This window comes from Phyllobates terribilis, unplaced genomic scaffold (genome assembly GCF_046119375.1).
Source record: "Phyllobates terribilis strain yellow unplaced genomic scaffold, ASM4611937v1 Scaffold_3__8_contigs__length_932513732, whole genome shotgun sequence".
Lineage (NCBI taxonomy): Eukaryota > Metazoa > Chordata > Amphibia > Anura > Dendrobatidae > Phyllobates > Phyllobates terribilis.
In genome coordinates this window covers 762,273,482-762,417,660 of record NW_027362763.1, presented here as the reverse complement: position 1 = coordinate 762,417,660, position 144,179 = coordinate 762,273,482, and the positions used below count along the sequence as shown (strand labels likewise).

At 44.1% G+C, this 144,179-nt stretch overlaps 1 protein-coding gene across 2 annotated transcripts; it reads left to right on the top strand.

Moving 5' to 3' along the window:
* Positions 1 to 32,213: 32,213 nt before the first annotated feature.
* LOC141257563 (serine palmitoyltransferase 3-like) lies at positions 32,214 to 127,623 on the top strand. Of its 2 annotated transcripts, XM_073672216.1 has the most exons (12): positions 32,218 to 32,435; positions 72,515 to 72,709; positions 100,051 to 100,205; positions 101,392 to 101,540; positions 111,049 to 111,173; positions 112,118 to 112,211; positions 116,942 to 117,047; positions 118,436 to 118,655; positions 121,161 to 121,287; positions 122,822 to 122,957; positions 125,558 to 125,687; positions 127,327 to 127,623. In XM_073672216.1, the coding sequence occupies exons 1-12, from the start codon at positions 32,409 to 32,411 to the stop codon at positions 127,438 to 127,440; spliced, it is 1,578 nt and encodes a 525-aa protein (XP_073528317.1). In that variant the 5' UTR covers positions 32,218 to 32,408; the 3' UTR covers positions 127,441 to 127,623. The 2 variants fall into 2 exon arrangements, with proteins under 2 accessions (XP_073528318.1, XP_073528317.1); XM_073672217.1 differs by lacking the exon at positions 72,515 to 72,709 and having other exon boundaries at positions 32,214 to 32,435.
* Positions 127,624 to 144,179: the final 16,556 nt, after the last annotated feature.

The window sequence follows — 144,179 nt, the reverse complement described above, 5'->3', positions numbered from 1 at the left end:
CGAGTCTCATCTGCTGAGACAGAACTCAGGCGTTTGAATCAGGGGTCAGGTGATGTTGAAAATTATTGTACACACTTCAGAAGGTGGTCTTCAGAAGTGAAATGGAATGATTCGGCGTTAAAATGTTTTTTTCTTGCTGGTCTAAGTGAAAGGGTTAAAGATCTGCTGATTGCATTCCCTGCACCTGAGACCTTGCAGGAAGCCATGCAATTAGCTATACGTGTGGACAGGAGACTGCGTGCCAGGGTTAATGATGAAAAAATTCCTGCAATGGCAGCTCCTAGTCCCCAGAGGGTCTGCTCGGACGGCGGAGAACCAAAGGAGGTTGGGGCGATGTCACTCCACTCTCAGGAAAGAGACCGCAGGTTTTCCAAGGGATTGTGTTTTTATTGTGGTAAAACTGACCATTTGATTAAGAACTGTGAGCTTCGTTTAAGTAAAGAAAAAAAAAAGGTCAGTTACGCCCGTATTGCTTGTTTGAGCTCTAAGGGAGTATTTCTTTCAGGGAGTACCTCATTGCAGGATGATTTGATTGAATTTCAGGTATTTGTGGATTGTGGTTCAACACTTAATGTGATTGATAAGGGTTTTTTTGAAAAACTTAAATTGGAATCCAAACCTTTGTCATCACCTATTTCTGTGATTGCAATTAATAACACTCCTTTGAAATGTATTACTCACAAGGTTGCGGCATTTCCCCTCACTATCAATGGAATTCACCAAGAAATTTTGGACTTGGTGGTATTAAATAATTTACCCTCTCCAGTCGTTTTAGGTTTGCCTTGGTTAAAACTGCACAATACTTTACTGGACTGGTCTACTAATGAGATTAAGTCTTGGAGTCCTAAGTGCTATGATAAATGTTGTAATGGTCGCATTGCGGCTGTGGAAAAAGGGGAATTACCTGTACCTATTCAGGATTTTTGGAAGGTTTTTTCAGAGGAAGAGTCGCTTATTTAATCTGACTATCCCTGAGAGAAAGGCCTTGGAGGAGTACATACAGACGAGCTTGGCTGCTGGTCACATTAGACCTTCTAAGTCGCCTGTGGCCGTTAGATTTTTCTTTGTTAAAAAAAAGGACAGCGGTTTACGTCCATGTCTGGACTTTCGTGAAATTAATAAGATTACCGTACGCAATTCCTACCCATTGCCGTTAATTCCTGACTTGTTTAACCAGTTAGTGGGGGCCAAGTGGTTCTCTAAAATTGATCTCTGGGGGGCATACAATTTGTTACGAATGAAGGAGGGTGATGAATGGAAAACTGCTTTTAACACTCCTGTAGGTCATTTTGAGAATCTGGTGATGCCTTTTGGTCTTACCAATGCACCCGCATTTTTTCGGAACCTTATTAATGACATCCTGAGACCTTTGATTGGTAAGAATGTGCTTGTGTATTTGGATGACATTCTGATTTATTCACCAGATCTGGAGTCCCATTGGCAGAGTGTACGTGAAGTGTTGAAGTTATTGAGTGATAATTCACTTTTTGCTAAAATGGAGAAATGTGAGTTTGCTGTGCAGAGAATTAGCTTTTTGGGCTACATTATCTCCAGCGAGGGCTTTGAGATGGACCCGGTGAAGGTTCAGGCTGTGCAGGAATGGCCTAGGCCTATTGGTTTGAAATCTATACAGAGATTTTTGGGTTTCGCCAATTATTACAGGAAATTCATTAAGAATTTTTCTATAATTGTTAAGCCGCTGACCGATCTCACCAGGAAAGGTGTGAATATGGTCCAGTGGACTACTGAGGCCATTGAAGCTTTTGTGTATCTCAAGGAGAGGTTCAGTTCTGCCCCTATCCTTATGCAGCCAGATGAGACCAGGCCTTTTTTGGTCGAGGTCGATGCTTCTTCGGTGGGGGTCGGTGCAGTTTTGTCTCAGGAGAACAAGGATGGAGTACATCCCTGTGCTTTTTTTTCGAAAAAATTTTCAGAAACCGAACTTAATTACGATGTTGGTAATCGGCTATTAAACTCGCGTTTGAACATTGGCGTCATTTTTTGGAAGGTGCTAGATTTCCTATTCAGGTTTTCACAGATCATAAGAATTTGATCTATCTGGATGCTGCCAAACGCTTGAATGCCCGTCAAGCTAGGTGGGCGCTTTTTTTTTCTCGGTTTAATTTTTCTGTTACTTATATCCCTGGTACTAAGAATGTTAAAGCCGATGCTTTATCTCGCAGCTTTTCTCCCATGGTTGGTACCGAGGAGGAGGAGAGCATTTTACAGAAAGGAGTTGTGGTAGCAGCATTGGACTCCGTTTTGGAAGATGGGATTCTGAAAGCCCAAGAGGATGCCCCATCTAACACTCCCCATGGGAGGCTGTTTGTGCCTAGAACCTTTAGGAGAGATTTGTTTGTGGAGTATCATGAGTCTCGGTTGGCAGGTCATCCAGGAATTTCTGAGACTAAGAGACTTATCAGTCGCAGTTTTTGGTGGCCTGGGTGGCAGAAGGAAGTCTTCAAGTGGGTGCGTCAATGTACGGTGTGTGCTAGGTCAAAGGCTTCACATACCCCTGCTGCGGGGTTGCTTTGCCCTCTGGAGGTTCCTAGTGCACCTTTGACGCATCTGGCAATGGATTTTATTACTGACCTTCCTGTGCCCGAGGGTTTCACTGTCATCTGGGTGGTCATGGACCGTTTTAGCAAGATGTGTCATTTGGTTCCATTCATTAAGCTACCCTGCACTAAGACACTCGCTAAGGGGTTTGTTAAGGAAATTGTCAGGCTCCATGGCGTTCCCACCGACATTGTTTCTGATAGGGGACCTCAGTTTGTGGCTCTCTTTTGGCATGCTTTTTGTGACAGGTTGGGAGTCCATTTGTCATTTTCGTCTGGGTATCATCCTGAGTCTAATGGACAGACTGAAAGAAAGAACGAGGATGTTGAACAGTTTTTGCGTTGTTTTGTGGCAGACAATCAAGAGGGGTGGTCTGAGTTTCTGCCACTCGCAGAATTTGCTCTTAACAACCATACATCCTCCTCTGCTGGGTGTTCTCCTTTTTTTTATTGTACTGGGAGACATCCGTCTTTTGGTTTGTTCTCCAAATTGGGGTCGGCGGTGCCGGAGGAGGAGAATTTTTCTGGTGATTTGGAGAGAGTTTGGACTAATGTACGTTGTAACCTTCAAGAGTCTAACAAAAAGTCCAAGAAGTATTTTGACAGGAAACGTAAAAAGGTTTTGTTTACTGTGGGTGACATGGTTTGGTTGTCCTCAAAGAATCTGCGGTTGAGGATTCCCTCTAAAAAATTGGGTCCTAAGTTTGTGGGGCCATTTAAGGTGCTTCAGGTGGTTAACCAGTCTGCTGTTAGGTTGGAGGTCCCCACCTCCTGAAAAATTAATCCTGTGTTTCATGTTTCCTTGTTGAAAAAGGCTGATGTATCGGATAGGGATGCCAATGTCACAGTTCCTCCGGTGGTGGAAGACGGCGAATATGAAATTTCTCATATCCTGAATTCTAGATGGCATAGAGGGAGACTGCAGTATCTCGTCGCTTGGAAAGGTTTCGGTCCCGAGGATAACTCCTGGGTAAGGGCAGATGATGTCTCTGCCCCTAGACTTGTCAGAGCTTTCCACAGGAGATTTCCGGATAGGCCTGGGCCTGGAGGATCCTCATAAAAGAGGGGGTACTGTTAGAACCCTCCTGTTTGTTTTTGTTTCTATCTTGTGTTTTGCGGTCACGTGACCATCTGCTTATATATTCCAGCTCCGCCCTTCTGGCTTTGCTGGACTTCAGTGTTGTTTTACTGTCTCTCTAGCCAGGTGCTTTTGTGCCTTTCTCTCTCTAGTTCGCTTGATCCTCTGGGACCTCTAGTACTTTTTGTCAGTTTATCTTTTTGCTCTGCAACAACTTCTGTTAGGAGGTGTCCCATTTTTGTCCCAGTCCTTAGTTCTTTTAGGGACCCCTCCCTCTTTCTATAGGTCTCCGTTCAGACTAGCCGAGGACGAAGGCAGGTCTGTTCACAAGGAACAGGCAGCCCGCTACAACGTAGGGACTCAGCTTAGTCTTACTGTAGGGACAGCTCTCCCCATCTTTCTTTAGTTTATGTTGCAGATCATAACACCAGGTGCTTCACAAAAGTTTATAACGTTGAGCTGTGAAAATAAAGAAATCCCATTTTTCCACAAAAATGTTTTCTTTACCCATATATTTTACATTTTGAAAAATTGCACCATACAATTTGTCGTGCATGTTCTCCTGAGTACGTAGATACCCCATATGTGGTCGAAAACTACTTTTGAGGCATAGTGCAAAGCTTAGAAGGGAAGAAGCACCATATTGGAGTTCAGATTTTGCTGGACTTGTTTGAGGGTGCCATGTCACATTGTTAGAACCCCTGAGGTGCTAGATCAGCCAAACCCCCCATAAGTGACCCCATTTTACAAACTACACCTCTCAATGAATTCATCTAGGGGATTATATCGACACCACAGGTGTGTCCCAGCATTTTATACCATAGGGCAGTGAAGAAAAAATAATTTCATTTTTACCACCAAAATTTAGTTGTAGCCCCAGATTTTACATTTCAAACTGGGAAATGGGTAAAAATTACACCAAAATTTGTCCTATAATTTCTGCTGAATGTAGAAATAGCCCATATGTGGCTGTGCAGTACTGCTTAGCCACATAGCGAGACTCGGGAGGGACAGAGTGCTTTTTGCCTCCTGGAGCGCAGATTTTCCTAGAATAGTTTGCGTACTCCATATACAGAGCATTTACGTGCTAGAATCTCTCCTCAAGTGACCCCATTTTGGAAATTATACCCCTTTGTGAATTTATCTACAGGTATAGTGATGATTTTGGCTCCATGGGTGTTTTCCAGAACAAGCAGCAGTAGATGTTGCTAAGTGAAGATTGCAAACTGCAGTTGTACTGACCAAAATGTTGTAGTGACCAGTATGTTGTAGTGATCAGTACATTATGCCCAGCTCATGCATCTGGAGACATGCATCCGTAAATTAGGCAGGTTCTCATCGCTATAGCAATGCCAAACATGTGGATGCTAACTGCAGCTTAGGCACACTATGGAGCTCAGAAGGGAGGGGGCATTTGGATTTTGGAGCCCAGAATTCACTGGATTTCTTTTGGAGAGCCTTTGTGGAAGCCCCCTATATTTCCTTTAACAGATGATGGACCTGAGTGGGGACTTGCTTTTTTTGTGAATGGAGTTAAAGTTTTTATTGGGAATATTTTACATAACATTTGGAATCGCATTTATCCTGCGCTCTACACTGAGGATTTGTATTGGGGTTTCCATCTAAATCTCCAAGTGACGTGATTCAGAGGAAACCCCTGAGAGATCCATTCACTATAATGAGACAGCAGAGTTAGGCTATGTGCCCACGATGCAGAAATGCTCAGGATTTTTTCCTGAGCGTTTCTGAATATCCCTGGCAGAAGAAACGCATGCGGATTGTACATGCGTTTTTCATGACAGGGACATGCAGAAATGAAGCGTTCTTCACTTGCATTTCCGCTTTCGGGGTGTCAAGCGCTTTCCAAGCGATTTTAGCATAACTTGGAAAGTGCTTGACAACTAGGTCACACTATATAAATCCATGCAACCGGCATGGATTTATATAGTGTGACCCGAGAGAATGGTTAAAAATAAAAAAATATACCTATACTTACCTTCTGATGGCCCCCGAGTCTTGCTGCGCTCGTTCCTGGCTGCCAAAAGATTGCGGTACGCTGTACTGAAAGGCCTGACGTCACATAACTGTGACATCATCGCAGGTCCTTCAGTCCTGCGCGATCTTTCGGCAAGCACAGGGAAGGAGTCCGGGGGCCGTCGGAAGGTGAATATAATCTTTATTTTTTATTTTATTCTTTTTTTACAGCTTTTAATGGTACCCGGGTCTGGAGGAGAGTCTCCTGTCCTCTACACCCGGGTACCATCCGCACATTAGAACGCACCAATTACGCAAGTACAGATGCAGTCTTGCGGAATTGGCGCGTTATAATGCAAGTCAATGGCGGCAAAAACGCAGCGCTTCCGCAAAATTAATGGACATGCTGCGGATTTTTGAGCGCAGCATAAACGTTGCGGAAAAATACGCAGCATGGGCATTGAAAGTGCGGAATTGAATTGGAGACCATGGGGGAAGGTTTACCAAGAATTTCCCAAGCGTTTACGCTGCGGAAATTTAAACGCTTGGAAAACGCATCGTGGGCACACAGCCTTACTCTGGATTCCGTCTGGCCTCTGTTCAGCATTGGCCTTCTTTTCAGAAGTGCACAAAACTGTGGCCGACAGCACTTTTATGCACGCCTAATAAAAAGACAGACACCGTGGGATCATAGGCTAGATGGCGTTTACTGTGCCTCCATCTGCCTCATTATAGGGAATCTTCAGATGTGGTTTCCGCCTGAATCAAATATTTCAGAGATTTATATGGAAACCACGGTGCAAGAACTCATCATAGAGCGCAGGATAAATCTGAACTGAGCCTTACTGCGATCTTTGGGAGTCAGAATGAATAAATCAACAGAAGGTGAAGAATTGGTTTTATTTATTTTTTACGTCATTCCTCAGGCAGTATAAGTGATTAGGCGACTTTATTCTTCGGGTCGGTGCGTTTTCAGCGACACCAAATTTATATCGGGTCTATATGATTGGCTGCTGTCACACACTAAAAGACGCTTTTTATTGTAAAAACAAGTTTTTGCATCGCCATATTTTGAGAGCTATAATTTTTCTATATTTCTGCCAACAGAGTCAAGTGATGGCTTGTTTTTTGCGGGACGAGTTGATGTTTGTATTGGTCCCATTTTCGGGCAAATTATATCTCTTGATCGCTTTCTATTTCATTTTTTTGGAGGCAGAATGAACAAAAACCAGCAAATCAGGAATTGTTTTTTTGGGGATTTTTTTATGCTGTTCCATGGCTGGTAAAATTGATAAGGCAGCTTTATTCTTCAGGTCAGTATGATTACAGTGATACCACATTTATATCGTTTTTTTATGTTTTGGCGCTTTTACACATTAAAAACTATTTTATAGAAAAAATTATTATTTTTGCATCACTTTATTCTGAGAGCTGTAACTTTTTTATTTTTTCGCTTATGGAGCGATATGGCAGCTTTGTTTTTTGCAAGACAAGATGATGTTTTCAGCAGTACTGTTTTTATTTACATTCGTCTTTTTTATCACATTTTATTGTACTTTTTGTTCAGCGGCCGTATGATAATAAAGCATAATTTGTTGCCTTGTTTTTATTTTTATTTTTTTTTACGGTGTTCACTAAAGGCGTTAACTAGTAGGACAATGTTATAGGTTGGGTAGTTCCGGCCGTGGCGATACCAAATATATGTACTTTTTTTTTTTTTTTTTTTAACACAGATAAATTTATTTATTGGAGTAATATTTTTTCTTTTTTTTTCTCTTTATTTTATGACTTTTTTATATATTTTTAAAATGTTTATTAACTGTTTTTTTTTACTTTTTTACATTTTACCAGGATGGGACATCATCTTCAAACTGTCAGATCGCTGATCTGATGCTCTGCAATGCATCTGCACTGCAGCGCATCAGAGCAGCACCAGCTCTATGTGAGCTGACACCTGTATGTGATCGCGGCGAACACAGTGTGAGCCGGCGCGATCACTGCGCCGTACATATACTGCTCTTTGCAGCAACGCAGCTTCCTTAGAGCAGTATATGTTCAGCGCATGTCGGGAAGGAGTTAAAAACAGGCAGAAGAATCCGCTGTGATCCAATGCTGTGCTATTTGTATACTCTTTTGCTCCCCCTTGCCTAGGAGATGTGGTATGATCAGATCATGTTCTTGTGTCAGACACAGCCATTACACAGGACATAGCAGGGGCACATTTATAAGATTATCTCAGCACAGGAACATTTTATTTAAACAAATTAGATTGTGTAAGTTATTAGTATTTCAAGATCTATTGAGTAAAATGAACTTTTCTTCATGGGAAAACGCTTTAAGTCAAATGTGTGAAATGGGAGGGTAATATGGATGAGAACTTGGAAATATGAATGAGAGTTATTGAGTAATTTCAAGTACTCAATTTCTGTGATTGCAGGAGTGTAACTAAGTCTGTGTTGATTGTGAATGTTTGACTTGTGGCGCCCCTGCGGGTTCAGTCACCACAGAGGTACTGCATCTCACCCAGAGGTGTGGTATCCCACTCTCAGATAAGGATAGAGTGCAGCCCGGGACCCTAACACCTGCATCCAACACATCCACTTCAGTAGGGCAGGGCGAGATTGCTCCTAAGGGAGAGCACAGTCCCTGGTCCCTGGCAGGAGTGGAGGGGAACCAAGTGAGGGGGAACCATGTAGTGGGTGTGGGTGGAGTAAGCAGATCAGGGGAGCACTTGTGAAGGAGTTGTATAAAATGGGAAGCCATCTTGTAAAGATCAGCCAGTCTGAGAGGAGAAGTGAGGGGAGCAGGGGCTCTGCACGAGCTCTGCCCCAGAGTGGGCCTAGCAGAAAGGCCCAAGACGGAGAAGGAGAGAGGAGAAGAAAGAAAGGCTCCAAGAGGAATGAAGGGATCCTAGGGGTACGGGCAGTGCTGGAGGCCACCCGTACGCCCGAATCTACCAGGTGTGGAAGGATCAAGCCGCAGAAGGGACCGGCCCCTAAACTAGTGGAGAACTAAAAGGCTCAGCTAGAAACTGGAGGCTTCTGTACTTTTAGGGTGCAGCTGCCATAGCCACAATTACATCACCGAAAAGGTAGCCACAGAGGGCCCAGGGGACTGCAGGTCGTCCGACAAGACCCGAGGCTACTGGATTGGGACACTGATTGTTAGGCGCAGGGCAGGATGGTGAGAGCCAGTGCAGGAAGACGACTGAGAAAGGCACATAGAACGGGGTCCTGTCAGACACTCTTGAACTACCTGTGGGATTGCTGAACCCCTGCCTGGTGAACGCAGCGTGATGTGGGAGGCTTTAACCTGTACAGTGCAACCTGAGGAACTTAACTGTGAGTAAACTCTGAAGACTGCACCCCACTGTCTCTGTGAATTACTGTTGCGCCATCGCTCCCTGCACTACACTGCACTACAATGCCCAGCAACATCTACAACATCTACACTGCCCTGGAGCTAAGCTCTACCTGTGGAGAGCTAAACCATCTCTGCTGCGTCAACAACAGCTCCAGAGGATCTGCTCCGCAGCGGCGGCTCCATATAGCCGCATACCACAGGTGGCGTCACGAACATTATATAAAAACTATAAATCCCCTGTAAATATTCCCCTTTTGATTGACTGCCCTGGGTCATGGACCGGGTCACCGCCACTGTGACATCTCCCTAGCAACGACCGGCCCGGCACCGAGTACCCCACGGCCCAGGGGGCGCGTCAAAGACTGCCTTGGTGAAAATAGAAAAAAAGCAGCAAACTGATATGCTCAATATCAGAGGTGTACCTAAAAAGGCTGGGCCCCATACAAAACCTTTTGAATGGGCCTTCATTCTCTTGTCTGACCCCATAGATGCCACTGATACGATTCATCATGATATGAAAGAGATTAAACTGTGTTGGCATAACTTCTACAGAGAATGTACAAATACTGGACAAAAAACAATATCTAAAATATGTAAACTATATGAAAAGGGCTAACAACAAACTAAAATAGCCCACTCACAAGGTAAGCCATAAAAGTTTGAACGGTGGGTTCAGACTGCCGAGGGGCCACTGATCCCAATGACAAGTTAACTGCAAAGAGAGAACTTACTCACTAGGTTTCTTAAATCTAGAAGGGGATCCTGAAAGCTCGGACAATATTCCACCAAGACCTCGATTTTCAGGATAATTGGTCCTCCCAACCGTCAGAATACACTATTCCGGATTTTTACCATATCTAATAGAAATTGGTAGGCATAATACCAAGGGAGAAAGGGCATAAATAGGAGGGTATAATCCAAGGTAAACAGGGATAATCTACCCAGAGGCCTAGGACTCTGTGGCAAAGGAGGTTCAAAGTACAGGACAAAGGTCTCTGTGGAGTTTAAGAGGCCATGGCTTTGTAGGGAGAGATTTTTCATTGCAAAATTTTGTGAAAATTCCAGAGCTAATCCCCCCCCATATGCAGGTAGCCTAAATGTTTAAAGGAGCTTTGCAGGCACACTGTCAGAATTCTGCTCTGTTTGCCTGCTAGAATAGTTGTCAGGTGACCCTTCATATTAAGTCATGTGCCAACTGGCTACTTTTCCCACTTCTCTCAATGTTCTATTCAGAAAAGTGGAATGGATGTCGGCACATGACTACAGGTATACAAATCACATATAAGCCGCCAAGTGATGACAGCTCCAGTAGGCAAACAGAGCATAATCCTGTTAGGAATCGAAAAACGGTAGTCATTTAGAGTAATTGCAAAAATTCATACATGGCCTGGAAAACTCCTTTAAACATTGGAATAAAGGAATAGTTGTTAGTATCAGCCCTCTCCTCCTTCCTTCCACTCTATGGTCAGGCAAGTTTGCTGGCCAATCAAGCACAGTGATACTGTTGTTTTTAAACCAGTATTGGCACTTTTGGCAGTGTGGACAGGTGCCAAGTCCAGCTGGAGAATGAGATTTCCATCTCCAAAAAGCTTGTCGGCAGAGGGAAGCATGAAGTGCTCTAAAATTTCCTGATAGACGGCTGCGCTGACTTTGGTCTTGATAAAACACAGTGGACCTACACCAGCAGATGACATGGCTCCCCAAACCATCACTGATTGTGGAAACTTCACACTAGACCTTAAGCAGCTTGGATTGTGCCCTCTCCACTCTTCCTCCAGACTCTGGGACCTTGATTTCCAAATGAAATGCAAAATTTACTTTCATCTGAAAACAACACCTTGGACCACTGAGCAACAGTCCAGGTCTTTTTACCCTTGGCCCAGGTAAGACGCTTCTGGAGTTGTCTATTGGTCATGAGTGGCCTGACACAAGAAATGCGACACTTGTAGCCCATGTCGTGGATACGTCTGTGTGTGGTGGCTCTTGAAGCAATGACTCCAGCAGCAGTCCACTCCTTGTGAATCTCCCCCAAATTTTTGAATGGTCTTTTCTTAGCAATCCTTTCAAGGCTGTGGTTATCCCGGTTGCTTGTGCACCTTTTTCTACCACACTTTTTCCTTCCAATCAACTTTCCATTAATATGCCTGGATACAGCACTCTGTGAACAGCCAGCTTCTTTAGCAATGACCTTTTGTGGCATACCAACCTTGTGAAGTGTGTCAATGACTGTCTTCTGGACATCTGTCAAGTGAGCAGTCTTCCCCATGATTGTGGAGCCTACTGAGACATACGAAGGGACCTTTTTAAACGCATCGGAAGCCTTTGCAGGTGTTTTTTGTTAATTATTCTAATTTACTGAGATACTGACTTTTGTGTTTTTATTGGCTGTAAGCCATAATCATCAACATTAACAGAAATAAACACTAGAAATAGATCACTCTGTTTGTAATGACTCTATATAATGAGTTTCACTTTTTGTATTGAAGAACTGAAATAAATTAACTTTTTAATGATATTCTAATTTATTGAGATGCACTTGCATATACAAAGTGAAGTAAATCTTTCTCTGCATTGAACGAAATCCTAGCTACAAACCAGAATTTACAGAAATAATCATACATTTTCACAAAGAAAGAATAATTTCCTGAAAAAGATTCTCTAATTCTTTCTCATGTGTAGCAGAGAGAAGTTAATATGATTTAATGCATATTGTGCACCTTAGTAAAATATTAGTCAATGAATACTACTCTGCTGACCGAGACAGATTAAAGTCCATTGAGAATGAAACATTATATTGTACAATTTCACGGGTTATCATGGATTAATGATTGAATATGAAGTCCAATAAATCTGATGTTTTATTGATCTGTTCCAAGAAGGTCAAACAATTACGGATTACAGCGGCTTATATTAACAGCACATTTAGCTGTAACCGGCACCATTCTTAAGCAGTCAGGTCAATGTACAAGTTTGGCACTAATGATGAAATATGTTTTTAGGAAGTTCTTGCTAGGAAGTGCAATTAAGTGAGGTGTAAAAAGATCATTCATGTGATATACGCCTCTTGTAATCTTCACATAATAGTTATCTTTAAAGATAAACAGAAGAATATAATAGAAACTGGGGGGGTCCTTTTACCTCTTTGAGACGGGTACATTTTTCATTTTTTCTCTATCTTTTTCCCTCCTAGCTTTCCAAGAGTCATAACTTTATTTTTCCATTACCATAACTGTATAAGGGCTTGCTTTTGTGGGACATATTATAGCTTTGAATAACACCATTCATTTAAGCATAAAATGTGCAAATAAACAGAGTGGAATTGAAAAAAAATACACCCCAAAAAATTACCTTGTAACTTTGCTCTATGAGTCAGTAAGGTTTGTATGTTCATAACTAGTGATGAGTGAGCACTAAAATGTTCGGGTACTCATTGCTCGGGTCGAGCAAATCGTAATGCTCGGGTACTCGATCCGAGCAACGAGCTCAATGTAAGTCAATGGGAAACTCAAGTATTTTTTTCCAGCGGCCCCTCCCTGAGGTCACCAGAGGGCCTAAAAATTGCCCAAATTAATGGGAACAGTGCTCAAATGTTATGGAAACAGCATGGGGGAGACCCCTGGAAGCATCTGAGACTCCCAGGTCACTGCTGTGAACACTGTTGTCAGAGGTGTTACGCCACTTTTACGGACTCACAATAAAACATACAAAAACTAAACCAAAATGGATTTTCCTGGAAAAAAATGATAAGGAACTTCCTTTCCAGGATAATGATTTGCATATAAAGCAAAATAAATGACCCCCCCAAAAATTCTACTCCACACCTTTAGCTATGTTCATACGTAGCATTTTTGATGCATTTTTGCACTTTTGCATTGCTTACAACGGTGAAAAATACATTCACCAGTAAATGTCATTTTAACATTTTACTACCTTATCTGGTCATGTGGTGTGTGAGACATGATCAGACACATCCCATTTCATTTATGAAGGAAGGACTCTGAAAGTCACAATGCCTATTTTTATAGGGCCATAAGGCGGCCCTTACTATTGTTAAAAGGCCAGCAGTCGGCCCTCATTGTTGTTAGAGGGCCATCAGCCAGCTATGCTTTGTTGTTCCCATTATTAAAGAGTGGGTCTCCTATACTGTTATTGCCTATGCAGTGAATGCAAGGGCTGCAAAAAATGTTGACGCATCCCAGTACCCCTTTGAAGAGACATACAAAAGGGCCTCAGTAAGAAAAAAATGTTCCCATTATAAAGGAGCGCGTCTCCTATATAGTTATTGCCTATGAAGTGAATGCAAGGGCTGCCAAAAATGTGGACACACCTCAATACCCCTTTGAAGAGACATAAAGAAGGGCCTCAGTAAAAAAAATGTTCCCATTATAAAGGAGCGGGTCTCCTATACTGTTATTGCCTATGCAGTGAATGCAAGGGCTGCCAAAAATTTGGACACATATCAATACCCCTTTGAAGAGACATATAGGAGGGTCTCAGTAAAAAAAATGTTCTTATTATTAGGAAGTAGGTCACCTATACAGTTATTGCTTATGCAGTAAATGCAAGGGCTGCCAAAAATTTGGACCCATCCCAATACCCCTTTGAAGAGACATATAGAAGGGTCTCAGTAAAAAAAAGTCCCATTACAAAGGAGCGGGTCTCCTATACTGTTATTGCCTATGCAGTGAATTCAAGGGCTGCCAAAAATTTGGAATGCATCCCAATACGCCTTTGAAGAGACATAGAGGAGGGCCTCAGTAAAAAAAAATATTCCCATTATAAAGGAGTGGGTCTCCTATACTGTTATTGCCTATGCAGTAAATACAAGGCTGCCAAAAATGTAGACGCATCCTAATACCCCTTTGAAGAGACATAGAGGAGCGCCTCAGTAAAAAAAAAAATGTCCCATTATAAAGGAGTGGGTCTCCTATACTTTTATTGCCTATGCAGTGAATTCAAGGGCTGCCAAAAATTTGGATGCATCTCAATACCCCTTTGAAGAGACATAGAGAAGGGCCTCAGTAATAAAAAGTTCCCATTATAAAGGAGTGGGTCTCCTATAGTGGTAATGGCTATGCAGTGAATGCAAGGGATACCAAAAAATTGGACGCACCCCAATACCACTTTGAAGAGACATAGAAGAGGGCCTCTGTAAAAAAAATGTTCCCATTATAAAGGAGGTGGTCTCCTGTACTGTTATTGCCTATGCAGTGAATGCAAGGGCTGCCAAAAATGTTGACGCATTCCAATACCCTTTTGAAGAGACATAAAGGAGGACCTCAGTAAAAAAAAATGTTCCCATTATTAGGAAGTGGGTCTCCTATACTGTTATTGCATATGCAGTGAATGCAAGGGTTGCCAAAAATGTGGACGCATCCCGATGCCCCTTTGAAGAGACATAGAGGAGGGCCTCAGTAAAAAAAAGTTCCCATTATAAAGGAGTGGGTCTCCTATACTGGTAATGCCCAAGCAGTGAATGCAATTGCTGCCAAAAAATTGGACGCACTCCAATACCTCTTTGAAGAGACATAGAATAGGTCCTCATTCAAAAAATTGTTACCATTGTTAAGGAGTGTCTCTCCTATACTGGGAATGCCCATGCACTAAGTACATGGGCTGAAAAACACTTACTCCTGGGGGTTATACATGAACATACAGTATATCATACAGAATGTTAGATAGAGGCCTCTAAAAAAAATTCCTACGGGCATCATAAACACCCTTAAAAAAATGATGTGGGTGTTGCATCAGGGTCACCCTGGTCATATGGTGGTGGAGACAGAGAAGAAAGAAAAGGAGGAGGACAACAGAAAATAGACTAAATCAGGAAGCGTATACCCATGTCTGGGTGTGAAGAGGTGCATGGGAATTGACCTCCCAAGAAAAAGACACTGGATTTGAGTTTATGCTCCGCTGCTATCATCCGGTGGTGTTGAGAAGTCTGGCCCAATCCAGCCCTAGTTCCTTTTTATAAGAGTCAGCCTGTCAGCATTTTCAGTTGACAGGCGGATGCGCCTATCAGTTATAATGCCCCCGGTGGCACTAAAAACCCACTCTGACAAAACGCTGGCAGCAGGGCAGGCCAGGACCTTCAAGGTGTAGAGAGCCAGTTCATGCCATGTGTCCAGCTTGGATACCCAATAATTATAAGGCACAGAGGAATCACGGAGGATGTTGGTACGGTTGGCAAGGTACTCCTTCAGCATATTCGAAAACCTTTTCCTCCTTGTGAGAGTACCCTGCACATCAGGGCCTGGGCACTGGGAGGGTCTGAGAAAACTGTCCCACACCTTTGACAGTGTTCCCCTGCCTCTGCGTTGTATTTGTGTCTCCCTCGCCTGTACTTCTTGGTTGTGCAAGGAACTGTGACCTCTGCCGCCAGCATTTTCAGATGGGAATTTTTTTAATAATTCTGCAACAAGGGCCGTCTGGTGCTGCAACATTTTACTAGACCTCTCCACCGCAGGAAGGAGAGATAGAAAATTCTCCTTGTAGCGTTGGTCTAGAAGTGTCACCAACCAGTAATGACTGTCACCCAAAATTTGGACAACGCGAGGGTCACGTAAAAGGCAGCGTAACATAAACTCAGCCATGTGTGCCAGACTGCTAACAGGCAAGACTTCCGTGTCCTCACCAAGAGGACGACTGACCATGCTCTCTTCCTCATCCTCCTCCTCGTTCTCCCTCTCCTCAGGCCATCCACGCTGAACAGTATAATAGTTGTGTGGGTAGTATCATCTATAGCGCAGGAAACTAGCTCCTGTTCTTCCTCCTCATCTTCCTCTTCCTCATTGTCACCCAATCTGAGTTGGAATGAGATGAGCCTGTGCAGTGTGGAATCACCCTGTATGGTTCCTTGCTCTATCTCATCGTGCTCCACCTGCAATGCCTCCTCTTTAATTGTGAGCAGGGAGAGTTTCAGTACACAGAGAAGTGGGATGGTGATGCTAATTATGGTGTCATCGCCGCTTACCATCTTGACGGAGTCCTCAAAGTTTTGGAGGATGGTACAGATGTCTGACATCCATGCCCACTTAGTCCTGAGCTCTTGTGTGCGGAGGCTGACCTGAATACCGATGGGCGTTTTGAAGCTGGTACTCAACAACTGCCCTCTGCTGCTCACAAATCCTTCCCAACATGTGCAACATTGAGTTCCAACGAGTGGGGACATCGCACAACAGTCAGTGAGCTGGAAGCTGCAAACGTTGCTGAAACACGGCAAGGGTGGCGGAAGCTGTAGCTGACTTTTTAAAATGGCCACTGTGAGGCAGTGACTGGAATCGCATACGAGGGACGTTTATATATCCCCAGAATGTGTACAGATACCTATTAAATCCTTTGGAGTGCATTGCAGTCACAGACACACCTGCAGCTGCAATGCAGGAATGAAGGTGAGCATTGACCTGGTCAGTCTATCTGGCTAAGAAAGATTGAGTAAAACCCGGCAGGGCCTTCATTTCTGGGGGAGGCTACAGGAAGGCAGTGGGGTGACCTCCTCCCTCCAACCCGGGTTTTCCAGTGGTTCTTGCCACAAGTCCTTTAAAAACCGTACATTAAGGGTTAGTATTGTTCAGTGTTGGGACCTGCTAGGAGGATAGCAGAAAAACTCAGCAGGACTGTGTATAGCTGAACCCACACCTGGGAAGGCTCTGCACCCGTCAGGCTCTGAGCGGCCCAGTGACGCCGTTGCCCACGGCAAATATTGTGTATGGACTTTCTGTGAACCCGGCTGCGAACCGAAGGACTTTCTGTTAACCCGGCTGTGAACCGGAGGACTTTCTGTTAATCTGTGAGTTGCTGAAATAAAAGCTGTTTATGTTGGACTTGCTTGGGTCACTGCCTCGGTTACTGCACGGTGTGAACACCGCCACCTTACAGCTTGGTGGAGAATGCGGGCATAGTGACTGAGGCATACCCCACTGGCAGCTACATGACTACAATCTGGCCGGCCACCTTTCAGCCCCACCCCGTAGACAAAATGGAGGAGCTGTTAAAGCAGCTGGTACGTACCCAGCAGTAACAGGTGCAGTTTCAACGGCAATAGCAGGAGCAGCACCAGAGTCTCCAATGGCAACAGCAGGAGCATCACCTGAGTCTCCAGCGGCAACAGCAGGAGAGGGAGCAGCAGCAGCTATTGTACCAGCAGCAGCAAAAAACAAATGAACTGTTGCTGCAACAGATTGCTGCCCTGAGGGAGACGCCGACAGCACCAACCTCAGAATGTCGCGTGGCCTGGGACAAGGTTCGCTCAGCGTTGAGGAAGATGGGACCGGAGGACTATGTGGAAGCCTTCCTGACCATTTATGAGCGTACAGCAGAGCGGGAAAACCTACCGGCTGGCCAGTGGGCAGAATTGGTGGCTCAGTTTCTGGTCGACGATGCCCAAAAGGCCTACTTTGACCTCAGTCGGGAGGACGCCCAGGACTACCAGAGGCTCAAAGGTGAGATACTTGCCCGACTGGGGGTCAATACATATGTGAGGGCTCAGCGTGTATTTTCATGGGCCTATGTGGAGACCCGACCCGCCCGGTTTCAGGCTTATGACCTTTTGCAGCCGGTCAAGAGGTGGCTCCAGCTTGAGTCTTTGACTCCAGCCCAGATGGTGGAGAGGGTGGTGGTCGACTGACTGGTGAGGACTCTGCCGGCTGCTATCCAACGTTGGGTGGGGCAAGGGGACCCGGGCACCCTCGACCAGGTGGTCAGCCTGATCGAGAGCTACTCGGCCACTCAGGACTTTATACGGGACTTTGCCCCCCCCCGCGGCTGTCACGCTGGACCCTGCCACACCAGGAACCGGGAAAGGGGTCACGTCCCACTGCTGAGGACAGTCAGCACTGTACCCGTGCTGAAGGGGAACCCCGGAGTGAGAGTGGCAGGGGACCGGTTCCCTCCCAAAAGGTCATAAGGTCTAACAGTACCTCCGCCATTAGGTGCTGGCGATGTCAGGGGCCGGGACACGTGGTTGCTAACTGCCCACTGACTATAGAGCCCATGGACTGCGGGTAAAACCGCCGGGTCTCACTGTACACCCAGACTGTCTGCTCTGCGAGTGCCAATACCCCCGGACAGTGAACCCAAATTGTGCTAGGTACTGGTTAATGGGTACCCAACGGAGGCCCTCTTAGACTCGGGGAGCCTAGTGACTTTAGTACATGAGTCGCTGGTGGCAGGAGACAACCTCATAGGACGGACCGTCGGGGTAGTGTGTATCCATGCGGAACTCCGAGAATACCCAACTGCGGAGGTAGTGTTGTCCACGCCATGTGGGGACACAAAACGTGGTGGGAGTGGTAAAAACTGTTCCCTATGGGACTGTGTTGGGAAGAGACTTACCCCTGTTCTGGACTCTGTGAAAAAACAAAAACCACGCTTCCATGGTAAAATTTGTTACGGGCGCTGTATCCGAAGAACCCGAGTCAGGGATACCTGCCGTAGGGGTGTCCAACCTAGGGACAGAGTGTAACCCTGATAGGTTTCCCCTAGAGGTGCTGGCAGAAGAGGTCGAGGAGACCTCAAGATCCCCAAGCTGAAGGTGTCCCGGGGCACGTTTGGGACAGCTCAGCTACAGGATCCCACCCTAACTCGGGCGCGGAAAAGGGTGTTAGAGGTAAATGGTGTACCTCAACAGCCCGGTGTAGATACTGTGTTTCCACGCATGGTGGTCAACGGTGAGTTGCTCTATAGGGTAGACAAAATCAGGGATGAGGTCGTGGAACAGTTAGTGGTACCTCAGTCGTACCGTCGGGCGGTTCTGGAGATGGCACACACACACCTGCTAGGTGGACACTTAAGGGTTAAAAAGATGCAAGAGCGAATCTTGCAGAGGTTCTTTTGGCCAGGGATTTACGCAGGGGTTCAAAAGTACTGCGAATCTTGCCCCAAGTGTCAGCTGTCCACACCCACCGCAAACTTCCATAGCCCATTGGTACCTCCGCCAGTGATAGAGGTACCTTTTGAACGGATTGCAATAGATTTGGTAGGGCCCATTGTAAAATCCGCTCGTGGCCACCAATATATACTTGTGGTCGTCGACTGTGCCACCCGGTACCCGGAGGCTATACCGCTACGCCACCCCTCTGCGAAACTGATTGCACAGGAGCTGTTTGCCATGTTCTGTCGCCTTGGACTACCTAAGGAGATCCTGAAGGATCTAAGGACGGAAGGGATTGGGACATGTTACTACCCTATTTGATGCTCACCGTCCGTGAAGTACTTCAGGCTTCCACAGGGTTCTCTCCCTTTGAGTTATTGTACGGCAGACACCCTAGGGGTCTGTTGGATGTAGCCAAAGAGACGTGGGAGCAGACTCCACATAGGAGTATAATTGAACACGTGGCTAGTATGCAGGACCGGATCGCGGCGGTCATGCCCAGGCAGCACGGAGGAGCACATATAATAAAACAGCCACGGACAGGTCTTTTAACAAGGGTGATCAGGTGGTAGTACGCGTACCCTCAGCCAGGGGTGCGTCCGGGGGAGAGGTCAGGATAAGTGATGCTTTCACTAAACAGTAGCGATGGGAGGCTCGCTCACTGGTGCAGCAGAATACCGACGTGTTCTCAGAGCTTCCAGGTAGGACTGCGGTTCTCCAACCTAACATTGTCACCAAACCTGGGGTAAGGGTACGAAAAGCCTGGAGGCAAGCCGGCACGGCTGAGGTAAATCAAATGCTCCAGTTAGGAGTCATCGAAGAATGCGCGAGTCACCAGGCGGTTTCTGTCACTGCAAAATTTCAGTCTCTCTGTAGAAGTCACAGACAAACGCGGATGCCCTATCCCGGGCACACTGTAGGGTGACAAATGTTCAACCCCACAAGTTTGAACAGAGGGGGGGGGATATGTGAGGCAGTGACTGGGATCGTATACGAGGGACGTTATATATCCCCAGAATATGTACAGAGACCTATTAAATCCATTGGAATGCATTGCAGTCACAGAAACACCTTCGGCTGCAATGCAGGAATAAAGGTGAGCATTTACCTGGTCAGTCTATCTGGCTAAGGAAGAATGAGTAAAACCCGGCAGGGCCTTCATTTCTGGGGGAGGCTACAGGAAGGCAGTGGGGTGCCTCTTCCCTCCAACCCGGGTTTTCCAGTGGCTCTTGCCACAGGTCCTTTAAAAGCCCTGCATTAAGGGTTAGTGTTGTTCAGTGTTGGGACCTGCTAGGAGGATAGCAGGAAAACTTGGCAGGACTGTGTATAGCTGAACCCACAGCAACCATTGTGTATGGACTTTCTGTGAACCCGGCTGCGAACGGGAGGACTTTGTTAACCCGGCTGCGAACCGGAGGACTTTCTGTTAATCCGTGAGTTGCTGAAATAAAAGCTGTTTATGTTGGACTTGCTTGGGTCACAGCCTTGGTTACTGCACGGTGTGAACACCGCCGCCTTACAGCACACACGCGGCGTACATTGACAAGTAGATAAGGCAGATCTGGGTAGGTTTTGAGAAACCGCTGAACCACTAGGTTGAGCACATGGGCCAGGCATGGTACGTGTGTGAGCTCGCCTCGCTTCAGAGCGGCCAAAAGGTTCCGGCCATTGTCACACACGACCATGCCTGGATGTAGGTTCACTGGTTACAGACACAGATCTTCCTGCTATTTTAGAGTTGTCAACAACTCTTCAGCGGTGTGCTGTTTGTCCCCTAAGCATATTAGCTTCAGCACAACCTGCTGCCGCTTGGCCGAGGCAGTGCTACAGTGGTTCCAGCTTCCGACTAATGTGGTCATTTTGGAAATGGAGGCTGAAGAGGAGGGGGAGGAGGTGCAGGAGCTTCAGATTATGGGGGCAACCCTGATTGACCCAGGGCTCTCAATCCTCGGCGTCAGGAGGACATATTCCGTCCCAGGGTCTGACTGGGTCCCGGCTTCCACTATTTTAACCCAGTGTGCCCTCAGTGAGATGTACTGTCCCTGCCCACAAGCACTTGTCCACGTGTCCATGGTTAGGTGGACCTTCCCAGTAACTGCGTTGTTGAGGGCACGGCTAATGTTCTGGGACATGTGCTTGTATAATGCAGGGAAAGCACACCGGGAGAAATAGTGGCGGCTGGGGACTGAGTACCGAGGTACGGCTGCTGCCATCAGGTTGAGTAAAGATTACGTCTTCATGAGCCTAAAAGGCAACATTTCAAGTGTAAGCATTCTTGAAATCTGGGAGTTTAGTAGTGTGGCCTGTGGGTGGTTGGCTGCGTATTTGCACTTGCGTTCAAAGGACTGGAGTAGGGACAACTTAATGCTGTGCTGGGACAAGGACGTGGAAGTGTTTGATGATGGTGGTGGTTGCAAGTGTGCAATGACAGGTGCAGGGTGGGAGGAATCTTCGCCTGCGCTATGGACAGTGGTTTGGCTTGCACTCATAACAACAGAACAAGCAGTGGTGGTACCCACAGACACTGTTTCTGGACCCTGGCATACGGCCCACCTAGTCGGGTGCTTTGCTGTCATGTGCCTGAGCATGCTGGTGGTTGTCAGGCTGGTAGTTTTTCATCCCCTGCTGATGCTGGCCTGACAGATGTTGAAAATGGCCTTTTTGGGGTTATCTGGACAGTTTTTAAGAAAGAGCCAGACTCTGGAAGACCTAAGAGTTGGACTGGCAACGTCCCTCTTGTTGGTGTTCCGGGGAACAGATGCCTGCCTTGTGTCTGTGGCTATGTCACTGCTTGTTCCTGCCTGTTGTGGTGCTATGCCTCCCCCCCCCTGTGTGCTGCTGTCCTCACTCTGCATGTCACCTTGCCAGGTTGGGTCAGTGACATCATCATCCATCACCTTGCCTTCCATTTTCGCACCCTGGTCCTCCTCCTGACTTTCTGACATTTGTATATCATCATCACCCTCCTCTTGCAACAGTAATTTCTCACTGTTGCCTTTGTGTGACCGTGACTGCTCAAATATCTGGACATTGCTACATGCAATCTCTTCTTGCCCCGCTTGAAGATGGCCGGGCGTGAGACCCGAATCTATAAATGGAAAAGTGAACAGCTCTTTGGAGTGTCCAAATGTGGGATCAGTTGTCTCCGGGCACTCGGCATGGTGGGAGGAAGGAGGATCAGGGTGAAGAATGTGTGGTCCAGGCTCACGGCTACTGAGACTTGACCATGTGGAAGACAGGATGGTGGTGGTGGCAAAGTGACTGGAAGCATTATCTGCTATCCAACCAACAACTTTTTGACACTGCTCTGGGTTCAATAGTGGTGTTCTGCGGTCCCCTAGTAATTGGGACAGGAAGGTAGCGCGACATGATGTGGGTGCTTGTTGTGGCACAATTTCAGCTTGCCCACGGCCTCGGCCTCTGCATGCACCATCACCATAACGTCCACTTACCCGTCCCTTGCCATGCGCTTTGCCCATTTTAAATAGAGTAAAATATTTTACACGTCCCCTAAAAATTGCTGGATTTGTATCTCAGTAATATCTGATACGTCTGACGGACACCCACGGGTTTAAGCACCGGCCTTGTAGTTTAATATTTTTGCTTAGCGACCACATGTGAATAGGTTCATCAACACACTTTTGCTACACTTTAAATGGAGAAGAATATTTTACACGTCTTCTACAAATTTCTGGATATGTACCGCAGTAATATCTGATATATATGACGGACGCCCACGATTTTAAGCAGCGGCCTTGTAGTTTATTATTATTGCTCAGTGACCACGTGTGAATAGTTTCACCAACACACTTTTGCTAAACTGTAAACGGGGTATAATATCTTGCACGTCCCCTACAAATTGCTGGATTTGTTTTGCACTAATATCTGATACATCTGACGGACGTCCACGGTTTTAAGCACCGGTCTTGTAGTTTATTATTATTGCTCAGCGACCACATGTGAATAGGTTAACCAACACACTTTTACTAAACTTTAAATGGAATTGAATATTTTACACGTCTCCTACAAATTTCTAGATTTATACCGCAGTAATATCTAATACGTCTGATGGACGCCCACGGTTTTAAGCACCGGCCTTGTAGTTTATTATTATTGCTCAACGACCACATGTGAATAGGTTCACTACCACACTGCTGTCAAACTTTACACGTCTTCTACAAATTTCTGGATTTGTACCGCAGTAATATCTGATGTATATGACGGACGCCCACGATTTTAAGCAGCGGCCTTGTAGTTTATTATTATTGCTCAGTGACCATGTGTGAATAGTTTCACCAACACACTTTTGCTAAACTGTAAATGGGGTATAATATCTTGCACGTCCCCTACAAATTGCTGGATTTGTTTTGCACTAATAGCTGATACATCAGACGGACGTCCACGGTTTTAAGCACCGGTCTTGTAGTTTATTATTATTGCTCAGTGACCACATGTGAATAGGTTAACCAACACACTTTTGCTAAACTTTAAATAGAATTGAATATTTTACACGTCTCCTACAAATTTCTGGATTCATACCGCAGTAATATCTAATACGTCTGATGGACGCCCACAGTTTTAAGCACCGGCCTTATAGTTTATTATTATTGCTCAACGACCACGTGTGAATAGGTTCACTACCACACTGCTGTCAAACTTTAAATGGAGTATAATAACTTGAACATCCCCTACAAATTGCTGAATTTGTATCACAGTAATATCTGATATGTCTGATGGACGCCCACGGTTTTAAGCACCGGCCTTGTAGTTTATTATTATTGCTCAGCGACCACGTGTAAATAGGTTCACCAACAGACTTTTGCTAAACTGTAAATGGAGTATAATATCTTGCACGTCCCCTACAAATTGCTGGATTTGTATCACAGTAACATTGGATCACGTCTGATGATGGAAAAGATCTGGCTGTATTCTGCAGTGCTAACAACCAAATGGAGCAGAAAAATGTTTGACTGTATTGCTTTTTAAGGAAATAATCAGGATTAAGAGCAAAAAAACAAATTAGCCCTGATATCTAGTTCAATGCATATCTGTAACAGTCAGCAGCAGCAGACAGAATGTGCAGTGGACCCTCTTGTGCTGTATACACTGTCAACATACCCTGCTTAACTTCTGCTTTCACCAGTAATATATGTAGCTGGATTAGTCCTCAGAAGGACTGTTAGTTCAGAGGGATATATATATGTTGTGGAATACCTATACTAACTATAAACAAGCAAATCTTCCTCTCACTCAGCAGCAGCTCTCCCTACTCTGCCTGTTTCCGGGGTACACTATGACGAGCATAGGATCACCAGGTCTGATATAGACCCGATGATGTTATGCTTCCAGCCAATCACTGGAATGCCACAACCAAGATGGCTATGGCATTGCAGTGAGTGGCAGGCAATCCCTGCATGTTCATTGGCTGTCTAAAGAGCGCTAAACATGCAGGTTGGGGACCCGAGCTCCCGTCCGAGCATCCCGGAAATACTCGAGGAGCGCCGAGCATCTTGAGCAGTGAGATGCTGGGGCGAGTACTGAGCAGTGGCGAGCACGCTCGCTCATCACTATTCATAACCAATTTTAGATTTTTTTTTCTTTTAACATCTTAAAAAAAATCTCATTTACAAAAAGTTGGCTTCAGTCATCTTGTTCTGAGAGTCTAACATTTTTATTTATCACATTGTGTGAAGGTCTGTTTTTTGTGAGATAAGCTGTTGTTTTCTTTAGCATCCTTGAGGGATTTTTTTTATTAAAATTTTGACAAAAAACAGCAATTTGTTTTTTTTTATGTATTTCAGTGTTTACCACTTGGGATAACTATTTTGATATTTTATTAGATCATACAATTATGGATGTAACAATAACAAGTGTGGTAATTTTGTAAAAAAAATAATTGAGATTTCACTATTTACAATTTTGGAAAAGAAGGGTGACTAAAGTTTTATAGTTTTGTCTTTTAAATAATTTGATTTTTTTTATTAGTCTAAATAAGAGACTTAAACTTGAGATCGCTTCATTTCTTATACACCAATGCAATACCATAGCATTGCAATCTATTATTGATCTTCTATTCATTGGTGTTCAAACGTTTCAAACACAGTAGCCTACAATAGGTTCCCCGGTGCCATGAAATTGCCATTGGCGTCCGTGATTGCATTATGGGGAGTTGGGGGAAATAATGAGTGAAAGAAGGGGCCCCTACCTTCTTTATGAAAATATCTAAAATCTGACAAAAAACAAAAAAATATTTTAATCTCACAGGTGCCTATTAGCTGCAATTTTTTTATTTTCACAATGCATAATAGGAGAACATGGACTCCACAATTTGTTACACAATTTCTCCCATACACGGTGATACCCCATATGTTGTCGGAAACTACTGTATACACGGCAGGGCTCAGAAGACAAAAGTGTCATTTGCCTTTTGGAATAGAAATTTGCTGGAATAGTTTGCGGGCCCGTTATAACAACACATTGCTGATCCGCGATTATGTCACGGGCTCATTGAATATAATTAATTAATGCAATTTTCTTTTACAAGCTGGAAATATATTATTTACTGTTAAACATTTTCTTACTTTCTGCATTTTCTCTGCATGTGTAATGTCAGCTCTAAAATGTTCTTGCACTTCTTTTCATTAAAATATCATTTTCTGCGATCTTGACCTCCATTTTAAAATTTTATTTTTGCACTTATGCAAAATGTTACTGATTATCATATAATTATAATTATCCAGTGACCAAAAAAAAGAATGATTTGCATTTCAGAAGCAAACACAACTGTGTAATTGCTTTGGTTTACATGTAAACTTACATAAATGCACAATTTTTTTTTCCTTAAAGCCAAACTTTATTAAGTTTATTTTTCAGCCACATTTCTGAGCGCTTATTATAATTTTTAATGCACATTTCTAATAGCCTCCTACCTAAAAACAGTTTAAGGGCACAGCCAGATGTCCGAGATCGGAATGAAGTGCATGGACTGGCCTGTGGCTCTCCCGACCCGAGAGTGACAGCTGTATAGAAATACATGAAGTTGTCACACTCGGGTCGGAAGATTCGCCAGCCAGTCCGTGCATTGTGTTCCGATCTCGGTCCGATTTATGCGGCCGTCTGACTGCACCTTAATAAAAAAGTTGGTTTCCCATAGTGTCCAATCAGAGCTTTCATTTCTTCTACTGCTCTGAAAAATTATAAGCTGCACTGTAACTGGTTGCAATGGGCAACAAGGCAAGTTTCTATGTCAGTTCTGGGTAATGACATGAATGGAACATAGTATTTTTTTGCTTAATGTTATGTTAATCCATTAATATGGGTGTCAAGAAAATATAAGGTATGTAAGTCAAAGCAAAATAACTAAAAGCACATCAGGGAAGATATATCAAACCTATTAAAAGCAAAAATTTTCTTTGTTACCCTTAGCAACCAATAAAATAATTAAGGTTGATCACTGATTGATTGCTATAGGTATTTTCTGTTCTTAATATCAAAGTAACAATTAGTAGTAAGGCAGCCTTGTTGGTACAATTAGTGGTTCCAAAATAGTCAATACTTGTTTGAAATGAATAGTATGAAAAGGGAAAAAATGAAAATGGCGTTTAGTACCTCTCACCACTCCTGCTACCAGCAGTGCAGTATTGTGATACCAATCTGAATGGTTTCACCATGGCGTTGCTATGGGTTGGTGTTCTGCTTGTGACAGGTGTTACTCTTAGTTCATGCCTGATTGGTATCACCATGTGGGCCCCACCATCAGCACCCAGTTAACTTGGAAAGTGCCAGGACCCCTGCAACAGTGGACCCACATGCCCCATGTGCATTGCAGGAGCTGAGCTTGCACACGGGGCATGTGGGTCCATCTAGCTCCAATCACAGCAGTATAACCCCTCAGATGCAACTGTCAATTGTAACAGCATCATTTAAGAGGTCGGAAATGGGATGCTGATGGCTCTATCATAGCAACAAGTGGCCTGCTGCCATGTTTGTATACCTATGATGCACACCCTGGGACTGAGTTTAATAGAGGTATTACAGTGTATTGTACAATCACCAGTTCAAGTCCTCAAGGGGACTAATAAAGTGTAACAAACCAGATAAAGGGCGCTCCTTTCGAGATAAAATGGCAAATGGATCCAATAGGTACAGATAAAACAAAAGTGTTATGTAAAAAATACTTTTTATATAAAAAAACACTATTACCTGGTGTGTTTCACTTCATTCATCTCCGCTGGAATCAGTATACCTGATTGGCTACACCCGCTGGAATCCACTATAGCGCAATTGGCGTTGTGCCTATAGCACAACTTTGCCAGTTGAGAATATTTTCTAATATTGGGGTTTTATAGTTTTACGCCCAGAAAGTGCTCCTCTCTGTCTCTCTCTCTCTCTCTCTATATATATCTATCTCTCTCTCTATCTCTCTCTCTATCTATCTCTCTCTCTCATTTTTCCACCAAGGAAAATACACTTTTTTCTTAAGGGGACTAATAAATAATGTACAAAAAAATATATAAAAGTTCAACTCACTCTACATTTCCCAAAGTGTCATTAAAGGGAATCTGTCAGATGTTTTTTGCTATTTAATCTGATAGCAGCATAATATAAAACAATTAAGCCTGATTACAGAGATGTGTCACTTACTAGGCTGTATATTGTAGTTTCAATACAATCAGTGTTTTATCAGCAGGAGATTATCACTGCCTGGCTAGGTTTCATGTGCACCGCAGTCCAACTAATCTGTGTAATCCCGCCTTCACCACTTACTGGTAGCTTGCTGACAATGTACAGTGTACATATGAAGCTGTCTATCAGCGGGGTTATACACGACTCAGCATTCTGACCACTGCTACATCTACAACAGATAAAAATGGGATTCTATCAAAACTACATCAAGCAGTCCAGTAAGTGACACATTGTGGAATCACGGTTTCTTGTCATATATTGTGCTGCTTTCAGATTACATAGCAACGAAATGGATTTCCTTTAAAGAGTACATAGGACCAATCTAGGGCTCCCCTTTTTATTTAATAAATGAGTGGACAGCCCCAGATTGATGATCTAAGTTATTATCAAAAGTGCTTAAAAGTAACCCTAATGCAGAGGTGTATCTAGGTGGGCAGGCGGGGCATCTGCCTCGGGCACAGCAGGCAGCGGGGCGCCGTCAGGCCACCTAATGCGACGGTCCGAAGTGTCTCCCCATTGTTTGCATTCTGCAGCCCCCCGGACTGGGAGTCGGCCGTTCTCTGAGCCGACTGTCAAGCTGACAGCCGACTCAGAGAAGCTGCAGTGCACCAGCTCCCAGTGATCAATTCAGACGTGAGTACAACTGAAGCTCTGACTGCCGAGTCAGTGCTATGTCAGCAGCGTGATCAGGTCATGTGATCATGCTGCCGACATCACTCGCCGGCGCTACAGAGGAGCACATTGGTGGTAAGTAGAGCTGATGACACCGAAGAATAAGTGTGTGGGGGAGATTTGGTGTGAGGATGGGGGTATTTAGTTTGGGGATGGGGGTATTTAGTGTGGGTATGGGGGTATTTAATCTGTGTGGGGAGATTTAATGTTGGGAGGGGGGTATTTAATGTGTACGGGGAGATTTAGTGTGGGAATGGGGGTATTTCGTGTGGAGATGGGGATGGGGGTATTTAATGTGTGTGGGGAGATTTAATATCGGGGTGGAGGCATATAATGTGTGTGGGGAGATTTAGTGTGGGGATGGGGGTATTTAATGTGTGTGGGGAGATTTAGTGTTGGAATTGGGGCATTTAGTGTAACGGGGTGGGGAAGATTTAAGGACAAAAGTTTGGGGAGCAAGGAAGGGACAGGTGCAGACACAATATGGGGAGCTGGATAAATTTGAAGACAAATTGAGGAGTAATTGAGGAGATGGGGGCATGTATGATGAAACAGTATCAGGGGTATGGTGCGGACACAATATGATGAGTGGGGGGGTGCGGACACAGTATGAGGAGGGGAGATGGGTGCAGACACAGTATGGTGAGTGGGGAGATAGGTGAGAATGCAGTATGGGAAGCGAAGGGGGGGAATATATGTGGACAAAGTATGGGGAGTGAGTGGGGGTATGGGTGCGGATACAGTATGGGGAGCGAGTGGGGATATGGATGCAGACACAGTATAAGTAGCGAGGGGAAAAATGTATGCGGACACAGTATAGGGAGCGAGGGTAATGGGATCTGTGCAGACACAGTTTGGGGAGCAGGGTGGTGGGACGTGTGCAGACACAGTACGCGGAGCGAGGGTGATGGGATGTGTGCAGACACAGTATGGGGAGTCGGGGGATGTGTGAGGAAGCAGTATGGAGAGTGAGGGGGTAAATATATGAGGAGACAGTATTGTTAACATGTGGATGTGAGAGGAAACAGTATGAGGAGGGAGGGTTAAATGGCGCTGGAACCAGAGCGGGTGAGTACCTGCCGACTATGTTACTTTTTTATTTTACAGAATTTGGGGCCTACTTTCCTGAAAGTGGACAACCCCTTAAATAAAATCCTAAACTGAACATCTGACTACACATTACACATGTATATCCATTATATCTGGGGTACTAGTCTTACCCCCATTTTTCTATTTTAGAGCCCAATTGTTTGCTATACAATATGACCACCACAGCCTTAGAAGTTACTATGGAGAGTGCCATTATAAAATGTAAGCAATGTCCCCTCCACTGACCTCTAAAAGGATCCTATTAGAGGGCAGTGAATCTAACAGCACTCTCCATAGAAAAGTCTCAGACGGTTGCAGTCATTTTGAGAAACAGAGAACATGACTCCATAACAAAAGAGTTTTTAGGATAGGTCAGCCTTTAGATAAATCATCAATATCAGATCTATGGTGGTCTGACATCCGGCACCCCTACTTATCATCTGCTATTGAATGCAGCTGAGCAGTGCAGTTCTGTTCAATGCTCACACACAGCCGCAGAAGCTTATAACAGCTCATCCGTGGGGGTCCTCAGGATGGGTCATCAATATCATATGCTCTTTAAACCCTTTAAACCCATAATGCACCATAATGTTTAAACAGGAAATAATCCATGCATGATGCCGTACATGAATATCATGGTGATTACACAGAGACAATTGTATCCAAGATTATTAGCTGTGATTAATGTGATTGACAACCATTTTCTTGCACTAATGTGCAAAAACTCTTATATCCAATGCTTAGTGGGTTTTTTTGGTTTAAAGGGATTGTCCAGTACTTTTTTAAGTTGCCCAATGTATTCAGCATTTGGACATAAGTATCTCTGTAAATACCTTGTGTGGCAGATAATGCCTGTGAGCGGCGATATCACTGGCCGCTCACAGGCATCACGTGACCCCCGGCTGCAGCCGACGCTGATATCCGCTGATGTCACGACAAGTTGCGGCAGCAGCCGAGGGTCCCTCTTCCGCATTCCACTGGTGCCGCTGAGTTGTGGGCGGGGTTATTCCCCGCGGCACACCCGGCATCTGCTGTGCGCTCTCCCTCTCCCCATTCATTGGGAAAGCACGCCGTGGATGCTGGGTGTGACGCGGGGAATAACTCCGCCCACAACCCAGCAGCCACCGCGGGGACCCCAGTGCTTAGTCACTCCTCACTTGTCGTGATGTCAGCGCGGGGTCACGTGATGCCTGTGAGCGGCCACCCATAGCGCTGCTCACAGGCATTATCAGCAACACAAGGTATTTACAAATATACTTATGCCCACATGTTGAATAAATTGGGCAATTTAAAAAAAGTACCGGAAAACTTCTTTAAGAAGAAAAGTCTGCAGTCATTCTTTGTTACTGCTGACAAATTGAGTAAATGTCCAGTGTGTGCAATTCGCACACTGTCATGAGTTCCCTATATTCCTTGTGCAAGTGGGTTCACATGTGACCGCATATATGTGATTTGCATATTTGCGGTCACATGCTGACTAGTCTCCACCGGCTTCTCTTAATTCTTTTCTATAACCAGAAGTCAAATACAACTAGTGGCATTGTGATCATAAGCTTGCAATTCATAGTCCAAGTGATCACTCACTTGGACGAGGAATACAGGGGAATCATGACAGTGTGCACATAACACACTGTTACGATTCGGTAATATACAGTCACATAGAGTGACTGCAGACATTTTCTTCTTAGCCTGGCTAACCCATTTAACCATTTATACTGTATATGGACAGTCAAATACCTAATGGTTTATTTCCATGTTTAGGGGTGATAACTTGCTGACCAAAAGATAGGTGATAACATGCTGATCAGTGGGGTTTCAGCAACTAGGACCCTCATTGATCTGGAGAGCAGGGCTCCTTTACAAAGCCCTGTCTGAATAGATCTGTGGCTAGGCATGCATACTTTCACTCCATTAATTCTCCTGGTAGTCCCATACAGAATTAATGACACTGCCGTGTGCAGTCCATTGCTTCATTCAAACAGGGTTCTAGAGAGCACCAGTCTCAAGATCAGTGGGGGTCTTAGTGACTGGATACACACCAATCAGAAAGTTATAAACTATCCTATAGATGGATAGGTGATCACTTCTAAACATGTGTATAACCCCTTAAGGCTAGATGCAGACAAACAATATCTCCCCATCCGAGAAAATCGGTCCGATTATGCTAATCAGATCAGAGTCTGATCAAAGTGGGATCCAATTTTCTCAATGGTGGAGAGAAAAAAAAAGTTTCTCCACCTCCATTATGTCAATCAGTGAAAATCGGACCGCAGTCGGATGTCGTCCGAGTGCAGTCCAATTTTCTTTCACGGAACCATATACATGAATGGTCACGTGCCATCTGATTCTCTGAGGCAAATCATGCATGCTGCGAATTTCTTTTTCCTTGGACCACTCGGTGTGAAGAAAAGATCGGACATGTGCACGTCACAAGAATAAGAAGGGTACGAGTGCTATCCGTCAAAACCAGGGATAGCAGTCGTTCGATTAAAAAGGTCGTCTGCACGAGCCCAAGTTCTGGTCACCCACACAGGAAACCAAATAACACAACCTGCACATTATATTAGTTCTCAGCTGCAAAAAGAGAAGTGGACAAACATTCTGGAAATGTATATAATAGTAACTATACCAGGTAGGGAATACAATGTTTTCTGATAGGAATCCAGGTATGTGCCTGGAGCTACCGCTCTGGAGACTTCATCCATAGAAGGTAAATATGTTGTATTGTACAATGTAATGTTTCTGGGATAACATTTTTCTTTTACACACTTGTGTTTTTGATACATTTTATGTCTAGGCTGCCTTTTCAAAGAATGCTGATTATGAGTCTTAGTGCCAGTTATGGTTCCAGAGTTCCACTTCCTTATGGCTGGGCTGAATGCCAAGCTAATATTTGTAAATAGCAGTGCCAGGTACTGCACTGCCCAGGCAAACATGCTGACTGCTGATTTGCTAAGGTACAGATGGCAGTTGCTGCTTAACTACTGGTGAAGACAGTTGTGATAAGTCTTGGGACTAGTGAGGAGGATATATAAAGCAAAGATGACAATGTCCAGAGTCTAGCACAGGAATAATCCACACTGACAAGCAATCATACTGACGGAGGAGGGCTTAGAGAATGGCAAAGACAGATCAACTCATAAAGGTAAGCTATTTCTAAACTAATTCTACCTAATGTTAAGTTGTTATTATGCTTGATAAAAATTAATTTGGATAAAATGTAGGAATTCTACATAAAGGTGTATGTGGCCAGTCATAGCTTATTTCCTTAACTTTTTGCCTCTGCAGCCAATTTTTGTTTTTACATTTGCATTTTTCCCTCCTTCTTCCAAAAGCCATAACTTTGTTACTTTTCTCTTTCATAGTTTGTGGTTTTTTTTTTTTGGGGGGGGACGAGTTGTAGTTATGAATGACACCATTCATTTATCATTTTTGAATGAAAGGGTGAAAAAAATAAATGCAATTCTACTATTGATTTTTGGGTTTTGCTTTTACGGTATTCATTGCATGGTAAAAATGACCCAGAATCACGATTCTCCAGATCATTATGATTATGGGATACCAATAGATTTTTTTTCCTAATTTAAGTGGTGAAAACAATTCAGAAGTTTGTAAATTAAAAAAAATGGGGCTTGTAGCTGCATCTTTCGAGGCCCATGATTTTTTTATATTTCTATTGATGGCCTGTGTGAGGAATTGTTCGTTTCTATGGTGAGATCGTGGTTTGATTGATACCAGTTTGGGGTACATATAATGCTTTTTGCATCTTTGTTAGGGAGGTATGATGATGACCAAAAAAACACAATTCTAGCTGTTTGATTTTTTTTTCTTTACGGTGCACTGCTTACCATATGGGTTGATTAAATTTATATTTTGATTGTTTGGACTTTTATGGACACAGAGATACCAAATAGCCAATATGCTTTTTTTTATTATAGCTTTATTTTTAGTGAAGGAAAAATGTAATAATTGAAATGTTTATACTTTATTTATTTTTCCTTAAATTTTTAGTCTCCTTAAGGGTCGTGAACCTGCAGTCATTTGCTTATATTGCAGCATATAGGGAAAATGGGCATCACCTTTGAAGTTCTGGCTTTGGCTGAGCTTCACAGGAGTATCAAGATGGCAGCAACAGATGTCTTCAGCTGGCCCCCGACTCCCATAGTAATCTATCTGTGTCCTGCAATGATGTTGCAGGGGGTCAGCAAACCACTCCATTTAAATCTTTTATGGCAGAGATTAACAGTGTCATCTAAATAGTTACTAGCAGCAATCGAAGCTCAGTTGTGGGTAGGTGATAACTTGTTTTTACTAGAGAACCCCTTTAAGGTCTAGTTCAAACGTGCATATTTTCAGACCCACAAAGACAGCACATTGATCCACGAGTCCAGAGTGGAGGGGGGTCCTTCACAAATATTATTTTATAAGGAATACCTGTGCCCTATTTAATAGACTTGGTAGCCTGTTGCCCTGGGAAATTCACAATTCCTTTTGAATGGGGCTTAGCGCAGACAGTGGGTGGAGCTTATAAAATGGGGAGGAGCTTTCTATCTGCATGATTTAACATCTCAGAGATCAGCACTAAATGTAATTATTTATACCATTGTGATTGCTTTACTGACATGCTTATAATGTGATTTGTGCATTGATAACTGTGCACATGCTGAGTGTGTTTGTGCTTGTGTGATTTCCACTGTATGGAGTCCCATACAGTTTAAATAGCTGTACGATGGTTCAGCAGAGAGCTCTCTCTTCCAGCTCCTCCATACACAGGGTGTGCTTGCACTGATGAGCCCTCCTGAATTCTCTTTGAGAGCCCTAGAAGAGCCGCTGACAGGCTCCTCTAGCTGTGGGATTATCTCATAAAGAACAAAACTGTCAGCAGTCCAAAATCGGAAATGTCAGATTCTTATCATCATCAGTCAGGGGAGCGTCAATTGGACCCCTTCCACAGATTATCAGCTGAACCTGCTAATAAAGCTGGTTTATATGATGTTAGTTTAGTGTGCACAGAGGCTTTATTACACTTTTCTTCCCCTCATACTGTCACCTCACACATTTCTCCCTCCATACTCTCCAACACACTTCCCCCATACTGTCCCCTCACTTTTTTTTCCCTCCTCTTTCTTTAGCTCCATTGAAGTGCTTGCCTTATTGTTGACTGCCTTCCTCTCTGCAGCGCAAGAGTGATATCAGAAGTGTGATCATGTGATTTTGTTACCTGATTATGCAGCTGACATCGCCCTGACAAAGAAGTGCTGAAAAGACCCTAGAAAAATTGAATGCAGGGAGCTTGTGTTTTTCATTTTCTCTTAGCCAGCTGTCAGTTTGATAACTGGCTTGGAGAACAGGTAAATCCCACTCCCAGGGGGCAGCAAAATGCCACCTGGGAGACATCTCAGACCGCTATATGCCCAATGGTGTTCCTCCACTGGCTGAGCGCTGGGTAAGTGCCTCACCTTCTCCCCCCAAAATACTCTCCCAATGAGACCGATGCATGCGCTGTGCTTGTATGACATGTGCCGATGTGTAACGAGTCTCATATATGTTATGTTCTTGTGTGACATAAGCGCTAGGCTTATCTGAAATATGTGCAATGTACTTGTGTAATGTAAGTGATGTGCTCATGTGATGTGTGCACTGTTTGTGTGATAAGTGTGATATGTGCACTGTGTATGTGTGACATGAGAGCTGTGCTTGTGTGACATGAGAGCTGTGCTTGTGTGACATGAGAGCTGTGCTTGTGTGACATGAGTGCTGTGCTTGCCCAATGTGTGCAACATGTTTTGTTGTACGATGTGTTACTTAAGGAGCAAGCTTATACACAGTTCTCACACAGGGGGACTTTGCTCTCAGTGTCCATCCTAGTATGCACCTTAGTATGTAAATTAGAATTTCTAACCTAGAATGTAAAAAGTTAATGCTCTACGTTGTTTATTAGCTTCATTTAATACGTGACAGAATAGCAAGTGACTCAATAGCAGGTGAATCACTACAGCCATTCTCTTCCACATGGTGGATAATGAGAAAAGTGTCTAAATAAAGAATGAGAGAAATACAATACAAATAAGATGATTATCTTATCCAAACAGCGAATTACAAGCTGTCTGTTTCTGTAGAAATGCTTGCTAACTAATAAAGACCAGTGTTCACAGCAGCATTGACACTGATTCAAGCAGGTAGTTTCTGTCTGTCCTCAGTGAGGGGGAGGAAGCAGAATGTTTAACCCCTTCATGACATATGATGTACATTTATGTCATATGCCGTGTCCCTGACTTTGAGGCGCGCTCGCAAGCCGAGCCCGCATCTTTTCCAGCTGATGATAGTTGATATAATCAGCCATCATCTGCCTCTAACAGCCGCAGGTGGAGAGGAGCTTCGACTGTGGCTATTAACCTGTTAACTGCCAGTGTCAATCTCTGACAGCCGCATTTAACAATTACCGGCAGGACAGAGCATCATTCCTCGCCGGTGATGTGATTGTGGGGCACCAATGGGTTGCCATGGTAGCCGGGGGTCTGCTGAAGACCACCGTGCTTGTCATGACATTCTTCCTGTGAAAGCCAGCATTTAGCTGGGTACATAGGAGATCTTGATTTTCACTATGCATAGCAGTCCTGATGCACTGGTATGTCTAGTACAAGTGTTCAGATGATCGCAGCTTCAAGTTCCCTAAAGGGACTAAAAAATACAGTAAAAGTGAAAAAAATGTTTTTAAATATATGAAAAAGATACAAAAGTTCAAATCACTGTGAAATTGCACTGTTTTTGCAATTTCAACACAGTTGGATTTTCTTTCCTGCTTTCCAGTGCATCACATGATAAAATGAATGGTGCCAATCAAAAGTTAAACACATCCTGCAAAAAACAAAAACCAAGCCTCATATAGCTATGTGGACCGAAAAATAAAAAAATTATGGCTTTTGGAAGAAGGGAAGGAAAAAAACAAAAGCGAAAAATCGGCAATTGGCCGTGGCGTGATGACGTTAAATGGATTGTCCATGAATAAGATATTGATGACCTATCCATTGGATAGTTTGTAAGGGTGTGTTTGTTTTTGTAGTGCATGCCACCAACAACATCCTCCAGTCTGTATGGGGGAGGGGTTCCCCAAACAGAGAGGTGTGGGCAATAAAACACAGGAGACAGTCCAATGACAAAAACTAAAACAAGATATTAAAGGGAACTTGTCACCATGAAAAGTCCAATCTGCAGGCATCATGTTATAGAGCAGGGGGAGATGAGCAGATTCATGTCTATCTACCATGTGTTTTCATCAATTAACCTCTGTTCTTTTTGGGATTTTCAGTCCAGTAGACGTTCCTATCCATAGAAAAAATAAAATAGTCCTGGATATCCCCTTTAAAGAAGCAGTCCCAAGAACTTTTTTTTTTCTCCAAACCTGTGTATATGTGTATGTAGTGTCAGTATGATAGTCACCTACTGCCGTCTTCTCTGGTAGTCATTACCATTTTGCTCCTCTTCTCGGTGATGTCACTGCTCTTTAGACTCTCCAAATCATCTATGCTCTTTTACAATGTAAGTCTATGATGCCTCGTTCTGTCGCTCCATAGACTTACATTGTAAAAGCCACTTGTGGGTCATGCAGAGGGCAGTGTGACCAAGAAAGTCTGCTGAGAGGTGACGTCACCGAGAAGAGGAGCAGAACGGCGCTGGACGGTAGGTGAGTTTATTAACACACTCACACTACACTACATACACTTAGGGCTCATACTCATCTGATTGAAAAACAGACACGTGCAATCCAATAAAAAATTGGATTGCACTTTGACTAATGTTATTCAATGATTCCCTGCTCATCTGCGATTTTTTTTCTCGACTCAGATCAGACTGAGAAAAAAATTGCAGCATACTGTGATTGGCCACATGTATTGGACGAGATTCGCCAATGCAAGTCAATGAGTGCAAGAAAAAAATTGTACGGCACGCGAACCACTCATGTGCCATCTGATTTTTATGCACCCATCTCCTAGAAAACCTGACATTTCATCAGCCGAGTACAGTAAATTCACAGAGTGACCCGTCAGAATAGAATAGATATATACATAAAATACGATAGATAGAAAGATGTCAGGGACATATATATGTGTAGTGTATGTGTAGTTTAATGTTCATGTATTTAGCTAATAATTCAATAAATTAAAGAATAAAATGACGTGGGGTCTACCGAAATTTTAATAACCAGCTGAGGGAAAGCGGACAGATGGGGGCTGAGGGGTAATAAGCATGAAGTTTTACAGACTATTAATATCAGCTCACAGCTGTATACTTAGCCTTTACTGGTTATTAAAATGGGGAGCGCCCAAAAAAATGACGTGGGGTCCCCCCTATAATTAATAACTATCAAAGGCTAGGCAGACAGCTGCGGGCTGATATTAATAGGCTAGGAAAGGGGCCTTGGATATTGGCCCCCTTCCAGACTAAGAACACTAGCTCTCAGCCGCCCCAGAAATGGCGCTTAGCCTCTACTCTTCCCACTTGCCCTGGTGCAATGGCAAGTGGAGTAATTGTATTGGGGTTGATGTCAGCTTTGTATTGGCAGCTGACATCAAGCCCATGGGTTAGTAATGGAGAGGTGTCTATAAGACGCCCCCATTACTAACCCCATAGTCAAATTGTAAAGAAAAACACCCAGAATAAAGTGTTTTATTTGAAAGAAAGACACTGACACCTTTATTTGAAATAAACACTACCCCCTCTGTTACCCATTTATTATTGAGAAATAAAAAATAATAAACCACCATATTCCTCAACTGTCCAACAAGAAGATAATCCATTTGACGGCGATGAGTACAACACTGCTACATCTAGATGCCTTGCTGAACATTGGCATGATGCGACCGTTCAGCCTGGCATCCAGAAGAGACACTGAGCTGCGCGTGATAGCGGAGCATCAGTGCCTCGTGGTGATGTTGTGACGCCTCACCACGAGCCCCTTTTGAGTTTACCCTGGGTGATGGGGGGACTCGGCGTCGGGTCCTGTGATGAAGAGATGGGGTGCAGCCGTGGCCCGGACCCGACACGTGCTCAGGGCCGTCACATGAAAAGGAAGATGTTGTGGGCTCGTCCGGGTTGAGTGGCTTATTTAACGACTACGCCACCTGTGGTGCCTGGTGATGGGTCACCAGCGCCGCTGCAGTCCACCGAGGCCTGGTGTCACGACGGCCAAAGTTCTCACTGCTCCCCACAGGCGGAGCAAGGCCTCGGGGCAGGCAAGCAGGATGGAAGGGGGGGTAGTAGTGCGGGGAGTACGGGCACCGCGTCGCATGGCATGGCACAGAATGAACAGTCTGGAGGCCATAGGGATGAACTTCCAAGACTTTACTCACTTAGAGACGACAGCGGGAAGGTGACTCCCTGCTCCCCGCAGAGTCCTGCGGCTACCAGGGACGGGGGTCCGACTACCTCCGAGGAAGTCCAGCATTCAGTCGGGACCCTACACCAGAGTGTTCCTGCACTACAGACCTTTCCCTTTCCCATCTGTGCGTGTGTAGATAGGCCGGATCTCCCTCTGAGCTCCTCTCAGAACTAGGGCACGGGTGGCAATTCCTCTCTATCCGATGCTCGGTGGGATCCTCTGGGCCTACCGGGCTTTCCCAACCAGGACTTGGAGTAACGAGGTCGGGTGTCGGGGGCCGGTACCCCTCTTGCAGCCGGAATCCCTCTGAATAGATCAGCTAGGCGAGGACAGGTGGCGTCCTCTGCTCCGTCTGCATCCTCCCCGGGACCCATTTGCTGTGGAGCCACACTCTAGAGCTCCCGGGCCTTCTTGCTCATGGTCCTCGACAGGGCTGAGATAGTCCTTATCTCCCACCTGCCCATCATCCCAAGGCCTAGGGACTAGGGCCGTGTCTCCATCCCCTGCAGGCCCACACAGGATCCACTTTCAGGGTAGGAGATCACGTTCTGACACCAGTCAGGGTACAGCCATAGTACAGCCGAGTACTGTCAGGCATCAGTCAAGAACAGTCCGAGAACCGTCAGAGAACTCAGAGAGCCCAGAGGACACAGAGCCAAGATGGCCTTACATTAAATATTAGATTTGAAGCGTAACTAACTTATAAGTCCTCCACCCTCACCCACTAACTGGTTCCTACCACTTTGTGTTTCCCAGTCTCCCTGTAACCAGGGGAGCAGCACCTGGTGCATACTAGCTCCCTCTGGTGGAGAAGTGTGGTGTTGGATGCAAAGGTTGGGTCACGACTATCACACTGTCCTTACCTCAGAGGAGGAACACTACACTCCATTAGAGAAGTGCAGCATCCCTGTGGCGGTTGAACCCACAGGGGCGCCACAACGTCAATAAGGTGAGCGGAGTTCATAGCTGATTAGCTCCGTTCACCTCACTGACGTCAGCGCTAGCTGCTTGAGGAAGGCTCACACTTGCAGCCGAAACGTCGCCTCATGGGCTATTAAATAGCATCCTTTCTATACAATATGGTGTGCTGCTTCCATCTTTTTTTGCTATCTATCTATCTATATATGTATTGAAGAATATTTAATTAGAAAGCTATCTTTAAATGACACAGAGAATTACTCTATGTAAAAGCTAATGTTAAAATCGCATTGCATACGGATTGCAATATGGATGCTAGGTGAGAAAAATCGTAACGTACTCGCATGACATTTGCATGACACTCGTCCGACTTTTCAGGAACAACATTGGACCGATTTTATTTAGGGGAAAAAAGTTAATGGGAGTGCTTCTTTAAAGTCAGTCATCTGGTTGGGTTGGAGCATTCCTGGGTGGGACTGGTGGTGGGATGTAAATGTCCTTATACTACTAACAATAACGCTGGAAAATATATTAATGTTACTCTATCTTTTTACTGAAAGGCAGAAATGACAGTCTATTCACTCGTTCCACTTTGCTTTCAGCGCTCTCCTCACAGAGCTCTCAGCAACATGTTCACTCTCAGCACTCCATCGTTTCTCTCTCATCCATGAGTAGTTCTTTGTTATGTGGCTGCCACTCCCTTGGCCTCACTTCTGTGGCACTGATTTTGTCTCTTCATGTTTTCAGCCTCAGAGCCTCCTCTCACACAGGCCTTTGGGGAGGTTGGCTTTCATGAAGTTACTTCACTACATAGCAGACTGAGCTCTTCACTTTGCAGTCTTTTCTCACTGCGGTGAACAACTCAGTTTCATTCTCCTGCAGGCACTGTTCTCTCAGGTTTCTACTGAGGGATTTCTCTACTTTGCTCACACTCAGGCTTAGGGCGCAGTCAGATGGCCGTATAACACGGACGAAGATCGCATCGCAATGCTCGGACTGGCTATCAGCTCTCCTGACCCAAGCATGACAGCATGTATTTCTATGCACCTGTCATGCTCGGGTCAGGAGAGCCGCTGACCAGTGCGTGCACTGTGATGCGATCGTCATCCATGTTATATAGACGTCTGAAGGTGCCCTCAGACTTTTAAAATTCCTTGGAGGCAATTGCTTGTCTGTAAGTTTGTAGTGGGACTCCATCAGACAAGTGTGCATGTCCCCCACTTAACTGCATTGCAGAATACTCAAACAGCATGAAGGTCTGACCTGCTCACATGCTACGTATCTAAAACTGATGGGAAACAAAAGAATTTATACCATCTGACGTGCTTGATGTGTCCTAACACTCACCCCTATACCTCAGTGGTCCCCAACCTTTTTTGCACCAGGGACCGGCTTGAAGCAAGATCATTTTTCCATGGCCCAGCAAGGAGGGGGTGGGGTGGGCGGGGCTTTGGTCATATGGGGGCGGGGTAATGGAGGGATTTGGAGTTTAGTGCATGCTTATCATATAGTGTAGACCAGGTCCCCGCCAGGAGCTATGCCAGGAGCCCCACATAATGTGCTGTGCCAGGAGCCGCATCACTGAGGCCCCATCACGCCCTGCAGCAGGACAGGGCAGCTGTCCTGACAGCTGCTGTTCAGCTGCATTTACTTCATCCCAGGGGCGGACACAGACTGTAGTGGGCCCCTGTGCAAGAAATTTTTGGGGGCCCCCCCCGCCCTTCATAAGGCAACAAAGTTATGTAAACATAACCCCCCCATGTGCATCTCTCACCCCCCCATGTGCAGCTCACCCCCGTGCATCTCTCATCCCCCTCCGTGCATCTCTCATCCCCCTCCGTGCATCTCTCATCCACCCCCCGTGCATCTCTCATCCCCTCCGTGCATCTCTCATCCCCCTCCGTGCATCTCTCATCCACCTCCGTGCATCTCTCATCCACCCCCCGTGCATCTCTCATCCCCTCCGTGCATCTCTCATCCCCTCCGTGCATCTCTCATCCCCCCGTGCATCTCTCACCCCCCCGTGCATCTCTCACCCCCCCGTGCATCTCTCACCCCCCCGTGCATCTCTCATCCACCCCCCGTGCATCTCTCACCCCCCCGTGCATCTCTCATCTCTCCCCTCCCTCCCATGTGCATCTCTCATCTCTCCCCTCCCCCCATGTGCATCTCTCATCTCTCCCCTCCCTCCCATGTGCATCTCTCATCTCTCCCCTCCCCCCCATGTGGATCTCTCATCTCTCCCCTCCCCCATGTGCATCTCTCATCTCTCCCCTCCCCCCCATGTGGATCTCTCATCTCTCCCCTCCCCCATGTGCATCTCTCATCTCTCCCCTCCCCCCATGTGCATCTCCCATTCCCCCCACTCCTAGTTAATTGTATTTAAAAAAAAATAAAACTTGTTATACTTACCCCCATGCGATCCCTGCAGAATCCTGGCGCTCGTCCAAATCGCTGACACCAGGTTCTCCTGACTTCCGGCCATGTGACGGCGCCGTCACATGACCGGAAGTCAGGGGAATCATGAAGGTGCTGCCGCAGCAGCGCAGCGCTAAGATGTCCCGGACCCGGCGCTTAGCATGCGGCCGGGGGCCCCATGAGGAGAGAGACGCACAAGAGGGGGGCTCCGAGGGGGCTCCTACCGGCCGGGCCCCATACTGGAGTCAGGGCAGTCATGCACTGATGGCGGCCCTGCTGGAGGCTGGAGGGGCCCCCTCTCCCCGCGGACCGGCTGAAAAACCCCAACGGCCCGGTCCTGGTCCGCGGACCGGCGGTTGGGGACCTCTGCTCTACCTAACCCATCTGTCAAGTGCATCAATAAGCATCATTAACTCATTGCACTCACACATTCATCCAGGCAATGCAAACCTCACTGCTATAGAGTACCACTTCAGCCAGTTTCTTGGCATTCCAGAACTCTGTACAGGGATAATGACCTGGGCTACACCAGATGGAAGATATCCTTAACATTCAGGGGAGGAAGCAAAAGACAATACAGACATGACAGCAGGGGATTGTAGAGGATTCATTTTGTGAGGTAAAATATTGTTTAAAAACAGGCAGTGAAATGTTTTACCTCACAAAATGAATCCTCTGTGATCCCATGCTGTAATGTCTGTATTGTCTTTTGCTTTCTCCCCTGCCCAGGAGATGTGGTATGCTCCGTACACAGTCAGACACAGACCATTTTTAGGCTATGTGCCCACGTTGCGGAAATGAAGCAGAAAATTTCTGCTTCATTTCTGCAAGTCCTCTCCCGGTAAAACGCATGCGGAATTCCGCACGCGTTTATCACGCGTTTTTCTCGCGTTTATCGCGCGTTTTCCACATACGGAATTGCCTTGCGTTTTTTATGCATTGGACAAAGGCAATTCCGCTTGCGGAAACGCAAAATTAATTGACATGCTGCGGATTTTTGAACGCAGCATAAACGCTGCGGAAAAATCCGCAGCATGTGCATAGAACTTGCGGAATCCCATTGGGGACCATGGGGTGCGGATTACCAAGCGTTTTACAAGCGTTTCCGCTGCGGAAATTCCGCATCAAAAACGCTTGTAATCCGCAACGTGGGCACCCAGCCTCAAAACGAACTTTCGTTCGTGGGAAAACCCCTTTAACTCCTATTAAACAGGAACAAAGCTGCAGTTTTTAAGACTATGGTGTACCGGCTCCATACACTGTACTTCACCAGGTATCGGTTGATTGGTGAATGTGCTCAGTGTCAAATTCCTACCTATCTGGTTATTATTATTATTTAACCCCTTAACCCCCGAGGGTGGTTTGCACGTTAATGACCAGGCCAATTTTTACAATTCTGACCACTGTCACTTTATGAGGTAATAACTCTGGAACGCTTCAACGGATCCCCCTGATTCTGAGATTGTTTTTTCGTGACATATTGTACTTCATGATTGTGCTAAAATTTCTTCGATATCACTTGCGTTTATTTGTGAAAAAAATGGAAATTTGGTGAAAATTTAGAAAATGTTGCAATTTTCAAAATTTGAATTTTTATGCCCTTAAATCAGAGAGATACAGTACAGACCAAAAGTTTGGACACACCTTCTCATTTAAAGATTTTTCTGTATTTTCATGACTATGAAAATTGTACATTCACACTGAAGGCATGAAAACTATGTATTAACACATGTGGAATTATATACTTAACAAAAAAGTGTGAAACAACTGAAAATATGTCTTATATTCTAGGTTCTTCAAAGTAGCCACCTTTTGCTTTGATGACTGCTTTGCACACTCTTGGCATTCTCTTGATAAGCTTCAAGAGGTAGTCACCGGAAATGGTTTTCTCATCACAGGTGTGCCCTGTCAGGTTTAATAAGTGGGATTTCTTGCCTTATAAATGGGGTTGGGACCATCAGTTGTATTGTGCAGACGTCTGGTGGATACACAGCTAATAGTCCTACTGAATAAACTGTTAGAATTTGTATTATGGCAAGAAAAAAGCAGCTAAGTAAAGAAAAACGAGTGGCCATCATTACTTTAAGAAACGAAGGTCAGTCAGTGCGAAAAATTGGGAAAACTTTGAAAGTGTCCCCAAGTTCAGTTGCAAAAACCATCAAGCGCTATAAAGAAACTGGCTCACATGAGGACCGCCCCAGTAAAGGATGACCAAGAGTCACCTCTGCTTCTGCGGATAAGTTTATCCGAGTCACCAGCCTCAGAAATCACAGGTTAACAGCAGCTCAGATTAGAGACCAGGTCAATGCCACACAGAGTTCAAGCAGTAGACACATCTCTACAACAACTGTTAAGAGGAGACTGTGCAGCAGCCTTCATGGTAAAATAGCTGCTAGGAAACCACTGCTAAGGACAGGCAACAAGCAGAAGAGACTTGTTTGGGCTAAAGAACACAAGGAATGGACATTAGACCAGTGGAAATCTGTGCTTTGGTCCGATGAGTCCAAATTTGAGATCTTTGGTTCCAACCACCGTGTCTTTGTGTGACGCAGAAAAGGTGAACGGATGGACTCTACATGCCTGGATCTCACCGTGAAGCATGGAGGAGGAGGTGTGATGGTGTGGGGGTGCTTTGCTGGTGACACTGTTGGGGATTTATTCAAAATTGAAGGCATACTGAACCAGCATGGCTACCACAGCATCTTGCAGCGGCATGCTATTCCATCCGGTTTGCGTTTAGTTGGACCATCATTTATTTTTCAACAGGACAATGATCCTAAACACACCTCCAGGCTGTGTAAGGGCTATTTGACCAAAAAAGAGAGTGATGGGGTGCTACGCCAGATGACCTGGCCTCCACAGTCACCAGACCTGAACCCAATCGAGATGGTTTGGGGTGAGCTGGACCGCAGAGTAAAGGCAATAGGGCCAACAAGTGCTAAGCATCTCTGGGAACTCCTTCAAGATTGTTGGAAGACCATTTCCGGTGACTACCTCTTGAAGCTCATCAAGAGAATGCCGAGAGTGTGCAAAGTAGTCATCAAAGCAAAAGGTGGCTACTTTGAAGAACCTAGAATATAAGACATATTTTCAGTTGTTTCACACTTTTTTGTCAAGTATATAATTCCACATGTGTTAATTCATATCTTTGATGCCCTCAGTGTGAATGTACAATTTTCATAGTCATGAAAATACAGAAAAATCTTTAAATGAGAAGGTGTGTCCAAACTTTTGGTCTGTACTGTATGTCACACAAAAGAGTTAATAAATAACATTTCCCACATGTCTACTTTACATCAGCACAATTTTGGAATCAAAATTTTTTTTTGTTAGGGAGCTATAAGGGTTAAAAGTTGACCAGCGATTTCTCATTTTTCCAACAAAATTTACAAAACCATTTTTTTAGGGACCACATCACAGTTGAAGTCACTTTGAGAAGTCTTTATGACAGAAAACACCCAAAAGTGACACCATTCTAAAAACTGCACCCCTCAAGGTGCTCAAAACCACATTCAATAAGTTTATTAACCCTTCAGGTGCTTCACAGGAATTTTTGGAATGTGGAAGAAAAAAATTAACCCCAACATGGTGTCCGCTAACAATTTGAGCCGACAATTTGTTAGCGGACACCATGTTGCATTTGGAGAGTCCCTGTGTGCCCAAACATTGGAGGTCCCCCACATGTGACCCCATTTTGGAAACTAGACCCCCCAATTGATTCGTAAAAATGAAAAAGTGGAAAAAAAATACTTTTCCATTTTTACGAATCAATTTGTGAAGCACCTAAGGGTTCCATGTGCTCACTATGCATCTAGATAGGTGCCTTGGATGGTCTAGTTTCCAAAATGGGGTCACTTGTGGGGGAGCTCCAAAGTTTAGGCACGCAGGGGATCTCCAAACGCAACATGGCGTCCGCTAACAATTTGAGCCGATTTTCCATTCAATTTGTTAGCGGACACCATGTCGCGTTTGGAGAGCCACTGATGTGCCTAAACAGTGGAGCTCCCCCACAAGTGACCCCATTTTGGAAACTATACCCCTCAAGGATTTTATTAAGGTGTATAGTGAACATTTTGAACCCAGAGGTACGACACAGAATTTGATAACATTAGGTCATCATATTGAATAAATTGTCATTAGTCTTGAGCGCAAGTGCTCGCTACTTGAGTTTGCATCAGGTACTCAGGTATGCACCATGTACTGCGTGTGCTCGAGTGACATGCTCGAGTCCCCGCCAGGTTGTTTCACGGTTATTAGACACCCAAAAAAAAACATGCGGGGATCGCTCGTGCATGGCAGGCAATCCCCGCAAAGTTTTTTGGGCTGTGAAGCATATGGGGCGGAGACTCGAGCATGTCACTCAAATACCCACGATACTCAATGCATACCAGAACACAAACTCAAGTAGCGAGCACTTGCGCTCAACACTAGTCGCCATATCGTCATCTTTTTTTCTTACTTTTGAAAAAAATCCCATCCCCAACCCTAACCCCAACCCCAGACCTAACCCTAACACAACCCTAACCGTAGCACAACCCTAACCCTAGCACAACCCTAACCTGAGAATTTTTTTTTTACGCCGTTCCTCATGCGGTATAAGTGATTAGACGACCTTATTCTTCGGGTCGGTGAGACTACAGCGATACCAGAATCATATGGGGTTTTTATGACTGACAGCTGTCACACACTAAAAGACGCATGTTTTGTAAAATCTAGTTTTTGCATCGCCATATTTTGAGAGCTATAATTTTTCCAGATTTTGGCAGACAGTCATTTGACGGCTTTTTTTTTTGCGGGATGAGTTGACGTTGTTATTGGTGCCATTTTCTTGCATGTGACATTTTTTGATCGCTTTCTATTCCGATTTTTGGGAGGCAGAATAAACAAAAAACAACAATTCAGGAATTGTTTTTTTGGGGTTTTTTTTTATTCTGTTCCGCGTGTGGTAAAATTGATAAGGCAGCTTTATTCTTCGGGTCAGTACGTTTACAGCGGTACCACATTTATATCGTATTTCTATGTTTTGCACTTTTACATAATAAAAGCAATTTTATAGAAAAAAATATTTTTTAGCATAGCTTTATTCTGAGAGCTCTAACATTTTTATTTTTCGGCTGATGGAGCTGTATGGCGGCTTGTTTTTTGCGGGATGAGATGACATTTTCAGCGGTACCATTTTTATTTATATTTGTGTTTTTGATCGCGTGTTATTCCATTTTATGTTTGGCGGTATGGTGATAAAGCATTGTTTTTTGCTTCGTTTTTTATTTTATTTTTTTTACCGTGTTCACTGAAGGGGTTAACTAGTGGGACAGTTTTATAGGTCAGGTTGTTCCAGACACGGCGATACCAAATATGTGTACTTTTATTGTTTTTTGTTTATAATAATATTTATTGATGGGTACATTATATTTTTATTTTTGGTGGATTATTTTTTTTATTTTTTTTTAAATATTTTTACAATTTTTTTTTTATTTTTTTTTCACTTTCTGATAGTTTTTATACTTTATTACTTTGTCCCACTATGGGACTTTCACTTTTTTTTCTCTGATCGCCTGCATGGCACAGGAATGCAGCACCATCCCTGTGTCATGCAGGCTGTCAGCGCTGGACAGGGAGAAGATTGTTTGGAGATGCACTGCGCATGTCCAAAAAATCTTCCTGCTGTCTGGTGACCCGGATGTTGTCATGACGACATTGGGTCGTCATGGGAACATCCTGGAAGCCACGGCAGACAGCGCTGGAAGCCGGAAGAGGAGGTGAGTATCTGCGATCACCTCCCCTTGCCTCCGCAATGCTGCGATTGACTTCGATCGCAGCATCGCGGGGGTTAATGTGCTGGGAGCGGTGCGTGACCACTCCCTGCACATAGTACCGGGTGTCAGCTGTGACAATCAGCTGACACCCAGCGGCGATCGCGCCCGCACAGCCTGTGTGCACACGCGATCGCCCTGACGTACTAATACGGGTCTGGCTCTTAAGTCCCAGGGCACAGACACGTATTAGTATGTCAAATGTTGTTAAGGGGTTAATGACCTTTAGCTCGATCTAAAGCCATGGCGTCTTGACGGATGAACGAGCTGCAGGAAGATCAATCTTGTGCAAGCCTAGATAAGTCTACCAGGGTCTTCTCCGCAATTATTTTCATTGTATCAAGCCATCGAGTTGCTGGCCTTCCTCTTCACCTTGTTCCTTCTATTCTTCCAACCATTATATTCTTCTCCTGTGATTGCTCTCTTTGTATGATTTGTCCAAAGTAGACAAGTCGTAGCTTGGTGATCCTTGATTCAAGTGACATGTCTGGTTTGATTTAGTTTGGTATTTAGAGCATCCTTCTCCAGCAACACATTTCAAAGGCGTTGATTCTTCTTGTCTTGTTTCTTTATTTTATCTTTATTTATCTTTTTTGTTTACCAATCTGATATTGATGATTTGTTCTAAAGGCCCCCATATACATTATACTAATGTCGGCTGAACCATCAGCTGATATTTGTAGCGTCGGCGTCCCTGCCTCCTGCTAGGCAGGGACGCTGCTCCCCTCACCTCTCCGCTCTGTGCCCGGCGTCTTCCTCCCACTCTGCTGGCAGCGCGCGCTGCTTCCCGGCCACGGTGCTTAGGGCGCGCGCACGCTCCCCCTCTCTTAAAGGGGCCACGCACGCCGTCCTAAGGAGTCCCCGGCCAATGGCCGGAGGACTTCACCATATATAAGGCACCTCCTCCAAAATGGAGGTGCCCGAGCAATGTTGTTGCAAAGCCTTCACTCTGCTTCAGCCCTCAGGTCCTGTTTCCAGTTACCTGCCAGTCACCTGCCAGATTCCTGCCTGTTACCTGCCAGTCACCTGACAGATTCCTGCCTGTTACCTGCCAGTCACCTGCCAGATTCCTGCCTGTTACCTGCCAGATTCCTGCTTGATACCTGCCAGATATCCGTTTACCTGCTTGCAAGCCTGCGGTCCGACGGTCTGCCTTCCGACACCTGTCAGTCTGTCTATGAACCAGCCTGCCCGCTCACCTGGGAGCGCTCGTCTGCTACCTGCCTGCTAGCCTACCTGGAGGCTCCGCCGTCACTTGCCGTGACCACCTGCCTGTCCAGAGACTCTTGTCTGCTCACCTGGGAGCGCTCATCTGCTACCTGCCTGCTAGCCTACCTGGAGGCTCCGCCGTCACTTGCCGTGACCACCTGCCTGTCCAGAGACTCCTGTCTGCTCACCTGGGAGCGCTCATCTGCTACCTGCCTGCTAGCCTACCTGGAGGCTCCGCCGTCACTTGCCGTGACCACCTGCCTGTCCAGAGACTCTCGCCTGCTCACCTAGGAGCGCTCACCTGCTACCTGCCTGCTAGCCTACCTGGAGGCTCTGCCGTCACTAGCCGTGACCACCTGCCTGTCCAGAGACTGTCCCTGTCACTTGCCGTGAGTACCCGTCCTTCTACCCAGAGACTGTCCCTGTCACTTGCCGTGACTACCTGCCCTTCTACCCAGAGACTGTCCCTGTCACTTGCCGTGACTACCTGCCCTTCTACCCAGAGACTGTCCCTGTCACTTGCCGTGACTACCTGCCCTTCTACCCAGAGACTGTCCCTGTCACTTGCCGTGATTACCTGCCCATCTTCCCTGGGAGCCACCCGCTTCTTTACAAGGACCGCCCCCTTGTATAGTTGCTCATAGGTTCCGCCTCCCAGACCCGTTACAATATTGATGGGCTTGAGCAACAGATTAATATGTATGAGGGCCTCTGACTCTATTCAGACAGATGATGTGAGGGAACATAAGGATTCAGCATTTCCAATTTCAGACTAGTGACTCTTTTGTTCTTGGCGAAATAAGCCACAGTTGGAGTAGTCTGGCAGAGGCGCTCTCATAGAGAAATTAGGAGTGCTTGGCAAAATGAGCGCTCATGTATGGAGGAGTCGGGGGAGGTAGCTGCGGGCCAAATCATCATTTTGACCAACAGCCATCTATTGTGTATGAAATCTTTAAGGCTACGTTCCCACGATGAGCTTTTGGTGAGTTTTTGATGTTAACGATTTTCTTCAGCATTTCTGCACCTAATAAGTAAAATAGGTTACTTGTGTTTTTTAGAAACACGCAGCGTAGAAAACTCACCAAAAACTCATCGTGGGCACACAACCTAATAAGAACAGTGTAGGTTATGTAAGGGTTGTGCTATCGATCATGTTGAGGGGCACTCACTTCACCAGGTCAATTAAAGCACACATGCAACGTTTTCCGGTAATATGAAGTCCAGCAGTTTATTACACATCATAAACTGCTTATAACATAGTCCACCTCAGTGGCTAGCAGGAATGTTACACATGTAATATCCTAGAGCCTTTTCAGAGGCAGCTATGCCCGCTTGACTTCAGATACAGACTTCAGCAAGGTACAACATCAATATTCATTTAAAGCACCGATTTACCTTTGCCGGGTCTTAGCTGCTTCTATCAGCTCTGTTCTGCCACAGCTGTGGATTAAGGCTCCCGAGACGTGGTCTCCAGGCCACGTGCCTTCCAGGGCTACTGGTGTCCTAGACACAGGGATCAGGCCTCTTGCCTTCCAAGGCTACTGGTGTCCCAGACACAGGGACCAGGCCTCTTGCTTCTCCAGGCTAATGGTGTCCCAGACACAGGGACCAGGCCTCTTGCCTCTCCAGGCTAATGGTGTCCCAGACACAGGAACCAGGCTTCTTCACTGTTTCAAAAACCACCAAGATTTATATATCCTTCTGTGCGCACAGGACCTGTGATGATGTCACAGTCATGTGATCAGTCACCTGAAGGTGAGGTACGTGGTCAGCCAGAGCACACCCCCTCTGACATTTTGGCAATGCAGCAAGCCGCTGCATTACAGTTATCAATATCTCTGTACCAGAGATAAATAAATTCTTTATTGTTTGCTAGCAGACTTGTATAAACAGTTACTGTGACCGGGCTGCAGCTCCACTGTATCTATATCTGTATCATGGACAGTGATGAGAATGCAGAGTTCTGCAGCATAAGCAGCTTGGCTTTGTGAGGAAAGGTATTACAACCCCTGGCAAAAATTATGGAATCACCGGGCTCGGAGGATGTTCATTCAGTTGTTTAATTTTGTTGAAAAAAAGCAGATCACAGACATGGCACAAAACTAAAGTCATTTCAAATGGCAACTTTAGGGCTTTAGGAAACACTAAAAGAAATCAAGATTAAAAATGTGGTACTCAGTAAGGGTAATTTTTTTCAGACCAAGCAGAGGGAAAAAAAAATATGGAATCACTCAATTCTGAGGAAAAAATTATGGAATCATGAAAAACAAACACACAAAAGTACAGTACAGACCAAAAGTTTGGACACACCTTCTCTTTTAAAGATTTTTCTGTATTTTCATGACTATGAAAATTGTACATTCACACTGAAGGCATCAAAACTATGAATTAACACATGTGGAATTATATACTTAACAAAAAATTGTGAAACAACTGAAAATATGTCTTATATTCTAGATTCTTCAAAGTAGCCACCTTTTGCTTTGATGACTGCTTTGCACACTCTTGACATTCTCTTGATGAACATCAAGAGGTAGTCACCGGAAATGGTCTTCCAACAATCTTGAAGGAGTTCCCAGAGATGCTTAGCACTTGTTGGCCCTTTTGCCTTCACTCTGCGGTCCAGCTCACCCCAAACCATCTCGATTGGATTCAGGTCTGGTGACTGTGGAGGCCAGGTCATCTGGCGTAGCACCCCATCACTCTCCTTCTTGGTCAAATAGCCCTTACACAGCCTGGAGGTGTGTTTGGGGTCATTGTCCTGTTGAAAAATAAATGATGGTCCAATTAAATGCAAACCGGATGGAATAGCATGTCGCTGCAAGATGCTGTGGTAGCCATGCTGGTTCAGTATGCCTTCAATTTTGAATAAATCCCCAACAGTGTCACCAGCAAAGCACCCCCACACCATCACACCTCCTCCTCCATGCTTCACTGTGGGAACCAGGCATGTAGAGTCCATCCGTTCACCTTTTCTGCGTCGCACAAAGACACGGTGGTTGGAACCAAAGATCTCAAATTTGGACTCATCAGACCAAAGCACAGATTTCCACTGGTCTAATGTCCATTCCTTGTGTTCTTTAGCCCAAACTTGTCTCTTCTGCTTGTTGCTTGTCCTTAGCAGTGGTTTCCTAGCAGCTATTTTACTATGAAAGCCTGCTGCACAAAGTCTTCTCTTAACAGTTGTTGAAGAGATGTGTCTTGTGCTAGAACTCTGTGTGGGATTGACCTGGTCTCTAATCTGAGCTGCTGTTAACCTGCGATTTCTGAGGCTGGTGACTCTGATAAACTTATCCTCAGAAGCAGAGGTGACTCTTGGTCTTCCTTTCCTGGGGTGGTCCTCATGTGAGCCAGTTTCTTTGTAGCGCGTGATGGTTTTTGCAACTGCACTTGGGGACACTTTCAAAGTTTGCCCAATTTTTCGGACTGACTGACCTTCATTTCTTAAAGTAATGATGGCCACTCGTTTTTCATTACTTAGCTGCTTTTTTCTTGCCATAATACAAATTCTAACAGTCTATTCAGTAGGACTATCAGCTGTGTATCCACCAGACTTCTGCACAACACAACTGATGGTCCCAACCCCATTTATAAGGCAAGAAATCCCACTTATTAAACCTGACAGGGCACACCTGTGAAGTGAAAACCGTTTCCGGTGACTACCTCTTGAAGCTCATCAAGAGAATGCCAAGAGTGTGCAAAGCAGTCATCAAAGCAAAAGGTGGCTACTTTGAAGAATCTAGAATATAAGACATATTTTCAGTTGTTTCACACTTTTTTGTTAAGTATATAATTCCACATGTGTTAATTCATAGTTTTGATGCCTTCAGTGTGAATGTACTATTTTCATAGTCATGAAAATACAGAAAAATCTTTAAATGAGAAGGTGTGTCCAAACTTTTGGTCTGTACTGTACATTCCAATACATCACTAGTATTTCGTTGCACCACCTCTGGCTTTAATAACAGCTTGCAGTCTCTGAGGCATGGACTTAATGAGTGACAAACAGTACTCTTCGTCAATCTGGCTCCAACTTTCTCTGATTGCTGTTGCCAGATCAGCTTTGCAGGTTGGAGCCTTGTCATGAACCATTTTCTTCAACTTCCACCAAAGATTTTCAATCGGATTGAGATGCGGGCTATTTGCAGGCCAAGACATTGACCTTATGTGCCTTCTTTCAAGGAATGTTTTCACAGTTTTTGCTCTATGGCAGGATGTATTATCATCTTGAAAAATAATGTCATCATCTCCAAACATCCTTTCAATTGATGGGAAAAGAAAACTGTCCAAAATATCAATGTAAACTTGGGCATTTATTGAAGATGTAATGACCGCCATCTCCCCAGTGCCTTTACATGAGATGCAGCCCCATATCATCAATGACTGTGGAAATTTGCATGTTCTCTTCATGCAGTCATCTTTATAAATCTCATTGGAACGACACCAAACTAAAGTTCCTGCTTCATCACCTTGCCCAATACAGATTCGCGATTCATCACTGAATATGACTTTCATCCAGTCATCCACAGTCCACGATTGCTTTTCCCATTGTAACCTTGTTTTTTTCTGTTTAGGTGTTAATGATGGCTTATGCTTAGCTTTTCTGTATGTAAACCTCATTTCCTTTAGGCGGTTTCTTACAGTTCGGTCACAGACATTGACTCCAGTTTCCTCTCATTCATTCCTCATTTGTTTTGTTGTGCATTTCCATGTTTTGGAGACATATTGTCTCCAAGTTTCCTGTCTTGACGATTTGATGTCTCACTTAGTCTACCAGTATGTTTGCCATTAACAACCTTCCCATGTTGTTTGTATTTGGTCCAGATTTTAGACTCAGTTGACTGTGACTGTGAGCAACCAACATCTTTTGCAACATTACGTGATGATTTACTTTCTTTTAAGAGTTTGATAATCCTCTCCTTTGTTTCAATTGACATCTCTCGTGTTGGAGCCTTGATTCATGTCAGTCCACTTGGTGCAACAGGTCTCCAAGGTGTGATCACTCATTCTTAGATGCAGACTAACGAGCAGATCTAATTTGATGCTGGTGTTAGTTTTGGAAATGAAAATTTACAGGATGATTCCATAATTTTTTCCTCAGAATTGAGTGATTCCATAACTTTTTCCCTCTGCTTGGTCTGAAAAAAATTACCCTTACTGAGTACCACATTTTTAATCTTGATTTCTTTTAGTGTTTCTTAAAGCCCTAAAGTTGCCATTTGAAATGAATTTAGTTTTGTGCCATGTCTGTGATCTGCTTTTTTCAACAACATTAAACAACTGATTGAACCTTCTCCGAGCCCGGTGATTCAATAATTTTTGCCAGCGGTTGCAATGTTTCAATGCATCCAATGTAATCTGCAATAAAGTCCATGAAATATATGCATGTAGCACAGGTTTGCTGCAGGTCTGCAGCGGAATCCACAGTGTTAAGCTTGCCTGTGTGAATGTGCCTTAAAAACAGTTGTTTAAGAATAGTTAGATAAGTGCAAAGCAAACTAATACTTTGTAGCAGTTCAGTAGCTGCAATCACATGACTTGATGTCACCATCATGTAATAACTAGGGATAGGTGAACCCGAACGGTAAAGTTTGCGGTCTGTACCGAACACCTCGTATGTCTGTGCACTGACCCCAAGCATGGACTTCTCCAGGAAGTCTGTGCTACTGTTTGGCTGTGCTGTGCCTTTCAACAAACTTTGTTCGGGCTGCTGAACCCAATAAACAAGTCTTGCCGATATAGGCACTTCCGGCTCAATCACAGCCATGACAAGTATTGGCATGGCTGTGATTGGCTGGGGCACACTGTGTAAAAAAAAAATGATGTGCAGTCCTCTCTATTTTTGATAACCAGCACAAGTAAAGCTGAAAGCTGCAGGCTTCAGCCTCCAGCTGTCAACTTTATATTGGCTGGTTATCAAAAATAGAGGGGCCCTAAGCTGTATTTTTTAATTATTAAAAAAAATATATTAAATAGACCTTTAGGGCTATTGGCCCCTTTCAAAGCATATTAATATAAGCCCTCAACTGTTGATTTAACCTCAGCTGGTTATGAAAATTTCTCACGGTGCTAGCGGTGATCTCATTGAGGTCACCGCAGTTCATCATCCCGCTCACACTGAGCAGACTGTGGGAACCGCAGCCTGTGACCTGCTTTAACCTTAATGACGTCACTGCCGGTCACTGAAGCTGTGCTCTCATGCTCAGCTCACTGTTTCATGGATTCACGGCTGAGCGGTCGCATCATGCCATCTCTCAGCCATGCATTTCAGATGAAGCAGAGTTGGGCTCGTAGTGGGACAAATGGATTGTTGTCGGATAGGTGAGGAATATGGTGTTTTATTATTTTTAATTTTATATTAATAAATGGGTAAAATAGGGTGGGGAGTGTTTATTTCAATAAAAGGACTTTTTTCCATGTGTGTGCTTTTATGACATTTGACTATATGATTAGTAATGGGGGCATCTGATAGATGCCTCTCCATTATTAACCTGTGGGCTTGATGTCAGCTGACATTACAAAGCTGACATCAACCCTACAAATATTACCCCACTTGCTACCACACCAGGGTAAATGGAAAGAGCAGGGAAAAGCGAGAGAATTGGCACATCTAATAGATGCGCCTTTTCTGGGGCAGCTGGTGGCTGCTATTTTTAGGCTGGGGAGGGCCAATATCCATGGCCCTTTCACAGTCTGAGAATATCATCCCCCAGCTGTCTGCTTTAGCTTGGCTGGTTGTCAAAAATGGAAGGGACCCCCAAGCTGTTTTTTTTTTAATTATTTAAATAATTTAAAAAAATGGCATGGGGACTCTTCTGTTTTTGATAACCAGCCATAATAAAGCTGACAGCTGGGGTTGCATTCCACAGCTATCCGCTTTACCTGTGCTGGTTAGCAAAAATAGAGGGACCCCACGCCATTTTTTTATTTTATTTATTTATTTTACAGGCACCGGCTTGTGAATACTCTCATCAGCTTCGCCTGCTCTCACTGCTATCAGGGAGACCAGTCATCTGCTGATGATGAGAGTAGCACTCTCATTAGCCAATGCCTGTGACCAGAGGATCTTTACCGCCAGTCAGAGCTGCTGGCTCACACACTGTCATCTGTGTGACAGTGTGGGAACCGCAGCTCTCTGACCGGTGGTAACAAACTTACCGTCAATCAGAGCCGCTGTTTCCCACGCTGTCACACAGATGAGAGTGTGAGAAATGCCAGATGTTCGGGCCCCCCATTCATTTGAATGGAGTCTGGGTTTTGGTTCGAGTTCGGGTACCGTTCTGGTACCCGAACCAAACTTTTTTTTTAGTGTTTGACCAAATCCAATGGACCCGAACATCCACAGGTCCAGCCATCACTAGTAATAACATTATTGTCCTTTGACTTGAATAGTAGGATTCTAGAGGCCAAGAATTCTGGACCAAAGTGAAACTTGAAAGTCATTTTTAAAAAGTATATTTTTATACAAGGGTTTTATATTGCAGTTTTATTTTTATTGTCAGCTTTATTTGATTTTCAGAAAATTGACCTACTGCTGGACAACCCTTAATGGTTTCATACATGTATGTATGTATAGTACAGACCAAAAGTTTGGACACACCTTCTCATTTAAAGATTTTTCTGTATTTTCATGACTATGAAAATTGTACATTCACACTGAAGGCATCAAAACTATGAATTAACACATGTGGAATTATATACTTAACAAAAAAAGTGTGAAACAACTGAAAATATGTCTTATATTCTAGGTTCTTCAAAGTAGCCACCTTTTGCTTTGATGACTGCTTTTCACACTCTTGGCATTCTCTTGATGAGCTTCAAGAGGTAGTCACCGGAAATGGTCTTCCAATAATCTTGAAGGAGTTCCCAGAGATGCTTAGCATTTGTTGGCCCTTTTGCCTTCACTCTGCGGTCCAGCTCACCCCAAACCATCTCGATTGGGTTCAGGTCTGGTGACTGTGGAGGCCAGGTCATCTGGCGTAGCACCCCATCACTCTCCTTCTTGGTCAAATAGCCCTTACACAGCCTGGAGGTGTGTTTGGGGTCATTGTCCTGTTGAAAAATAAATGATGGTCCAACTAAACGTAAACTGGATGGAATAGCATGTCGCTGCAAGATGCTGTGGTAGCCATGCTGGTTCAGTATGCCTTCAATTTTGAATAAATCCCCAACAGTGTCACCAGCAAAGCACCCCCACACCATCACACCTCCTCCTCCATGCTTCACGGTGGGAGCCAGGCATGTAGAGTCCATCCGTTCACCTTTTCTGCGTCGCACAAAGACACGGTGATTGGAACCAAAGATCTCAAATTTGGACTCATTAGACCAAAGCACAGATTTCCACTGGTCTGATGTCCATTCCTTGTGTTCTTTAGCCCAAACAAGTCTCTTCTGCTTGTTGCCTGTCCTTAGCAGTGGTTTCCTAGCAGCTATTTTACCATGAAGGCCTGCTGCACAAAGTCTCCTCTTAACAGTTGTTGAAGAGATGTGTCTGCTGCTAGAACTCTGTGTGGCATTGACCTGGTCTCTAATCTGAGCTGCTGTTAACCTGCGATTTCTGAGGCTGGTGACTCTGATAAACTTATCCTCAGAAGCAGAGGTGACTCTTGGTCTTCCTTTCCTGGGGCGGTCCTCATGTGAGCCAGTTTCTTTGTAGCGCTTGATGGTTTTTGCAACTGCACTTGGGGACACTTTCAAAGTTTTCCCAATTTTTCGCACTGACTGACCTTCATTTCTTAAAGTAATTTTGGCCACTCGTTTTTCTTTACTTAGAATTTGTATTACAGCAAGAAAAAAGCAGCTAACAGTCTATTCAGTAGGACTATCAGCTGTGTATCCACCAGACTACTGCACAACACAACTGGTAGTCCCAACACCATTTATAACGCAAGAAATCCCACTTATTAAACCTGACAGGGCACACCTGTGAAGTGAAAACCATTTTTGGTGACTACCTCTTGAAGCTCATCAAGAGAATGCCAAGAGTGTGCAAAGCAGTCATCAAAGCAAAAGGTGGCTAGTTTGAAGAACCTAGAATATAAGAAATATTTTCAGTTGTTTCACATTTTTTTGTTAAGTATATAATTCCACATGTGTTAATTCATAGTTGTGATGCCTTCAGTGTAAATGTACAATTTTCATAGTCATGAAAATACAGAAAAATCTTTAAATGAGAAGGTGTGTCCAAACTTTTGGTCTGTACTGTATGTATGTATGTATGTATGTATGTAAACTGAATATAAAACTTCTTTTAAGTCTTCTCAACCATGGCAAAATTAATCTACCAATTAGTGCTCATCCTATGAATAGATTACATAAGGCATATTTCATGTTTTACCCATATGAGTCATAGAATATTCAATGAACGGCCTTTGTCAGGATCAGAGCAAGAGAGCTACAGTATCTGTAGAGTCATGATTAGTGTTGAGCGATACCTTCCGATATCGGGAAATATCGGATCGGATTGGATCGGACCGATACCCAAAAAGTATCGGATATTGCCGATTCCGATACCGAAAACCAATGCAAGTCAATGACACGGAAATATCGGAATAAAAATAAACCCTTTCTTTCCTTGTAGGTTAATTCTACATGAAGGAAAACAACTAAGAATAATGTATAATGTATTGGGGGAGGTGGGGGAGACAATAAAGGCATAGAGGTTTAGCCCAATCAAATGGAATAGAAGGAATTAATATTTTTTTTAAGACGTTCTGAGTTACGGAAATATTGACTATGTTAAGTTTTTTTATATTTTGTCAGATATTTATGTTTCACTACTTCCATGCTCTTCACCTTCTTTTTTACTTCTCCCACACTTTCCCCATTCATCATCCTCAGCATCAGCATCTTTTTCATCAACTTCTTCACCTTCTACATCTTCTTCTTCTTCACCTTCTTCCTATTATTCTTTTTTACATTCTTCATATTCTTCTTATTCAACTATTATTCTTCTTCATATTCTACTTCTTCATCTTCTTCATATTCTTCTTCTTCATCATATTCTTATTTGTGACAGGCATTCCTGTAGTTGTTATCTATAAAAGTTTGAACATTACACCTTTCGTTCTGCCCGTCACAAAAGATTTACAACAGGATTTGTCCGCGTTCAGTTTGGCCTGCAGCAGCAGGTCTTTTCCAGGGGCCCCACGAGGAGGAACGGACTCACCCCCATACACTGCTTAGTCATCTTCTGCTTATAATTTAGATATTATCTTTTGCTCTGATTTTTAGTCTTATGCTTAATGTTCTTCCACTTTTCGTTCTGCAGCTTCTTGTACTTCTGCTTCTTGGTTTTCTGTCTCTTGTTCTTCTGTATCTTGGTGGTTGTCTTCTTCTTCTTTGTCCTCTTGGTCAACTTCTTCAGGGTCATCTTCTTAGTCTTCTTCGGGGTGGTCTTCAGGGTCGTCGTCTTCGGGGTCCTCGTCTTCAGGGTCCTCGTCTTCGGGATCCTCGTCTTCTTCGGGTTTGTCTTCAGGGTCCTCATCTTCAGGGTCCTCGTCTTCGGGGTCCTCGTCTTCTTCGGGGTGGTCTTCAGGCTCCTCGTCTTCAGAGTCCTCGTCAGGGAGATCCAGAGTGATTACCAAGAACCATTTCAAAAAGCTTGAACTTGGAAATGTAGCAGAAGGTACAAGAAGGCTGAGGAACTGCCTAGAACCAGCTGATGGTACTGGAACCCGGATGGGTAGCAGAAGGTACAAGAGCCAATGGAACTACCGAAGACCAGCTGACGGTACTGGAACTCAGTTACTAAGCAGGAGGTACCTGTGCCAGAAAGCACTACCAAGGACCTGCAGACGTTGGTGGAACTTGGATACCGCGAAGGAGGCACCTAAGCCAAAGACACTGCCGAGAACCAGCTGACGGTACTGGAACCCGGATGGGTAGCAGAAGGTACAAGAGCCAATGGAACTACCGAAGACCAGCTGATGGTACTGGAACTCGGTTACTAAGCAGGAGGTACCTGTGCCAGAAAGCACTACCAAGGACCAGCAGACGTTGGTGGAACTTGGATACTGCGAAGGAGGCACCTAAGCCAAAGGCACTGCCGAGAACCAGCTGACGGTACTGGAACCTGGATGGGTAGCAGAAGGTACAAAAGCCAATGGAACTACCGAAGACCAGCTGACGGTACTGGAACTCGGTTACTAAGCAGGAGGTACCTGTGCCAGAAAGCACTACCAAGGACCAGCAGACGTTGGTGGAACTTGGATACCGCGAAGGAGGCACCTAAGCCAAAGGCACTGCCGAGAACCAGCTGACGGTACTGAAACCTGGATGGGTAGCAGAAGGTACAAGAGCCAATGGAACTACCGAAGACCAGCTGACGGTACTGGAACTCGGTTACTAAGCAGGAGGTACCTGTGCCAGAAAGCACTACCAAGGACCAGCAGACGTTGGTGGAACTTGGATACCGCGAAGGAGGCACCTAAGCCAAAGGCACTGCCGAGAACCAGCTGACGGTACTGGAACCCGGATGGGTAGCAGAAGGTACAAGAGCCAATGGAACTACCGAAGACCAGCTGACGGTACTGGAACTCGGTTACTAAGCAGGAGGTACCTGTGCCAGAAAGCACTACCAAGGACCAGCAGACGTTGGAGGCACCTAAGCCAAAGGCACTGCCGAGAACCAGCTGACGGTACTGGAACCCGGATCGGTAGCAGAAGGTACCCATGTAAAAAAAAGTTGCAAGGCCGCGAGCCGGCCGCAGTTACCAAAACCCACAGTCCTACAGGGGGTGTTTGTCCTATTGGTACTATGGAACCAGCCTTCATTGCCAGATCCCGCAGCTCACATAGGAGTCACCTAAACTGCAGGCACCATAGAGTCGGCTAACCCGACCGCAACACGACAGGACAACGCATTGGAGGCAAAGTGACGTTGACACTACCCGGAAACAGCTGGCGTGCTGGAACCAGGCTGGGCAGGAGGGAGTACCCATGCCAAAGACACTGCCGAGAACCAGCTGACGGTACTTTAACCCGGATGTGTAGCAGAAGGTACAAGAGCCAATGGAACTACCGAAGACCAGCTGACGGTACTGGAACTCGATTACTAAGCAGGAGGTACCTGTGCCAGAAAGCACTACCAAGGACCAGCAGACGTTGGTGGAACTTGGATACCGAGAAGGAGGCACCTAAGCCAAAGGCACTGCCGAGAACCAGCTGACGGTACTGGAACCCGGATGGGTAGCAGAAGGTACCCATGTAAAAAAAAGTTGCAAGGCCGCGAGCCGGCCGCAGTAACCAAAACCCACAGTCCTACTGGGGGTGCTTGTCCTATTGGCACTATGGAACCAGCCTTCATTGCCAGATCCCGCAGCCCACATAGGAGTCACCTAAACTGCAGGCACCATAGAGTCGGCTAACCCGACCGCAACACGACAGGACAACGCATTGGAGGCAAAGTGACGTTGACACTACCGGGAAACAGCTGACGTGCTGGAACCAGGCTGGGCAGGAGGGAGTACCCGTGCCAAAGACACTGCTGGGAAACAGCTGGCGGTGCTGGAACCCAGGGTAAATACTAAAAACAGAGGAGCCAGAGGTGTAATTGGAGCAAGTTTTAAATCAGTAGTACAGTGGATGTGGACAAAGCAGGAGAATTTGCCGGACACACAGCTGGGGATCAGCTGACGTTACTGAACCCCAATAACACTGGAGCAAGCGTTGACTGTGCAGATGGCACTTCTGAGCAGCAACTAGCGGTATTGGAGCCCAGGGTAAATACTAAAAACAGAGGAGCCAGAGGTGTAATTGGAGCAAGTTTTAAATCAGTAGTACAGTGGATGTGGACAAAGCAGGAGAATTTGCCGGACACACAGCTGGGGATCAGCTGACGTTACTGAACCCCAATAACACTGGAGCAAGCGTTGATTGTGCAGACGGCACTTCTGAGCAGCAATTAGCGGTATTGGAGCCCAGGGTAAATACTAAAAACAGAGGAGCCAGAGGTGTAATTGGAGCAAGTTTTAAATCAGTAGTACAGTGGATGTGGACAAAGCAGGAGAATTTTCCGGACACACAGCAGGGGATCAGCTGACGTTACTGAACCCCAATAACACTGGAGAAAGCATTGACTGTGCAGATGGCACTTCTGAGCAGCAACTATCGGTATTGGAGCCCAGGGTAAATACTAAAAACAGAGGAGCCAGAGGTGTAATTGGAGCAAGTTTTAAATCAGTAGTACAGTGGATGTGGACAAAGCAGGAGAATTTGCCGAACACACAGCTGGGGATCAGCTGACGTTATTGAACCCCAATAACACTGGAGCAAGCGTTGACTGTGCAGACGGCACTTCTGAGCAGCAACTAGCGGTATTGGAGCCCAGGGTAAATACTAAAAACAGAGGAGCCAGAGGTGTAATTGGAGCAACTTTAAAATCTGTAGTAGTGTGAATGAGGACAGAGCAGGAGAAATTGCCGTCCGCACAGCAGGGGAACAGCTGACGTTACTGAACCCCAATAACACGGCAGCAAGTGTTGACTGTGCAGACAGCACTTCCGAGCGCCAACTGGCGGTGTTGGAGCTCAGGGATAATACTGAAAACAGAGGAGCCAGAGGTGTAATTGGAGCAACTTTAAAATCTGTAGTAGTGTGAATGAGGACAGAGCAGGAGAAATTGCACTTCTGAGCAGCAACTGGCGGTGTTGGAGCTCAGGGATTACAGTTCAGGTGGTAGGAACATGAACATAACAGGAGACCTGGATACTGTTGCCAACCAATTATTTATTCTGGAAGAGGACTGGCAAATTCATGCGAGATCCAGGCCTTGTTCATTTTGAGAAAAGTAAGCCGGTTAACGTTATCGGAGGATAGTCGCATGCGACGGTCTGTTAGTACACCACCTGCGGCACTAAAGACGCGTTCCGATAATACACTAGCTGCAGGGCAAGCTAGCACCTCCAATGCATACTGGCTAGGCTCTGGCCATCTATCCAGCTTACTGACCCAAAACTTGAAGGGAGAAGAGCCATCTGGGAGTACCCTGAGAGGACAAGACATGTAGTCTGTCACCATCTGACGGAAACGTTGCCTCCTGCTGACTGGAGCCGTCTGTGATGGTGTAGACATTTGTGGCGGCGGGGACACAAAACTTTGCCACATTTGGGCCATACTGGTCTTGCCTTGTGCTGAGGCGCTGCTTCTGCTCCCTCTTTGTGCAGAGCTTCCTCCACTGCCTCGACGCACTGAGCTGCTTTGTAAAGCACTAGCAGCACTGCTCTCGGTTGGAATGGAGAACATGTTGGAATGCACCAATGCGTCTTGGTACTCCCGCATTTTACGCTCCCGGTTCAACGGTGTTATGAGGCTTTCTAAGTTGTTCCGGTAGCGAGGATCTAGGAGGGTGGACACCCAATAATCAGCCGTGTTGAGAATGTGGGCGATGCGGCGGTCGTTTCTCAGGCACTGCAGCATGAAATCAACCATGTGCTGCAGACTGCCAACTGGCCAAGAAACGCTGTCCCCTGCTTGAGGCGTGATCTCTGCCTGCTCTGCATCACCCCACCCTCGCTCTAGATACTGACTACTAGAGCATTGTGTACCTCCCTCCTCTGGACAGATGTCTTCCTCCTCCATTGACTCCTCCTCATCCTCCTCACAAAGTGTCCCTTGCCTAGGCCTTTGTGAGGAACCACGTTGCGCAGACTGTAGAGAAGCAGATGGCATTTGTGACTCCTCATCCTCCACCTCTTCCAAAACCTCCTCCCTTAGTGCTTGCAGTGTTTTTCAAGCAGGCAGATAAGGGGGATAGTCATGCTGACTAGTGCATCATCTGCAATCGCCATCCGCGTGGAATAATCGAAGGCACGCAAAACGTGGCAAATGTCCTTCATAGAGGCCCACTCAGTGGTGGTGAAGTGTGAACGGCGCGCACTGCGACTTGTTTACGCTTGCTGCAGCTGGTACTCCATCACTGCTGCCTGCTGCTCACACAACCTCTCCAACATATGTAACGTTGAATTCCACCTGGTGGGTAGGTCACATATGATGCGATGTTCCGGAAGACGTAATCGGCGTTGCAGAGCTGCAATGCGCGATCTTGCGTTGCTGGAACGCCGCAAGTGAGCGCACTCTATGCGGACCTTGTGAAGCAGTGCATCAAGATCCGGATAGTCCCTCAAAAAACTCTGCACGACCAAGTTGAGCACATGTGCCAGACATGGGATGTGAGTGAGGTTGCCTAGGCCAATAGCTGCCACCAGATTTCGGCCATTGTCACACACTACCATGCCTGACTGGAGATTCGCTTGCACAAACCACACGTCTCTCTGCTGCTTGATGGCATTCCAGAGCTCCTAAGCTGTGTGGCTTCGATTCCCCAAAGAAATTAATTTTAATACGGCCTGTTGACGTTTGGCCACGGCTGTGCTCATATCGGTCATCATAACAGGTAACCGTTCACGAGTCGATGTGAAGGTAGACCGTGTCGGCTACTGCAGCGCTGATTCAGAGGAACTGGAGTATGAGGAGGCGTCAATGTGTACAGACTGGATTCCTGCAATCCTTGGAGTTGGCAGAACACGTACAGCGCCACTCTCAAGATCTGTACCCGGCTCCACAACATTTACCCAATGGGCAGTGAGGGAAAGGTATCGTCCCTGTCCATGCTTACTGGTCCACGCATCTTTGGTCAGGTGGACCTTGCTACTGACGGCGTTTTGTAGCGCTTGTTTAATTTTTCCCTGCACATGCTGTTGCAGGGCAGGGACGGCTTGCCTGCTGAAATAAAAGCGGCTGGGCACGTTGTATTGTGGGACTGCCAATGCCATAAAGTTACGGAAGGTGTCAGTCTCCACCAGCCTGAATGATAGCATTTCAAGGGCCAGTAGTTTAGCAATGCCAGCATTCAGAGCCTGTGCTCGGGGGTGGTTTGCCGAGTATGGGCGCCTTTTCTCCCATGCCTGTGCTAACGATGGCTGTAGACTGGCCTGGGAGTGTGAGGATGACAGGGAAAGTGGTGCTGTGGGTGAAATTACACTGTGTCTCTGTACAACAGTGTGACAGAGATTCGTCCATGGCGATCCTGTGAGGAAGCCGAACCAGCTGTGTGTGAGCTGGAGGAAGAGGCTACAACACGAGCTGAAGAGGTGGTAGGTGGTGCTGTAGGTTGGCCTAGGTCTTCAGTGTGTTTTTGTAACTCCACCACGTGCTTGGTCCGCACATGTTTCCACATATTTGTGGTATTGAGGTTGCTGACACTTTTCCCTATTTTCACCTTCTGATTACACAGCTTGCATTTGACAAAGCAAATGTCATCTGCAACTGTGTCAAAAAAGGACCAGGCACTGCAAGTCTTGGGAGCGCCCGCTTTGGATTTAGGAAGAGCCATGCTCCTAATGGGTGCCGAAGTGGAGGCTACAGGCAACCAAGTCTGCCCCCTCCCTCTCCCTCCTTTTTGGGCCATTTGGGGAATCTCTTCCTCAGAGCTGCTCCCACCACCTTCCTGTCCCTCACGCCATGATGGGTCAAGGACCTCATCATCTACACCACCCTCTTCAAACAACTGCTTCTCCTGGGTAGTCTCGACAGCACAGTACGCACCAGAAAGTGGCACCTGAGTCTCATCATCAGATGCGTACTGAGGTGTGCTGCTGACCATAGGCACTGGCCCACCCGCCTCTTCAGATTCAGAGAGACAAAACGGTTGCGCATCACTGCATACTACCTCTTCTTCAAATTCTCGAATTCTGCTTGGCTGGCCCCCTCTTTCCAAGCCAAGAGATTCAGAGAACAGAAGTAGAGATGGCTCCTGTCCATGGCTCTCTGACTGCCTGGGCAATTTGGCAGGTGGTGAAGAGACAGATGGGTGCTCTTCAGTGCTCAGGACCTGAGAGGATCTGGAACTAATTGAAGTCGATGCGTTAGCTGCCATCCATCCGACAATGGCTTCAATTTGGTCCTCCTGCAGCAGTGGGGTACGCCTAGCTCCTACAAAGCTGCGCATAAAGGACTGTTCCCTGGTAAAACTGGGGGATGCTGAGTCACTGGTGTCCGCAGCAGGCACAGAATCCCCACGTCCTCTCCCTGAAGGCACAGAATCCTCACGTCCTCTCCCTACAGAAACTCCACGCCCACGACCACGACCACGACCACATGCCTTACTCCCTGCCTTCTTCATCTTGGTAGACTGATAAAGATAGGCAGAAAAGTACTAAGGGCTTAGTGTGCTTATTCCTGAACAGCTGCTAACAGATATAAGAAACACTAATTTTATAAAGTGTGGACTAGACTTTAATATGAGCTAATGTGGCCTACACAACTGTAAAGTGGAGTGTTTGGTGAACTTTATTTAGTTTTTTTTTGTCACAAAAAGACACTGGATGTGCCCAAAGATGTAATACCGATAGTATCACAAACTTTTTGTAGCTATTACAATGTAGGAAGGTAACCTACAATGCAATAGATGAGGCTACAAAAAATAGGCTAATACTAATCTGTCTGGGGCTGCAGGGCAAAATGCTGCAGAAAGGCTCCTCTAACTACTCCTATATAGTGTGTTTGTAACCAATTTAGCTGAATACGGATAGAACCACCACACTAATAGGAGAAATCAGGAAAAATTATGAATTGGCAAAAAAGGACAATGTATGAGGCAGTGACACACACTGAGTGCACTACAACCAGACGTGGCTGAAGCACACACTACAGGGTGAGCTGCACTCACACACACAGACCTTGCAGACAGCGGTGAACAGTGCCGATGCAGAGCACTGTGCACTAGCACTGCAAGACAAAAAAAAATTCGCTATCTACTCCTATATAGTGTGTTTGGAACCAATTTAGCTGAATACGGATGGAACCACCACACTAATAGGAGATATCAGGAAAAATTATGAATTGGCAAAAAAGGACAATGTATGAGGCAGTGACACACACTGAGTGCACTACAACCAGATGTGGCTGAAGCACACACTACAGGGTGAGCTGTACTCACACACACAGACCTTGCAGACAGCGGTGAACAGCACAGAGAACTGTGCACTAGCGCTGCAAGGCACAGCGATTTATAAAGTAGCTTGGATAAAGCAGAATAGACCAAATAGGTAGCTAAAACTGTCCCTCAGAACAACAGCGTCCTATCCCTAACTGAATTCATAGCAGAGTGAGCTGAAAATGGCGGCGGCGGCTTTTATAGTGCATCATGACATCATTTCAGCAGCCAATCACAGCCATGCCATTAGTTAAGATGCCTACATGCCTAACAGGATGTGCCCACACTTCTTAGGATCCTCATTGGCTGAATAAAATGAAACTGGCTCATTGCATTATGGGAACTTCCGATTCCAGTATACGATATTGTAAAAGTATCGGAATTAAGTATCGGAATTCCGATACTGCGAATATCTGCCGATACCCGATATTTCAGTATCGGAATGCTCAACACTAGTCATGATACTTTAACTACGTCATTGTGTATCACCCCCCAGGATCAACCACCACCTTCTTTGACCACTTCACCACCTGGCTACTTCATTTCCTATCCGATCACATCCCCACTATCCTCATGGGCGACTTCAACATCCCCCATTGACACTTCCCTCTCAGCTGTCTCTAAGCTTCTATCCCTCATTTCCTCCTTCGGCCTTACTCAGTGGTCTTCCGCAGACACCCACAAAGACGGCCACACACTGGACCTCATCTTCACCTGCCTCTGTTCCCTATCTAACCTCTCTAACTCACCTCTCCCTCTTTCTGACCAGGCAACAATCCCCACTCCACAAACTTGCACACCCTCGCAGAAATCTTAACACCTTGACCTACACTCACTCTCTGACTCCCTTCTCCCTCTTACACACATTAGTTCCTTACATGATGCAGATGTTGCTGCCACTTTCTACAACACCACAACAGCTGCAGCTCTCAATTTGGTTGCCCCCTCACACCTACCAAAGCTCGCACAATCAACAGACAACCCTGGCACACCAGCCTAACTAAAGAACTGCAACGGGCCTCCAGGGTTGCTGAGCGTAGATGGAAAAGGTCCTACTCCAATGAGCACTTCATCGCATTCAAACAGTCCCTCACTACCTTCAAGTCCACACTCACTGCAGCAAAACACACATACATCTCATCTCTCATATCCTCCCTGTCTCACAACCCCAAACAGCTATTCAACACCTTCAATTCTCTCCTCCGTCCCCCAGTGCCTCCTCCCTCTCCTCTTATTTCAGCCAAAGACTTTGCCTCATTCTTCAAGCAGAAGATTGACACCACCAGACAAAGCTTTTGCCTAAAGTCCCCACAGCCCGTCCCCACACCTACTCAATCCTCCTCCTCCATAACCACCTTCTCCTCCATTACAGAAGATCAACTTTGCTCTTTACTCTCCAAATCCCAATCCCGTCCCACCTCATCCCAAACCTTACCACTATCTTCATCCCAACCCTAGCCCACCTTTTTAACCTGTCACTAACAACTAGCGTCTTCCCCTCATGCTTCAAACATGTCTCGATCACATCCATCCTCAAAAAGCCCTCCCTTAACCCATCCTCTCTGACTAGCTATCGCCCCATATCACTTCTCCCCTATGCCTTAAAACTACTGGAACAACATGTCCATTCTGAACTGTCCTCCCTCCTCTCCTTCTGCTCCCTCTTCGACTGCCTACAATCTGGTTTCTGACCGCACTATTCTACTGCAACTGCACTGACTAAAGTCACCAACGACCTACTAACCGCCAAATCCAAGCGACACTACTCTGTCCTCCTCCTCCTGGACCTGTCATCTTCCTTCGACACAGTGGACCATTCCCTCTTACTCCAGACTCTCTCATCCCTCGGAATCACAGACTTGGCCCTATCCTGGATCTCCTCATACCTAACAGACTGGACATTCAGTGTCTCCAACTCACACACCACCTCCTCATCTCACCCCTCATCTGTCTGTGTCCCCCAAGGTTCAATTCTAGGACCCCTACTCTTCTCCATCTACACCTTAGGCCTGTGACAGCTCATAGAGTCTCATGGCTTTCATTATCACCTCTATACTGACGACACACAGATCTTCTGTACCTCTCTGGACCCGATATCTCCTCCCTACTAACCAAAATCCAACAATGTCTGTCCACTATTTCATCCTTCTTCTCTGCTAGATTTCTAAAACTTAACATGGACAAAACAGAATTCATCATCTTTCCGCCATATCATTCAACCCCCCCAACTGACTATCTATCAACGTCAATGGCTGTCCACTCTCCCCAGTCCCTCAAGCTCCGTGCCTTGGGATAACCCTGGACTCTGAGCTCTCCTTCAAACCACATATCCAAGCCCTTTCCACTTCCTGCCAACTCCAACTTAAAAATATCTCCTGGATCCGCACATTCCTCAACCATGAATCTGCAAAAACACTAGTGCACGCCCTCATCATCTCCAGCCTCGACTACTCCAACCTCCTGCTCTGTGGCCTCCCTTCCAACACTCTCACACCCCTCCAATCTATCCTAAACTCTGCTGCCCGACTAATCCACCTGTCCCCACGCTATTCCCTGGCCTCTCCTCTCTGTTAATCTCTTCACTGGCTCCCAATTGCTCAGAGACTCCAGTTCAAAACCCTAACCATGGCATACAAAGCCATTCACAACCTGCCTTCTCCATATATCTCTGACCTAGTCTCCCGGTACTTACCTGCACGCAACATATGATCCTCACAAGATCTCCTTGTCTACTCCCCTCTTATCTCCTCCACCCATAATCGCATACAAGATTTCTCCCGTGCATCCCCCCTACTCGGGAACTCTCTACATATTAACATATCAGACTCTCGCCGACCGTGGAAACCTTCAAAAGGAACCTGAAGACCCACCTCTTCCGACAAGCCTACAACCTGCACTAACCATCGCTCCACCATACCGCTCTACGACCAACCCTACCCTCACCTACTGTATCCTCACCCATCCCTTGTAGACTGTGAGCCCTCGTGGGCTGAGTACTGTACCAGTCACCGTCACGTTTTGTTCAAGATTATTGTAATTGTTTTCGCTATGTATACCCCTTTATCACATGTAAAGCTCCATGGAATAAATGGCACTATAATAATAAATAATAATAATAATAATTGTGTATGCTATTTGGGATAGATAAAAAGCCTTTATTAAAGTAATGGTTATAGTGGCACTAAAAGCACAAGAATGCCCACATTCAAATATAAATACAAATACAAAAATTGGTATGTGAACCACCATGATTGAAGGACCAATAGAAAAAATGCATGTGAACAATATTGTAATTATGGTATATAAAATTGGTATACATAGAATAAAATAACACCAGGTACAGAGATGGTAATATGCAGTGCCTATATGATACACCCAAAAATGTATGTATAAAGATATAATTGATTGAATCAAACAAGTATTAAACTACTAAATGCAAAATGGTGTATAACCAGGCACCATATAAATGTCTGTAACCAATAATATTATATGCATGCCTATCCCCAAAGATACACGTGGTTCATATACAGTGGGTACGGAAAGTATTCAGATCCCTTTAAATTTTTCACTCTTTGTTTCATTGCAGCCATTTGGTAAATTCTAAAAAGTTCATTTTTTTCTCATTAAAGTACCCTCTGCACCCCATCTTGACTGAAAAAAAAACAGAAATGTAGAAATTTTTGCAAATTTATTAAGAAAGAAAAACTGAAATATCACATGGTCATAAGTATTTAGACCCTTTGCTCAGACACTCATATTTAAGTCACATGCTGTCCATTTCTTTGTGATCCTCCTTGAGATGGTTCTACTCCTTCATTGGAGTCCAGCTGTGTTTAATTAAACTGATAGGACTTGATTTAGAAAGGCACACACCTGTCTATATAAGACCTCACAGCTCACAGTGCATGTCAGACCAAATGAGAATCATGAGCTCAAAGGAACTTCCAAAGGAGCTCAGAGACAGAATTGTGGCAAGGCACAGATCTGGCCAAGGTTACAAAAGAATTTCTGCATTACTCAAGGTTCTTAAGAGCACAGTGGCCTCCATAATCCTTAAATGGAAGAAGTTTGGGACCACCAGAAGTCTTCCTAGACCTGGCCGTCCAGCCAAATTGAGCAATCGTGGAAGAAGAGCCTTGGTGCAAGAGGTAAAGAAGAACCCCAAGATCACTGTGGCTGAGCTCCAGAGATGCAGTAGGGAGATGAGAGAAAGTTCCACAAAGTCAACTATCACTGCAGCCCTCCACCAGTCGGGCCTTTATGGCAGAGTGGCCCTACGGAAACATCTCCTCAGTGCAAGACATATGAAATCCCGCATAGAGTTTGCTCAAAAACACATGAAGAACTCCCAGACTATGAGAAATATGAGTCTCTGTTCTGATGAGATGAAGATAGAACTTTTTGGTGATAATTCTAAGCGGTATGTGTAGCGAAAACCAGGCACTGCTCATTACCTGCCCAATACAATCCCAACAGTGAAACATGGTGGTGGCAGCATCATGCTATGGGGGTGTTTTTCAGCTGCAGGGACAGAACGACTGGTTGCAATTGAAGGAAACATGAATGCGGCCAAGTACAGAGATATCCTGGATGAAAACCTCTTCCAGAGTGCTCTGGACCTCAGACATGGCCGAAGGTTCACCTTCCAACGAGACAATGACCCTACGCACACAGCTAAAATAACAAAGGAGTGTCTTCAGAACAACTCTGTGACCATTCTTGACTGGCCCAGCCAGAGTCCTGACCTAAGCCCAATTGAGCATCTCTGGAGAGACCTGAAAATGGCTATCCACCAACGTTCCCCATCCAAGCTGACAGAACTGGAGAGGATCTCCAAGGAAGAATGGCAGAGGATCCCCAAATCCAGGTGTGAAAAACTTGTTGCATCATTCCCAAGAAGACTCATGGCTGTACTAGCTCAAAAGGGTGCTTCTACTCAATACTGAGCAAAGGGTCTCAATAAGTATGACCATGTGATATTTCAGTTTTTATTTTTTATAAATTTGCCAAAATGTCTACATTTCTGTTCTTTTTCAGTCAAGATAGGGTGCAGAGTGTACTTTAATGAGAAAAAAATGAACTTTTTAGAATTTACCAAATGGCTGCAATGAAACAAAGAGTGAAAAATTTAAAGGGGTCTGAATACTTTCCGTACCCACTGTAATTGCCGGTAAGTGATGCCCTCACAAAAGGAAAAATAGGAAAAAGGAGGGGAAAGGAAAAGGGAGGGGGATGGGGAAGGAGAGGAAGAGGGGAGGAAGAAAATTATTGCTGTGAAGACCAAGTGGTCATAAATAATAATGAAGGGCAAATCAGAGGGGAGGCAATGCTAAAGATGTATACCTGAGTAGAAGGTCCCTGTGGATGAATGCTGTGCTGCATTCATCCACAGGACCTTCCCTCCCCCCTCTTCCTCTCCTTCCCCACCCTTTTCCTTTCCACTCCTTTTTTCCATTTTTCCTTTTGTGAGGGCATAAATGATGAATTGGAAGCGTGCTCCCATACTCCTTCCCATAAATCAGTGTGTGATATGTGCATTTTTTATCCTATAGCAGAAGAATGGACCAGTCAATGGCAGCTTATACAAGAAAGAATACAAGGAGTCATTTGAAGAAGCCCCACTGTACATTCCTGTGCTCACCTACCTTGGTTATGGCATTCTAATTTTATTCGGCTACTTACGGGATTTCATGAGAAGGTGGGGCTTAGAACAATGCCACATGGCTGAAGAGAGGGAAGAGCAAAGAGTAAGAATATTTCAGTACATTAGACAATTAATATAAATAGAGATGGTCCAAACTTTGGAATTTAATTTTGCCAATGTTTCGCCCAGTTTGGTCATCCGATTACAACCTACCTGGACCTTGATTATGTCACTTAAGTGGCAGATCTAAAATCATATATTGAGCAAAGAGGTGAGATACTGCTGGTAACCCAATAATTTACTTATCTTTAATATTGTGTACATTAAAGGGAATTTGCTCACCAACCTGAGAGCAGCATAATATAGGGGCAGAGACCTTAAAACCAGCGATGACACTTATTGGGCTGCTTGCTGTCATTTTGATTAAATTCCTGTTTTTTCTGCTGCAGATCTACCAGTTCTCTGAATGCTGAACTCTGTATAACCCCGCTCACACCAATGATTGGCAGCTTTCTGCCTATGTACGGTGTACACACTAAGCTGCCAATCAGTGGTGGGGGTGGAGTTATGCAGAGCTTATGAATATGCTTGATTACCTGGCCTCAGATTTACTAGCCCTCTAATGATAATCTCCTGCTGATAAAACACTGATTTTATAAAAACTACACTAAGCAGCCCAGTAAGTGACACATCGCAGGAATCAGGGTCTCTGCCTCTACTTTATTCTGCTCTCAATTTAGGTGTCAAAAACCTAGTGACAGATTCCATTTAATTTGATAGATCTAGTACAATGTAGAGTCTAATACAAATTCATACCCAGAAGCAACCCCCATAGATGTATGCATTCTCTAGACCTGCTCTTAACCAGATAAAGAGTGGATAAAGCTATGTTGCTCTTGGGATGCTTAAAAGGTTATTCTCATCTCCAAGATTCTGCCCTAATATGTAGTAGGTGTAATAATAATAATATTAGCAAATACCTCCAATTAGAAATGTAGTATAGTTCTTCTGATTCGCTATGTCTCTTTCCTCATGTGCAGGCATTGCAGGACCTTAGGTAGTTTAGCAACATAGGTCATAACCATGGATACCTAAGGTTCCGTAATGCCCTGCACATGAGGATAGAGACAAAGCAAATCAGAAGAACTATACTACATTTCTAATTGGAAGCATTTGCTAATATTATTATTAGAGATGAGCGTTGTTCTACTCGAACTGTTCGCCAATCTCAAATTCAAGCTGTTTTGGGCGGTGTTCGAGCCGTTCGGCGAACACGAACAATTTGAGAAAAATTCGGTTGTTCGAGGTTATGTTCGATAACTGTTCGTGCACCAAAATCATAACTGGATTTTTTCTCAGTAATGATGAAAATTAATGTTAATACGCAGTTTGAGTGTACAGCGGGGTGGGGGGAGGGGCAGGGGATGGATCTCTGCAGGAACAATGAAGATCTCCATTTTTTTTTCTCTTTCCCGCATTTGCAGTGGGGAGGTGCAATCTGTCAGCCTATCAGCAGCGCACACACGGAGCGAAGTGCTTTTTTTCACACAAGCAAGGGCATGTGTCATTGGCAGTGTATGTCACATGTCCTTGCCCTATAAGACCAAGCCATTTTCCCCGTCGCCACCATTTTCTCACTGCTGCAGCTGCGTGTTAGACGGCACCGCTGTTGCTGTGTGCGCTATACCTTGTTAATTTCAAGCCAATTTTCGCACAAATCTACAGATAGCTTGGGAGTAGGGAATAGTTGTGATTGCAGTCCTTTTAAGGACTAGGTTACAGCATTTCCTACGACTTTTATCAGGCAGGTCTGTGCTCTTAAATAGATAGATTGTGGGAGTAAAGACTAATTGTAATTGGAGTCCTTTTCAGGACTAGGTTACATCAGTTCCTATCAGTTTTTGCCAGGCAGGTCTGTGCCAGTGCTGTGCAAGTTTTTTTCACAGCATTTGGCTGAATCTAGCAAAGCTAATCGTTTTTGGCCTATTGCAGAGTGTGTTAGTCAGTGGAGTACCCTATCTGTGTTGCAAGATATACCACCTGTGTATAGAATACCAATTTTTTTACTGCACCTAGTGAAGTAAAATCTTTTGGGCATAGCATCATTCTATTAGTCCATCTATACTGACCTCCATCAGGTTGCAAATTGAATATAATTTTTTTCTGCATCTAGCTCTGAAAAAATATTGGGCTTCTAGCTGTGTGTGGGACTTGTTGTATTAGTCCATCTATACTGACCTCCATCAGGTTGCAAACTGAATATATTTTTTTCTGCATCTACCTCTGAAAAAATATTGGCCTTCTAGCAGTGTGTGGGACTTGTTGTATTAGTCCATCTATACAGACCTCCATAAAGGTTGCAAACTGAATATATTTTTTTCTGCATCTACCTCTGAAAATATATTGGGCTTCTAGCTGTGTGTGGGACTTGTTCTATTAGTCCATCTATACTGACCTCCATAAGGTTGCAAACTGAATATAATTTTTTTCTGCATCTACCTCTGAAAAAATATTTGGCCTTCTAGCTGTGTGTGGGACTTGTTCTATTAGTCATCTATACTGACCTCCATCAGGTTGCAAATTCAAAATAATTTTTTGTCTGCATCTACCTCTGAAAAAATATTTGGCCTTCTAGCTGTGTGTGGGACTTGTTCTATTAGTCCATCTATACTGACCTCCATAAGGTTGCAAACTGAATATAATTTTTTTCTGCATCTACCTCTGAAAAAATATTTGGCCTTCTAGCTGTGTGTGGGACTTGTTCTATTAGTCCATCTATACTGACCTCCATAAGGTTGCAAACTGAATATAATTTTTTTATGCATCTACCTCTGAAAAAATATTTGGGCTTCTAGCTGTGTGTGGGACTTGTTCTATTAGTCAATCTATACTGACCTCCATAAGGTTGCAAATTCAAAATAATTTTTTGTCTGCATCTACCTCTGAAAAAATATTTGGGCTTCTAGCTGTGTGTGGGACTTGTTCTATTAGTCCATCTATACTGACCTCCATAAGGTTGCAAACTGAATATAATTTTTTTCTGCATCTACCTCTGAAAAAATATTTGGCCTTCTAGCTGTGTGTGGGACTTGTTCTATTAGTCCATCTATACTGACCTCCAGAAGGTTGTAAACTGAATATAATTTTTTTCTGCATCTACCTCTGAAAAAATATTTGGCCTTCTAGCTGTGTGTGGGACTTGTTCTATTAGTCCATCTATACTGACCTCCATAAGGTTGCAAACTGAATATAATTTTTTTCTGCATCTACCTCTGAAAAAATATTTGGGCTTCTAGCTGTGTGTGGGACTTGTTCTATTAGTCCATCTATACTGACCTCCATAAGGTTGCAAATTCAAAATAATTTTTTGTCTGCATCTACCTCTGAAAAAATATTTGGGCTTCTAGCTGTGTGTGAGACTTGTTCTATTAGTCCATCTATACTGACCTCCATAAGGTTGCAAACTGAATATAATTTTTTTCTGTATCTACCTCTGAAAAAATATTTGGCCTTCTAGCTGTGTGTGGGACTTGTTCTATTAGTCCATCTATACTGACCTCCATAAGGTTGCAAACTGAATATAATTTTTTTCTGCATCTACCTCTGAAAAAATATTTGGCCTTCTAGCTGTGTGTGGGACTTGTTCTATTAGTCCATCTATACTGACCTCCATAAGGTTGCAAACTGAATATAATTTTTTTCTGCATCTACCTCTGAAAAAATATTTGGGCTTCTAGCTGTGTGTGGGACTTGTTCTATTAGTCCATCTATACTGACCTCCATAAGGTTGCAAATTCAAAATAATTTTTTGTCTGCATCTACCTCTGAAAAAATATTTGGCCTTCTAGCTGTGTGTGGGACTTGTTCTATTAGTCCATCTATACTGACCTCCATAAGGTTGCAAACTGAATATAATTTTTTTTCTGCATCTACCTACATATTTGGCCTTCTAGCAGTGTGTGGGTCTCATTGTATTAGGCCATCTATACCAAGCTCCACCAGCTTTTCAATTAATAATAATTTTTCGCTGCATCTAGCCCTGAAAATAATTTTTCTTCCCAATAGTGGTAGCAATAGAAATATGGGGCGCGCTCCTGGCTTACAAAAATATACGCTTCATAACAAAAAACACCAGCTTAGCGCACTGCATTAATAAGATGGCATCATCGTCTCTCCCAGTGCTAGGCCTACTACCCAGGCTAGCATTCCTGTGCCTAAAACACAATGTATGGGTCCGCGCTAGCCACTATGCTGAGGGGTCTAAAGCTGCTGCTAACTAGAGATGAGCGGTGTTCGACTAGAACTGTTCGCCAATCTCAAATTCGAGCTGTTTTGGGCGGTGTTCGAGTTGTTCGACGAACCCGAACGATTTGCAAAAAATTCGGCTGTTCGAGGTTATGTTCGATAACTGTTCGTGCACCAAAAGCGTGTCCTGCATGTCTGGAGCTATTTAGAGCACCAATCATGCAGGGATTGTCTGCCACTCACTGTAATGCCACAGCCATGGTGGTTGTGGCATTACAGTGATTGCCCAAATCGATGGGAACAGTGCTCACAGTGAAACATGAAAAGCCGGCAATTCAGCAGCGGCATACACCGGTACCCGACAAATTAGAACAGAAAGAATAGAGCTTCACACATAGATTAGATAGATAGAAACATGTCAGTCACACATATAAGAAGCACAGTGACAGTGTTGCTTACTGTACTTGTCATTTAGGATTTATCAAAAAAAATAATAGTGTTTTCATGCACCGTCTTTTAAAAAAAGCCGGCCGGCAATTCAGCAGCGGTACCCGACAATTTAGAATAGAAGGAATAGAGAATCACACATAGATTAGATAGATAGAAACATGTCAGCCACATATATACGAAGTACAGTGACAGTGTTGCTTACTGTACTTGTCATTTAGTGTAAAGGATTTATTAAAAAATATAATAGTGTTTTCGTTCACCGTCTCTTTAAAAAAGCCGGCCGGCAATTCAGCAGCGGTACCTGACAATTTATAACAGACAGAATAGAGCTTCACACATAGATTAGATAGATAGAAACATGTCAGTCACATATATATGAAGTACTGTGACAGTGTTGCTTACTGTACTTGTCATTTACTGCAAAGGATTTATTAAAAAAAATAATAGTGTTTTCATGCACCGTCTCTTTAAAAAAGCCAGCCGGCAATTCAGCATCTGTACCCGACAATTTATAACAGAAAGAATAGAGAATCACACATAGATTAGGTAGATAGAAACATGTCAGTCACATATATATGAAGTACTGTGACAGTGTTGCTTACTGTACTTGTCATTTACTGCAAAGGATTTATTAAAAAAAATAATAGTGTTTTCATGCACCGTCTCTTTAAAAAAGCCGGCCGGCAATTCAGCATCTGTACCCGACAATTTATAACAGACAGAATAGAGCTTCACACATAGATTAGATAGATAGAAACATGTCAGTCACATATATAAGAAGTACAGTGACAGTGTTGGTTACTGTACTTGTCATTTAGTATTAAAATAAAGGATTTATTATTAAAAAAAATTGGCGTGGGGTTCCCCGTAATTTTAGTCTCTAGCGGAGGTTAAGCAGACAGCTGGGGCAGATGTTTGAAGCCTGGGAAGGGGGTAATACCCACGGAGCTTCCCAGGCTACTAATATCAGCCCCCAGCTGAATACCTAGCCTTTACTAGCTATTAAAATGGAGGACCCCCCCCCAAAAAAATGACGTGGGGTCCCCCCTAATTTAATAGCTAGCAAAGGCTAGGCAGACAGCTGGGGGCTGATATTAATAGCCCAGGAAGGGAGCCATGAATATTGGCCCCCTCCCAGGCTAGAAACACCAGCCGTCAGCCGCCCCAGAAATGGCGCATCCATAGGATGCGCCAATTCTGGCACTTAGCCTCGCTCTTCCACGCTGCCCTGGTGCGGTGGCAGGGGGTAATAGGGTTGGGGTTGATGTCAGCTTATAATGCCAGCTGACATCAAGCCCCGGTTAGTAATGGAGAGGCGTCTATAAGACACCCCCATTACTAACCCCATAGTCAAAGTTAAAAGAAAACACAAACACCCAGAATAAAGTCCTTTAATTGAAATAAAGACACATTCCTTTATTGTTCTAAATTAAACCATACTTACCGTCACGCCCATTCCAGCTGAAGCCAACGATCTCCTGCAATAAAAGAAAAATAATAAAGCAACCTCATCCTTACCTTTCCATGGTTCCCACGACAGCTTCAGCTCTGCTACATCGAGATAACAGGCTGGACCGCAGCAGAACGCTGCCATCCAGCCTGTCATCCCGCAGACACTGAGAAGCGCAGGCATGCTTGCGCTCTGCAGTGTCTGGCTGTGACGGCATAAAGATGAGACGAGTTCATGTCCAATGAACTCGGCGCACCTCATGCACGTCACTGACAGCGTGGGAGAATTCTCCTGCACTCAGCACTTCAGCGTGAGAATTCTCCCACTCTGTCAGTGATGTGCATGAGGTCAGCTGAGTTCATTGGACATGAATGAGCTCACCTCATGCACGTCACTGACAGCGTGGGAGAATTCTCACGCTGTAGCGCTGAGTGCAGGAGAATTTTCCCACGCTGTCAGTGACGTGCATGAGGTGAGCTAAGATCATTGGACATGAATGAGCTCACCTCATGCACGTCACTGACAGCGTGGGAAAATTCTCCTACACTCAGTGCTTCAGCGTGAGAATTTTCCCACGCTGTCAGTGACGTGCATGAGGTGAGCTCATTCATGTCCAATGAACTCAGCTGACCTCATGTACGTCACTGACAGCGTGGGAGAATTTTCACGCTGAAGTGCTGAGTGCAGGAGAATTCTCCCACGCTGTCAGTGACGTGCATGAGGTGCGCCGAGTTCATTGGACATGAGCTTGTCTCATCTTTATGCCGTCACAGCGAGACACTGAGGAGCGCAAGCATGCCTGCGCTTCTGAGTGTCCGCGGGATGACAGGCTGGATGGCAGCGTTCTGCTGCGGTCCAGCCTGTCATCTCGATGTAGCAGAGCTGAAGCTGTCGTGGGAACCATGGAAAGGTAAGGATGAGGTTGCTTAATTATTTTACTTTTATTGCAGAAGACATTGGCTTCAGCTGGAATGGGCGTGATGGTAAGTATGGTTTAATTTAGAACAATAAAGAATTGTGTGTTTATTTCAATTAAAGGACTTTATTCTGGGTGTTGTGTTTTTTAAATACTTTACTAGAAATTCATGGTGGTCATGTCTAATATTGGCGTGACCCCATGAATTTCGGGCTTAGGGCCAGCTGATAATGCCAAGCTGGCCTTAACCCCTTTATTACCCAGTGAGCCACCGCACCAGGGCCCTGGATGAGTTGGGTACAGCGCCAGAAGATGGCGCTTCTATGAACGCGCCATTTTCTGGGGCGGCTGCGGACTGCAATTTGCAGCGGGTGGGGCCCAGAAAGCTTGGGCCTCCCTGCGCTGCGGATTCCAGCTCCCAGCTGCCTAGTTGTACCTGGCTGGGCACAAAAATAGGGCGAAGCCCCACGCATTTTTTTTTTAAATTATTTCATGAAATTCATGGAATAATTAAGAAAAAAAGGGCTTCCCTATATTGTTGTGTCCAACCAGGTACAAATAGGCAGCTGGTGGTTGGGGGCAGCCCGTCCCTGCCTGCTGTACCTGGCTGGACACAAATATAGTGCGAAGCCCCACGTCAATTTTTTTTTAATTATTTCATGAAATAATTTTTTTAAAAAAGGGCTTCCCTATATTGTTGTGTCTGGCCAGGTACAAATAGGCAGCTGGTGGTTGGGGGCAGCCCGTTCCTGCCTGCTGTACCTGACTGGACACAAATATAGGGCGAAGCCCCACGTCAATTTTTTTAAAATTATTTCAGGAAATTCATGAAATAATGAAAAAAAAATTGAAGTGGGGCTTCGCCCTATATTTGTGTCCAGTCAGGTACAGCAGGCAGGAACGGGCTGCTCCCAACCACCAGCTGCCTATTTGTACCTAGCCGGACACAACAATATAGGGAAGCCCTTTTTTTCTTAATTATTCCATGAATTTCATGAATTTAAAAAAAAAATATGTGGAGCTTCGCCCTATTTTTGTGTCCAGCCAGGTATAACTAGGCAGCTGGGGGCTGGAATCTGCAGCGCAGGGAGGCCCAAGCTTTCTGGGCCCCACCCGCTGCAAATTGCAGTCCGCAGCCGCCCCGGAAAATGGCGCGTTCATAGAAGCGCCATCTTCTGGCGCTGTACCCAACTCATCCAGGGCCCTGGTGCGGTGGCTCACTGGGTAATAAAGGGGTTAAGGCCAGCTTGGCATTATCAGCTGGCCCTAAGCCCGAAATTCATGGGGTCACGCCAATATTAGACATGACCACCATGAATTTCTAGTAAAGTATTTAAAAAAAACACAAACACCCAGAAAAAAGTCCTTTAATTGAAATAAACACACAATTCTTTATTGTTCTAAATTAAACCATACTTACCGCCACCCCCATTCCGGCTGAAGCCAATGATCTCCTGCAATAAAAGTAAAATAATAAAGCAACATCATCCTTACCTTTCCATGGCTCCCACAACAGCTTCAGCTCTGCTACATCGAGATGACAGGCTGGACCGCAGCAGAACGCTGCCATCCAGCCTGTCATCCCGCAGACACTGAGAAGCGCAGGCATGCTTGCGCTACTCAGTGTCTGGCTGTGACGGCATCCAGATGAGCCGAGGTCATGTCCAATGAACTCGGCTCACCTCATGCACGTCACTGACAGCGTGGGAAAATTCTCACGCTGAAGCGCTGAGTGCAGGAGAATTTTCCCATGCTGTCAGTGACGTACATGAGGTGAGCCGAGTTCATTGTCGGCTCATCTGGATGCCGTCACAGTCAGACACTGAGGAGCGCAAGCATGCCTGCGCTTCTCAGTGTCTGCGGGATGACAGGCTGGATGGCAGCGTTCTGCTGCGGTCCAGCCTGTCATCTCGATGTAGCTGAGCTGAAGCTGTCCTGGGAACCATGGAAAGGTAAGGATGAGGTTGCTTTATTATTTTTCTTTTATTGCAGGAGATCGTTGGCTTCAGCTGGAATGGGCGTGATGGTAAGTATGGTTTAATTTAGAACAATAAAGAATTGTGTCTTTATTTCAATTAAAGGACTTTATTCTGGGTGTTTGTGGTTTTTTTTTAACTTTGACTATGGGGTTAGTAATGGGGGTGTCTTATAGACGCCTCTCCATTACTAACCTGGGCTTGATGTCAGCAGGCATTATAAGCTGACATCAACCCCAACCCTATTACCCCCTGCCACCGCACCAGGGCAGCGTGGAAGAGCGAGGCTAAGTGCCAGAATTGGCGCATCCTATGGATGCGCCATTTCTGGGGCGGCTGACGGCTGGTGTTTCTAGCCTGGGAGGGGGCCAATATTCATGGCTCCCTTCCTGGGCTATTAATATCAGCCCCCAGCTGTCTGCCTAGCCTTTGCTAGCTATTAAATTAGGGGGGACCCCATGTCATTTTTTTGGGGGGGGGTCCTCCATTTTAATAGCTAGTAAAGGCTAGGTATTCAGCTGGGGGCTGATATTAGTAGCCTGGGAAGCTCCGTGGGTATTACCCCCTTCCCAGGCTTCAAACATCTGCCCCAGCTGTCTGCTTAACCTCCGCTAGAGACTAAAATTACGGGTAACCCCACGCCAATTTTTTTTAATAATAAATCCTTTATTTTAATACTAAATGACAAGTACAGTAACCAACACTGTCACTGTACTTATTATATATGTGACTGACATGTTTCTATCTATCTAATCTATGTGTGAAGCTCTATTCTGTCTGTTATAAATTGTCGGGTACAGATGCTGAATTGCCGGCCGGCTTTTTTAAAGAGACGGTGCATGAAAACACTATTATTTTTTTTAATAAATCCTTTGCAGTAAATGACAAGTACAGTAAGCAACACTGTCACAGTACTTCATATATATGTGACTGACATGTTTCTATCTATCTAATCTATGTGTGAAGCTCTATTCTGTCTGTTATAAATTGTCGGGTACCGCTGCTGAATTGCCGGCCGGCTTTTTTAAAGAGACGGTGCACGAAAACACTATTATATTTTTTAATAAATCCTTTACACTAAATGACAAGTACAGTAAGCAACACTGTCACTGTACTTCGTATATATGTGGCTGACATGTTTCTATCTATCTAATCTATGTGTGATTCTCTATTCCTTCTATTCTAAATTGTCGGGTACAGATGCTGAATTGCCAGCCGGCTTTTTTAAAGAGACGGTGCATGAAAACACTATTATTTTTTTTAATAAATCCTTTGCAGTAAATGACAAGTACAGTAAGCAACACTGTCACTGTACTTCATATATATGTGACTGACATGTTTCTATCTAGCTAATCTATGTGTGAAGCTCTATTCTGTCTGTTATAAATTGTCGGGTACCGCTGCTGAATTGCCGGCCGGCTTTTTTAAAGAGACGGTGCACGAAAACACTATTATATTTTTTAATAAATCCTTTACACTAAATGACAAGTACAGTAAGCAACACTGTCACTGTACTTCATATATATGTGACTGACATGTTTCTATCTATCTAATCTATGTGTGATGCTCTATTCCTTCATGTCTAAATTGTCGGGTACCGGTGTATGCAGCTGCTGAATTGCCGGCCGGCTTTTTTAAAGAAAGCGTCTTCTGAGCAGTTTGTGAGCTTTTGGACACCTTTGAAGGTGTTTTCTATGTGTTCCTATGTGTTTTTGTTTGCCTGCCATTGGTTTTAACGGTGTTCGACGGTGTTCTAAGGTGTTCGACGAACAGTTCGACGAACAGTTCCTCGAACATCCCGGTGTTCGACGAACCGAACCGAACCCGAACACTACGGGGGTGGCTCAACACTACTGCTAACGCTTTATAACAATTCAATTGGCAGATTTTCACAGAGCTCTTCCACAATGCCCACCCATCGGGACAACAGTTGCCCACCTTCCCTATGGGATCTAGTGGCGAATAGTTGATGCCATTAATCAGAGCGTCAGTTGCCCCGTCGACGTGGCAAGCATACGGTAAGGCATGGGAAGAGTGGACACGACTAGTAGCAGGCAGACGAGTTGACCAATGTGAACAAGCCAGATCACAAGTCACCATAGAATTTCTCCACCAGCTAATGATGAGGGGCATATCAGGGGCGTCAGCGCAGCGGTGTCTGACCGGAGTAGCATTTCACTTCCAACTACTGAATTGGGGAGATGTGACAAAGATTCATCATCAGTAGTGTTGAGCGATACCTTCCGATATCAGGAAATATCGTATCGGATTGGATCGGGCCGATACCCAAAAAGTATCGGATATCGCCGATTCCGATACCGGAAACCAATGCAAGTCAATGGGACACAAATATCGGAATGAAAATAAACCCTTTCTTTCCTTGTAGGTTAATTCTACATGAAGGAAAACAACTAAGAATAATGTAGAATGACATGAAAAGCCGGCAATTCATCAGCGGCATTCACCGGTACCCGACAATTTACAACAGAAAGAATAGAGCTTCACACATAGATTAGATAGATAGAAACATGTCAGTCACATATATATGAAGTACAGTGACAGTGTTGCTTACTGTACTTGTCATTTAGTGTAAAGGATTTATTAAAAAAAATATTAGTGTTTTCGTGCACCGTCTCTTTAAAAAAGCCGGCCGGCAATTCAGCATCTGTACCCGACAATTTATAACAGACAGAATAGAGCTTCACACATAGATTAGATAGATAGAAACATGTCAGTCACATATATAAGAAGTACAGTGACAGTGTTGCTTACAGAACTTGTCATTTAGTGTAAAGGATTTATTTAAAAAAATAATAGTGTTTTCATGCACCGTCTCTTTAAGAAAGCCGGCCGGCAATTCAGCAGTGGTACCCGACAATTTAGAATAGAAGGAATAGAGAATCACACATAGATTAGATAGATAGAAACATGTCAGTCACATATATATGAAGTACAGTGACAGTGTTGATTACTGTACTTGTCATTTAGTGTTAAAATAAAGGATTTATTTAAAAAAAAATTGGCGTGGGGTTCCCCTTAATTTTAGGCTCTAGCGGAGGTTAAGCAGACAGCTGGGGCAAATGTTTGAAGCCTGGGAAGGGGGTAATACCCACGGAGCTTCCCAGGCTACTAATATCAGCCCCCAGCTGAATACCTAGCCTTTACTAGCTATTAAAATGGGGGACCCCCCCAAAAAAATGACGTGGGGTCCCCCCTAATTTAATAGCTAGCAAAGGCTAGGCAGACAGCTGGGGGCTGATATTAATAGCCCAGGAAGGGAGCCATGAATATTGGCCCCCTCCCAGGCTAGAAACACCAGCCGTCAGCCGCCCCAGAAATGGCGCATCCATAGGATGCGCCAATTCTGGCACTTAGCCTCGCTCTTCCACGCTGCCCTGGTGCGGTGGCAGGGGGTAATAGGGTTGGGGTTGATGTCAGCTTATAATGCCAGCTGACATCAAGCCCAGGTTAGTAATGGAGAGGCGTCTATAAGACACCCCCATTACTAACCCCATAGTCAAAGTTAAAAGAAAACACAAACACCCAGAATAAAGTCCTTTAATTGAAATAAAGACACAATTCTTTATTGTTCTAAATTAAACCATACTTACCATCACGCCCATTCCAGCTGAAGCCAACGATCTCCTGCAATAAAAGAAAAATAATAAAGCAACCTCATCCTTACCTTTCGATGGTTCCCAGGACAGCTCCAGCTCTGCTACATCGAGATGACAGGCTGGACCGCAGCAGAAAGCTGCCATCCAGCCTGTCATCCCGCAGACACTGAGAAGGCAGGCATGCTTGCGCTCCTCAGTGTCTCTCTGTGACGTCATCCAGATGAGCCGAGTTCATGTCCAATGAACTCAGCTCACCTCATGCACGTCACTGACAGCGTGGGAAAATTCTCCTGCACTCAGCGCTTCAGCGTGAGAATTCTCCCACGCTGTCAGTGACATACATGAGGTGAGGTCATGTCCAATGAACTCAGCTCACCTCATGCACGTCACTGACAGCGTGGGAAAATTCTCCTGCACTCAGCGCTTCAGCGTGAGAATTCTCCCACGCTGTCAGTGACATACATGAGGTGAGGTCATGTCCAATGAACTCAGCTCACCTCATGCACGTCACTGACAGCGTGGGAAAATTCTCACGCTGAAGTGCTGAGTGCAGGAGAATTTTCCCACGCTGTCAGTGACGTACATGAAGTGAGCGGAGTTCATTGGACATGACCTCGGCTCATCTGGATGCCGTCACAGCCAGACACTGAGGAGTGGAAGTATGCCTGCGCTTCTCAGTGTCTGCGGGATGACAGGATGGATGGCAGCGTTCTGCTGCGGTCCAGCCTGTCATCTCGATGTAGCAGAGCTGAAGCTGTCGTGGGAGCCATGGAAAGGTAAGGATGAGGTTGCTTTATTATTTTACTTTTATTGCAGGAGATCGTTGGCTTCAGCTGGAATGGGCGTGGTGGTAAGTATGGTTTAATTTAGAACAATAAAGAATTGTGTGTTTATTTCAATTAAAGGACTTTTTTCTGGGTGTTGTGTTTTTTTAAATACTTTACTAGAAATTCATGGTGGTCATGTCTAATATTGGCGTGACCCCATGAATTTTGGGCTTAGGGCCAGCTGATAATGCCAAGCTGGCCTTAACCCCTTTATTACCCAGTGAGCCACCGCACCAGGGCCCTGGATGAGTTGGGTACAGCGCCAGAAGATGGCGCTTCTATGAACGCGCCATTTTCTGGGGCGGCTGCGGACTGCAATTTGCAGCGGGGGTGGCCCAGAAAGCTTGGGCCTCCCTGCGCTGCGGATTCCAGCCCCCAGCTGCCTAGTTGTATCTGGCTGGGCACAAAAATAGGGCGAAGCCCCACGCATTTTTTTTTTAAATTATTTCATGAAATTCATGGAATAATTAAGAAAAAAAGGGCTTCCCTATATTGTTGTGTCCAACCAGGTACAAATAGGCAGCTGGTGGTTGGGGGCAGCCCGTTCCTGCCTGCTGTACCTGGCTGGACACAAATATAGTGCGAAGCCCCACGTCAATTTTTTTTAAATCATTTCAGGAAATTCATGAAATAATTTAAAAAAATTGATGTGGGGCTTCGCCCTATATTTGTGTCCAGTCAGGTACAGCAGGCAGGAACGGGCTGCCCCCAACCACCAGCAGCCTATTTGTACCTAGCCGGACACAACAATATAGGGAAGCCCTTTTTTTCTGAATTATTCCATGAATTTCATGAATTTAAAAAAAAAAAAACGTGGAGCTTCGCCCTATTTTTGTGTCCAGCCAGGTACAACTAGGCAGCTGGGGGCTGGAATCTGCAGCGCAGGGAGGCCCAAGCTTTCTGGGCCCCACCCGCTGCAAATTGCAGTCCGCAGCCGCCCCGGAAAATGGCGCGTTCATAGAAGCGCCATCTTCTGGCGCTGTACCCAACTCATCCAGGGCCCTGATGCGGTGGCTCACTGGGTAATAAAGGGGTTAAGGCCAGCTTGGCATTATCAGCTGGCCCTAAGCCCGAAATTCATGGGGTCACGCCAATATTAGACATGACCACCATGAATTTCTAGTAAAGTATTTAAAAAAAACACAAACACCCAGAAAAAAGTCCTTTAATTGAAATAAACACACAATTCTTTATTGTTCTAAATTAAACCATACTTACCATCACGCCCATTCCAGCTGAAGCCAACGATCTCCTGCAATAAAAGAAAAATAATAAAGCAACCTCATCCTTACCTTTCCATGGCTCCCACGACGGCTCCAGCTCTGCTACATCGAGATGACAGGCTGGACCGCAGCAGAACGCTGCCATCCAGCCTGTCATCCCGCAGACACTGAGAAGCGCAGGCATACTTCCACTCCTCAGTGTCTGGCTGTGACGGCATCCAGATGAGCCGACAATGAACTCGGCTCACCTCATGTACGTCACTGACAGCGTGGGAGAATTCTCCTGCACTCAGCGCTTCAGCGTGAGAATTTTCCCACGCTGTCAGTGACGTGCATGAGGTGAGGTCATGTCCCATGAACTCGGCGCACCTCATGCACGTCACTGACAGCGTGGGAGAATTCTCACGCTGAAGCGCTGAGTGCAGGAGAATTTTCCCACGCTGTCAGTGACGTGCATGAGGTGAGCTGAGTTCATTGGACATGACCTCGGCTCATCTGGATGACGTCACAGAAAGACACTGAGGAGCGCAAGCATGCCTGCGCTTCTCAGTGTCCGCGGGATGACAGGCTGGATGGCAGCGTTCTGCTGCGGTCCAGCCTGTCATCTCGATGTAGCAGAGCTGAAGCTGTCCTGGGAACCATGGAAAGGTAAGGATGAGGTTGCTTTATTATTTTACTTTTATTGCAGGAGATCGTTGGCTTCAGCTGGAATGGGTGTGGCGGTAAGTATGGTTTAATTTAGAACAATAAAGAATTGTGTCTTTATTTCAATTAAAGGACTTTTTTCTGGGTGTTTGTGTTTTTTTTAAATACTTTACTAGAAATTCATGGCGGTCATGTCTAATATTGGCGTGACCCCATGAATTTCGGGCTTAGGGCCAGCTGATAATGCCAAGCTGGCCTTAACCCCTTTATTACCCAGTGAGCCACCGCACCAGGGCCCTGGATGAGTTGGGTACAGCGCCAGAAGATGGCGCTTCTATGAACGCGCCATTTTCCGGGGCGGCTGCGGACTGCAATTTGCAGCGGGTGGGACCCAGAAAGCTTGGGTCTCCCTGCGCTGCAGATTCCAGCCCCCAGCTGCCTAGTTGTACCTGGCTGGACACAAAAATAGGGCGAAGCGCCACACATTTTTTTTTTTAATTATTTCATGAAATTCATGGAATAATTAAGAAAAAAAGGGCTTCCCTATATTGTTGTGTCCGGCTAGGTACAAATAGGCAGCTGGTGGTTGGGGGCAGCCCGTTCCTGCCTGCTGTACCTGGCTGGACACAATTATAGGGCGAAGCCCCACATAATTTTTTTTTAATTATTTCATGAATTTCCTGAAATAATTAAAAAAAAATTGACGTGGGGCTTCACACTATATTTGTGTCCAGCCAGGTACAGCAGGCAGGAACGGGCTGCCCCCAACCACCAGCTGCCTATTTGTACCTAGCCGGACACAACAATATAGGGAAGCCCTTTTTTTCTTAATTATTCCATGAATTTCATGAAATAATTAAAAAAAAAAAAACGTGGAGCTTCTCCCTATTTTTGTGTCCAGCCAGGTACAACTAGGCAGCTGGGGGATGGAATCTGCAGCGCAGGGAGGCCCAAGCTTTTTGCCCTCCCCCCCCCCGCTGAAAATTGCAGTCCGCGGCCGCCCCGGAAAATGGCGCGTTCATAGAAGCTGGATGCTGTACCTGGCTGGCATACAAAAATATGGCGAAGCCCACGTCAAAAGTTTTGGGAAAAATTTATTAAAAAATAAATAATAATTTAGGGACTGCATCTTTATTAAGTCCTCAAATGTCATTTAGTGTTAAAATAAAGGATTTATTTAAAAAAAAAATGGCGTGGGATCCCCCATAATTTTAGTCTCTAGCGGAGGTTAAGCAGACGGCTGGGGCAGATGTTTGAAGCCTGGGAAGGGGGTAAAACCCACGGAGCTTCCCAGGCTACTAATATCAGCCCCCAGCTGAATACCTAGCCTTTACTAGCTATTAAAATGGGGGACCCCCCAAAAAAAAATGACGTGGGGTCCCCTCTATTTTAATAGCTAGCAAAGGCTAGGCAGACAGCTGGGGGCTGATATTAATAGCTCAGGAAGGGTGCCATGAATATTGGCCCCCTCCCAGGCTAGAAACACCAGCCGTCAGCCGCCCCAGAAATGGCGCATCCATAGGATGCGCCAATTCTGGCACTTAGCCTCGCTCTTCCACGCTGCCCTGGTGCGGTGGCAGGGGGTAATAGTGGTGGGGTTCATGTCAGCGCCAGCTGCCATGAAGCCCAGGTTAGTAATGATGGCCGTCTATATGACACCCCCATTACTAACCTACAAAGTGTTAAAAAGAAAAAACACACTACACCCAGAAAAAAATAATTTATTTGAAATAAAACACCATTTTATTTAATTCTTAGTTTACTAAAAAAAAATAGTTACCTGTCCACGTTCCTGCGCTGATCTCCCATGCACAGCTGTCACATCTGGAGATGGTGACAGCTGTGCATGGCTGCTGTAAGCTCACGCTGCCGGGAACACGTCCGCTCCCGGCAGCGGGAGCCACTGACTGAGGTCACCGGAGTGCATTCAGGCAGCGCAGCTCCGGAGACCTCCTTTACGGCAGTGCTGTACCGTGGGAATTTCTCACGATACAGCAGTGCCGTAAAGGAGCTAACCGGAGCAGCGCTGCCTGAACTCCGGTGAACCCTTACGGCCCCGTCATTCTAGCGGCGGCAGCGGTTCAGAGCGGTCACATTCTATGTGGCTGCTCTGAACTGGAGATCTTCGTGGGACACTCGTGGACTACTACGGAGGGGTAAGGATAAGGTTGTGGTTTATTATTTTATATTTTATTACAGGAGATCGATGGCTTCGGGGAATTAGGTGTCTTGGTGAGTATAGGTGTAGTTTTTTATTTTTTACTTTATTTTAGGTGGCGATCGGCGGGGACAGGTAATGTATAAACTAATTTCTTTTAGGTAACCACTGGCCACCAATGACATGTATCTAACATTTATTGGGGACACAGTAGGGCAATTTATATAGCAGGATCAGGCTGATGGGAACTACTGCTCCCATCGAGCTGATCCTGCTGGCAGGAGTGGACGGGGGACAGACATAGGCCGATGGGAGTAGTAGTGTCACATCGGCCTATGTCTGCCTGCACGCACACACACCCGCACACACACACCCCGCACACACACACACCCCGCGCACACACACACCCCGCACACACACACACACCCCGCACACACACACACACCCCGCACACACACACACACCCCGCACACACACACACACCCCGCACACACACACACCCCGCGCACACACACACCCCGCACACACACACACACACCCCGCACACACTAATCATGACGGGTCGGGAGGTGAGGCTGACCTGTGCGGCCGTGGGAAAGTTGATGTGAGTTCATGCAGTCAAGCATGAACTCACATGAACCCTCTGAGGGCACCGCGGCTAATTCAAATGAACAGCTGATCGGCATCACCTGATACCTCAGCTGTTCATTTGAAATAACCGGCGGGAAAGCGCAGCACAGAACGGGAAAGCCGGCGGTGAAGTCTTTTCACTGCCGGCTTCCCCGCCCGGGTCCTTCGCTCCTTGGTGCTGCGCTCCCCGCCCGGTCCTAATTTACGATCGGGATGGGAGGTGGCGAGGGGAGCGGAGGATCGGGGTGGGAGGCTGCGGGGAAGCAGTATGGGGCTGCGTGATTGTTTAAAAGCCGGCGGCTTTTTACCGCGCGCCGGCTTTTAAACAATCAGGAGAATTCTCCCACGCTGGGATGGCATTCTGATGACAAGCTGGATCGCAGCTGAGCGCTGCCATCCAGCTTGTCATCCTTCAGAGACACTGCAGAGCGCAGGCATTATGGGAACTTCCGATTCCGGTATTCGATATTATAAAAGTATCGGAATTAAGTATCGGAATTCCGATACAGTGAATATCGGCCGATACCCGATATTTCAGTATCGGAATGCTCAACACTAATCATCAGACAATCCATAAAAGGGTGGAAAAGGGGTCAGCCAAGTCAGGAGTGTAGACGTCCCGTCCCGTGTCACTAAAACTGATTTCTCACATCATATCCCTAACACCATTAACATGACACTCACAATTTGAAGCAACACTACTGTCTACTGCATTTGTGATCGCCTTCTTCGGGGCGCTATGCATAAGCGAATTAGTCCCTCAATCCAAAATTAGCACCAGTGGAGGCTTATTACACCAGGACGTAGTCATAGCCAATAATGCAATACGTCTACGCATACATAAATCGAAAATGGTTCCAGCGGGCAGGGGCACTTGGGTACTTCTACAACCCACAAACGGTACACTGAGTCGGGTAACAATAGTAAAACCATATCTAACCATCAGATCACAAAGTAATTTGTTCCTATCACACATTGATGGGACGCCATTAGCAAGATACCAGTTCCAAGCTATATTTAATAAATGCATAACATCGGCAGGGAACCACCCCAAAGATTACGGGACACACTCATTCCGCATAGGCGCGGCCACAGAAGCAGCAAGAGCAGGACTGTCAGAAACGGAAGTTCAGAGGATAGAGAGATGGTGATCCACGTGTTTGGCAAGATACATAAGACCGGACTTGTTATCCTAACGTGGTTTGTTTCTTTTACAGGTGACGCTAAGCCAACAGTGTGGGTGATAGGCCACTCGTATATATATTGGGCAGATTAAAGGGCGAAAGTCCGCCCAGGCGGGAGGAAATTAGAGTTTCATAACACATATTTCAACTGGAGAGGTATTAGAGGCCTGCTATGGCCACAGGTACTAATGGAGGTAATCAAGGTAGGGAGAGAGGCAAGATGTCTGGTCATCTTAGTTATACAGGCCGGGGGAAACAACCTAGGTCATCACAAGAGCGCATAACTAATGGCAATAATGAAACTAGACACTGAGCGCTTCAGAGAATTTTTCACAAAACTAGCTATAGTATGGTCAGAGATTGTGCCGATAGCGGTATGGCAAGGTGCGCGAGACATCACGGCCATCGAACGGACAAGGCGGGTAATAAATATTCGGATGGCAAAATTTAGAAGAGACAGAGGCGGTGTAGTGGTACGACACCGACAACTGGAAGGAGATAAAGCAGGCCTCATACGGCCCGACGGTGTTCACTTAATGGATATTGGACAGGACATATTCCTGTCAGGACTCCAGGACGGAGTGGAACAAGCGTTAAGAGTGATGGGTGGGGGTCAGAGTCCTGCATACGAGTACGCAGGATCCTCCGTGGCCTGGAAATAGAAAGGACATGTTGGAGAGTTACACTTGTTGGCCAAGTTGCCGGAGTGGAGACCCAGGGCATGCTGCAACAAGCTGAATTATTTTAGAAATAAAATGTCTTTCTAATGGAATGAGTATAAAGAGTTAATAAAGCTGTGACCGATCCTCACCCATCCAGTTGTAAGAGTTACATTATTGTATTGTCAAGGAAAGGGGGGCGGTAGGGGGGCTGAGCGTCTGGGTTTGGTTGGGGGTCCCCACAGTCTGCCTAGGCTAGATGCATTTAAAAATTCTTATTAGATACACAGGCGGTGCAGCTTGCTTCGCAGCTGGGCTACTACGCCCAAAGTATTGCCTAGGCTAGATGCAGTTAAAAATTCTACGCTGACTAGCAGACACTGAAGATTTGGAGCAGACCTCTGAGTAAACAGCTCTTCAGACTCAATCATCTGTGTTACCCCAAGCCATAGTGTATGTAGTTTCTTACAGTTAAAAGGGGGGGGGGGGAGCGACCCAACCCACCTGGAATTGACGATGCCAACGTCACGTAAGACACAGCAAGGGGACTCCAAAAAGAGTTTCCATTTTTTCCCAAAATTGTGGCACAGACACCACTTAACCCTAGAACGCATACCTGGGGCCTCGCAGTCCCCGCCCTGTTAATTGTTTTCTATTTTCTACAAGATTACTTTAGTTAGAATTTTGAAACTCTAGGTATTCTTCATGTATATAGTTGTTTGTCATTTGAGTTTGAGTTATTCAGTGTTATTTGCACACGGGCTTAAAAGGCCCCAGGTATATGAAAGTGTAGATTTTTATGGTCATGCGTTCTAGGGTTAAGTGGCATCAATTGCCCCACAGTTGCTTAAAACGGTTGGTGAGGTGATATTACCAAATCCTCAAGCTTTTAGCCTCCCAAGGATAACACAGGATTAGAAAAGTCCTTGCGAATCCATGATTTGTTCATCTTTATGAACGTGAGTCTGTCTACATTCTCAGTGAACAGCCGCGTGCGCTTATCTGTCAGCACACCATCAGCAGCGCTGAACACACGTTCAGAGAGAACACTGGCTGCAGGGCATGACAAGATCTCCAAGGCGTGAGTGGCGAGCTCCGGCCATTTTTCCAGATTGGAATACCAAAATGAGCAAGGGTCCAGTGACACAGTCATGGCTTCGATGTTCACTTGGAGACACTCCTGCACCATCCTCTCTAGGCATTGACTATGTGTCAGACTTCTTGTCTCCTGTGGCCTTGCAAAGGATGGTCTAAAAAAGTGGTGAAACGATTTTCGTGCACCACTGGTGTTTTGTGGAAAAGCACATGTAAGATTCTGCAACAGCGTCTGCAGATACTCCTGCATGCGTCAATCCCTTTTTATGGCAGGAATTATTTCGGCAAATTTACTTTTGTACCGGGGATCTAAGAGTGTGGCAACCCAGTAGTCGAGATTACTTCGAATTCTGCAATCTGAGGGTCATGTTGCAGGTAGTGCAGCAAGAAGGCACTCATGTGTCTTGCGCATCCAGGAGGACCAAGTCCTTGTTGTGTTGGTAGCGAGGTAAGAATTATGCTTCTTTCCTCTGCCCTCTCCCCCCAACCTCGCACAACAGAAATGTGATCAAGGTCTCCCTCATCTGATGAGTCTTCCATGCCCATCGCCAGTTCATCCTCCACTTCTTCCTCGGCTCCTGCACCTTCCTCAACAGTTTGGCTGCTACCATGCGCCCTGTTTAATCCCTCTCCCCCACCCTCCCATGCCTGCCTCCTTGGTGCTGCCAACCTTCTGGACCTTGGAGATGTTATCCCTTCCGCATACGACTCCTCCTCTACTTCCTCCACCTCCTCTTGTCCGACCACCTGACTCTGAATTCTGTTTAATGTGTGCTCCAGCATGTAAATCACCGGAATAGTTATGCTGATAATGGCATCGTCGTCAGCACTAAACATCTTCGTCGCCATTTCAAAACTGTGCAGAAAGGTGTGTGGCGCCCCTGAGGGTGCAGTCACCACAGAGTTACTGCATCTCACCCAGAGGTGTGGTATCTCACCCTCAGGTAAGGAAGACGTATGGCTCGGGACCTTAACACCTGCATCCAACACATACCCGCAGTGGGGTTAGGGCGAGATTGCTCCTAAGGGAGAGCACAGTCCCAGGTCCCTAGCTGGTGGGAGGATCCTATGTAGTGGGTGCTTAGGGGAGCAGCTTAGGGGAGCACATGACAGGGAGAGTATAAATAGGAAGCCATCTTAGAAAGAGCAAGCCAGTCAGAGGAGGAAAAGTGACAGGAGCAGAGGCTCGGCATGAGCTCTGCTCCAGAGGCGGGCCTAGCCTGGGAGGCCCAGGACTGAAGGAGAGAAGAGAGGAGTGGGAGCAGGAAGTCTCCAGGAACCGAAGGGACCCTAGGGCTACGGGCCGTGCAGAAGGCCACCTGTACTCCCGCTGCTACCAGGAGGTAGAGGGGTCAGGCCAGATAAGGGGAACCGGTCCCTCAACTAGAGGAGAAACAGCAAGGCTCAACTAGAAACCAGAGGCTGCAGCATTTCATGTACTGCAGGCAAAAGTCCACACCAGTCTCACTAAGAAGGTAGCCACATAGGACCCAGGGGACGGAACACAAGTCACCCGCCAAGGCCCGAGGATACCGGATAGAAGTGTCACTGGGTGTGAGGTGCAGGGAGAAGGCCAGAGAAAGGACACACAGAAGGGGGTCCTGCTAAGTACTCCGGAGCTATCTGGGGGTGGACTGAGCCCCTCACTGAGTACGCACAGCACGACGGGTGAGATAGCTCTGGTACCTGTAATCTGGACTGCAACAACTGTGAGTAAAGATCTTGGGACTGCATCACACGGACTCTGTGTTCATTACTGACTCCCTGCACTACAACCACCATCATCCACCCACACTGCCCTGAAGCTACACTCTTCCTGTGGTGAGTAATAATACCATTGCAGCAAAACCACCAGCTTCAGAGGACTGTTCCGCAGCGGCGGCCCCTTTGGCCGCACTCCACAGGTGGCGTAGTCGGACATTATAAAATCCATATATACAAATTACCGTTGGATTTACCGCCCTGGGTCACAGACCGGGTCACCGCCACAGTGACTACAACCCCCAGCGTCTACCGGCCCGGCTCCGGGTACCCCACGGCCCAGGGGGCGCGTCAACTTCATAGGTCCCTGATCTGAGACCACTCCTGCTGTGTGATTTGCCCCACCTCTGGATCTCGTTGGCCCAGGCTATACGTCAGAAACTATTGCACCAGGGCTTGTCGGTGCTGCCACAGTCGCTGCAACATGTGCAGAGTTGAATTCCACCGTGTCGGCACATCGCATTTCAGCCGGTGAACTGGCAGGCCCAACGACTTCTGTAGAGATGTAAGTCGTTGAGCTGCGGGATGCGAACGGCGGAAGTGAGCACACAGCGACCGTGCCCTCTGCAGAAGGCCATCTAGTCCGGGATAGTGGGCTAAAAATTTATGGACAACCAGGTTCAACACGTGAGCCATACAAAGCACGTGTGTAACATTGCCCCGGCGAAGGGCCGCACCCAGGTTTGCAGCATTGTCGCACACGGCCTTCCCTGGTTGCAGGTCCAGTGGAGACAACCATTCATGAAACTGGGTCTCCAGAGCTGACCACAAGTCCTCAGCTGTGTGACTCACATTTCCCAGACATTTCAAAGTAAACACTGATGCCATTGAGCACTGCTGCCAGCATAGTAAGGAGGTGCGCAATTAGAAAGCAGGTGGCATTACCAGACAGGCTTTGGGTGCAGGTGGAGGACCGAGAGGAGGTTGAGGAGGCAGAAGCAGTGGAGGAACTTCTAGATAAAGAGGATTGACGTACAACTCGCGTGGACGGCAAGACTTGGACAGCAGCCCCTTGTCCTGCTGTCACCATAGTTACCCAGTGCCCTGTCAGCGACATGTAACGCCCCTGTCCATGCCTACTCGTCCAAGTGTCTGTGGTGAAATGCACCCTGTCACACACAGAGTTTCTCAAAGAAGCGGTGATGTTGTGTGCGACATGCTGGTGGAGCGCAGGCACACCTTTCTTTGAGAAGTAGTGCCGACTGGGCATCTGGTACTGGGGCACTGCGACGGACATAAGGTCTCAAAAATCCACTGTTCCTCCAGGCGGAAAGGCAGCATTTCTGTAGCCAACAGCTTGCAGATGGTGAAATTCAACCTCTTAGCTTTCTCATGGCTAGGAGGAAATGGTCTTTTACTTGTCCTCATCTGAGGGACCGAGGGCTGGCTGTTGTGCTTTGACGGGGTTGAGTAGGGTGTCCCTGGCAAACTGCCGGTCTGTGAGGAAGATGCAGGCGGACATGTTAGGTTGCCTTGATCCAAAGGTGGTGCTCTCGATGTCAGAGAGCTCTCAACACCAGCAGGTGTTTCCACTTCCCAATGAACTGACGACCTGCCAATCACACTGGCTGTTGCAGGTAAAGAGGTGGCAGGTCTGCGTCCAAAAACATGTGTGACTGCTGTCCCCCCAGTCATAGAGGATGAAGAGGCCGCGGATGCACAAGATGGGGCAGACGGTGGTTGGCCCAGCCTGCTAGGCCGCATTGTAGCACAGTGAGCTTCCCACTGCAACTTATGCTTCATATCCATGTGACGGTACATGCATGAAGTACTCAAACTATGGATTTTTTGGCCTCTACTTAGCTTTTGGTGACAAATATTACAGATAACACGAGTTGGGTCATCCTTATCGATATGAATAAATGCCCAGGCTATGCAAGGCTTAGAGCCCATGCGACCTGAAGAGCCACTACGACTTGTGGTCAGAGGCGGAGTTGTGGTTGAGGATGCAGTTGTTGACGTGCTTCCAGTACTCCGTCTCTGTCCAGGAAGGCGCAACCTAACCTCGTCGTCAATAGCATCTGTGACGCCCCGCTGCGCTTGGTATCACAGATCCTAGAAGAGTGTATTGATGGAATCCTCCACAAGAGGCCCCCATAAACATTCACACATCTCCACCTTCCACCTCAGACCAGCAGAGGGAGCCCGTTAGGGATATAAATAGGGAAGGTGGAGCTAGGCAGTTCAGTTCCTCTGAAGAGTTCCTGCAGTAGAGAAGCCTAAGAGAGGTCAGTCTGCAGTGGAGCTCAGTCTAGTCTAGAGAACTCAGTTAATAGTTCAGCAGTGGAGCACGAGGCTCCTGCTAGCTAGATTCAGGGAGCCCAGATAGAGCTTAAGGTGTGCCAGCGTCATAAGATCGGTGAAGCGCGGCAAGCTGCCGTTAGTGTGTATAGCCTATTGAGGGCCCGAGTAGGCCGAAGGCGAGTGGCGAGTTAGTACATAAGGGGCAGAGGAGCTTAACCAGCTCACCCCGAAGCATTTACCGGACACCGGATCCGAGCTTACCGGGATCTCTATGACCCAGTAAGGCATAACCGGAATCCCTGGAGAACTACAAGTCCCAGGATCGCTAAGGTGCTGATACGTAACAGAGCCAGGAGACGCTTAGGCCCCGCATACTGGGAGCGTGAACTTCAAGAGAAGGCCCTACCACAAGGTCAGCCAGCGCAGGACAGAGACAAAGTTAGGCCTAGCTCCAGGCAGGAGGGAAAATTACTGCGCAGAGGCAAGAAACAGGAGGCCCTACACCCGCTCATTGGGGAGGATCCTGATATGCACCCTTCACCCTACAGTGCTCCAGGATGTGCCTGAATTTCCTCCAGTAAAAGGTACTGAAGTGACTACCGTGTCCGTTTCCGTTCTTGCTCTGACCCAGCTGGGTCTCGCCTGTCCTGCATTCCCCCTGCATACGCTGCCCTGAGACCTAGCTCCACCTGTGGGGAGCTATACCATCGAGCTGCCTTATCACGGGCCTCAGTGGACTGCTGCAGCGCTGGTGCTTCTCACCAGATACCACAGGTGGTGTCACAAACTCTTATAAAATTAACAATTATCCACCCTTTTAAAGAGTGACCCCAGGGTATGGGCCAGGGAGCCGACCACCGCGACATCCCAAAGGCCAGGCAAAGGCCCGGGTGACCTCATCGACTGGCTGACTGTGGGTTGACAGTAAGTGGGATCTCCAACCTTGTCGTCATCACCCTGTGTGTTATCACACCCGTCGTCCTCAAAGCCAACCTCTTCCTGCCCTGACCGAAAAGTCAAGTTGTCGCTCCAATCAGGTATTTGAGTCTCATCATCGTCTTCATCATTGTCTCCACCAACAGGAGTTACAGTTTGGGAACGAGGGTCTACATTATGCTCAGAACCTTCTTCATCTGGTCCTGGATCCGACTTATAAAGATTCTGGGCATCAGTGCAGATCATTTCCTCGTCTGGATTAACAGAAGCTCTGGAGCAGACCTCCGTTTCCCAGGCTATAGTATGAGTAAACAGCTGTGCAGACTCAACCATCTGTGTTACCCCATACTCAGACGGGCAGCTGGAGACTTGGGAGCTGTGAGGAAGCAAGTCCGATTGGGGTGACACCTCTGAGGACTGGAGTATTTGTGATGTTGAAGTTGAGGTGGAGGAGAGCCCACTTGAAGGAGCACTTGATATCCGCTGAAGCACCTGCTGTTTTTGTGCCTCATCTGGAATTTGTAGCGATGGGCGTGTCCGTAACAAAGGGATCGTATCACATTGTCCACGAAAAGAAGTCGACATGTTAGTTTGGCTGGAAGATGGTCTTTCTTCTGCAGATGTTACTCCCCCCCCACCTCGGGGGGCTCGACCCACCAGCGGACAGGCACCAGTATTAGGAGAGGGGGGCTGGCCGTCAGGGTCCACCGCGGCTCTGGCACAAACCCGGCGACACGGAGGTGGCACGGGCAGGAACGGACTGGCCGTGTCGGCTTCTCACTTTTTGGATTTTAGAAGGGCATGACATGCCTATATCTGTGTCTCCCCCTCCTTTTACTCCTCCACCTCTTTTCTTTTCGCATGACTATATGTACTTGTCACTTTTCCATGTGTTAGTTATGTCTTCTGAGCAGTTTGTCAGCTTTTGGACACCTTTGAAGGTGTTTTCTATGTGTTTCTATGTGTTTTTGTTTGCCTGCCATTGGTTTTAACGGTGTTCGAAGGTGTTCGACGAACAGTTCGGCGAACACACGGGTGTTCGACGAACCGAACCGAACTCGAACACTACGGGGGTGGCTCAACACTAATTATTATAAATGCACCAACTACATATTGGGATAAGAACTTAGAGATGGGAATAATCCTTTAAAGAGGGCTCCTGTTGGTGGGATGCCAGCAAATAATGCCACTAGACTGGCCCAGTAGGCTGCAAATAATATATTTCCATGTTCAGTTGGTTCCTAATTATGGACAGAAAAATCTAGAAACAACCCCACATTCTCTGCAGCTTGACTCTATAGCCAGCACCATTACTGAGTGAACACCATACTGTACAATATTAAAAAGTCGAAACAGTAGATTAATTGTGTTAGAAAACCCTGATGTGTAAAATGTGTTGAAGAATTACACCATTGTCGTGTTTTGAAGGATTTTGTGCCTCTTTACCAAGACTTTGAAAATTTCTACACAAGAAATATCTACATGCGCCTCCGTGATGCTTTTAATCGCCCCATCTGCAGTGTCCCAGGGCCTCAGTTTCACCTAATGGAGCGAGTAACGGATGACTACAACTGGACCTACAGGTGATCGTTCTGCTGTTTCTGTTTTTAATAAGCTTCAGTTAATTCTGGTTCATTTATTCTACTTGTCCAATGCTGATTTTAGTGAAGAGAGCCCTCATCAGGGAGAATGGTCGCTATTTCTATTTCCCACATTCTGTGTTAGGGGAAATTCAGACATCCATTATTTTTATAGTACAAATAAATGCGTATCGTTGTTTCTCATTGTTTTGTATTCGAATTTAATCAGTCTTTCAGTTTTTACTATCAGTATTTCATCTGTGATTTTTCACATATTAAAAAAACTCCAAAACATTGCAAAGCTTCTCTTATCTATTACCATGTTAGTCACGGACAGCACGCAGACTGCTCAATGATGCCAGTCGTCATTTCCATAGACCCATAGACTTGTATGGCTAATTTTGATTCATAACTCAAATGAAAAATGGACAAGTCGCCTACATTTTTTTGCGGACACAAATATGTACATATAGTGTCAGATTGAGGAACATTGGGCCCACCAGAGGACTTGATTCTGAGAGGCCACCTTTCATCTATACAAAACTAATACATTATCATTAAAGGAGTTTTTAGGACTTGGGCTAATTTTCATCAGGCACTTTATCAAGTGGTATAGCCGTAATATGCACAATGTTAGGATTCAGTACTGCTAGCTTATTCGATCGGTTGTCACATGATTGCTCAGATACTGTTGAAATCCAGATGGTGGCACCAGGTTCTCCCTCACTCAAGAGCCCCATAGCATCTGCAAGGTCTGCACTATAGACTCCCCTGAAGGAAGCCAGGGCCCACCGGAGGATTCTCTGGTTCTTTGGTGGTCCAGTCCAACACTGTATACATATGAATAGCGCCATAGTTTATAAAAGTTACATTTCCTACCCATGAAAACCACGGATAGAACACATACGTAACTCATGGACATCTGAATAAGGCCTTAGTTCCCACACGTAACTATTAGAAAAGTTAATATATATATGTAAAACAATCTCTAAGAACATTTATACTCCTACCAAAAACTCTCCACTTGAGATCTGAAGTCTGGCCACCATTTTCTCTTGTATAATGTATTTTTGAGATAGAAGTGACTATACAGGAGAATGTAAATCCAGTGTGGCAATCCTCAGCCCTTGCTTGTCTGTTGGAGTGCACAGCTTCTGTCATACTAATTGAAGATTTGGTTTGATTGTAGGTACACTGGAAAAGTCATTAAGGATGTGATAAACATGGGATCCTATAACTATCTGGGTTTCGCAGAAAATAATGAAGAATCCTTGGACACAGTGAAGAATATATTAGAGAGATATGGTGCTGGGGTGTGCAGTACCAGACATGAAATGGGTAAGTAAAGTAACACTTCAATGCACACTCTTAGGCCGGTTTCACTCGTTCAGCATTCACAGTCCGAGCATGGATCACAATGACTGGATCAGCCTCTGGTCTCCTGACCTGAACTCAACAATCTCATATGGGTCTATAAGGCTGGCGAGTTAGTGCCAGAATGTCTGTGACCAGCCTGTGCATAGTGGTCGGACGTGTGAAATCAGTGTTAGGCTACCCAGACACAAACTTTTAAATTTGTTTTTAAGGCATTTTTTACATTGGTTTTTGATGTTTGTTTTTCTTTAATCCATATGTTTTGTATTTCTTAGTTGCGCTTAACATTATGTGATTCATTCCCCTCATGAAAAAAAAGCCACAAACTCAAAAAAATGCATGTGAACTGGAAACTGCCACCAAAAAAGCATCATATTTCATTTGATATTATACTATTGCAGGGGTGGGATTCAAATTTTTAACAACAGGTTCTGTGTTTGTGTGTAGGAAAACCACACCCATTTTTTAAAGCCACATCCTTTTTAAGCCACACTCATTTACACACACCTTTTCCTCAAACATATACAAGTAGGGGCGCAGTCAAACAGTAAGCTGAGGTACCTAATTTTACCACAAAAAAACTGAGAAAATGTATTGACTAGAGTATAAGCATAGGGTGGGAAATGCAGCAGCTACTGGTAAATTTCCCCATCCTGATAAGTATGGCACCCCTCATTCCCAATTCTGGTATGCATGGCCCACTCATCCCCCAATCCTGGTACGCATGGCCCCCTCATCCCCCAATCCTGGTATGCATGACCCCCTCCTCCCCCAATCCTGGTATGCATGCCCCCTCTTCTCCCCCAATCCTGGTACGCATGGCCCCCTCATCCCCCAATCCTGGTATGTATGGCTCCCTCATCCCCCAATCCTGGTATGTATGGCACCCCTCATCCCCCAATCCCGGTGTGCATGGCCTCCTCATCCCCCAATCCTGGTATGTATGGCCCCTTCATCCCCCAATCCTTGTATGCATGGCCGCCTCATCCCCCAATCCTGGTATGCACGACCTCCTCATCCCCCAATCCTGGCATGTATGGCCTCTTTATCCCCCATAGTATGGTCCCATCACTGCACATATAAAAATAAAAACACTTATACTCACCTTCCTTCCTCACCTCTGCTCCAGCGCTGCGTCTTGTCAGCCAGCAGCTCATGTCGGCATCTGAGCAGTGCACGCTCTCAGATGCCGAGGTGAGCGGCTGCTGCCAGCACATTCACTCTTCTCCACGCCAGGACTACGGGCGTGGAGAAGAGTGAATATGCATTCTCTTTAGTAGCAGGCACTGACAACAGGAGCCACGGCTCAGTGCTCTTCCATGCCCACTACTAAAAAGAATGAATATTCCCTCTTCTCCACGCCCATGGGAGTGGAGAAAATGGAATATTAATTTCCCTTTAGCAGTGGGCACACATGGTAGCTGCAGCAGTGGCTACTGCCTGTGCCCTGCTCCTCCACCGCCGCAACCTCCCTCCCTCACTGCTATGGAGCCCCTCGGCTCACGGGACCCATAGCAGTGGCGTGGCCTGCCGCCATTGGTGGTACGCCACTGGGTCACTGAACCAGATCGTGTTTATGGATCTCCTCGGTTCGGGGAACCGGCTGCTCTTCTAACAAGCGGTTCGATCGAACCGAGGAGAACTGGCTGAATCCCACCCCTGTATTATTGACTACCAGAAAACATTTGCTTGTACTGTCGGTCGCATTATGTAACTGCAAGATAAATGACTTTGCAATATCAAACAATTTATGTGCAGGTAAAAAAGACACATTAATGTAAAATATGGCCCTCTTTCCTACTAAATTATCAGTCATAATTTTAATCCAAATATGCTATGTTTCGGAGAAATTTTGGACTGGGGATTATTTGGGCCCACCAGAGAACTTGATTCTAAGGGTCCACCTTTCATCTATACAAAACCAATGTATTATCATTAAAGGGGTTTTTAGGACCAAGGCTAGTTTTCATCAGGCACTATATCTTAAGGTTTATAAACAACCGCCAACATATCAAATAATCAAAAGACCGGGTTGGAATCCCGGATAACCGGGGCCTACCCAGAAAGCCTACTCAAAACATATTAAAACCAAAAGAAAACTAGGAGTACAGGAGTACAGTTGGCTTGCAAAGAAGAAAATTGTTTATTAGTCAATAGGTATACAGTACCAAATGTTAAATATCATAAGTATAAAAAGGGGGGACAAAAAAGTGCAAAGTGCCTTAACCAAGGCCCCCAAGATCTAATGCGTCCCATCCCAGTGCAATAAAATTATTATAGCCACCAAGGAGCCCACCTAACTATTCAGGGATACAGATATAGAGTGCTCCTAACAATTTCAGACCGCACTCATCACTAAAGTAGTGACCTGAGTAGATGTGGGAAAAACTCAACTTGCCAAGTAGAAAAAAGGTATGTACTCACTGCAAGGATAAGGCCAAAATGGATGGGAACGCAAAGAGGGGGGGGTCCACAGGGTAGCAGGCGCACCTCGACGCGCATTTCGCTGTCACAAGGCAGCTTTCTCAAGACTTCCTCGATGCGCCGAGGTGCGCCTGCTACCCTGTGGCCCCCCTCTTTGCGTTCCCATCCATTTTGGCCTTATCCCTGCAGTGAGTACATATCTTTTTTCCACTTGGCAAGTTGAGTTTTTCCCACATCTACTCAGGTCACTATTTTAGTGATGAGTGTGTTCTGAAATTGTTAGGAGCACTCTATATCTGTATCCCTGAATAGTTATGTGGGCTCCTTGGTGGCCGTAATGATTTTCTTGCACTAGAATGGGACGCATTAGATCTTGGGGGCCTTGGTTAAGGCACTTTGCACTGTTTTGTCCCCCCTTCTTATACTTATAATATTTAACATTTGGTACTGCATACATATTGACTAATAAACAATTTTCTTCTTTGTAAGCCAACTGTACTCCTAGTTTTCTTTTGGTTTTTACTATATCTTAAGGTATTGCCATAAAATACACAATGCTACGGTTAAGCTCTGCTTGCTGGTTGGATCGATCACCACGTGACCGCTGATATGCGATTTTCACTCTTGTGGTCACGTGTCGACTTGCTTTTCTTCTCTGAATGTTAATACTGAAGCATTGACAGGAACAATAAGACAAGGTAGTTGGCATATGGCCACAAGTATGCAAATTGCACATAAGCGATCACATGATGACTGATCGAACCGGTAAAGAAAGACGAATCCTAACCTAATATAATGATACAGTGTGTCACATTTCCGCCTTTCGGTGTGTCTGGAAGCAGTGAGTGACAGCTCAGCCGTCCAATCTAAGACAGGGGCGTGCTGAGCTGTCAGTATGGTGATTGACAGTTCAGCTGTCCAATCAGTGCCAGGCCATGCGGGGGCTTCCTCTATGTGTCTGCTATTCGAGTGATTATCTGACTATTTAGCTGTCTCTCATCTCCAATTAGTGGCTGTTGTAGCTTGTAGTGTGTGCTTGCTCTGTACTTTGTGTTCCTGTATTTGATCTTTTTTTGCTCGACCTTGGACCTCGCCTTTGACTATCCGTTTGCCTTGCCGTTGTGTCTTAATCTGCTACTTTCCCGGAATTCTGACTTCTGACTTTGATCTGACTATGCCTTTGCCTTATCCCTTTGTTTTTGACGAGCCCTCTTGGTTTCTGACCCTGGACCTCTGGACTACCCAGACTCACGGCTTGTCCGTGAGTAGTAACTAGCATCACACAGTGCCTGCAGAAGATTAACCCTGGCCTGCAAACTCCTTTATTGATAATGCAAAATGCACACATTGGAGAAAGCTGTGCAGTGTAGCTCCATAAACGTTTTAAAGTGTTAGACCCCCCCCCCCCACCGATCCAATGCTGATGACCTATCCAACGAATAGGTCATCAATATAATTTTCCCAGAGAACCCCTTTAAAAAATAGTTGCATGTACTGTACCTTAATTGCTAACAATAAAAATTTCACCTTGTCCCACAAAAGAACCAGCTGTCATATAGTGTCAACCACAAAGCATTAAAAAAAAAGTTTTAAGTTTTTTATTTTTTTATAAGCAGTAAAGCATGAAAAACCGACATAAAATAGGTATTGCCATAATCATAATGCCCCATAAAACAAGAACTCATACAGCTTTGTCAACAGAAAAATAAAACAGGTATGACTCTGACAAACAGACATGAAAAAAAAATAAATAGTGGCCACGGCAAGAAGGAGATGATATCTGGAATTATTATAATCATACATAATATATGAAATAAAAGAAATAAAAAGTTAATGTAAATACATGCACAGTACAGCGACAAAGGCAAGTAGAGTATGCCCTGCACTGGGGAAGCGGGGAGGATTTGAAGACCAGAATACATGACTACTTACAATACCAGCAGTGCCCCATGAGTGTAATCAGCTTACATCACACAATATGCTAGCAGGTTAATTATATATCATGCAGAGACAGACCATGTATACACATATACAGGTATAGTAGAGGCTTGGGAACATAAAATTAAGTGTGGGATTATCTTTAATACATATTTTCCCAGTCAGTGAAAGGACACTAACAAATATACAAAAAATCAAATATACAGATGTAGCCATAACGCAGCTAACACAGCACTGGGATATAACCGAGCAGAAAATTGTAATTTGACACCTAACTTGAGATCGCTCAATGGCTTTTGCAATGTTAACTTATCTAAATCCATTTAGAGTACGTGAGATAACTTTCTTGCAAAGTTATCAAGATGGCGCTCTTTTTATATAGTTAAACTTGGCTCACATATTCACAATTGCTCCAGGGCATACATGGAAATCATGGGACCTAGTAGTAAAAGTCCTAATTACCCCGTCCTCCTCCTAAAATATATATATATATATATATTTGGCCAAGTAGTCAAAGAACTCACAGCTCATAGACACAGACACAGTAGGGCATAACTCCCAACTTTTATAGACAGGGACAGGGACAGGTGTTGTGGCATGTACACAGTAATTGTGCCAATATTAAAGCCCCCTAGTGTCTCACTTACTACGATATTGCTTTCATAGCTCTTTGTGAATATGATGCCCCTAAAAAATACCCCCCTCACATACAGTATGAGACATCTACACTGAATTTATTAAAACACAAGCACAGTGTGGAATTCCACTTATTTCTTAATCCAGCTTCATGTGTTCACCATGATTCCCATTTCAACCTACGTGCCATCTATGTCATTATAACAATCTATTAGGATTGCTACCCATACCCTATTACCTCACGGGTCTTGTTACCATACAGGCCCAAATATCGTGTTATCCATATCATGGGTGTGTTTTAATGGGAGCTGTGATGTCACACTTTGCATTAAAATACATTGTTTTTGAGCTTAATATATGATAGGTACAGCAGTGGTTTGTATGCTGTTTTACTATCCAGGTATACCCAGCTTTTCCTGTATTTTTTCCCCATTTTATTATGTGTGTGTATATATATCTATTCATGTTTCTTTTTAAACATATTCTAATAAATAGATTTTAGTCTTTAAAAAAAAAAGCTCTTGTTCTTTAGAGTTAGTTCTGTTTATGCTTTTTTGACCTAAATTATTTAGGATTGAGGATATTGGTATAGACCCTATAATCAGTATGATTGCCCACCCACAGCTTCCTATATACAATATATTGACCTTAAAGATTTCCTTTATACATTATGATGGCCAACAGCTCCTCTATTAACAGTATGAAGCCACCACAGCCTCCTATACACAGTGTTATGCCCCCACAGCTTTCTATATACAATATGATGCTCCACTACTCCAGTCTCTATAGTGAGTGATCTGATGATGGATACAGCCGTTGCAAAAACATCAATAGATCGCACCTGCTGCACCCAGTCTCAGAACCACAGGCTAAATGGTGGGGAAAAGAGCTGTCAGCTCTCTCCTCCACCATTGTATTCAGCATTATCTGCATCCTGACGATACAGATACCATTTATAGTCCGGCACTGAGCTGGGGGGCCCGATAACTTTTGGCCCTGGGTTCCTCCTGACTCAGAGGCCCAATAGCGGCTGAAAGTCTGCAGTTATTGACACCCCTGAAGAAAAGGCCAAGCCCAAAGAAAAGGCCAGGACCCACTGGACCCACCTGAGGACTCTCCGGTCATTCTTTGGGCCAGTCTGATGCTGCTTCATAGATATTAAATCAAATAATGGAAATGTATGTATTTTTGGACTCTACCTGAAAGTAATGTCAAAAATTTGACTTTTCTGAAACCCCATTGTGAATGCACATACTGTAGTTACACCATAATGATAATTATTATAATTCCTATATTGTTATTATTATTTTATTTTATAAGGCTATGTGCCCATGATGCAGAAATGAAGCAGAAAATTTCTGCAGCATTTCTGCATCTCCCTGGCAGAAAAAACGCATGCGGATTGTTCATGCGTTTTTCCTGCGAAATACATGCGGATTCACATGCGTTTCCGCATGCGGATTGACAAGCGCTTTCAAAGCGATTTTAGCATCACTTGGAAAGTGCTGTCTACTAGGTCACACTATATAAATCCATGCAAACAGCATGGATTTATATAGTGTGACCTGAGAGAATGGTTAAAAATAAAAAAATAAACCTATACTTACCTTCCGATGGCCCGCCGTGTGTTGCTGCGCTCCTTCCTGGCTGCCAGCTAATCGCGGGACACTGCACTGAAAGACCTGCCGTCACATGACTGTGACGTCACCACAGGTCCTTCAGTCCTGCCCGCAAGCACAGGGAAGTAGTCCGGGGGCCGTCGGGAGGTGAATATAATCTTTATTTTTTATTTTATTCTTGTTTTTACAGTTTCTATGGTACCCGGGTCCGGAGGAGAGTCTTCTCTTCTCCACACTCGGGTACCATCCGCACATTAGAACGCGCCAATTACACAAGTACAGATGCAGTCTTGCGGAATTGGTGCATTCTAATGCAAGTCAATGGCGGCGAAAACGCAGCGCTTCCGCAAAATAATTGGTAGTGCTGCAGTTTTTTCCGCAATGATAACCCGCAGCGGAAATTTCCGCACATGTACACAGCACATGCGGATTATCGTTGGGGAACATTACTGCCCTTCTACCATGCGTTTTTAATGCGTTTCCGCAGCGTTTCCGCCATCAGTACATGAATGCAGCACCAGAACCACTATTGGTAAATGAACCACCATCAGTAGATGAATACAATACTAGAACCACACTTTTCCTCCTCTACATACTGCCCACAAGATACTGTGCCTTCCCATTAAATTCCCTGATATACAATAAAAGTACCTATAACCTTTCGCTCTATAAGGCGCTTACCTTTCCCACTTCGGCAGCAGGGTGACAGTGGCAGCAGGGAACCAGTGGCTGAAATGTGACTGCCTCAGCCGGGTGACGACCTCTGATCAGTTATGGATTGGTACATTTGTACACGATCAGGACCACGTTCAGTACATGACTCCATTATCAGATCCACTGTCAGTACATGAATCCAATTTCTCCATATTGCCTCCAAAACTCTCAACTCTCCATACTGTCCCCCACACTCTTATCTCTACATACTGTGCCCCCACTTCTTCATATTCTCCTCCATGCCCTCACCTGTTCATACTGTGCCCCCACTTCTACATATTGTCCCCACGCTCTCACCTCTCCATACTGTCCCCCCATGGTCCCATCTCTACATACTGTTCCTCTTTTCTCCATACAATCCCCTCCCACTCCCACTTCTCCATATGGCCCCCACTCGCTACAAATTCTCCATCCTGTTTCCACATTTCTCAATATTGTCCCCCACGCTCCCACCTCACCATACTGTCCCCCCCACTTCTTCCTATTGTACAACCACTTCTCCATATGGTCCACTCATGCTCCCATTTTGCCATACAGTCCCTCCACCTTTCCATAATATCCCCCCTTCTCCATATGGTCTCCCACTCTTCTATATTGTCCCTCATTTCTCCATACTGTGCCCCCACTTCTCCATACAATTCCCCCACAGTCCCACTTCTCCATATGGTCCTCAGATGCTTACAATTCTCAAATCTGTTACCCCATATTGTCTCCTACACTCCCACCTCTCCGTACTGTCCCCCTATTTGTTCATATTGAACACCCGTTTCTCCATAATGTGCCCCACTTCTCCAAATGGTCCCCACACTCCTCCATATTGTCCCCCATGCTCCCTCTTCTCCATAATGTCCCAACACTTCTCCATCTGGTCCTCCCACCCCCACGCTTCTCTCTCTCACAATTTTCCACACTGCCTCATTTGCAGGCAAGATGCATCCTTTGTAGCTCTGTAGCTCAGTGATCTGACAGCCTCAGAGTGATGAGGTCAGCAGTGTGCGACCTCATCACTCCACTGCACTGCACGTCGCACCGGGGAGATGACGAGCACTCCCCTCCTCAGAACGCTGCAGTGTTGCTCAGATGTATTCACATCTAAGAGACGTGAATACATCTGAGCAGTGAGCACAGGGATGCCGTGCAGCCGTGGCTTTGCTTCAGTGTATCGGCGTAGCGTAGATCTGGGTGGGTGCCCCGTGAGCATGGGGCCCGGGACGACCGCACCTTCTGCCCCCCGGTAGCTATGCTACTGGTCTTCCCATGCAGATAAAGATGTAGGTGGAGACTTATGAAACTGTCTAAAAGAAATAATGTCTTAGACAGTATCATAAATCTGTCAATTTCACATTTACTTTATAAGAGAGCAGTGATATAGTAGGTGAGACAGAATACAAAGACTGCTGTATACATCAGATAGGATACACTGAGACTGCTGTATATACATCACATAGGATACACTGAGACTCTGCTGTATACAGTATGTCACGTATGATACACTGAGACTACTGAATACATCACATAGGATACACTGAGGCTTTGCTGCATACATCACCAAGGATATAATGAGACTGCAGTATGCATTACATGGGAAACACAGACTCTACTATATAAATTATATAGGATGCACTGACAGTGCTCTATACATTACATAGGATACAGAACTCTGCTGTATACATCACAAAGGGTACAAAGAGACTGCTGTATACATCATATAGGATAGACTGATACATCACATAGGATACACTGAGACTGCTGTATATACATCAAATAGGAGGCATTGAATCTGCCGTATGCATCACATAGGATACTCAGGTTATGCAGTGTACATCAGGGGACAGCAGCTTTATGTCACTGATCTATTTATGACTGTTGTTAGATAGCAACAAGAGCAATATGATGAGACTTTGACATTATGGAAAACGTAGTCTACATTAGGTCATCCATATCAGTGGGAAAGAAGGAATCAAGATAAGAGACAATCCAGAGATGGCACATCAAGTACATCACGTATACACAGAGCATACACAAAAAACCCTCTACGTTATTATCTAATAATTTCCTATGCTGCACTATGTAAGCAAAAATACTTTAAAAAGATGTATCTTAATTTTCTGTTGTTGACATACAGTTTTTATTCTTTTTAGGACACATGGATAAAATTCAAGAACTGGAAGATTTGGTTGCAGAGTTTCTCAATGTAGACGCAGCTATGGTTTGCAGCATGGGTTTTGCCACAAATTCAACAAATATTCCTGCTCTAGTTGGAAAGGTTGTGACATTCAGATCAGTTATTACCATGTCTGTTACTAACAATATGAATTACCCAGATTTGTATGTAACAGTAAAAAACAATAAATGCAATGCATTTAAAAGTTCAGACAATTACCGTAATACTAAATAATAATCCTGCAAAGACAACTAAAGGTATTCTGCAAAGTTATTAAGTTTCAACTCTATAGGCAATCATTTTTAGATTGGCTAGTGTCCCACTACCAGGAACCTACCAATCACCAGAACGTAGGACGCAGCACAGCTAACATCATCACACCCATAGACAATGTATGAAGTAAAAAGGTGTATGTGTGGCAGGCCACTCTATGCCACTTTTTCTCGGGTGAGATCGTGAACCAGGGAGAACCAGGGGGACATTAGTGGGGGATGAGGGTCCAATAGGTTGTACTAACACCAATCTAAAAATGATCAACTATCCAGTGGATAGGTGATAATATTTGTAGACTAAAATAACCTTTCCAGGTACCACACAAACATTTTGAGATGTATTATTGTGTCAAAGGTCTGGGATTCATGATGCTTTATCTTTCAGTGACAAATATTTTAAAATTGCAGAGCATGCCCATAGTGTCTCATTTTGGGGGAGAGATTGCTTGACATACCAGAAAGGCACATGTATATTGGTCGGGGAACCTGTGTTATTTACATCATTGTTGCACAACCAAAAGTGACTATGGGGCCAGATGTGTAACTATAGAAGGTAAAAGGCTTGTAGTTGCATTTGCCCCTTGGGCCCTTATGAGAAGTCTAATACTAATAAAGGCCTGTTATAGTTGTTGGTCATGTTAAAAATGTTGCACAAACTTCACGTCACCTAAGACAGCCATTGATATGGATTTTATGGCCGAAAGTCTTCCTAATTTATCACTTTTGGTCGATGAACTAACATAATCTTATATGTATTGTTATATATATTTACAGGGCTGCCTTATCCTTAGTGATGAATTAAACCACACCTCTCTGATTCTTGGGGCAAGACTTTCTGGAGCTACCATTCGAGTTTTCCAACACAACAGTAAGTGTCAGGGACAGAGAAGAGAGGTTAGAGCTGTAACTTCTGTACAGTGTCGAGTGGCCTGCACTGAGTCTTCTTGGTGAGTAGCTTGTCCTATGCCGGACCTCTGCACTGTATACTAGTTACCAAGTATCAGATATGCTTGCATGATTTGGCTGATGCAGAAGTTCCATTCATTGTCTATGTACAACCCCTGGCAAAAATTATGGAATCACTGGGCTCGGAGGATGTTCATTCAGTTGTTTAATGTTGCTGAAAAAAAGCAGATCACAGACATGGCACAAAACTAAAGCAATTTCAAATGGCAACTTTAGGGCTTTAAGAAACACTAAAAGAAATCAAGATAAAAAATGTGGTACTCAGTAAGGGTAATTTTTTTCAGACCAAGCAGAGGGAAAAAATTACGGAATCACTCAATTCTGAGGAAAAAATTATGGAATCATGAAAAACAAACAAACAAAAGAACACTCCAATACATCACTAGTATTTTGTTGCGCCACCTCTGGCTTTAATAACAGCTTGCAGTCTCTGAGGCATGGCCTTAATGAGTGACAAACAGTACTCTTCATCAATCTGGCTCCAACTTTCTCTGATTGCTGTTGCCAGATCAGCTTTGCAGTTTGGAGCCTTGTCATGGACCATTTTCTTCAACTGCCACCAAAGATTTTCAATTGGATTGAGATCCGGACTATTTGCAGGCCATGACATTGACCTTATGTGTCTTCTTTCATGGAATGTTTTCACAGTTTTTGCACTATGGCAGGATGCATTATCATCTTGAAAAATGATGTCATCATCCCCAAACATCCTTTCAATTGATGGGATAAGAAAACTGTCCAAAATATCAATGTAAACTTGGGCATTTATTGAAGATGTAATGACAGGCATCTCCCCAGTGCCTTTACCTGACATGCAGCCACATATCATAAATGACTGGAAATTTGCATGTTATCTTCATGCAGTCATCTTTATAAATTTCATTGGAACGTCACCAAGCAAAAGTTCCAGCATCATCACCTTGCCCAATGCAGATTCGCAATTCATCACGGAATATGACTTTCATCCAGTCATCCACAGTCCACAATTGCTTTTCCTTAGCCCATTGTAACCTTGTTTTTTTCTGTTTAGGTGTTAATGATGGCTTTTGTTTAGCTTTTCTGTATGTAAATCCCATTTTCTTTAGGTGGTTTCTTACAGTTCGGTCACAGACATTGATTCCAGTTTCCTCCCATTCGTTCCTCATTTGTTTTGTAGTGCATTTCCTGTTTTGGAGACATATTGCTTTAAGTTTCCGGTCTTGACGCTTTGATGTCTTCCTTGGTCTACCAGTATGTTTGCCTTTAACAACCTTCTCATGTTGTTTGCAACAGCTCTCCAAGGTGTGATCACTCCATTCTAGATGCAGACTAATGAGCAGATCTAATTTGATGCAGGTGTTAGTTTTATAAATGAAAATTTACAGGGTGATTCCATAATTTTTTCCTCAGAATTGAGTGATTCCATAATTTTTCCCTCTGCTTGGTCTGAAAAAAATTACCCTTACTGAGTACCACATTTTTTATCTTGATTTCTTTTAGTGTTTCTTAAAGCCCTAAAGTTGACATTTGAAATTACTTTAGTTTTGTGCCTTGTCTGTGATCTGCTTTTTTTCAACAACATTAAACAACTGAATGAATATCCTCCAAGCCTGGTGATTCCATAATTTTTGCCAGGGGTTGTATTCTTATAACAATGCTTTTTCTCCATTGAGATGATTGTATGTGACCAATAAACATTGACTACCTTTATTTTACTTACCAGTAACTACACACATGGTCAAAATTGTTGGTATCACTCATTTAATGAAAGAAAAACCCACAATGGTCACAGAAATAACTTGAATCTGACAAAAGTAAAAATAAATTAAAAATCTATGAAAATGAACAAATGAAAGTCAGACATTGCTTTTCAACCCTGCTTCCACAGAATTTTAAAAAAAATTAAACTCATGAAATAGGCCTGGACAGAAATGATGGTACTCTTAACTTAATATTTTGTTGAACAACCTTTTCAGGCAATCACTGCAATCAAACGATTTCTGCAACTGTCAATGAGACTTCTGCACCTCTCGACACGTATTTTGGCCCACTCCTCATGAGCAAACTGCTCCAGTTGTCTTGTGTTTGAAGGTTGCCTTTTCCTGAAGGCATGTTTCAGCTCTTTTCAAAGATGCTCAATTGGATTTAGGTCAGGGCTCATAGAAAGCCACTTCAGAATAGTCCAATGTTTTCCTCTTAGCCATTCTTGGGTGTTTTTAGCTGTGTGTTTTGGGTCATTATCCTGTTGCAAGACCCATGACCTGCGACTGAGACCAAGCTTTCTGACACTGGGCAGCACAGTCTTGAGATTTCATTGTACCCTGCATAGATTCAAGACACCCTGTGCCACATGCAGCAAAGCAGCCCCAGAACATAACAGAGCCTCCTCCATGTTTCACAGTAGGGACAGTGTTCTTTTCTTGATATGCTTCATTTTTCCGTCTGTGAACATAAAGCTGATGTGCCTTACCAAAAACGTCCATTTTTGTCTCATCTATCCGTGGGACATTCTTCCAGAAGCTTTGTGGCTTGTCAACATGTAGTTTGGCAAATTCCAGTCTGGCTTTTTTATGATTTTTTTACAACAATGGTGTTCTCCTTGGTCGTCTCCCATGAAGTCCACTTTGGATCAAACAACGACGGATAGTGCGATCTGACACTGATGTTCCTTGACCTTGAAGTTCACCTTTAATCTCTTTAGAAGTTATCCTGGGCTTTTTTGTTACCACTCGTATTATCTGTCTCTTTGATTTGTCATCAATTTTCCTCCTGCGGCCACGTCCAGGGAGGTTGGCTACAGTCCCATGGATCTTAAATTTCTGAATAATATTTGCAACTGTAGTCACAGGAACATCAAACTGCTTGGAAATGGTCTTATAACCTTTACCTTTAACATACTTGTCTATCATTTTCTTTCTAATCTCCTGAGACAACTCTTTCCTTTGCTTCCTCTGGTCCATGTTGAGTGTGGTACACACCATGTCACCAAACAGCACAGTGAGTATCTGTAGCCCTATATACAGGCCCACTGACTGATTGTAAGATTGTAGACACCTGTGATGCTAATTAGTGGACACAACTTGATTTAACATGTCCCTTTTGTCACATTATTTTCAGGGGTACCATCATTACTGTCCAGGCCTATTTCATGAGTTTAATTTTTAAAAATAATTCTGTGGAAGCAGGGTTGAAAAGCAATGTCTGACTTTCATTTGTTCATTTTCATAGATTTTTAATTGATTATTGCTCTTGTCAGATTCAAGTTATTTCTGTGACCATTGAGGGTTTTTCTTTCATTAAACGAGGGGTACCAACAATTTTAACCACATGTGTAGGTGTATTAGTGAAACTGAATTGTACTACATATACAATCTTAACCTACCACTTACAATATCATGATGGAGAAAACATTTTCACTAGCTTATGCTGAGGATAACATAACAAAACTGGAAAACCTCTGAAACCGTTATAATATCATAATGGTGCAAACATTTTCAATAGCTTATGCTAGGGATAACTTAAACGGAACCTGTCATGTAAAAAATAATGATTTTAACCTGCAGATGTGGGGTTCATCTGCAAGTGAATAGCGTTCAGAACCTGCCAAACGTCCGCACTGAGAGCCCCGCTGCCGGGAGGAAATGAACTCTCATCCTCCTGGCAGGCTCGGACTTTCAGTCATAGAGGCGCAGGAAGCACAGTTCAGCCACAGCTCAATAAAGGGGTGGGAAGTCATTTACAGCCCTTGATAACATTTTCTCCGGCCCCCAAACAGATTTCCGGGGACCGCAGGGCTTGGGCTGGTAGCTGTGTTTGACGACCGCCAGCCCTTTAATTTCTTCTTGCTCTGTGAGCATGTGCATGCAGCATTCACTACTGAATGCCAAGGCATGCATTGAAAGATTATGTCCTGACACCAGTGCAAGCGTCATTTTGGGAGGAGTTAGAGTGCGATTTGTACGGACCCCAAAGGATGGTATAAATATCCAAATGGCTTTTGGCAAAAAAAAAAGGTTTCCCACCCCTGGCTCAATATATAGTGAGCGGGAGCTGAAGCCACATCCCAGCACTGACTCACAGCTGGCTCAGCATTAGAGCCGGCTGTCAGTCAGTGCTGGGTGTGTGGTTATAGCCGCCGCTCACTACGTACTGAGCGGTGACTGAAGCCATGCCGGCTTCTTCTGCTAGCAGAATTCAAGAGTGCACAGTTAGGGCCGGCATCTCAATTCTGCAGTCAGCTTAACCTGTCAGTCTTCAGGAGCACACCATCCCAGGAATGCAGGAAGGTGGGAGGCAGGTGACCTATGCACGCCTGAACCCGTTAGAGTTTATCTGGTTTAGAGAACCCCATGTCACACTGGACTTTTGCCTGTGGGCAGGTGATTGTGTTGGAGATAATGTCTTACTTGTGTAATGAGATACTGCATGGAAAATGAAGATGTGTACTGTGCCCATAGTCGTCTGTTAATAGACACTAGACTTTTTACTGCAATTGCTGCAATGCCTTATGATACAGTATGGTATGTCCCCTTTAAATACACTTTCACAAATAAATTAGCACAAGCATTGTACTAAAACCAAACAATATGGAGAGGCATGATTGTTCAACTTGTTTTTGTCTGTTTTCAAAGTATATATTTTTTATATGTGAAGATATGGGGAACCTGGAAAAATTATTGCGGGAAGCTATAGTGAGGGGTCAGCCACGTACTCGCAGAGCCTGGAAGAAAATTCTCATTATTGTTGAAGGAATTTACAGGTAAAATATTGTGTGACAAATTCAGATGTTTAGCTTGTGTTTTCCAATAGTTTCATGTGCTATCAAATAATTTTTCTTGTACTTATTATAGATAGAATATATTAAAGGGAACCTATCATGTAATGCTATTAACCAGCAGATATAGGATTAACCTGCAATTATAGGGTTAATCTGCAGGTTAATAGCATTATGAAGGGGCCTGGCCACTGTACTACAAGAGTGAGACCCAGGAGAAAATGTACTTTATTCCTCCCAGGAGCCACCGGTTTTCAGTCATGCAGACGTGTCGGCGAGGCTTTAGTCATCACTGACTATACTATATGAGGGGTTGCTGTTATCACGCCCTGGCACTTTACCCAGCAGCTCACTCAGGCCTGACAGCAGCATGAACATCGTGTTGGCATGGGGGAGCATCATTCTATGCACCCATCGGAGCCTCCGTGAAGTCAATGCGTTGCTATAACAGATGGGGGCCTGTCAAAGACCTCAGCGCCTGTCATCACAGAGCCCCTTTCAAAACCAGCCTGTGGCCAGGCTTCAAGGAATACTTTTATTTTTACCATATGCAGCAATACTGTGGTATAGCTATGCATAGTACAAGCGATCAGACAACCGCAGGTTCAAGTCGTGTAGGGGACTAATAAATAAATAGTAAAAATAAAAAGTGTAAAAAAAAAATCGAAAATTTCAAATCACTCTCTTTTTCCCCATTAAAATTAAAGATAGTACAAAAATAATTAATAAGGTAATCGTCGTAAACAGAAAAGAATTCAAAAGGCCAAAATTGCGAGTTTTTTGGTTGCCACAAAACTGCAGAAAATGCTGTAAAAGGTGATCAAAATGTGATTTATCTTCCAAAATGGTATCAATACCAAAATGGTATCATCTCGCCCCACAAAAAATAAGCCCTCATACAACTCTATTGTCTGAAAAATCCAAAAATAAATTTCATCACTAAAATAATAGTGAATAAAAATGTTATCCCTGTAATGATGAAGAGAATCATATTGCCAGGTCATTTTACCACTTAAAGTACGCCGTAAAAACAATTCCCAAAAACCAATGTCAGAATTACTTTTTTTTCTTTGCTTTTTTTTGCAATTTCACTTAGTGGATTTTTTTTCCTGTCTTCCAGTGCACTATGTGGTAAAATGAATGTTGTCATTCAAAAGTACAACTCGTCTCACAAAAAACAAAGCCCTCTTGTGTCTATGTGGACAGAAAAATAAAAAAATAAAAATATGGCTCTTGGAAGAAAAAAACAAAAATGCCAAAAAATACAAATTGGCCGTGTGGAGCAGGGGTTAAAGTTTAACATTTAGACATTATATGAACTTTAGTATATTATGATTAGAACATAATAAAGAAAAATTTGCTCCATTTTCCAGCATGGAAGGATCTATCATCCGTCTTCCAGAAATAATAGTATTAAAAAAGAAGTACAGAGCTTACTTATATGTGGACGAAGCGCACAGTATTGGAGCAGTGGGGCCTACAGGACGAGGTGTGGTGGAATACTTTGGAGTGAACCCTGCGGATATAGATGTGATGATGGGAACATTTACCAAAAGCTTTGGTGCTATAGGAGGGTATATTGCTGGAAGAAGGGTAAGTGGGTTCATTGGCTGAAATACAAAAAATTATAGTAATAGAAGGCTGTGTTCACATATAGTGTTTTATGTGGATTTTGTAGAAGATACAAAGCAAAATCCACATCAAAAAGTATTCAAGAGTATTTGAAGTGTTTTTTCATGTGGATTTTGAAGTCGATATTGCACAAAATCCATGTGAAAAAGAACCTAACCCAACTGTTTCAATGACTTATGTGCAAAGAATACTTAGGCTGTGTGCCCACTATGCACTTTTCAAGCATTTTTGCCACAGAATTTCCGCAGTGAAAACGCTTAAAAAACGCTTGGTAATACGTGCCCCATGGTCCCCAATGATAATCCGCATGTGCTGTGTCCATTAATTTTGCGGAAACGCAGCGTAATTGCCGCCATTGACTTGCATTGAAACGCATATTATCGGTGTCAGCACATTTGCACATACGAATATTATGCGATTCTATGTGCGGATGGTACCCGGGTCTGGAGAAGAGGAGACTCTCTTCCAGACCCGGGTACCATAGAACCTGTTAAAAAAAGAATTTAAAATAAAAAATAAAGATTATACTTCCAATGGCCCTCGGTGTGTTCTCCGCTCCGTCTGGTCTGTTGTATGGGTCGCGGTGGTGTGAAGGACCTGCCATGACGTCATTTAGTCATGTGACAGGTCACGCGTCCGCTGACGTCGGCGGTCGCGTGACCTGTCACATGACTCAAAGACGTCACCACAGGTCCTTTCACACCACCGCGAGCCATACAACAGACCAGATGGAGCGGAGAAAACACCAGGGGCCAACGGAAGGTAAGTATAATCTTTATTTTTTATTTTTTACCATTCTTATTCTTTCTTTTTTAACTATTACTTGGTCACACTATATAAATCCATGCCGGTTGCATGGATTTATATAGTGTGACCAAGTTGTCAAGCACTTTTCCAAGTGATGCTAAAATCGCTTGGAAAAGCGCTTGATAACCCGCATGCAGAAATGCATGTGAAGAACGCTTGACAAACGCTTCTACCTGGCAGGAAAAACGCATGTAAAATCCGCATGCGTTTTTCCTGCCAGGGAGAAGCGGAAAAAATATGCAGCATTTCTGCATCGTGGGCACTTAGCCTTATAGTATGTACCCAAACTAATATCAGGAAGCCTGACTGAATGTAAACTATATTTCTCGAAAAGGCCACATGCACACTTTGAGTATTTGTTGAGTTTTTTACCTCAGTATTTGTTAATCAAAACCAGGACACCTCTTTTGCATTTTTCAACCACTCCTGGTTTTGGCTTACAAATGCTGAGGTAAAAAACTCACCAAATACTCAACATGTGCACGTGGCCTAATGCTATGTTTCCACAAGGCGCTAATGTTGAGTTTTTGATGTTGCAGAATTTATGCACCTATTATTTAAATTAGGTCACTTGCGTTTTTTTATTGCACTTTTGTGTGTGTTTTTTTAACATGCGTTTTTCACGCTGCGTTTTTTATCTCTTTTTGTTGTGTCTTTCTTCAAATAAAGCTGCTTTGTTTTTGAAATTACTTGGTATTTGGCTTTGACAAAACTTTATTGACATACTTAGGTGCGGCTTACACGCGTTTTTGATGCGTTTCCACTGAGGAAACGCACTTAAAATGCATTTGCGTTTTTTACCTGTGGAATTTCCGCACCTAATACAAGTCTATGGGGAAATTCCGCACATAAAACTCAGCGTACCCACAAGAGAAATTGACACGTTGCGGGTTTGAAACATGCACCGCAGGTCAGTTTACGTTGCTTTAAAAAGATACACAGTGGAAACAACATTTCGATAAATCCCATCCACTGGAACTGAAAGACTGTAAGACACTGAGTTTTGCTATCAACCCAGAATTAAAAAGGTTATGGCTCTCAAAATATGGTAACAAGTTTTTCGGAAGCTTTTTTTTTTTTTATTTCTCCCCACTTGGAATTTTTTTCCCATTTTTCAGTACATTGCATGGTACCACCCAAAAGTACAAATTGTCCTACGAAAAAACAATCTCTGATTACGACTGTATAGCTGGAGAAATAAAAATGTACGGATCTTAAAAGGCGGAGAGGAAATAATGGAAGAGAAAAAAAAATGGCTGGATCTCTGAAGGGTTAGTTACACATCTCCAGGAGGAAAAATGCAAAGTTCTACAAAAGATTCTCCAGAATAATTTTTTTATATTTTTTATAAGTGATATAAGTATTTATTAAAACAGGAATATCCTTGAATCCTTCTGATAAATCTACACAGTATTACGGTAATTGGCTTATTTCTACAATTATAATAAGCAATTAATAAATCATAGACACCAGAAAGCTGCTGCTGAATGATCAGTCCTCTTTTCTAGCTCATCTATACATAGTTGTATGACGTACCCCAATGGGCATGGTATTTTTATGGAGGGACGTAGGTATTTTATGATGCTCGTTATTAATAAGTTGCCCTAACAGAAAGAACATAAATTCAAAATAATTCTGTGAATGGAATTTCATCTCCAGGATCTTGTGGATCACTTACGAAACTACTCACACAGCGCATTTTATGCAGCATCTATGTCTCCACCAATAGCTGAGCAGATTATAAAGGTCATAAAGTGCATCATGGGACGTGACGGGACACGGACAGGTACCACATTATTAGTTTTTTGTATTTATGGATGTGTTTCTTTATTTCTCAGTATTTATAGAGCTCTACCACATTTGTCAACATTGTAGTGAGAATTCACTTGTTCTAAGGGCCCATGCAGACAACCGTATTATTGGTCCCAGTGCGATCCGACAAAACATCGGATCGCACCCAGACTAATGTTATGCTACGCTAATGGGGCCGTGCACAAGTCCAATTTTTTTCGGATGGAGCCGTTCTGGGGAAAAAAAATCGCAGCATTTCCGAGTTTGATCATGATCACACTCGGCGAAGCAAGTCAATGAGTCCATGGAAAACATGAGACTGCACTGGGATGACATTTGAATGCAGTCGGATTTCCACAGACTGACAGGATGGAGAACATGGAGAACTTTTTTTCTCCATCTTCTACTCATCCGAGAGAATCGGATCTCACTATGGTCACAGTCTAATCAAACTCTAATCAGAATTGTCATTTGCATAATTGATCTGATTTTCTCAGATGGCAAAAAATACACTTGTCTGAACTTAGTTTTAGTGAGGCTCATTGGCTGATACTTGGTGAAAAGTTAAGTGGTAACTGTTAGATTGGTGTGGACCTGCACCCATCACCAGGATGGGGGACTTGGATATCCATTCTTCCATGGTTCTCACCTGGAAGCACCCTGGCATTTACCATACTGCTGAATGTTAAAGTCTAGAACACTGATTAAACTAGCCACACATTCTGATGCTTTGGCTTTTCTGTAACTTCAGTGCTGTAGACTTATAACGGAGCGGTAGGAAGCATGTGCCACCTTCCACTCTATTTAGCTTTTAGTAGTCACAGTCTTGCTGCCAGGGGAGAATAAGAGAGGAACAGGACACTCTAGTCCACTGTTCTGGCGATCGGTGGAGATCTCTCTAATGGATAGGTGGTAAGTTATGCGGAAGAAAATACCCTTTTAATAATGAAAATTGTTTCTGAATACTTTTCTAGTCTTTAGGCACACATAACTTATTTATGTTTCCCTACATCTATATTTTTATAAAGGCTCCAAATGAACTCTCCATGGAATTGCGCAAAAACGTTGTGCTTTTTGGCACTTTCACACCATTTTCTCCCATCTTCTTCAAAATGAGAAGATATGGGGTGTGATGGAGGCATGACATCAAACCTCATCCAATTCATGAGCTGTGGCGTTACTCATCCGAATCCTACTCCAGTCAAGGACTGGAGTAAGATTTGTGGCAAAGCGCACAGAGGTGTCAGATGCTCCTGATTTCCTAAGAGTCGTGTGACTCATAATGAACTAAGAGTGTCTGACTTCAGTATGCCACCTCATTAAGACTGGCATGAATATCACCAGGGCCTACGTTTTTATCTCTTCATTGGGTTAATATTAATAATCTGGTCTCTTCCTAGAAAATCACACTTTGTGATATACACTGTCGCTATGCTATGTAAAGAACATAACATATACTTGGCTGAATAGGCAGACTTAGTATTTTTTGTTAATGTATTTTATGATAATCATGGCTGTAAACCCCATAGGCCAGCAAAGAGTGAATCAACTTGCAGAGAACACCAGATACTTCAGACAGAAATTACATGACATGAATTTAATCACTTATGGGAATGAAGACTCTCCTATTGTCCCTGTGCTCATGTACATGCCAAGCAAAGTAGGGTAAGTACTACATGTAATAATTAAACTAAGCTCCCAATGATCAACTCATTATGGGACATAATAATCCATAACCCCCACTTCTGTGACGATTGCTTGCCTGCCTGTGCCTGCACTAATTGCTGTAGCCATGCAAACCAACAGAACATAGAAATGCAATCAACTCACATACCCATAATATTGGCCTGGTACAATCCATGGTTCAAAATCCTATTCACCATCCTCAATGCAATGCGAAATTAAATATTTACTAGCAATAAAAATGATTCTAACCCTATTTGATGCTTATTTCTGGAGCCATAACACTGACATAGTGATAATTTACACGGTTTGCTAACAAAGACATTTGCATATTGTATTGGGTATGCCAAACAACTCAGTGCTGTAGGCATTTTCCCAGTATGATTTCTAGGATTTAGCGTCATATGAAGTCATACCGCAGCAACGTGTGATATAACTAAAGTAAACTTAGTGTGGAAAAGTAAAAAGCGCATTCGAAATATTTGTGCATATGGATGAAAAGGAGAGAAGTTGTCTGTTAGGGACTCTCCTCTATGATCAGGAAACTAAAGTCACTTTTTAAAGGAAACTTGTCACTTGATTCATGCTGCACGAACCATGCCAACATGAATCAGAGACTGGATCCTTTATTCTAGCCATTTATGTTTTTCTCTATATGATGCAGTGTTTAAGCTATCAACTGCAGACTTATTCATTTTTAGATTGCTTTGAGTGCCACAGACCCTCACCGATCACCATGACGGGCACTTAAATCCACTGTTCTTATTTTATTCTCCCACCTACTCACTGGGGCATGCACCCTGCTGTTCCATTTTATGTCTTCAAGTCTATGGCTTTCCTGGGGCGGTCCTCATGTGAGCCAGTTTCTTTGTAGCGCTTGATGGTTTTTGCAACTGTACTTGGGGACACTTTCAAAGTTTTCACTATTTTTCGGACTGACTGACCTTCATTTGTTAAAGTAATGATGGCCACTCGTTTTTCTTTACTTAGCTGTTTTTTTCTTGCCATAATAAAAATTCTAACAGTCTATTCAGTAGGACTATCAGCTGTGTATCCACCAGACTTCTGCACAACACAACTGATGGTCCCAACCCCATTTATAAGGCAAGAAATCCCACTTATTAAACCTGACAGGGCACACCTGTGAAGTGAAAACCATTTCCAGTGACTACCTCTTGAAGCTCATCAAGAGAATGCCAAGAGTGTGCAAAGCAGTCATCAAAGCAAAAGGTGGCTACTTTGAAGAACCTAGAATATAAGACACATTTTCAGTTGTTCCACACTTTTTTGTTATGTATATAATTCCACATGTGTTAATTCATAGGTTTGATGCCTTCAGTGTGAATGTACAATTTTCATAGTCATGAAAATACAGAAAAATCTTTAAATGAGAAGGTGTGTCCAAACTTTTGGTCTGTACTGTGTATATATATATATATATATATATATATATATATATATATATATATAGTTATATAGTAACTAAAAAAATCTATATACATGCACATTATATATAAAGAAAGCGCAGCTGCACTTCATTATGGCCAAGATACATAAAGACAATAAGAACATTTGATCTAAACTGTGTTATTACTCAATAAGCTTTACTTACAAAAAATGGAGGTTCTTAGCGCATAAATTGGCCAATTCATGTGTGCCCATCAACCGCTGCAAGATGACCTCCCGTCTGATGGGTACTACTCTGCCTACATGCCTCTCTTGGGCTATAAGCCTACAACTTTGGACAAAACATGTCACTTGTGGGCTAAAACACCTACAATTTAAATGGGCTGGTAGAATAGAATATACATCACCTGCTGGTGAAATGCGAGGAGTGCAAGGTCAAACAGGAGGCAGTTACAACCTCCTATAGTAATATGTAATAAGAAAACTGACCAGCACATCCTAAGTATAGCCCAAGATAGGCATGTAGGCAGAGTAGTACCCATCAGACAGGAGGTCACCTTGCAGCGGTTGATGGGCACACATGAATAGGCCAATTTATGCGCTAAGAACCTCCATTTTTTTTTGTAAATAAAGCTTACTGAGTAATAAAACAGTTTAGATCAAATGTTTTTATTGTCTTTATGTATCTTGGCCATAATGGGGTGCTGCTGCGCTTTCTTTATATACTGTATATTGTGCAGTTTCTGCACCTGGCACCTGTTCACACTTAGGATGTGCTGGTCAGTTTTCTTATTATATATACAGGCACATATATATTTTTATTTTTAGATATTTTTAGTTACTACATATCTATATATACAGTATATAGAAACTAAAAACATCTAAAAATAATTATATGCGCCTGTATATAGATATGAGATACTGTGAGAGTATTAAAAAACCCCAAGGTGTACTACACACCTCATCTTGATGTTCTAACTAATTATGATTTTTTAAGTCTTCAAAAAAAATACATACACTCTGTAGTTTTGTGACGACTAATAACGTTATTAAAGCCGAAGTGAAAAAGAGAAACATTTGTACATTGCAGTCGAGTTTGGCTTCCTAAAACAAACTGTTCTTCTGGCAGCATTAACATCGGAATTTATTTTTCTCTCTTACATATCTATCCATAGGGTATTTGCACGGCACATGCTGAAGAAGAAAATTGGTGTTGTTATAGTAGGTTTTCCAGCTACTCCTATAGCTGAGGCAAGAGTGAGATTTTGCATTTCAGCCGCACATACAAAGGAGATGTTGGACAAGGTGTGTTTTTCTATCTCGAATGTAAAAGAACAGTTATCATTTTCCCTGAAAGATACATACATTTTGGAAGATTTTCCAAAAGTAGAGCAAGAGATAAGTAGAGCAAAAAGGAAATCAATGTGCTCTGAAAAAGGAGAGTTACTGTGTTGTTTCTTCCTATACTAGTCTCCATAAATCTTAATGCTCCAGTCTCTTCCCTAATGCATCATCCAGAGTATTGATCAACTAGGGATAAGACCTGTTTGATGAATCTGACATAGATGTAAATAAAAGAAAGGAGAACAAAATGGAGTTATAATGCTAAAAGATTTCTTTATTAGTACAACAATTCTAAAAACAGCCACATAAATACTGAAAAGACCGACAGACAGGTAAAAATACACAAAAAATGAAAAAATGGAAGGGGGAATGTCAGTAAATCGGCACAGCAAATAAATAGGTGAATAAGAAGGAAGATGGAAGGAATATTTCTCTTTATATAGTATATACCTGTATCATTATAATATATTTGATTCCTCCACAGATAGAAACCCTCCAAGTACTCAAATTAGGCCATATCAATTAGGCCAAGCCTTACCCATACTGCTGGACAGTCCCCCAAAAGATGAACAGCAACCCCAACGTGCGTTTTGCTTTTTTAATCCATGGCTTTATCAAAGGGAAATAGCTTCAAATAGATTAAATTGATTTAAATAAGTATAAGGGCATGTGCAACCGACCATTTTTTCTCTCATTTGAGAGAATCAGGTCGATTATGCTAATGACACTCTGATTAGAGTTTGATCAGAGTGTGATCCGATTCTCTTGGATCAGGAGAAGGTGGAGAGAAAAATTACAGTACACCAGTACAGTAACTGCAAAAATTAACTGAAAATACAAGAAAAAAGACATTACAGGGAAAAAAACACTGTGTTTTTCTGAAGCGTCTTCTGCTTGAAAAACTTGGCGATTTTGAATGAGTTTAAAAAACATTGTTGGAACATACCCTTAGCGGGAATGTATTGTAGAACACTGATAAATAAATAGCCCCCTTACTCTTTGCTTTACACATTTACAAGGGACTACATAAAAATTTAATTTGGCATAAAGACTGTATTGCTCAATGTATTTTTGGAAAATGGTAATGATACATTAGTAAATCTGCCATACTGTTTAAGTCTGTAAGCATACTTGCCAAATCATTGCAATAATCATGTTATATAGCACTGTGTACTTACAATTGCTCTTTTTGCCTTTCGACTCAGTAAATTCTTCTCTTTTCTTTGCTCTATGTAGAAACAGGAAGTCTCTTTTCCCTGCATTTATCATTCCCTGAATCAACTTCTGACCCAGCTGCTCTGCTCCTTCCCATGCCAGGGACTTTTGCAGCGACACCTGTCATACAGGGAAAATTGACCTCCTGTTTCTACCTAGCGCTTAGAAGGATTCAGCTAGTCAGCTTTAATCATGTGATGTCATAGATCTAATGGAAAAGAGAAGAATTAGTTGGGTAGAAAGGCAAAATGAGCAATTGTAAGTCCACAGTGCTATATAATATGGTGATTGCAATATATTAACAGGATAAAAACTTTGATGGGAGGAGGAGTGCTTCACTAAAAACTAGAGTTTTTTGATACCTTGCTCTATACATGTTTTCCAGGTATTGCATGAGCTGGATAAAATGGGTGACGTTCTAAATGTAAAGCATTCCCGTCATCACAGAGCAAATCGTACAGTGGTTTATGATGAAACTAACATAGAACTTGATGCTTGACACCAGTCCACACTTGAAGTTGCGAAGACCATCTCCAGTTCATATATTTTTGTTAAATTCAGGTCTTTATCCTAAGAAAACTCCAATGCCATTTAATGTAAATATACAAAGTTTGGATACTCCAATAATGTTTTTAAAGCTGTAAAATTTTTCTTAAATAAAGCCAGTATTTTATATGAATAATGTAGTACATTGAGTACTTTTACATTACAGTTACCTTGTGTCTGAGTATCCTTGTGTCAACTACTCCTAAAGTAACTTATAATACTTTTATTATTATTACTACCAATAGTTTCATAGTTTTTATTATAAGGTAGAAACAGACACAGATCCATCAAGTTCGGAATGAAAACTAGAGATAGGTGAATTTATTTGAGTGGAATCGAATTTTACTGGTCAAGTGGGGAGGAAAAAATATCATTATTTATAATCCAGTGAAATTATGAAATTTAAAAATGTTATTTCCATCAAATGATTCACATGCTAATTGTAGATTTTGGTGGATTTACCCAACAGACCATAAAAAGGTCTTCCATTGGTCTCAAGAACTGACATAATAATGGGCCCTAAAGGTCGAGAATAAATCCTCATTTGGAGCAGACTTTGAAGCCAATCACTTATTTCTTTTCTTAGTGATTTTTTCTTGTGGGTCTTTTTACTAATGACCTATTAGATCTCATTGATCTTACTATAGGTCTTGTGTGTGCAATTACTATATAAAGAGATAGGCCGCTTTATCCTTATTTTACCAAGTGTGTTAAGGACATAATATTGTGGCTTACTGATATATAATTATTACAAGTTCTCCCACAGCACCCAACTTTTACAGAACAGAAAGAAGGACAAACTATGCTGAAAATTTTGACAACACCCCCAATCACATACCCATTTGACATTTCCTCCTGCCAGGGAAGAAAGAAATGGTAGAGGGGACATGTCAGTGAGGGACATTCAGCAGACCACCCGGGACTGCAGGGTATACACCCAAATCCGGGACTGTCCCGCTGTGTCCAGGACGGTTGGGACCTATGACTTTGTTTTTTATTGTTCATTCATTCATAGTTGTAGCAGCAAAAACTTTCTAATTTTTACGTAATCTTCACTATATAAGTTCTTGCCTTTTTGTGTCTGTTAGACCTCATTCACACCTCTGTGTTGCATGTACGTGTTGAATCCATTTTTTTCAAGGATATAGCTCGTACCCAATATAAATTATGCTGCTGTTCACATGTCCATGTTTTTCACAGATCCCATGTACATGCAAAACACAAGGTTAGGAGACATTTCCATTTTTTTCCAGCAGCACGGATGACAAGGGCCAGTACTAATCTATGGGTCCATGAAAAACACGTACAGCACAGGGATTCCATCCGTGTGCCATCTGTGTACTGTCCGTGTTTAACATTGCAAAGTATAGGAGAAGCTTTGTCATTTATTTTTATATTCATCCGTGAAAAACACTGATGACTGATGGTAAGAATGCACTATGTAAGAGGAAAAGAACTACATAATGAAGAGCACTCCTAAAAAATTTTATGAAAATAATCCTAATCAAATTTTATTAGGACAAAAATGGACAAACATATTAAAACGTCTAAAAACAACAAGCTCCATGTCAACACCTAATTATGCTAAGGTATTCAGATATAGTATTATATGCTCAATTTATGGCATAAATGATCACCCAGAGGGTCCAACCTGGGCTTCCATAACACCTCAGCAGTGCCACAGGCTGATCGACTCCATGCCACGCCGCACTGATGCAGTAATTGATGCAAAAGGAGCCCCGACCAAGTATTGAGTGCATTTACTGAACATACATTTCAGTAGGCCAACATTTTGGATTTAAAAACATTTTTCAAGCTGATGTTATAAAGTATTCTAATTTACTGAGATAATGACATTTGTGTTTTCATTGGCTATAAGCCATGATCATCAACATTAACAGAAATAAACACTTGAAATAGATCACTCTGTTTGTAATGACTCTATATAATATATGAGTTTCACTTTTTGTATTGAAGAACTGAAAGAAATTAACTTTTTGATGATATTCTAATTTAGTGAGATGCACCTGTATTTACTAAAAGAGCATATCAGGTGTGCCAATGGAAACCCATCTATATCAGACCAGTATTTGTATTTTGCAATTCACTAAGATATGCCATCCCTCTATTAACAGTGGGGATCTTACAAAATGAGAATACCGTGTCCGTACCATACTTAAAGAGAACCTAATATGTAAAATAATGCTATTAACCTGCAGATATGGGGTTAATCAGCAGGTTAATAACGTTTTGACACTGTGCGGCACTGAGAGCCCGCTACCGAAAGGAAATTAACTTTATTACCCTCGGTAGGCTATGGCTTTTAGTCACTGCTCTGAACATAGAGAGTGGTGGCTGTTACCGCGTCACTGACTGACAGCAAGCTCAGCAGTAGATCCGACTGTCAGTCAGTGTTGGGGGCGCAGTTACTGCTCTTTATGCTCAGAGCAGTGACAGAAACCGTGACCTCGCCACCCCTCTGACTGGAAGCCGAACGCTTCCGGGGGGAATAAAGTTAATTTCCTCCTGGCAGCGGGGTTCTCAGTATGATGGCTGCACGGTGTCAGAACGCTATTAACCAGCAGATTAACCCCATATCTGCAGGTTAATAGTGTTATTTTACATGACAGGTTCCCTTTAAATACTTGTGAACTATATATTTCTGTCAACACCTAATGCTTTTATAGTTGAGTGACATACTATTTCATTTATGGATGTTGCATTTTTCTTTTTTTTTCCAAATGTGTTATGAAAAGGTCAGAATAGACAGAATAATGCAGTAAATGTTTCTTATGGCATCATTTCTTCTGCGCCGAATTCTGCAGGAAGTGATTTATGATGTACAATAACAGCTGATCTAGGTCATCTTAGTTCTCACATCTCCCCAGGCTGCATTGACTCTCATTAATATAAAGCTCGTACATGATGCCGGAGGAGCCGCAGTCACACTGCTACTACAACTAAAAGAGAACTAAAACAATTTGTATATTAATACTTACAGCTTTTTCAGCTTTTTTTTCCTGCAATTTTGAAGAGACTTTATTTAGACAGTACTAGAAAAATATTCCAAATGCTGAGACCACTGAGAATGCTGAGTCCAAGTATCAGGAAGGGCTGTAGTTGGTCTGCTGCAATGTATAGGTAGTTGGAACATGTGACAGTAATATACATGAATGCAGAACATTTCCAGCATCGCACGGCGTCTGCACACAGTGCACCCTGGTACAGTGTCATCACCAAGTAATAGATGCACCCAGCCATCAAGATTATGTGAAAGAAACCTTGAACCCTTACACCGGGCCACCTTATTCTACTGCTCAATGGTCCGGAGTTATTGGAGACACTTATTGCAAGAGACAGACATTAGAATTAAGTCGCAATAAAAATACGCCAGTTTTTTTCTGCATAACAAATATATATGTCATGCTGACCGCACTGTACAACATATGTACAAATGAAATAAGCTGCAGTAGCCCAAATGTTATGCACCAACGCCTCTAAATGTAACGGCTAGGATCAGCATTGTTGCTAATTCCAGTAGTTTATCCCTTCATTTGAAGAGTTTGACAGAGGGAGAGCGCTCCCTCTGTCAGTCCTTCAGCATCCATGTACCGTGATTGTGGGGTGCTGATGGGTTACCATGGCAACTGAATACCTAATAATTGTGGGGTGCTGATGGGTTGCCATGGCAACTGAATGCCTAATGATGGTGGGGTGCTGATGGGTTGCCATGGCAACTGAATGCCTAACAAAGATCTCCGTTTCTGTGGTAGGCTATATTCACACATCCGTGTGAGTGCCACCATCTTTGAGAAACAGAGTGATTTTTTCTAGCTACATCCTAGCTGCTTCCATTTTTTTCTCATCCATTTTATTTCCACTGAAGCAGGTAGACTGAACTTTTTTTTATCCATTGACAATGTATCAGTTAAAAACAGATGAAACTTGGATAGAACGCTTAAGTATTAGATCTTCAGTGTGTCATCTGTTTTGTATGGATCTTCACAGACTTTAATTACTGAGTTTGATCCACACAATGGATGAGAATAGGACATGCTCTGAATGCTCTCTGAGGCTCACAGACCAGAATTACGGACCTGTTTTTAATGGGACTCTGTCACCAATTTGAGGTTTTTGAGGTAATAATATGAGCATACAGGTTGTATACAGGTGAAATTCCTCATACCTGTATGCCTCCATCATGATGCCTTGTTAAGTAAAAATCATCTTTGATCTTCCAGGCTATGGGGCGTAGGCTGCCTGGAAGACAAGACTACCTCCGGTCTTCATTATACCAGTTTTCTTCTCTCCTTCTCTTCAGACATCTCTTTGACAGTCATGTGTGCCTAAGGAAATTCTGCAAATTGTCTCTTCAGAGAGGAAGAGGACTAGAACTCTAGCGCCACCTACAGGAAGTAGCAAACTCTAAGTCAATAGTGACCCTTTAACGAGCCTTATCATAAGGTGTATGTAGGTGGCACTAGAGTTCTAGTCTTCTTCCTCTCTGAAAAGACAATTTGCATATTTCTCAGAGGAGCATTGAGGCTTTAAAAGTCTCCTCACCGTGACATGCTTAACATGAGAGAAATGTTACCCCTTAGATACGGTCTGAGGCCTCTCACCCAGCCAAACCAGAACTCACACTTTGCAATGATGAGGGGCAGTACCCCGAAACACAGTGTCTGCAAATTGAGTTTCTGGTTCTGACTTATATCCTAAGTCATGTGATAAGGCTCGTTAAAGGGGTATTCCCATCTCCAAGATTTTATCCCAATATGTAGTAGGTGTAATAATAGTAATATTAGCAAATATCTCCAATTAGAAATGTAGCATAGTATTTTTAATTCGCTATGTCTCTTTCCTCATGTGCAGGGCATTGCAGGACCTTAGGTATCCATGGTTATGTCCACTGATAAAGTCACAGTTAGTTAGCTAGTTGCTAGTGGTCGTAACCATGGATACCTAAGGTCCTGCAATGCCTGCACATGAGGAAAGAGACATAGCGAATCAAAAATACTATACTACATTTCTAACTGGAGGTATTTGCTAATATTATTACACCTACTACATATTGGGATAGGATCTTGGAGATGGGAATACCCCTTTAAAGTGTCACTATTGACTTTTAGGTTTGCTACTTCCTGTAGGTGGCACTGCAGTTCTAGTCCTGATTTATTTAATTGTCAATTTATTATGTCATGCATCTGATTTTTTTTCTTTTTTTGTGTGTGCATATATTTGTATTTCTTCATACTGTATATCTTGTTATACCATGCCTAAGGAAGAGACCTAAGTTGTCTCAAAAGCTTGCATTGTAACATCATGTATTTTATTTTTGTTAGCCATTAAAAGGTATCATAACTACAAGATTATCTTGTTTTTCCCACTGAGAGCAACCCTTCCACAGTGACAAGCATAAAAAGGAAGCAGCTTAGTCACAAATTTGTCAGGACCTCTACCCTGAATATGCCACCAGCAGCTCAGATCATAAGTTAACGATATGTAAGTAATTCAAATGTGCCTACCCATGCCAATAAAAAAATTGTAATGGGCTTCTTTTGGGGGTCTCTAAAAAGAATCCATATTGTGTGTGTAGTTGCATGATCAAAGTTGCATTTTTTGCCGTTGTTTTTATTATTATGTTTCATTTACAAACTCAGATGATTACGTTACGGAATGTTGGCGCAGCTGCCACAATCAGTATCTCTGAGAAAACCAGCAGCACTTCCCTGTGGCTCTGCACCACTCAAAAAGAAGCCACATACAGTGGTGACCAATAGTATTGGCACCCCTGCAATTCTGTCAGATAATACTCAGTTTCTTCCTGAAAATGATTGCAATCACAAATTCTTTGGTATTATTATCTTCATTTAATTTGCTTGCAAGGAAAAAACACAAAAGAGAATGAAGCAAAAATCAAATCATTGATCATTTCACACAAAACTCCAAAAAAGGGCCGGACAAAAGTATTGGCACCCTCAGCCTAATACTTGGTTGCACAACCTTTAGCCAAAATAACTGCGAACAACCTCTTCCGGTAACCATCAATGAGTTTCTTACAATGCTCTGCTGGAATTGTAGACCATTCTTCTTTGGCAAACTGCTCCAGGTCCCTGATATTTGAAGGGTACCTTCTCCAAACTGCCATTTTGAGATCTCTCCACAGGTGTTCTATGGGATTCAGGTCTGGACTCATTGCTGGCCATCTTAGAAGTCTCCAGTGCTTTCTCTCAAACCATTTTATAGTGCTTTTGGAAGTGTGTTTTGGGTCATTGTCCTGCTGGAAGACCCATGACCTCTAAGGGAGACCCATCTTTCTCACACTGGGCCCTACATTATGCTGCAAAATTTGTTGGTAGTCTTCAGACTTCATAATGCCATGCACACGGTCAAGCAATCCAGTGCCAGAGGCAGCAAAGCAACCCCAAAACATCAGGGAACCTCCACCATGTTTGACTGTAGGGACCGTGTTCTTTTCTTTGAATGCCTCTTTTTTTTTCCTGTACACTCTATGTTGATGCTTTTTCCCAAAAAGCTCTACTTTTGTCTCATCTGACCAGAGAACATTCTTCCAAAACGTTTTAGGCTTTCTCAGGTAAGTTTTGGCAAACTCCAGCCGGGCTTTTTTATATCTCGGGGTAAGAAGTGGGGTCTTCCTGGGTATCCTACCATACAGTCCCTTTTCATTCAGACGCCGACGGATAGTACGGGTTGACAGTGTTGTACCCTCGGACGGCAGGGCAGCTTGAACTTGTTTGGATGTTAGTCGAGGTTCTTTATCCACCATCCGCACAATCTTGCGTTGAAATCTCTCATCAATTTTTCTTTTCCGTCCACATCTAGGGAGGTTAGCCACAGTGCCATGGGCTTTAAACTTCTTGATGACACTGCGCACGGAAGACACAGGAACATTCAGGTCTTTGGAGATGGACTTGTAGCCTTGAGATTGCTCATGCTTCCTCACAATTTGATTTCTCAAGTCCTCAGACAGTTCTTTGGTCTTCTTTCTTTTCTCCATGATCAATGTGGTACACACAAGGACACAGGACAGATGTTGAGTCAACTTTAATCCATGTTAACTGGCTGCAAGTGTCATTTAGTTATTGCCAACACCTGTTAGGTGCCACAGGTAAGTTACAGGTGCTGTTAATTACACGAATTAGAGAAGCATCACATGATTTTTCAAACAGTGACAATACTTTTGTCCACCCCCTTTTTTAGGTTTGGTGTGGAATTATATCCAATTTGGCTTTAGGACAATTCTTTGTGTTTTTTCATTGAAGACAAATTAAATGAAAATAATATTACCAAAGAATTTGTGATTGCAATCATTTTCAGGAAGAAACTGAGTATTATCTGACAGAATTGCAGGGGTGCCAATACTTTTGGCCACCACTGTAAGACAGTTTCTCTTTCTGTTCACACTCTCCAACGTGCAGCAGCTGGATTTCCTTCTGCAAGTCATGGAGATGGGAAGGTTTCTTGCTTTGGGGCAACTTTGCCTTACTTTAACTTCTCTGTATCTCCATTGCAGTTGCTATTTTTTTCATCTTTTTTTCCTTTTTGGAAATGTAACATTTTTGAAACTTCAAATCGTGGTTGAAAGTATATGTCAGCCTTTCCACCCTACTCCCATATACATTTGGTATATTATGTGTTGATTCCACACACAATATGTTTCTTGGAGAATGTGATGTGTGCTATCGCACGCAATGATAATTTAAGTATTTTGAAACCTATTTATGGTGAATATTGGAAGCCGCCTTTTTGAAAATTAGAAATATCACATCTCTAGCTAAAGTTGTTCATTTGTTTCTCCACTCTACCTTTTGGTGGTTTTGGATTTAGGACAGAGACAAATCTCACACAGGAGGACACCACAAGTGAAGCTGTTGTTTCTGAGGAGTCCGCAAACCTTGTGCGTCTTGAAGAAGAATCCGCCTTGTTGGCTCAGCTAATGCAGTTACCTGTGACAAGTGCCACACCTGATGTTGAGTGACCACCCGGTCACAATCACCAACGCAACCAGCAATACGGAAGGAATGGAGAAAGAAAGGGAGTACAGCGGCTGATACCGACTCACGTGTTACAATATCTCAGCTACAATTCCGAGGAAGATGTGGAGGACACCTTTGCACATAGTTTGGGACCATATCTACATATTCAACCCCCTCAACAGAATCCCTCATAACAACGCACATTTGTAAATCAGTTGCCTCCAGCACACCCGATGTAAGAATCTGGCCATTCATGAAAACAAATACAATATCAAATGCTTGGATAGACAAGGGGTTTGTGGACTGTGATGCTTGATTGCATGTTAGAAATATGAGTAAGTCAAAAGATCCAAGCCTCCTAATGATGCAGGCACTTATTAAAAGTGGTGTGCAATTTCCTACAAGTCAAGGACTGGAGTAAGATTTTTGGCATAAGGTACGCCATAGTTCACCATGAATTTCTACAAGCTATGGCATCACGCCCCCATACTTCTCCCCATCACACCCAAGTTCTGCTCATTTTGTCAGAGCTGGCCACAATGAGTAAAATCGCTAAAAGCCACAGCATTTTTGCGCAACTCCAAGTGTCCCTATGATTTTTGATGTAAACACTTTGATGAATTAGCCCCACAGTCACAAACACAGCCGTTTTGTTCAGATATGAGAATATAGTAGAAGAAAACCAACTTGGCAGTGTCTGGAGTCACCAATCTCCTCCACAAAAAAAGACACTTACTATAAATTACATTAAAATGGCTGTTCAGCCACAACATATCGAAGACCTATTCATAGGATATCTGATATGTGGAAGTCACACACCTGGCACTGAGTGGAGTTGCAAAGCGTAGCTTCATTCAAAGTGTAGACACCACTGCTGGGTCCTGCAGAACAGCGCATGTTCTCTTGAATCTGCATTGAATGGAGCTCCAATCAATGTTTACATCTCTTTTAAATAGTTTGGTTCATGGTCTGAAATTAAAAGAAATTATTGTATCCTCACCCACTGGACTTCCACTATTCACTAAGACCACATCCTACTGTATGTCCCCCACTGGTCTCCTCATTTCCTCTTCTGACTTGAATTTCATATGGCCAGGGCTCTGAAGAACCTCATCTGAATGGAGTGGAGGTCGAGCATGTGCATCCCCAATATCACATCTACAAGGACTGGTGTGCTATCTCTTATCCTGGAGATAGGGGATAAGTTGCAAACTTGGTACAAACCCCTTAAGGAAAAATGCATTTTGATGTAGTGCAGCCGACAAAAAAGTCCTGTTTTGAACACTGTTTGCTAAAATTCTCAAACTCAATGAATGAAATTTTAATATATTCCTAAACTAAAAATTCATGGCTCAATATACTAAAACAAGTAAGGAAACCTGATCATCATGTTTGCCAATCTCTGTTATAAAAGTACTAATGTTACTTAGCAAAGGTGATTACGTTTTTATTCGGTAGCAGGGCTCATTGGCACCCTCTGTGGTTAAGGTACGTCTCAATCTACTCTACTGTGCTTTTCTTGCTACTACCACTGAAAACTTCTGTACAGATGAGCTTTTCTTTCCATTACCACTAGAGGGCACTAAGTATTCACATATGATTATTAGAAGAGTGGCGTTACACAAGTCATCCACTTATATATATTTGTGAAGCAATGTTATTTACTATGAAATTGTGGATCACCAAAATGACTATTATGAAAGTGATATATAATCATGAACTAAGCACACGTGCTGCTCAGCAACAAAAAAGAAGTGAATACTTATGCTTTATAAAAGGAATATATTTTATTACATAATATATTAAAAACAATTAAAACATCAGAAAAAGGTGCTAAGAATGGGGGAGGGCATGGACAATGCTATATAATACAATTGGTGGACATACACCTACAGCATAAATGTCAAACTCTGGCCTGTGGGCCAAATCTCACCAGCAGGGTTATTATATTTGGCCCGCATCACCAGAACCACCACCCTTATTTGGGGCCATTATTCTGTATGGAGAACAATGTGAGGCCATTATTCTGTATGGAGGACAATGTGAGGCCCATTACTCTGTATGGAGGACTATGTGGGGCCCGTTATTATGTATAGAGGACTATGTGGGGCCAATTGTTCTGTATGGAGGACTATGTGGGGCCCATTATTCTGTATGGAGGACTATGTGGGGCTCATTATTCTGTATGGAGGACTATGTGGGGCCATTATACTGTATGGAGGACTATGTGGGTGCCATTATTCTGCATGGAGGACGATGTGAGGCCCGTTATTATGTATGGAGAACTATGTGGGGCAAATCATTCTGTATGGAGGACTATGTGGGGCCCATTATTATGTATGGAGGACTATGTGGGGCCAATTGTTCTGTATGGAGGACTATGTGGGGCCCATTATTCTGTATGGAGGATTATGTGGGGCCATTATACTGTATGGAGAACTATGTGGGCCCATTATTCTGTATGGATGACTATGTGAGGCCATTATTTTGAATGGAGGACTATGTGGGGCACATTATTCTGTATGGAGGACCACGTGAGGCCATTATTCAGTATGGAGGACTATGTGGGGCCATTATTCTGTATGGAGGACTATGTGGGGCCCATTATTCTGTATGGAGGACTATGTGGGCCCATTATTCTGTATGGAGGACCATGTGGGGCCCATTATTTTGTATGGAGGACTATATGGGGCCCATTATTCTGTATGGATGACTATGTGGGGCCCATTATTCTGTATGGAGGACTATGTGGAGCCCATTATTCTGTATGGAGGATTATGTGGGGCCCATTATACTGTATACTGATTGGCCTGTGATTTTGTTCAAGTTTTTCATTTTGGCCCTCTGTGTGTTTGAGTTTCATATCCCTGATCTATAGTGTTGCAGTAAGAGGGCAATTCATATAGTCATAACAGCCTATAAATCTGTCAGCCAAACCTAATAGACGTGATCCCAGTGTATTGCTATGATATCTTATTGCATAAGCAAAATGTCTAGTACTTACTTGCAAAAAGGTGTCCACTTTTGTTGGAAGAATGAGTTAGCACCACTTCCCTCTGCCCCGACGTGCGTTTTTCCCAGCTTCTTCATGTCACGGCAGGGGAAGCGTCGCTGGCTATAAGTGTCAGTGAACCAATGAAAGATCTGTTTAACATGACGTAAATCTCATGTGAAGCGCACGTGTGAACGGCATAAGCTCCAGAAGAAAAAGTGACTTCCGGCTGGCGGCAGTGTGAAGCCCATGTCAGTCTGTCCCTCCCTGGGGTGGTCAAGCTCACATAGTCCATCAACCCAGAAGTCATGGAAGCCCGCAGGCCACGCATGCACACAGGCACAATGTGGTATAGAACTGGAAAGGGCAAAATTGTAAATATGTTATGAAGGGTGCACAATATGAAACAATGTATTGCAAGGGGTACCCTGCATAGAAACAATGCCTCTAAAAATCGTATATGGACATAAATGTAACAGGGGCACAGTGAGGAAAGGCCATACAATGACCAATCTTATAAGTTGTCCAAAAATGTCCATGCCAACAGCACTGCAGCCAATCGGTGCGCTTAGAGGCCCTGTGCCGCTCATGCTGCATATCGGCTCATTAGGCAGAGCTGTTGAGGTCACTGATTGAACGCAGCGCTGTCGATGTGACATCAGGGCTGCAGACAATAACAGACACTGGGAGTAGCAGTAAAGTTGAAAGTAATCCTCTGGATAGGTGATATCTTCCCAATCTCTAGGTGTCCCGAGTGCTGGGACCCCAACTGTTCCCGATAACTGGGACTGTGAAGGAAGAGCCTTGTGGGAATGGAGCTGTGGTCAACCATGTGCACCTCCGCTCCAGTCATTCTTAATGGAAATGCCGAAGACCGGTTGAAAGCTCAGCTCGGCTATCTCTGGCGGTTCTATAAACAATGAATGGAGCAGAGGTGCACATAATCGACCATCGCTCCATTCACACAGGGTCCTTCTGGTTCTCGGGATTTGTGGGTCTACCAGCGGTTGGACCCAACTGTGATCGGGAGTAACTTCCAAACTCGGTATGACTGTGATGCCACAAGGGCACAATATTGTCGTCAGTTGTCAACAGCTGGGAAGCCACATGCATGTAGTCTATGTGGTGCCTGAGCCACTAGATAGTGAGCACTGTTCCACATATGTAATAGTGAGCACTGTTCCACATATGTAATCAGGTTAGAGAAATAATTGATCTAGTAGTATATGGCTTCACATGATAATAAGTCATAACGTGAAGGTCACAGTCACAAGACAGTGGTGTCATATTTACTGCTAAATTGTATGAATAGTGCTGCGGCCGTATTGTACTTCTGGTGATCTGCTGTTACTGGCTGTACCAAGCCTTGTAATGTCAGGTGATGTGTAAAATCATTACATCACTAGCCGATCCCTAACAGATAAGGCATGTATGTCTCCATGCTGCAGAGAGTCCTGTAATGATTTACTATTTGCAGAAGAGAGGAAGAAAAGGGATATGAACTGGAACGCCTTCGCAATGTGTACAATAAAAACAGGCAATAAACCAGTAAAGATGGATAAGGCCAGATGTTACATATCTCCTACTATATGGTGAAAAAAGATTGTGGGGTTTTATTTTTTGGCCAGGGAACATACAGTAAGGCTATGTTCGCACGTTGCTTTTTTTTTACTATTTTTTTTCTGCGGGAAAAACCTACTCTCTTGGCAGAAAAGAAGCTGCTTACAAAAAGCAGGTTTTGCTGCGTTTTTTTTGCTGCGTTTATTGGTGCATATTGTGTAATTTTTCTACAATACATGCTTCATAACGTCAGTTTATTCACCAAAAAGGCAACAAAAAGCAGCAAAAATGCATGGTTGCTTTTTTGCAGCAGCAGCATTTTTACACTTCCTCGTTGCTTTCTATGGTAAAAAAAACCATTCCAAAATGCTGCAAAAACAATGAAATTATTGACATGTTGCAGATTTAAAAGAATGCATCACTTTTACAATTCTGTGAGAAATAAAAGCAATCGTTTGCATGAGATTTCTGAAATCTCAGGTTTTGTTTGTACTGTAAAGAGCAGCTTTAAATTTGCATGAAAAAACGCAGCAAAAAATTGCTGTAAAAATGCAACATGTGATCATAGCCCAATACTATAATCTGCATGAAAGTGTGTAACATTTCTACGGGCGTTTTATAATAAGGCCAAAGCTAACACTGTAAAGGCAAATGATGTCTCAGAGGTTCCTCTCAGAAGATCAGCTCAGAGACAGCCTCTATGGTCTGAATATTACTGCTGCCCCAGCTGCTGGTTAAGGCTGTGTGCCCACGTAGCGTTTTTCAAGCGTTTATGCTGCGGAATTTCCGCAGCATAAACGCTTGTAAAACGCTAGGTAATCCGCACCCCATGGTCCCCAAGGGGATTCCGCATGTTCTATGCACATGCTGTGGATTTTTCCGCAGCGTTTATGCTGCGTACAAAAATCCGCAGCATGTCATTTAATTTTGCGGAAGCGCAGCGGAACTCCCGCCATTGACTTGCATTGAGACGCATAGAAACCGGGACTGTACATTTGTACAAGCGGCTTCTATGCGTCTCTATGTGCGGATGGTACCCAGTTCTGGAGGAGAGGAGACTCTCATCCAGACCTGGGTACCATTGTACCTGTAAAAAAAAAAGAATAAAATAACAAATAAAGTTTATACTCACTTTTCCGAAGGCTTTTCTCTGAATGCCGGCATCGCTTGAGGACCTGCGGTGACGTCACAGTCATGTGACCGCAGGCCCTTCACCGCTCTGTCTCGCGATATGCCGGCAGCCGGGAACCAGACAGGAACGAGCGCTGCTGCCACGCCGGGGCCTCGGGGGTGAGTATAGCTTTATTTGTTTTAATTTTTACGGTCACACTATATAAATCCATGCTGTTTGCATGGATTTATACAGTGTGACCTAGTTGTCAAGCACTTTCCAAGTGATGCTATCGCCTGGAAAGCGCTTGTCAATCTGCATGCGGAAACGCAAGTGAATCCGCATGTGGATCCGCATGTATTCTGCAGGAAAAACGCATGCACAATCTGTATGCATTTTTTCTGCCAGGGAGATGCAGAAATGCTGCAGAAATTTTCTACTTCATTTCTGCATCGTGGGCACATAGCCTAAAGGAGAGTATTACACCATAGTGGTTGACCTTTAACCAGCAGATGGCAGACTACTTTACTGTAGTAGTCCAGACAGAAAGGAGATGGAGGGGATGGGAGATAGTCACAACTCTGGTGACTTCAAATCGCTGCTGATTGGAACAGTACTGGTAATCAAGAAAACCAGAAAATCAGGTAAGTTTATTGTATGTGTAACATTTATATTAGTGTTTGTGTATTAATTAGAGTTCGTGTGAATCGTGTCACATGACCTGAACCATTAGCCATGTCAGTATTTTGGCAACCTCTGGAAGTAAACCTTGACAACCGGCTCCTATCTCCCGGCACCCGTGGCTCTTCTTTTGGTTAATCAGCCTGGCTCAACGCCATTGTTGCACCTTGTTGCATATGTGATGTCACGCCAAACCAGCTAACTAAAAGAAGAATCGCTGACAGCCTGCATAGTACAAGGATGCTGCTGCATTCCTGTGCTATGCAAGCGATCAGCCTGCAAAAAATGAAAGTCCCATAGTGGGACAAAGTGTAAAAGTGTCAGAAAGTGAAAAAAAAAAAAAGTAAAAAAATTGTAAAAATATATTTAAAAAAATGAAAAAATAGTCCAAAAAAATATATATACTGTACCCATAAATAAATATTATTCTGAAAAAAAAAAACAATAAAAGTACATATATTTGGTATCTCCCAGAACAACCTGACCTATACAACTGTCCCACTAGTTAACCCCTTTAGTGAACATGGTAAAAAATAAAAAAACGAAGCAAAAAACAATGCTTTATTATCATACTGCCAAACAAAAAATGGAATAAAACGCGATAAAAAAAACAAATGTAAATAAAAATGGTACCGCTGCAAGCATCATCTTGTCCCGCAAAAAACAAGCTGCCATACAGCTCCATCACCCGAAAAATAAAAAAGTTATTGCTCTCAGAATAAAACAATGCGAAAAAATAATTTTTTCTAAAAAAATAGTTTTTATTGTGTAAAAGCGCCAAACCATAAAAACAATATAAATATGGTACCATTGTAAATGTACTGACCCAAAGAATAAAGCTACCTTATCAATTTTACCACACGCGGAACGGTATTAAAAAAAAAAATGCCTGAATTGTTGATTTTTGTTTATTCTGCCTTACAAAAATCAGAATACAGAGCGATCAAAAAATGTCACGTGCCCGAAAATGGTACTAATAAAAACATCATCTTGTCCTGCAAAAAACGAGCCCTTACATGACTCTGTCGGCCAAAATATGGAAAAATGATTGCAAAAACTAGTCTTTGCAAAAAAAAAGCGTCTTTTAGGGTGCGACAGCTGGCAAACGTAAAAACCTGATATGAAGCTGGTATCGCAGTAATCGCACAGACCTGAAGAATAAAGTCGTCTAATCACTTATACCACACAAGGAACGGCGTAAAAAATAAACTCTAGGGTTAGGGTTGTGTCAGGGTTAGGGTTGTGCTAGGGTTAGGGTTGTGTTGGGGTTTGGATTTTTTCAAAAGTAAAGAAAAAAAATGATGACGATATGGCAACTAGTGTTGAGCGAAAGTGCTCGCTACTTGAGTTTGCATCGGGTGCTGTGGTATGCACTCAGTATCGCGGGTGCTCAAGTGACATGCTCGAGTCTCCGCCCCATATGTTTTGCGGCTGCTACACAACCTAAAAAACCTTGCGGGGATTGCCTGTCATGCATGAACGATCCCGCATGGTTTTTTTGGGTGTCTAATAACCATGAAACATGCGGGACGGGGACTCGAGCATGTCACTTGAGCACCCACGATACATGGTGCATACTTGAGTACCCGATGCAAACTCAAGTAGCGAGCACTTGCGCTCAAGACTAATGACGACTTATTTAATATAATGACTTAATGTTATCAAATTCTATGTTGTACCTCTGGATTCAAAATGTTCACTATACCCCTTGATAAAATCCTTGAGGGGTCTAGTTTCCAAATTGGCGTCACTTGTGGGGGGTTTCCACTGTTTAGGCACATCAGGGACTCCCCAAACGCAACATGGCGTTCACTAATTATTCAAGCAAATTTTACATTCAAAAAGTCAAATGGCGCTCCTTCCCTTCCAAACCCTGCCGAGCACCCAAAGGCCGGGGTCCCACTAGCATCGGATGCGATATGCTAATGAAATACAGCTCCTGCTCTGCTGCGAGCAGAAACTGAGTGGCAGTGCTCCGATCTTCTCGCACAGAGAGGATCGCAGCACAGCTGAGGAGGGGACGGAGAAATCAATTTCTCCATCTCCTCTGTTGCTGGCATCGGCGGGAATCGCACTGCATTCGAGTGATATCCATAGGCTTATATGGGTGCATGCGATCCGAATCCAGCATGCAATTGCAGCATGCTGCGTTTTTTTTCCAGCCCGATCGCAATCCGATCGGAGCTGGAAAAAAAAACGCCACCAAGCACACCATCATAGGATTAAGTTGGTTCGAATGCAATCCGATATTTTATCAGATTGCATTCGTCCGATTTAATCACAAGTGAGAGCGAGCCCAAACAGTGTATTTTCCCCACATATGAGGTATCGGCATACTCATGAGAAATTGC

What these genes read in the sequence shown, in the direction of transcription:
- LOC141257563 (XM_073672216.1), top strand. Translation starts at nt 32,409, where the DNA reads ATGGCAAAGACAGATCAACTCATAAAG. An exon ending in GGTATATTGCTGGAAGAAGG is followed by an intron (nt 118,656 to 121,160) that starts GTAAGTGGGTTC and finishes TTTCATCTCCAG; the next exon opens with GATCTTGTGGATCACTTACG. An exon ending in CAAAGGAGATGTTGGACAAG is followed by an intron (nt 125,688 to 127,326) that starts GTGTGTTTTTCT and finishes CATGTTTTCCAG; the next exon opens with GTATTGCATGAGCTGGATAA.